The 127,534-nt window shown below is 47.9% G+C and overlaps 3 protein-coding genes and 1 pseudogene across 8 annotated transcripts in view; 2 read left to right on the forward strand and 2 right to left on the reverse strand.

Annotated features, from left to right (window-relative positions):
• The window catches only part of MIS18A (MIS18 kinetochore protein A), a 10,861-nt gene extending 7,631 nt beyond the window's left edge, over positions 1 to 3,230 (reverse strand). Inside the window, exon 1 of the mRNA XM_067739338.1 lies at positions 2,865 to 3,230. Within this exon, the coding sequence (XP_067595439.1) occupies positions 2,865 to 3,207 (343 nt within the window). The 5' untranslated portion in view covers positions 3,208 to 3,230. The remainder of the gene's footprint in view (positions 1 to 2,864) is intronic.
• Positions 3,231 to 24,962: 21,732 nt separating this feature from the next.
• MRAP (melanocortin 2 receptor accessory protein) lies at positions 24,963 to 41,088 on the forward strand. 2 transcript variants are annotated; one of them, XM_067737302.1, is made up of 3 exons: positions 24,963 to 25,286; positions 38,120 to 38,246; positions 40,458 to 41,088. In XM_067737302.1, exons 1-3 carry the CDS (start codon positions 25,181 to 25,183, stop codon positions 40,819 to 40,821), a joined length of 597 nt encoding a protein of 198 aa, XP_067593403.1. In that variant the 5' UTR covers positions 24,963 to 25,180; the 3' UTR covers positions 40,822 to 41,088. The 2 variants fall into 2 exon arrangements, with proteins under 2 accessions (XP_067593403.1, XP_067593404.1); XM_067737303.1 differs by having other exon boundaries at positions 38,120 to 38,239.
• Positions 41,089 to 42,497: 1,409 nt separating this feature from the next.
• Positions 42,498 to 107,615, reverse strand: URB1 (URB1 ribosome biogenesis homolog). 5 transcript variants are annotated; one of them, XM_067739341.1, is made up of 39 exons: positions 107,376 to 107,615; positions 104,701 to 104,840; positions 103,829 to 103,980; positions 102,825 to 102,957; positions 98,200 to 98,296; positions 96,110 to 96,195; positions 94,415 to 94,540; positions 92,394 to 92,518; positions 88,205 to 88,400; positions 86,519 to 86,656; positions 83,889 to 84,062; positions 83,182 to 83,311; positions 82,323 to 82,439; positions 81,038 to 81,150; positions 79,046 to 79,165; positions 77,530 to 77,646; positions 76,928 to 77,066; positions 75,981 to 76,151; positions 74,760 to 74,953; positions 72,774 to 73,022; positions 71,315 to 71,494; positions 69,043 to 69,898; positions 67,939 to 68,140; positions 67,069 to 67,252; positions 65,144 to 65,202; positions 63,338 to 63,531; positions 62,265 to 62,375; positions 62,108 to 62,171; positions 60,109 to 60,280; positions 59,618 to 59,720; positions 52,761 to 52,921; positions 52,205 to 52,316; positions 50,409 to 50,515; positions 49,747 to 49,887; positions 48,662 to 48,771; positions 46,983 to 47,180; positions 45,583 to 45,824; positions 44,339 to 44,908; positions 42,498 to 43,286 (listed from the first exon to the last, which is right to left on the reverse strand). In XM_067739341.1, exons 1-39 carry the CDS (start codon positions 107,515 to 107,517, stop codon positions 43,105 to 43,107), a joined length of 6,807 nt encoding a protein of 2,268 aa, XP_067595442.1. In that variant the 5' UTR covers positions 107,518 to 107,615; the 3' UTR covers positions 42,498 to 43,104. The 5 variants fall into 5 exon arrangements, with proteins under 5 accessions (XP_067595442.1, XP_067595440.1, XP_067595443.1 ...); XM_067739339.1 differs by having other exon boundaries at positions 49,747 to 49,890; XM_067739342.1 differs by lacking the exons at positions 104,701 to 104,840; positions 107,376 to 107,615 and adding an exon at positions 104,560 to 104,696 and having other exon boundaries at positions 49,747 to 49,890.
• Positions 107,516 to 117,349, forward strand: LOC137224337 (elongation factor 1-alpha 1-like; annotated as a pseudogene).
• The last annotated feature ends 10,185 nt before the right edge of the window (positions 117,350 to 127,534 follow it).

Raw genomic sequence — 127,534 nt, forward strand, 5'->3', positions numbered from 1 at the left:
AAGACTGGGTCATATCACTCTCCTGCTTAAACAACAACTCATGCACTAGAATAGATTCTCATTCCATAGAACAGCCTACAAGGCCCTAAATTTTCTGGCCCCTTCCTTCCTCCCTAAATCTTATCTTTAATCTACCATTCGGTCTCGCTAGCCTCAAGGCCCTTGCACTAGCTGCTCCCTGTGCCTGGAAAAAGCAAAGAGCATGACACCAGAACTGACCATGCAGCCAAGTTGACATTCCTGTATAAAGACAACAGAAAGACATTCTCAAGCGCTCAAACTTGAAGTTTTCTTGGGGATGGGAAAACCACTGGTGAAGATTAATCAAATAAACAACACAGGAATGAGAAAGCTATTAATAAGCCTTCTCATTATTAATAAGAGTCCTGGACTTGAGAAATAAGTTCATAGAAACATTGTATTAAAGCTAAAGGACAATGCTATGGCTACCGAACAGTATGTAAATGTTATAAACCTTGACAAAGTAAAAACAATTAAACTAACTCCAATTGGAACGGGGAGGGGAATGGAAATTAATCCAACGTTCATTTTCTAATCTTTCACTGGGAGGAAGGGGGGAGGGTGTTAAATCAATTTGTCTAAAGCTGATAAAAAAGGATATTTATATATACTTTTTAAATTTTAAAAACTACTGGTATAGACAAACTAAATAACAGAATAGTGTTTTCATAGATAAAACAAAAGCGCCCACGTGATAAAGGAGAGAAAAGACGTAAAAACAGAAAGGATGGTAAAGATTTAGCACCAAACATATCAATATTATTTCTTAAAAATAACATAAATGTCAATGACATTTATGTCAATGACATAAACTCACCTACTAAAAGGAAGAGCTTCTCCTACTGCATCAGAATCAACCCAAATACATACATGTTGCTCTAATGGTGGCAACACTGGGAAAAAACCCAGATCTCTGTCAACAGGGGCAGACTGGGAGGATGAATGGCATCTCCATTAAAGATATCACTTACGTGGCGCTTCCTATGTCTTCTGAGCACATGACACACATCAACTCACTTAATCCTCCTAATCACCCCATTAAGTATTATCCCCATTTTTACAGAGGAGAAAACTGAGGCACAGAGAGACTAAGTAGCTTGCCCAAAAAGACACAGCTAGTAAGTGGCAGGCCAGGATTCAAACCCATGCAGTTGAGGGCCATGATCTATACTGCCTCTCAGCAGGGGTACAACAAGAAGCTATTAAAAACGTGAAGTATATCTATATGCACTAATATGGAAAAATACTCAGAATATATGTGCAGAATAAAAAAGTAAGGATGCTTAACAGTATAAATAATATAATCTCAAGTATGTTTTGAAAAATTTACATCTTTAGGGAATTCCAAAAAATTTACATATTTAAACATGCTCATACATGCACGGAGAGTATCTGGAAGTATAAATGAGAATAAAGCATGTTGAACTCTGGGGACATGAGAGTGTCAGCATTGGGGGATAAATCCTTTTGCATTGATTTTAATAGCTGCAAAGGGTTAATCTCAATGAATTGTATGGGAAATGTATGTTCTTAGGCTTTTGTTTAACAACTGAAAGGGACTATCGTTAATTGCATCCTTAAGGAAAAGAGGTTCCAAAAAGTTTCAGGTTAACAGGTGGACACTGCTGTCCTCCTTTCTTCCCAATATATCCCAGGAAGGAAAACATTCCACAAATGCCAACGAATCGGTGGTGAATTTCTGCCATAAAATATTTACAGAATTCAAATAGAGCATAAATTTCATCTTGAAAACCACAAGTCCAAAAAGAACATACATTTTTACACCAACTCAGAAAAAATATGTGAACCACTCCCCTATACAAATACTATGAAAACAACAAAACCAGGAAACGTTGGGGAAACATAAAGGTTTCAAAAGATACTGGCTCTACCAGTTACCTGTATGTTTACTACATCCTCCTTCCTCTCCAATTTTGATAGGATTGTTGGTGCTTTTATTGCAAGTCTCCTTTAATTTTTTTGATACCATTATGTTCTGTCAACTCTACGGTTGTTAACACTTCAGACGGTAAAGGTGTCCGCTGATACAACTATGAAGACTTGAGAAATCAACCCTGACATCCCCCGAAGGAAGCACGCAGCTGAAAAGCTTAATGTCCTAAACCATTAACAATACTATTTACCGATTAACAGCCCGCTAATTTCTATGAGGAGTAACACAGAATATCTACACCCTAAATGCTTACAACCTAGTTGGTCATTTTTTTCTAAGTAATGCTCACGACGACACTGATTCATCCACTGCTCTTCCGGGACGGGGGAACCTCAGAAAAGAACCTGTCACTCGTGAGTCCAAGGTGCAGGGATGACTCTCCTCCTCCCCTTTTTCTGGGACAGCTCACCGTCTCAGATTTTTCTGCTTTTAAAGACCCTGGGAGGGTCTTCCGTGGTGGCGCAGCGGTTAAGAATCTGCCTGCCAATGCAGGGGACTCGGGTTCGAGTCCTTGTCCGGGAAGATCCCACATGCCGCGGAGCAACTAAGCCTGTGTGCCACAACTACTGAGCCTGCGCTCTGGAGCCCGCGAGCCACAACTACTGAACCCATATGCCACAACTACTGAAGACCGCGCGCCTAGAGCCCGTGCTCCGCAACGAGAAGCCCCTGCAATGAGTAGCCCCCGCTCGCCCCAACTATAGAAAGCCCACGTGCAGCAACGAAAAACCCAACGCGGCCAAAAATAAATAAATTTATTAAAAATAAATAAATATAAATAAAGACCCTGGGAGGCCCCGAAACACCTCCGCCTCCTCCGGGGCCGCCCAGGTGCGGCACACCCGGGAAGAAGGCGGTCCTAAGTCCTAAGCCCCCCGCCCGAACTGACAGCGCAGCAGGATGCAGTTGGTGTCTTCCTGGCTCGTCACCCAGCTCAGCGAGTCGCCCAGTGGCCGCCGGCAACCAGAGCACAGAAACACCAGCGGCCTGTCCTCCTCCTCCGCCGGCTCCGCAGTCTCCTCGCGCCGCGTCCTTTCCGTGCTGGCCACCGACGCGTCCCCGCTCACGCAGCTCCACATGCTCGCCCACTTCTGCAGCAGCTGGTGGCGGCTCGAGTCTTCTGAGAGCCGCTTGCCTAAGAGCGAGGAGTTGCTCCACTTGCCCTTGTCGCCACACGCACAGCTAGTAGAGGAGCATGTTTTGCAACAAGCCTGAGACCAAGGACCCGCCATTAGCTACAAATTGCCTGCGCCGCGGAGGGTCACGGGAAAAACGCCGTTGCGCGTGCGCGAGGCGGGGCGAGGCGGCGCAGGGGGAGGGGGGAGGGGCGGCAGGCAGCCTGGGAGCGCGCTTGCTCGCGGTGGAGCGGTGCCTGGCGGGGGAGTCACTGCGCCTGCGTCGCGCTTTCCAGCCTTAGGAAATTGAGGCTGCCCGAGATCCGCTCGCTAGGCTGCCTGGGGAGAGAGTGCTGCCTCTTACATAGGAGGGGAAGCGTCTTTGAAAAAGTTAGTCCCACCGAACTACATTACCAGCCCCTCACGGAGACCTTGGCAATGGTTACGAAAGAGAATATGCCGCCTATACACCACTCAGAGATAGAGGAGTTGGGGCGCAGTCCTGCTTTCTCCGGCCTCCTCCCTCTATGTTTCTGTGGCTACAGCCCCTCAAATTTAGCGTGCCTGAGAGTCACCTGGGAGCTGGATGGGACACAGATTTCTGAGCCCCACTGTGGACTGAAAAAACAATGCACGACTTAAAAGTTGAGAATTATGTTTTATGTGGTGGACTCGCTGAGGACTTCAGCCCAGGAGGCAGCCTGTCAGATAGTTGGGAGGGACTGCTCCAAAGAGGTAAGGAAGGAGCCAGGATACACAGGAGATTTTGGAAAAACAAATCAACAACAACAAAAACAGGTAGTTGGAACATCAGATGATGTTGTCTTTTTAAATTTATTTATTTATTTATTATTTATTTTGGCTCTGCCGGGTCTTAGTTGCGGCACGCGGCACATGGGATCTTTAGTTGTGGCCTGAGACTGACCTTCATGGTTGTGGCTTTAGTTGTGGCATACGGACACTTAAGTTGCAGCATGCGAACACTTAGTTGCGGCATGCATGTGGGATCTGGTTCCCTGACCAGGGATCAAACCCGGGCCCCCTGCACTGGGAGCGTGGAGTCTTACACACTGGACCACGAGGGAAGTCCCAAATGATCACTGTTAATTAAAGAAAACCAGACATCTGCAGTCAATGCATTTAGCGCTTTTTTGTATATGGGAAGACGCAAGAATCTGGGCTCATTGAAATCAGGGCTGCCACAGTGGCTGATGGCTCGATAGCCAAAACATCCTTTGTTTACTCATGTGGCAGGCACCATTCTTCGTCCACACCCCCTTCACAGATTCTCCATCAATAGGTCAGGATGGGCCCGAGAATTTGCTTAACAGGCTCCTGGGTGATGCAGATGCTGTCAGTCGGGGCACCTCCACTTTTGGTTGCCACTGCTTTAGTTTGTCTGCCTAACTTCCTTGAGGTGGAGAAAGCAAGTGTTGTTGGGGAGCCACCCTGTCACATGTTCCTTTTATGCATTGTTATTGCTCTAACGAGACCCCGGAAAGGGCCCCAGATCACTCAGGCTAGCACTGCAAGGACAAGCTGGAAAGGTGGGTGTGGGCAGCAGTGGTGTCACTGGAAAGCATGGAAGTGCCTCTGCTGTCTGGATCTGCGAGCCCCTCGCCCCTTGCACCAAGTGAGCATTCCTTCTGTCTGGTAAGGACAGCCTTCCTCAGCTGCCCCAGAAAGCCGGCCTCTGACTTTAAAGCACCACAGGTTAGGACAGGAAAGGATGGTGGGAAATGGACCGGCTGCATCATGGACAACCTGGCGGCATATCTGGGAAGAAAGGAACCCCCAAGGTCCTACGTCTGTTCTTAGAATCCTTTGGGTGTGTCCTAAGTCACTGCCCACTTTGCTTGGTCTGGTAAACTATCTACCAAAAAATTTGCTTCCAACTTTAGTGCCTCTGGCCACCAGCAACAAGCAAAAACTTTGGAGTCAAAAGCCTTGGGTTGACCTAACCCTTCAGGAGGTATAACCGTGTAGGAAACCGGAAAGGCTACTTGCCTTCCCTGAGTCTAATTTTTCATGGTTTACGTGGGTCAGTACTGCAGTGGGGTTGTTATGGGGATCGTGATATAATATGCATGAAAATACTTTATCTCTAGCAAACTGTGCCCATGTTCATTAGTCTCCAAGTGGGAGAAGATTCTTCAGATATTTTAGGCTTTTATTTCACCTGTGGAATTGCCTTCCCTCCTCTGCTTCTTTTGTGGAGGCAAGCCTGACCTCGCAGGACTGCTGTTTTCAAGCACAATATCTCTGGTACAAGTAAATGGGTAATAACCTTGGAATTCAAGGGATAATCTCTTTGCCTCAGACTTTGGGTTCCTACTGGCAACATTAAATACTGTGGGATATCCCAGTAAGGAAGGAATGCAGAGCAGGGCTGCCTGACGACTTTCAGCGGTCCTAGGAACTCGTGCCTTGCTGGGCCCATTCCTCCATTTAAATTTTAAAAACATTGTTTTAAAATAAATCATCATCATCATAATAGTTTACAACAGTATTGCTATAAAGATACATATGCAAATATTATACTTTAAAATATTTTCTTTGACCTAAAAGTTCATTTGTTTCCTGCTGACTTCAAAATTCAAACATTTTCATGGGGCCCTAAAAATATCACAGGCCCTCAGCTTTGTGTCTAATGGAAAAGTCGTCCCCGAGGCAAAATAAACGCCTTTTAAAGTCATGAGTATGTTTGTATTACGAATATAAAATATTTAGATACCCACAAAATCACGTTTTATGTAGGGACAAAAAGAGATGCTTGGGTACGATGACCTTGGACTGGGTGGGTGTAATTTTTTTTTTTTTTTTGTGCGGTATGCGGGCCTCTCACTGCTGTGGCCTCTCCCGTTGCGGAGCACAGGCTCCGGACGCGCAGGGTCAGCGGCCATGGCTCACGGGCCCAGCCGCTCCACGGTATGTGGGATCCTCGCGGACCGGGGCACGAACCCATGTCCCCTGCATCGGCAGGCGGACTCTCAACCACTGCGCCACCAGGGAAGCCCTACCACCCTTCTTCTTAATTACACAACTAGGAGATGTGGATAAGGCTGAGTCTAAGCCCCATCACCACCACGACCATCACCACCAATTCCAAGAATGGGTCCCCAGAGGTTTAACCCAATGGGGAGAACCCACGTCTCTCCCACAGTTACTGAGCAGGGATGGCTCCTACCCCAGGCTTAAGCCAGTTGGCACACGGTGCTCCCCTGGCTTTAGGAATTGACTCGGGATAAGAACTTGACCCACGTTGTCAAATTTTATCCAGTCAGAGTAAGTCTCAAGACTCTTGTTTAGTGGTTGAGGGAAGAGATATCCTCTTTGTTCGCTGGAAGCACATACCCATGTTGTATGGCAACCACCTTGTAAACACAGATGGGCGGAACTGAGAGAATTACAGAGAAATGGAGCACATGATGGCTGGACTTCTTCAATTATGTGAACCAATAAATTCTCTTTATTGTGGAAGCCAGTCTGAACTGTTTTGTATCTTTTTACTAGTAATTAAGAGCATGTGTAACCGTCTCTTACAGCCTGTTAAAATTGAGGTTTCGACTGAGAGTCCAAGAGGAGGTAAAGATGACTTACCAGAATGTGTGAGACCCATTGCTTCGCCCACCCCACGCCCTGGAGGAATGTTCAGAGCGGATATTGGAGAGCTAATTCACTCCTGCCCTTAAACCTCCTCCCACATTTGGGGAATATTAGAGACTGGAGTAAGTGGTGACAGGGATGACTTCCTGAGCGTTTCTTTGGAGACTGGCTGGGTTGTAAGCTCCAGTCCTCTTCCCCAGTAGACAGGGTGAAGGGTATCTGCCCACTTGCTTCAGTCTGGCTGAGAGGAGACTTCAATGAACGATTCCCAGAGCCTGTGTGTCCCCAGATGTTTGCAGACACAGTGGCCCGCAGGAGAATTCGGCTGTTGAGTTGTTTTGGGGGCGTGGGGGGGCACACAACAAAGGTGAGCCAGATAGGGACTTCCCTGATGGCACAGTGGTTAGGAATCCGCCTGCCAATGCAGAGGACACGGGTTCAAGCCCTGGTCCGGGAAGATCCCACATGCCGCGGAGCAACTAAGCCCGTGCGCCACAACTACTGAGACTGCGCTCTAGAGCCCACAAGCCACAGCTACTGAGCCTGCGTGCCACAACTACTGAGCCCGCGCGCCTAGAGCCCGTGCTCCGCAACAAGAGAAGCCTCCGCACTGAGAAGCCTGCGCACTGCAGCAAAGAGTAGTGCCCGCTCGCCACAACTAGAGAAAGCCTGCGTGCAGCAACGAAGACCCAACGCGGCCAAAAATAAATTAATTAAATTAATTAAACATTAAACAAAAAAAGGGTGAGCCAGATAGATTGTCAACTAGATACGAATTTTGCTGGTGGGAAGGTCACCTAGAATTTTAAGTTCTGCCCAAGAAGATGACCTGGAAGGATGAAGATTCTCCAACAGGGAGCATTCACGTGTGAAAGGGCCCCTGGAGAACCAGGGGGGCAGCAGCCCAAGGGGAGACTCCCCGCTCATGGGTGTGCAGCTGGGGGGTGGGGTACAGGGAGTTTCTGAGGGACCAGGAGAGAGAGCTGGTTCTAATCATGCCAGGCCTGAGGGTGCAAAACCAGGTTATGACAGAACCAGTTCAAGGGAAACTGCCCTGTCCCCTTTGTCCCCCAATTCAGTCTAGGAATGGGATCAGCAGGGGCCAGATGAGGGGTAAAAAGGAGCAGAGCCAGCCACGTGCCCTTCCCCCACGAGAGGCAGGAGCCCACTTGCACATCCTACCTGGGGGAGGGGGGTGATTCTTATGCTGGAGTCAGGATTGCAGTGTTGATTAATATCTTGGACTGAATGCTGTCATTTCATCACTGAGATTCTGTTTGCAGCTAAAGTGGCTGCAGAATTGTTTACTCCCTAAGTGGGAGGGTGGGGGAGTACTCAAATTCCCACAACTTGGGGAGGGTTGCTTTACAAAGTGTCAAATAACAAAGGTGGAGACTGCGTGGCAGGAGAAGACCTCAGGGATAGAAGGAACCTCGGTTAATAGCATTGGAACTGACACCACCCCTCCCTCAACCCACAGGTATGCAGGGAGGGAAACAGAGTTAGGAAGAGCAGACCACCTTGAGAGGCTCACCCTTCCATCAAGGGAGGCAGCCAGCTGGGCTGACCTCCCAGGGAGGGAGACTGGAAATGAAATTCCTTGACCATGTTCTCATCCCTCCCTCCAGTTTCCTGCTGGAGCTCCCCATTGCCCAAATCCAACTGGAACCCAGAGGGCACGAAGCATATTGATGTGATCCGTACACATCAAGGTAGAGAGTGGATCTGGAGGGGCAACTGGAAGGAAACCCACACACAGCCCACCTTTGCTCAGGAGCACGGGAAATCCATCCTCGCCAAATAAGTTCTTAGGGCATAATAGGAAGCAAAATTCAAAATAAGGTCTGTCTTGAAACTATCCTTCAGTCCATCTTTTTTTTTTTTAATTAATTAATTTATTTATTTATACTGCATTTTTGCTGCGTTGTGTCTTCGTTGCTCCACACGGGCTTTCTCTCTTTGCTGCGAGCGGGGGCTACTCTTTGTTGTGGTGTGTGTGGGCTCCTCATTGCGGTGGCTTCTGTTGTTGCAGAGCATGGGCTCTAGGTGCGCAGGCTCAGTAGTTGTGGCTCACGGGCTCTAGAGCGCAGGCTCAGTAACTGTGGTGCACAGGCTTAGTTGCTCTGCAACATGTGGGATCTTCCCAGACCAGGGCTCAAACCCATGCCCCCTGCATTGGCAGGCAGATTCTTAACCAATGTGCCACCAGGGAAGTCCCTATCCTTCAGTCCATCTTGCCCAACATAACAGTTACTTGGACTATCTGATTCAACCCTCATTTCTGGCTGGGTTTAAAAGACTTGGTGTAATTAACAGTCAAATGCTAGTCTAATTTAATATCTATGGCTAGCATTAGAGAAAGAGAAAGCGGTGAAGCAAGAAACTATAACTGGGGTAGAGAAGGAGGAACAGGAAAAGTGGGAGAAGAAATGCATGAGACCTTGACAGTTTTGATGGAAAAAATTTGACTTTTTAAAAGTGCTCTGGCAATGGGGAAAATCAGAAATTAATGGCGTCTGATTACGATCAGGGACTAGATGTTAATTGCATGCACTTCCTTACACTTACACATAGAATGACAATGAGGTGTGTATTGTGAGATGATCACAGAAAAAAGAAAAAGAAGAATGACAAAGAGGTGTGATTACAGGTCATCCGAGTCAGCCGCTAGCCCCGTTAGTATTTAGGGAACTGGCTGCAGCTGCATTTGAAGAGTGTTTGGTCCAGCTCTTACCAGTAGAGAGGTGTCTGGGAGCCAACTTGTACTGCCCTCCCCGACTAGCTGGCACGAAGAGAAAGCCATGCCACATAGTCAGCCCCCAGGGACCTTCTGCCACAATCAGAGCCTCCTTAGGGCGATCAAATACACTGTGGGAAAAGGGTGGTTAGATATTTATATCTGTGTTCCAGGGGTGAAACAATAACTACAGGAATATGCTTCACCTTCTGAAAAATTCTCAGAGGCAGGATGTTCTTTAAATAGTTCTGTTTCCCTCTCCTAGTTAATGTGTGGAATCACGATTTTCCGGTCTTTAACAGAGATATTTAATTCTCATGCAAGTTAAAAAGGAATAAGGAGAAGAACTTGTGACTTTTCGGCAAAATCATGTGTTTGAGCTGGAAAAGAATCACAGAGATACTTCATCCTCATGAAGTATCCACAAATAGAAGAGTGAGATCTGGTTTGTCTCAGAAGTCATGGGTCTGGCTGGTGGAAGAGAACGGTAGACACCCAGGCTGTTAGATGTCCAGCGCTCTTCCCCTTTCTCGGGAAAACTGTTTCCCCTTCCCCTCCAACAGCATGGTTGTGGTAGGGCTTCCCATCTTGAGGGTCTTACCCGACTCCTGCCCCATCCCAGAGGTGGGCTCTCACCGGTCTCAGCCACCACCTTCCTGGCCACAGAGATTGGCTCTCGGTGAGCAGGTGTGAGAGCTAGAGCCTGTCCAAGTCCATCCCTGGAACTTTTCTTGTCAAAGCTTGGAGGGAGAGTCCTCTGCTCACCCTTTCCTCTTGACTCATGATCCCAGAACTGTCATCAGCCATGTCCCCAGCTAGGTGGAACAGCCTGGCATGACACTGACCGTCAGAGAGAAGCAAGGTGTGAGGTGGAGATCAAGAGTAACAGCAGTATCCCGGTTCCCACCACACTCCCCCCCAGTTCTGCAGGCACCCCTCACAAAGTGTTCCCGTTAAAACCCACTGGTGTTTAAGCTAGTTAGAATCAGGTTTCTGTTGCTTACTACCAAGAGTTGTGACTAATACACAGATTCCAGTCTAGAACCTCAGTCTCTTGACCCTAAATACAGCGGTCATACCACTACACCAAATCGTTGAAATTCAACACCATACATTTGATAATGCCTTGTAGTTTTCAAAATATAGTCCCTCAAGGGGGCTAACTCTGGAGAATTACAATATCAGGTAAGGGAAGAATATATTTCCAGTATCAAATTCTTAAGTCAGTCCCTGCTTTCTTTCCAAGCACCCCTTTGTTTCCCCCTAGTGCTTTTCATCTTTTTTTGTGTATAACCAGAGGAAGGTCTCAATTAGGGAATAGTTTATAACACCCATACCAAACACCTAAACTCAACACGGACTGATCCAAAAGTAAAGATTGTAACTCCTGGATCGGGAATAATACTAGAGAGACCTTAAGTATCAAAAATATAAATTATGTATCTCTAAAGAGATTTGAGGCAATGTTGCATCCATGGTAGAAGGACTGGAAGATAACATTGAAGAAAATTCACAGAAAATATAGTAAAATAACTAAGAAATATAAAAAGTGGGGAAAAAAGATGAGAGGCATAAGCTATCAGTCCAAGAGGTCCAACATCTGACTAACAGGTTGTTCAAACAGACAGGAAAGACAAAATAAAGGAGAACAAATAATCAAAGGAATAATACAATATAATTTCTCAGAGCTAAAAGATATCACTCTTCAGATAGAAAGGATATACCAACTGCCCAGCACAAAGAATGAAATCATCTCACACCCGGACTTAGCATTGTAAAATACCAGAACTCCAACCTTCAGAAAAGATTCCAAAGTTTCACAGAAAAAAGAGGTGCAAGAATCAGAATGGTGTTAGACTTCTCATCAGCAACTCAATTTCAGAAGCTAGAAAGTTCAAAGTTCAGAGGTCAAATAATATTTACATGGGAATTACCCACTTGAATCATGATCCATGTACTGTTGACATTTTCAGACATAACTGGACTTCAAAAATATTTCTTAAACATATCCTTTCTTATTCAAAAACGTGTTGCAACAAGAAATGTGAGAGCAAGGTCGCAGTTAAAGAAAAGCAAATATTTAACATGTGAAGGGATTCTCCACCACCCTGATTTTTAAACTACACTGAAAACCAACAGCTCACCTATCAGTTTGATAAAATCCGCAAGTTTGACAACATAATCCGTTGCCCAGACTATTGTCCGGGAAAACAGGTAGTTTCCTACCTGATGAGAATGCAAGATATTATAACTTCTACAGAAAGGAATTGTCAACGTCTAACACAATTACATATGTATGTATCCCTTGACACAGAATTCTCACTTTCGGGAATCGATTCCAAAAATGCAATGACAAAAATATGATAAAAACATGAACCCAAGGTATCACAGCACTATCTGCAATAACAAAGACTGAAAACAACCCAAACAGCCACTAGCTGGAAACTGGATGGGTAAGTTGTCATATAGCTACACAAGGGCAGCATTATGTATCTGTAAAAAAGAAAAAGTATCTCTACGTGCCACGGAGAGATAAATTAAGTGAAAAAAAAGCAAGATAAAAAAAATGTAGTTTGCTACTGCACATCTAAAAAGGGAGAAAGGGAAAGAATGAATATATATATATACGTATTTATTTATTTATTTTTAATTGAAGGATAAACCAAAAACAGTTTTTTCTAAAGTGCTTACTTGGGTGGAAAGTAAAAGGAAGAGAGAAGAATAGAAGCTAGAGCTCTGTAGATACACCTTATTTTGTATATTTGATTTTGGAATCAGGTAAAAATTTTATAAATATTACATAATTATAAAACAAAATAAAAATTTTAAAGTGATCTCTAAATATTGCAATATTTAATATATTTAGTGGTAGCATAACTTCATACAGAAGAACAATTTCAAGTGACTAAAACATGAAGTTGACTATACATATCTTGTAGGAGATACTCCAAGAACAGCAGCAACAGCAAAAAAAAACCCTGCCCCGGGCTTCCCTGGTGGCGCAGTGGTTGAGAGTCCGCCTGCCGATGCAGGGGACGCAGATTCGTGCCACGGTCCAGGAAGATCCCACATGCCGCAGAGTGGCTGGGCGCGTGAGCCATGGCCGCTGAGCCTGCGCGTCCGGAGCCTGTGCTCCGCAACGGGAGAGGCCACGTCAGTGAGAGGCCCGCGTACCACAAAAAAAAAAAAAAAAAAATACAACCCTGCCCCAATCCCCGAAAAGAGATCTAAAACTGTTTTCAGTAATCATGTTGTTGATATTAATATTATTATTCTGAGATTGTATGTGTATTGTATATTGAGTAATTATAATTATTTAGGGGAATAGGATTTTAAATTTTGGAAAAAAGAGATGCAGCTAAGAAAGTTAAAGTTAATTAAACCTCCACGGTGATGATTTTGAATTTAAAAGTATCAGTATGAGAGAAAAGAAAATAATTAAAAACAGGAAAACAAGCACAACAAACAAACAAAATATAAGTATGAACTCATGATATTTTTACCTTAAAAAATAAATGTTTCCTAGCTCTGTACATTGACTCGGCCTGAGCACTGTAACCAGTTCAGTAGCAATAAGCACCCTTAGCACCCAGATTATGATAGCTAAATATTTCCTACTGAAAGAAACCAGGAGTCCTTGCAGAAATGGCTGAATCCATAATCTGGGGTAAGAAATGAGCCTGGAACATCTTGTCATTCCAGAAAGCAAAGAAGCTATAAAAACCAAAACAAAGCAAACTACTAATGTAACCAACATGAAGAGGCTCTCACTGTCCAAATACTGTATGAGGTAATTTGTGCATCAGTAAAGATAATAGCTGTAATGGATTGGAACACACACATTTAATTGCACGAGTTCACAGTGATTCAGAATAAAAACGAAAACAAACAAACAAACAAAACCTCTCACTGTTCACTGCTAGAAGATGCTAGAAAATCCAACTATTATTTTGAAAACTGGCAAAATGAAAAAAAAGGAAAGAAGGAAACAAACAAGTAAATCAAGTATTTGTCCCACCTTGATATGAACTGTACCTCGAGTAACCAAATAGTTCATAAAGGAAGGGTTTCTTTGTTTGTTTTCTTTTTTGTTGTTGTTTCGTTTTGTTTTGTTCTTTTCAGAAGGATGGTAGCTAATACGTGAAGAAGGAATAAAGAAATCACCATTTTTACAATGCTTAATGCGTTAAAGGATCTCGCTGGCTGATCACATCACACAAAAAGACACAACTGGACACTGTGTCTCCTGAGTGTAGGACACCACACCACATATGAGGTATTCTTGCCAAAAAAAAAAAAAAATTGAACGTAAATCTGATCCAGCCTCCAGATCTAACTTCACTTTCCAGGAAATACAGGGAATGGGGAACATGACTAAACCCACATGGGATCCAACTGGCAAACTCTTCAGGGCAAATAACTCATTTCCTCAACAAATAAATTCCAAATTAAATTTGAAAAAGTAGGAGGGAGAGGAAGCCTACAAATTTAGCAAGAGACTTCAGAGTCATTTCAACCAATTGCAACACATGCAACTTATTTGCTCCTGATTTGAACAAATTAACTATAAAGAAATTATGAGACAAACTGGGAAAATCTTAACATTGACTAGATATTTGATGCAATTAACTACTATTCATTCTTAGTGGGATAACAGTATTATGGTTTTACTTTAAAAAAATCCTTCTTCAGAGATACATACTAAAATATTTACAGATGAAATGATGTATTTAGGATTTGCTACACAATAGTCCAGAATCAGGGGAGTGGATGGAGCTACAGATGAAACTAAATTACCCACGACTTGATGGTTGTTGAAGTTGAGTGACGGTTCCACGGAGTTTTACAATACTATTCTTGCTGCTTTTGCAAAAGTTTGAAATTGTCTATGATAAAAATTTATTTCTTCAAAAAAGTCATGCAAAGTTTGTATTTACTCTGTTATATATCTATGCTTGTTTCAATATTAAAATGTAACTTTTTACCAGAAATCTTTGACAGCAATGGATACCCCAGAGAGAAGTGCTGTGTTTACCTTAAGAATGTGTATACCCACAACATGACATTCTCTGCCCCACGTGGCAGGCTGAATAATAGCCCCCCAAAACGTCCACACCTAATGCCTGGAACCGTGTGAATACTACTCTTTATGGCAAAAGGGACTTTGCAGATGTGACTGAATTAAGGATTTTGAGATGGAGAGATCACCCTGGATTGTCTGGGTGGACGCAATGTCATATGCATCTTCATAAGTAGGAAAAGAGAGATTTGACCACATAAGAAGAAGGTGATGTGACAAAGGAATCAAGAGGAAAAAATGTACGGCGGGAACACAAGCTGAGGAATGAGAACAGCCTCCAGAAGCTGAAAAAAGCAAGGAAACAGATTTCTCCAGAAAGGCCACCAGAAGGAACCAGTCTTGGCAACAGCTTGATTTTAGCCCCAGAACTCATTTTGAATTTCTGACTCCCAGGACTGTAAGATAATAAATCTGTGTTGTTTTCAGCCACCATGTCTGTGCTAATCTGTCATGGCAGCCGTAGGACATGAATACACCCAGTTTGCAAGTCCAAGGTGTCCTGGGCAGAGCTTGCAGGCTGCCCTACCTGCCTGTATCCCAGAAAATGGGGCTCCCAACACCTGAGTAGTGTATTGTGAGAATCGCAGAAAACACGGAACACAGTGGCCAGCTTAGGTCATTGTCCAGTAAATGTTTGTTCCCTCCTTTCTTCTCTTCCTTTACCTTCTCCCCTGTACTCGATCTGTAATCACAAGATAGCTAACAAGCATGCGCATTTCCTGTAAGAGAAAACATTGAAGGAAAAACAACTTTACCTTCAAGTTTGGGGTTATAAATTAAAGTGAGAAGAAAAACAATACCAAATGTCAAGGTCTTCGAGGTATTTGTTAATATAAACATGTCATTGTTATCTCGGAGAGCTGACCTTGATGGGAGTATTAGTTCCTACTTATGTCAAAGGGGAAAAAAAATTTTTTTAATCTGTTTTTCTACCAGGGCACTTTCATGGGTGTTTAAAAGTCAAGATTATTACCGGACCAATAAATTCATTTTTAACAATCTGAAGTGTGAATTCCAGTAATATACAGATGTGATTCCTTTAGACAGAGGAAATTGACTTAAGTGGGGTTTTTTTGTTGTTGTTGCTGTTGTTTTGAAATGGTCCTTTTACAGACAATTTATTTTATTTACAGGTCAGGTAAAATTTACGTACAGTGAAAAAGCATATATTATATCTTAAGTGCACAATTCAATGTTTTGAAAAATGCATATGCTCATGTAACACATCTGTGTCAACAGAAAACAATTCTATCACACCCAGAAAGTTCCTTTGTGCCTCTTCCCAACCTCTCCCCAACTGCCATCCCCAGAAGCAACTAAAAAAATTTTTGGCATAGTTTTGCCCTTTTTTAGCATTTCACATATATGAAATATACTGGTTTTATTCGCATTTCCCTGATAGCTAATTCTATTAAGCACTTTTTAATGTGCTTATTGGCTATTCGCATATCTTTGTGCAATTCAAGTCTATTGCCAATTTTTTAATTGGGTTTTTTTTTATTATTGAGTTATATATTCTGTATATAAATTCTTTATCAGATATATAACTTGTAAATGTTTTCTTCCAGTATGTGGCTTGCCTATTCATTTTCTGAATGGTCTTTTTTTTTTTTTTTTTTTTTTTGGCGGTATGCGGGCCTCTCCCGTTGCGGAGCACAGGCTCCGGACGCGCAGGCCCAGCGGCCATGGCTCACGGGCCCAGCCGCTCCGCGGCATGTGGGATCCTCCCGAACCGGGGCACGAACCCGTGTCCCCTGCATCGGCAGGCGGACTCTCAAGCACTGCGTCACCAGGGAAGCCCTGAATGGTCTTTTTTGATAAGTAGAATTTTTAAATTTTGGCAAAATACAGTTTATCACTATGCCAATTTCTAGTTTTAAAAAAGCTACTGAGATTATGATTGGGATTGCATTGAATATATAAATCAATTTGGGGTCCATTGACATCTTAACAACACCAATGGGTATGGTTTCCCCCGTAAGCATGGTTTCTGTCTCTAAGTTTTAGGTCTTATTTAATTTCTCTCAGCAATATTTTGCAGTTTTCAGCCTTGCCCATCTTCTGTTAATTTTATTCCTATGTAGTTATAGGGCTTATTTTTACATAACAGCAGACATTTTTAATAGTATCAGAAAGCATAAATTATACTTGAAAAGATGTATATTCTGCAACTGGAGGGTATAGTGTTCTATACAAACAATAAGGTCTAGATGATTGATCATTGTATGAGTTTGCTAGGGCGAAGTACCAAAGACTGGGTGGCTTAAGCAACAGAAATTTATTTTCTCACAATTTCAGAGGCAAGAAATCTGAGATCAAGGTGTCAGTAGTGTTGGTTTCATTCTGGGACCTCTCTCCTTGGCTGTAGACAACCACCTTCTCGCTGTATCCTCACGTGGTCTTTCCTCTGTGTGTGTCTGTCCTACTCTCCTCTTTTTATGAGGTCACCAGTACATTGGACTAGGGCCCATTTTAACGGCCTCATCTGAACTTAATTACCTCTTTAAAGACCCTAACTTAAATCCCTAAATTTATGCTTTTTACTTGATTTAGGGAATTTTCAGCCATTACATTGTCAATATTATTTTTTTCTGTCCCATTCTCTCATTCTTGCTTTTTGGGGTACCATTTACCCATATGCAAGAATGCTTTATACTATCCCACATATCACAGAGTCTATTTTCTAAATCTCTTTTCTCTTTGTTTTTCAGATAGAAAATGTTCTGATTATCATTCCTCAAGTTCCCCAGCCGTGCCCACTACCATCTCCATTCTGTGTTAAGCCCATCCAGAGAATTTTTCATTACACATGCCGTACTTTTTCAGGTCTGGACTTTCCATCTGTGTTTTGTTTTTGTTTTCAGTTTCCCTTTCTTTGCTCAGATTCCCCCATTTGTTCATTCATTTTGGTTATATTTTCTTTTTAGACATTTGGACATATTTGTAATAGTTGCTTTAAGGTCCTTACCTGCTAATTCCAATATCTAGATGATCTCAGTGCTGGTTTCAATTGACTTCCTTTTCTTCAGACTAGAGAGAAGTTACGTCTTTCCTATGTCTTTGTAATTCTAGTGTTTCTATTGTATACTGAACATTGTGGATGACATGTTACGGAGACTCTGGATTCTATTATCAAACTCTGCAGTGTTGATTTTTTTATCTACAGGCAGTTAACTTTGCTGGATTCAGACTCCAGACTCTGCTTCTCCTGAAATGAGAGGTAGCTGAAATCTCCATTCCGTTCTTTCAGCTTTTCAGTTGTTCCTTTCCACCGGGCTCCTTTGACTCTCCCCTTGCACATATACAGCTCAGGAGTGACCCAAGGATTTTTTGTTAATTTATATTTTGAAATAATGTAAGACACACAGAGGTGTTCAGAAATAGTACAAAGAGCTCCCAGCATCAGCAAAACCAAGAAATTAACGTTGGTGGAATACTATTAACGAAGCTATCGATTTTATATTGATCTCACCAGATTTCCCACTAATGTCCTTTTTAATTTTTAAAATTTTTTTTTCCAGTTTTACTAAGATATATTTGACATACAACATGTGTACGTTTAAGGGGTACAACATAATAATGTCTTTTTTCTGATCCAGGAGCCAATTCAGAATGTTACGTCGCATTACTTGTTACGTCGCATTACTTGTTACGTTTCTTTAGTCTGCACCAATTTGTGATAGTTCCTCAATTTTTCCTTGACCTTCATCACCTTGACCGTTTTGAAGAGGACTGGTCAGTTATTTTGTAGAATGTCCTTCAATGTGGTGTTTCCTGTCGTTTTATCATGATTAGATTGAGCTTATGCATTTTAGCAAGAATACTGCAGAGGTGCTATGCTCTCCTCAGTGGGTACATGATGTCACTATATCTTATAACTGATGATGGTAACTTGATCACTTGTGTAAGGTGTTATCTGCTGGATTTCTCATTGTAAAGTTATCGTTTTTATCTGTGTAACTAATAAATAATTTGGAGTACATATGTTTTAAACTATGCAACTGTAGTTTTTCTTCAAGTACTTTTACCCACTAACTTCAGTATCCATCAGTGGATCTTGCCTGCCAACAGTTACTACCATGGTGTTCTCGTGGTGGTTTTCTACTTCCATCCTTACTTCTCCATTTATTTATTATAATTCTTCTGTTAGGAAGGGCCATTCTTTCTCTACCATTTATTAAGTCATTTATTTATATCAGTGTGGGTTCATGGATATTTAGTTTATCCTATGGGTTATAATCCAACACTGTTGTTAACTATAGATTTTGCTCAAGTTGTTCCAGATTTGGCTATCATGATCGCTTTCGGGTTGGTTCTGTACCATAGCCAAGGATATGAGCAATGTTTACACACAGATTTGAGGGTTTATTCTTCTGTGACCCTGTACTTTCCAGGACTCCCCTCCTCCCACTTTCTGTAATTTTTTTTTTTACATCTTTATTGGAGTATAATTGCTTTACAATGGTGTGTTAGTTTCTGCTTTATAACAAAGTGAATCAGTTATACATATACATATGTTCCCATATCTCTTCCCTCTTGCGTCTCCCTTCCTCCCACCCTCCCTATCCCACCCCTCTAGGTGGTCACAAAGCACCGAGCTGATCTCCCTGTGCTATGCGGCTGCTTCCCACTAGCTATCTATTTTACGTTTGGTAGTGTATATACGTCCATGCCACTCTCTCGCTTTGTCACAGCTCACCACTTTCCAGTTACTCAGTCTGTTGCCCCAAGCTCTGTCCTCTGACTCCTCGAGCCAATGAAACTTTTGTTTTCTGTTTGAGTTCAAGCTATTCCATGCTATGAGGAATGAGGAAACATACAAGCAGAGAAACTGCTGTATAAATACAAACGTCACCCAGTGCCGTTCCCTTTTTCAAGAGTTGGCTTCCCTTCAGTTTCTGCCTGCTTTCAGTCACTCTCCAGTGCCTCCAAAGAGTTGCTTTATCATATCTCATCCAGATTTTATAATTGTTATCTGTGGGCTGGTTAGTGTGATACGCACCATTCCACAATTATTGAAAACTATTTGATGGGTTTTTAATTTCATAATTTCCTACTTCAAGAACCTGAATTAGCTGACAGCTGTTACATCATTCTTTGCAGCCTTAACGTTTCTGGTTGTTAGGAATAAGTTTTGTTTATCTCATGGAAAGCTTTTAGTATGATTGACGCTATCAGCAAATACTGATATTATAGTTATTGTGTAAAGCATGGTCTTTGTCTTCAAAAACTTTAAAAAGCAGTTAAGCAAGTAAGGGCATGTACGGAAGTGAATTTTAAAATGTGGTAGGTCCTTACCAGAGTATTTAAGCATTTGACACTAACAAAAGTTGGTGAAGATGTGGAGCAACTGGAAATCTCATATTTTATCAGTTACCTTTTTCTGTGTAACAAATCACCCCGAAATTAAAGGCTTAAAAGAACAACCATTCACTTATGGTTACCAAAAGGGAAAGGGGTGGGAGGAGGGGGATAAATTAGAAGTTTGGGATTAACAGATACACACTATCTATATAAAATACATAAACTACAAGGACCTACTGTATAGTACAGGGAACTATATTCAATATCTTGTAATAACCTATAATGGAATAGATCCTGAAAAATATATGTATTTTTTTATATACAGTCATATATATATATATGTATGTATAACTGAATCACTTTTCTGTACACCTGAAACTACACAACATTGTAAATTAACTATACGTCAATAAAAAATTAAAAACAAACAAACAAAAAAGAACAACCGGGACTTCCCTGGTGGCTCAGTGGTTGGGAATCCACCTGCCACTGCAGGGGACACGGGTTCGAGCCCTGGTCTGGGAGGATCACACATGCCGTGGAGCGACTGGGCCCGTGTGCCACGGCTACTGAGCCTGCACTCTAGAGCCCGCGAGCCACAGCTACTGAGTCCGCGCGCCTAGAGCCCGTGCTCTGCAACGGGAGAAGACACCACAAGGAGTGGCCCACGCACCTTGACAAAGTGGCCTGCTCGCCGCAACCGGAGAAAGCCCGCGAGCAACAACGAAGACCCAATGCAGCCAAAAATAAATTAATTAAAAAAAAAAAAAAAAGAGCAACCATTCAGCTAGCTCAAACTCTCATGATTCTATTGATCATCCATTTAAGTCAGGCTCAGCTGGGGGTTCTTTGGATTTTGGCTGTGCTCACCCATGGGTCTACAGTCAGCGGCTGGTCAGCTGGAGCGCTCCAGCCCTAGGCATTAGCTGGCTGTTGACTGGGCAACACGTCTCTGATCACCCAACAGGCTGGCTTCTGCTTATTCACAGAGTAACTGGGCAGGGGTCCGGGACAGTGGGCACATGGCCTTAAGGCCTAATATGTTGGCCTGAAACTTACAAAACTTAATCGTCCTATTTATTAGTCAAAACAAGTCACAAAATCAAAAAATGGAGGAATCTGCTTCATTTCTTAATGTGAAGAGAATATACAGTCACTGGGTGTATAAGGAAGAGGATTGTAGGCATTTTTGCAATACTCCATATATATACCTGTGAGCGTGTAAACTGGTATTGACACTTTTGAAAACTGTTTAGCTATACCTAGTAAAGCTATCCCCATCAATTCCACTCCTGATATATACCTGATATATAAATTAGTACTTATGTCCACCACATATGTGAAAAAGAATGATGTTGGGGGCCTTCCCTGGTGGTGAAGTGGATAAGACTCCATGCTCCCAATGCAGGGGGCCCAGGTTCGATCCCTGGTCAGGGTACTAGATCCCATGTGCAGGCTACAACTAAGAGTTCCATTGACACAAGCAAGGAGACTGCATGCCGCAACTAAGGAGCCGGTGAGCTTCAACTAAGGGGCCCACCTCCTGCAACTAAGACCCAGTGCAATCAAATAAAATAAATAAGTAAAATATTTTTTTAGAAAAGGAATGTTCATAGCCCATTTATTCATAATAGCCAAAAAAGCGAAAAGAACTCAAATGTTCATCAAGAGGAGAATGGATAAATAAATTACAGAATATTCATACAATGGAATACCACAGAGGAAAAAAAAGAACATGGTGAATAATAGAAGTGAGATACAAAAGGGTACATGTTGTAGTGCATGATTAGATTTATATGAGGTTTGAAATGAAGCAAAACTAATCTGTGATGATAGAAATCAGAATAGCAGTTTCCTTGGTGTGTTTGAAGAGTGGAGGCTGGTCATCCACCAGGAAGGATCCCGAAGGAACCTGCTGGGGCACTGGAAACGTTCTGTATCTTGATCTAGAGGATGCTCACGTGTGTGTATGTTTCTGTGTGTGTAATAGTCATCAAGATATATACATAAGGTGTTTGCATTTAATTATACATCAATTTTAAAATAGTCTTTTAAAGGGTGGTAGTGATGCCAAATACATGTGATTAGCGTTAAGGGGAGGAAAGTCACTGGGGCCCGGCAGGATCAGAGAAGTTGTCTTGGGCCGTGGGGAACTTGCACTTGAAGGAACCGAATAGGAGGAAGATCCAGGGATTGGCCGAGAAAGGGGCAAGCACTCCCTCTTGACTCAGCTATTCTCACACTCTGCATCAGTCCACCTGCCAATTTTGCAAATCCCCTTGACTCCAACCTTCCAACCTCCTCAGTTTAAAATGAGAAAAGAAAAAATTATAGTGACTTGGACAGGTACGTGTTAAATTGCTTAAAAGTGTGAAAACATGTACGACCCCAATTAAGGTAGAGCTGGCAGCATAATTGTTTGTTTCAATACATCCTTAAAAGTCAGATATCCTCTTATTTACAAAGCAGAAGTAGAGACACAGACATAGAGAACAAACGTATGGATACCAAAGGGGAAAGGTGGGGGTGGGATGAATTGGGAGATTAGGAGTGACATATATACACTATTGATACTATGTATAAAATAGATCACTGGACTTCCTTGGTGGCGCAGTGGTTAAGAATCCGCCTGCCAATGCAGGGGACACGGGTTCGAGCCCTGGTCCGGGAAGATCCCACATGCCGTGGAGCAACTGAGCCCGTGCGCCACAACTACTGAGCCTGCGCTCTAGAGCCCGCAAGCCACGACTACTGGGCCCACGTGCTGCAACTACTGAAGCCCGCGTGCCTAGAGCCCATGCTCCACAACAAGAGAAGCCGCCGCAATGAGAAGCCTGCGTGCCGCAACAAAGACCCAATGCAGCCATAAATAAACAAACAAACAAATAAATAAATTTACCCCAAAAAATCACTAATGAGAACCTACTGTATAGCACAGGGAACTCTACTCAGTGTTCTGTGGTGGCCTAAATGAGAATGAAATCCAAAAAAGAGGGGATATATGTACACATACAACTGATTCACTTTGCTGTACAGTAGAAACCAGCACAATAGTGTAAAGCAACTATACTGCAATAAAAAAGTAATTTAAAAAAAAAGTCAGAGATCCTTTATCTTTATCTTTTTATCAACAAGATCTCACTCAGCCTTGAAATTGAACCACTCTCTGGTCACATTTCTTTGCTGCTAATAGCCTAGGTCACCTCATTTGACCTTCAGTTCCCAGCGGAGAAGGAGTCCCTGTCTCTTCTTCCTCCCTGTATCCATGCCTGTGTCTTAAGAGCATGACGTTCTTTGTCAATTGCTTTTTGTAAGTCACGTCCATGAAGACTGCCTAGTGCCAAGGGGCACTCAGCAGACTGGGAGTTGGGAGACACAGGTTCTTATCTAGACTCAATCACTAATTGGCTGGGTAAGCCTGAACATGTCACTTAACTTTCTGGAAAATACTGTGTGTGTGTGTGTGTGTGTGTGTGTGTGTGTGTGTGTGTGTGTGTGCGTGTGTGTGTGTGTGCGCACGCACGTGCACATGGGTGCGTGCTGGTGGATGATGATGGTAACCTGAGGTTGGGAAACTTTTTACCAGAGGTTCTCCTTAAAGGACAGGCAGAGAGCTGGAGACCGTGACTAGTTCAGGCAAGAAATAGAAGGAGTTCATCTGTATCCAAGGTTGGTGTTGTACACAGAAAGAGATGGATGGATTACGAGAGAGGGGGGTGAGAGTAGAGATGAAGAGGAGATGGACTCGACGGAGGATGAGAAATGAGAAAAGAAGCATGGTGGGGTGGGAGGAAAGGCCACATTCGCTGGCAGATGACAACAACAGCTTATATTTACGGGCGCCTCCTACCGACAAGGCTGCTGTAAGTCCCATGCCTGGCTGTGCCCATCCATACTTCCCAGTCCCGCCCCCCCCCCCCCCCCCGCCGCCGCCCCCTGCCCGGGAGACACATGCTGTGGTCATGCCCATTTCACGGATGAGGAAAGCCAGCTGCAGAGAGGTTAAGTCACTCGTCCAGGGCCACACTGCTGGGAAGAGCTAGAGCTAGGATGCAAAGTGGGCAGCCTGGCTCCAGAATCCATGCTTGTGTCCCCCACACTCTACTGTCCCTTTAAGCAAGGACTCCCAGGAGGCACGTGCACAGCAGCGCGCACAGCAACAGCTGGACGTACGCGCACAAGGACGTGCACGCTGTACGGAGTGTCTTTTCAAGTGGATCTTTCATCTCCTCACTTTGGAAACGCAGGAGCTCACTTCTCCCTTTCTAATCGACTGAACCACCGAGGTTCAGTTCAGGAGGAGGGGTCCCCGTGGAACGCTGCAGGCCCCCCAGGTGGGCCTGAAGTTATCCGGGTTCACTGTCTACACCATTAGTGCCCAGCTTTCCTCTGGCAGTGTAGACCTGAATCAAGAAGACGGGAAAGTTCATATATTGGAGGGAAAGTCCCCATCATTCTGTGCATTTTGATTTTGTAACTAATTCTAGGGATCCTCTCACATTTAGAGCTTCTCATTCCCAGTACTTGGAATGAGAGGAAGAATGTTCCTCCTGACTGCATCTGTGCTCCTAGAAAAGTGAGTGTACAACTTGGAGTCAGGCCCTGACCAGCAGAATCCTTGTCCCGTGTGTCGTCAGCAGAGGGCTGGTGAACCCTATTCACCCTGGGGCCCTATTTCCCAAGAGCACAGTCCATGTGGGATCTTGACACAAAAAACAGCCTGTCTGAACAGAGGCAACTGACTGATTGCTTCTTGGGGGCTCAGATGAAAGCTGGGAAGTGTGCTCAATTGGAGAGGAGTGTTCTTTTGGTTTAATTAATTGCTGACGTGGACACGAGAGGTTGCAAGTTCAGGGTTGACATCACTCAGGCCCTCGGATAAGGAATCTAAGCCAGTGATTTGCTGGTTGCTTAATAGCACCAAGCACTGCCTTAATGCAAGTCAAGGGCACTGACAGGCTTTTGATTTGCTGATTAACTTTTTAGTACTTAAGGTAGAATGTGACTGTCCTTTCCAATCGTAGACCACATCTTGCCTTTCAAGGGGCCCTGGGGGATCTGTTTTCCTGTCCTGACGCTGAGGGCCAACCTGGAACTGCACTGGGACTGCAGGCTCCAGCCTTGTAGCTCTGTTTGTCTTGGAGTTCCGTCAAGCAGGGCAGGATGGAACGCTCTACTTGAACACTGAAGATGTCAGGCCCACCCCTCTGACCTTCCTCTGAGCCCAGCGGCTCTGATAAGTGGGCAGACCTTGAGCCTGGAGACCCACAGACACACTTGGATGATTTTATAGAAATCAGCCGGGCAACCTCCTGGTAGAGCTCTGAGCAGCTCCGCAGGGGCCACCTGCCAGCGCTGCAGGCATGGCCAACCGGACCAATGCCTCTACCGCATACGACAGCTACGAATACTACCTGGACTACCTGGACCTCATTCCCGTGGATGAGAAGAAGCTGAAGGCCAGCAAACGTGAGTCCCGAACTGGGAAAGCTGGCCAGGCAGAGGCTGGGAGTGAGTCCCGAACTGGGAAAGCTGGCCAGGCAGATGCTGGGGGTGAGTCCCGAACTGGGAAAGCTGGCCAGGCAGAGGCTGGGGGTGAGTCCCAAACTGGGAAAGCTGGCCAGGCAGAGGCTGGGGGTGAGTCCCGAACTGGGAAAGCTGGCCGGGCAGAGGCTGGGGGTTGGCCCAAATGACTTTTCTCCATTCACTTAAGAACTACAGCAGATGCCCACCGGGAAGCCAGAATATGACTTGAGCTCGTGGATATAAGGGAATGGCGGGGGGCGGCGGGTGTACCTGTTATCTTCTGTAATAAGTTTGGAACTAACCTCCTGAGAAGCTAAGACACTTTGGGAGCAGAATCTACTGGTAAGATAGATTTCTTGATAGAGTTAGATTTGTCTGGGGTTCCAATAAGCTAGATGAGTTTCTTCAAATTGCAGATTTCACGTTTTCTGTTGTCTCTATACAGATGTGGGAGAGAGTTACTGTGTCCACTCCTAAGATGTGTGACTTACTAATTCTTATTAAAATACCCACCAGTGCTTCATCTTCACAGTCTCAGGAAGGACAACCAGAGAAGTAAACATCCTTTTCCTCCTTGCCCCAGCCCAGCCTTTATCTCTTGCGTAACTTGGTACTTTGTCAGCGATCTCCTCTGATTATTCCAGCTAGTCAGTCAAGATAATGAGTTGACTGAGTGAATGAACATGTAAAACAAAACAAAACAAAAACAAAGTCTCAGTTTCAGGAGCCCATCCTCTCTGCCTATTCTGAAGTCCCTTGGGTTCCTTGGGATTTCACTACCATCACACACTATGTCCTTCAAAAAATGAACGCAGTCCTTTGAAGGAACCGGATGCTTCTCGTATGAAAAGAAAGATAGTCTGTTACACACCAGCTCGAAACTGAAATTCACTCGGATGGTATCATTTAATAAAAGGAGGCAGATCCCTGGCAGGGCCCTTGGGGGAAGTCCTATAGAATGTCTGGTTAGGAAGTGTTCCTGTTTCCTGTTTCATTTACAACTTGCAGAAGCTGAGGACTTCTGTTTCATGTTTGCTGAGGACTTCCTGTATCCCTGACACTGTAGCAAAACATTTGGGGGGAAAATGATTTGGCGTGTGTTTTCTGATACAAGGTATATAATCATGACATTAAAATGCAGATTTTTTTCACCTACGACTCACAATAAGGAAGACATATAGTAATAGGGAGAAAGTGGCAGATTTGAAATCAAAGCCCACATAAGTATATTATCAAAAGTTCAGAACTTCGGGATACATATTGATCTGGACAACATGTAGATCTGCATTCAGGAAAGACTTTTTAAAATTAACACGAATTAAATAAAATTCTGGCTCCGCTTCAGACACTCCTGTCCTTTCGTATGCCAGACACCCCTCTCAGCCACCACCTGGGCTCCAAAGAGTCTCCCAGCTGCTTTGGGTGGGAGGACCGTTTGCAACTCTAGAATCTTAGAACACATGATCTCAGTCCTCTGCCCTTCCCCCCTTACCCACAAACAACTTCCGTTTCTGACAAAAACGGCTGGTGTTCTCTAAATTGTGTATGAGGTTTGAGATGTTCTTTCTTGCACACTTGAACTAGAGTTGGAAGTTTACAACCTGGGGAGCTAGAAATGAGATCAAATAAGAAATTCCTCCTCAAACTCCCAAACCCAGTAAAGATTATCTCAGCGAGGAATCTCACCAGAGAGACAAGTCACCGCCTTACCACCCCCCAGACAAGCTAGATGTTGGCGGCTTTTGACTCCTACAGGCGGAAGCCAGTTGCTGGGTCATCTCTCCCATGAAGAGTAAACATCGATTGGTATTTTCATAGCAAGGATTCAAGTTATGCATCTTAGGGGACTGACAAAATAACTCTCCCATATCTGCATACAGACAATAGAAAACATGATATCTACAATTTGAAGAAACTCACCCAGCTTATTGGAACCCCAAACAAATAAATTAAACTCTATCAAGAAATCCATCTTAAGGAAATTCCCTGGCGGTCCAGTGGTTAGGACTCGGTGCTTTCACTGCCGAGGGCGCCAGGTTCGATCCCTGGTCGGGGAACTAAGATCCCACAAGCCATGTGGTGGTGTGGCCAAAAATTAATTAACTAATTAAAAAAATAAAATAAGAAAAATTTTAAATCTCATTTATTTTTTTAAAAATCCATCTTAAAAGAATATTCTGTCTCAAAAGTATCCTAATGTCTTAGAATGTTAACTCCAGATTTATTACAATGGATATCAGATACCATTTTATACCCAACCCCTAGATATCAGGAATCTTTGACACCCACAGGGAGAGGTGCTCCTTCTGGGATCCTTTATTCCTGTTTGCAGGTGGATTCCCAACCACTGCGCCACCAGGGAAGCCCTGACCACATTTTTTAAATATATTTTTTAAAGGTTGATATGCTCCTTAATAAATGACTTCACTCTACCAGTCAGAAAAAAATCAGTGTTAACGTTTTGGTGCCTAGCCAATTAGCGTGGTTCTGTGTCCGTATCCTCATGTGCACACAGGCACATACACACGTGCATGCCTGGACATACACACACACCTATACACCCACATACAATTGCACTCCTACTTTGTGTGCTGTTTTGTAATGACTCCTGCCTGGAGCTGCTGAGGGGAAACTGAGAACTCCCTTGGGTGCCCTCTCTCCTCCCTGGGCCTGTCTGTAACTGTATGAGGCTGGGTCCAGTGGGTGCTCAGCAGAGCTCAGGTGGGGAGGACAGGCCACCGAGCTTGTGGGAAGTTGTGTTATCAGCTGGTGACAATGACTCCATTTTCTGGTCCCTTTGGAAAACATCAACATACAAGCTTATCTCCTTCTGCCCCCTGGTTTCAGTCTCTCTCCATCTTCACTTCCATCTCCTCAATCTCTTCTTTCTCTTGCTGCCGTACTGAGGGCGACCAACCTTCTAGGTTTGCCCAGGACTGTCCCATGGATGCATATTGAGAAACCCAGGCACATCGGATGGTCACCTTAATTCTCCTCTCCTTCCTCAAGCCCCACAAACATAGGAACAGGGCTGCCACTAACCCCCATGGTAGAGAAAAATTAGAAAAAAGCCTCCTCCTTTGGGCACACAGCTAATCACAACCCATTCAGGTGGGGTCCCTTGAGCAGTGTGCAGCCTGTGTAACTGTTCACGGCGTCCCTGCATAGGAGGGACTCCAGGCTCAACCATGTGCCCTTTGCTCATTTCCCTGCCCCTGCCCTCCCCAATAGGTCTAAGCCCCCTTTTCCTCCTGGTAGTCCCTCTGAAATTAGGAACTGTCAATTTTATTTTCAATCTTTTCAAAGACATCCACTTCCGCACCAGAAACACTCCATACCTTTTCCCACCTTCTGGCCATTGCTCATGATTAATTCAACAATCAAAATTCTGTACTATACATTACACGTCAGACAGTTGCACTGGGAGCTGGAAGTATAAAAGCAAATGGACTAAATCCATGTCCTCGATTTTTTTTTTAACAACTTTTTTTTTTTTTTCCCGGTACGCAGGCCTCTGACCGTTGTGGCCTCTCCCATTGCGGAGCATAGGCTCCGGACGCACAGGCTCAGCGGCCATGGCTCACGGGCCCAGCCGCTCCGTGGCATGTGGGATCTTCCCGGACCGGGGCACGAACCCGTGTCCCCTGCGTCGGCAGGCGGACTCTCAACCACTGCACCACCAGGGAAGCCCAACAACTATTTTATTTTATTACCATGTTGATCTATTTTGTGATGATGTATTTCCAAGTAGGTTACAGACCTCATGACACTCCTCCACCAAATTTAGGAAACTATTAAAAGTTAGGACATCACAGTACATCTAAACTCTTCAACAATTATTTCTTAGTATCATCTAATCTCCGGTCTATATTCAAATGTTCCCAGTTCCCCCCAAATGTGCATGAGAGCTATTTTGTCCACTCCATGCTGATGAGCTGCGTCTGGTCCCTGGAGTCTCTCTTAGTCTAGACCAGACCCCTTTTGTAGATGACACTGGCTCAAGGAAGAGATCAAGCAGGTTACTCTGTTGATCCTCAACTGTCCCGTCAAGTGGGAGATACTGATCAGTAATAAACGTTTATTCAGTTAACGGTGTTAGGCTGGAGATTTGCAAAAGTTGCCCACAGAGCACAGGGAAGGACACCTGTGAGGTGAAGGAAGGCTTCCCAGGGAAGATGTGGCAAAGCTGAGTCCAAAAAATCGATTAGAATTTGCCTGCTACTCAGGGGGCTGGCGCAGGGTAGAGAACAGTTACTCTCCTGTAGGTAAAAGATGTGTTTCCGGGACGGTGTTTTGGGAAGGGTGACAAAGGATGAGCTCCGGATCCCCGGGGGCCAGGTTCTTGCAGGCCAGCCTTGGAGGATCCCTGTAAACTGCAGGGAGTCATTTAAAATTGTAAGCAGGGAAGAGACAAGGGCCGATTTGCTTGCTAAGAAAATGGCTCTGGTGAACATATAAATGTGAGGGTCGGTAGGGTAGTGGTGACACGTGGGCAGGAAACAGCCATGTGCTGGGGCTGGAAGCATAAAGTTGAAAAGATCCCTACCCTTAGGAGTTCACAGTATAGGAGGGAGCGGCCGCATAAATGAACGAATGAGCGTGCTCCGGTGTTACAGCCATGGGAATAGAAGTATGTGAGGCTCAGAGAGGCCAAGTGACTTACTTAATGTCACGCAGCTGACTAGTCACAGAGCCACGACCTAAATTCCAGCTCTGATGCCTCAGGACTCTTCCCAGGACACTTTTCATGATCAGGGGGCAGATTCTCACCAGGATGTCAGATCCAGCAGAGCAGGAACCTTTGTCCACCTCTCTCTCTCTCTCTCTCTTTCTCCCCCACGAGCTCCTAAATAGTGCCTAGCACACAGTAGGCACACAATAGCTGTTTGCTGAATGAATGAATAAACTAATGTGAAGTAGGCTGCTCTTGCACACATTATTAATTTTTATGATGAATATTTGCACCAATTATCAATTTATTGCCTCTCAGCTCTGAATGCGCCCTTCAAAATAGGCTCTGTGATCAACGATGGAATTTTCTTTAAAGTGAGCACGTGTTAGGCTTTCTCAGGAGAGGGCTCTGGAGGGCACCGCTGGAGCACCGGGGCTGGGGGTTCAGCAGTGAGGGCGTGGGGACGTCTGGGGGAACTAGCCCCGGTCCCTGGCCCAGAACACCGTCTCCCTGAGATCTTGCAGCCTCGGTGTGGCAATAACCTCTCTGCAGCCATGTAGACAAAGAAACCAAAGCCCCCGGGCAACCTGTGGTCGGTGGGGGAGGTGCCACAACTCCTCCATCTTCCTCTCTTCCCCCTCAACACCCCCACCCACCCACCAGGCCTCCAGAGGGCTCTCCATGGTTTGTCTAGCAGCTCCAGGCAAACTCAGGCCTGGCTGAATGACCCAACCCCTCTGCCATCCAGTGGCCAAACCACATCTCCTCCAGGGAGGTCTGAACCCCTTCCAAGTTTGTCCTTCCTGGGTGTTATAGGCTGAATTGTGTCCCCCGTCCCCCCACCAAATTCTTATGTTGAGGTTCTAACTCCCAGTACCCCAGAAGGTGACAGTATTTGGAGATAAGACCTTTACAGAGGTGATTAAGTTAAAATGAGGTCATTAGGCTGGGCCGTAATCCAGAGCGACTGGTGTCCTTGTAAGAAGAGATTAGAACACAGACACACACAGGGGGATGACCATGAGAGGACCCAGTGAAAGACAGGCCAAGGAGAGAGGCCCCAGAAGAAACCGACCCTGCTGACACTTTGGTCTTGGACCTCCAACCTCCGGAACTGTGAGAAAATTAATGTCTGTAGTTTAAGTTACCCCAGACGTGGTACTTCGTTACAGCAGCCTGTATTAGTCCTTTCAGTCTGCTATAACAAAGTACTATAGACTGGGTGGATTAAAAACAACAGAAATTTATTTCCCACAGATCTGCAGGCTGGGAAGTATGCAACAGACACATAGGGAATGCCCTGGGTTGTCTCCATGGACTCGAGGGCAGGGCACCCTCTCCTACAAGATGAGGGTCTTGGGGGACTCCTAATACTATCCACTGTCTCTAAAGAAAATTCCTCAGAGCTAAGCATCACCAAGTCAGATTTTAAGTAGTCAAGCCCTGTCTTGGTCTCCTTGGGCTGCTATAACAAAATATCACAGGCTGGGTGGCTTCAATAACAGATATTTATTTCTCACAGTTCTGGAGGCTGGAAGTCCAAGATCAATGTGGCAGTAGATTCTCTGTCTGGTGAGCACTTGCTTCCTGGCTTGTAGATGGCCACCTTCTCTTTGTCTGCTCACAAGGCCTTTCCTTGGTGCAAATGGTGAAAGAGTGTATGTGTGTCTCTTTCTCTTCTTATGAGGTCACTAATCCTAATGAGGGCTTCACCCTCATGACCTCATCTAACTCTAATTACCTCTCAAAGGCCCCACGTCCAAAAATCATTGCACTGGGGATTAGGGCTTCCACATATGAATGGTGGGTAGGAGACACAAACATTCAGTCTATAGTGGCACCTTTGTCTTGGCCATCAGCTGAAGCAGACAGAGAGAATTCACTATGCACATCCTGTCTCCTAGATATATTTCAAATCAGATCTGGCTGTGTATGCTATTTTGTACCCTGCTCTTACTGACCTCACAGTATTTTCTTTTCCCATGTTGTTAAATATTCTTTCACAAAAATTTTGCAAATAGCTGCATGGTGTTCTAGAAATATGTATCTTTGAGCATATAGAATGTTTCCAGAATGTTGCTCTTATAAGCAGTGGCCTTGGGGAGAGAAGAACTTCTTCCACTGTTGTGTGTTAAGTAAAGATGTCTCGCCTATTTCTGTCCTTAGTATTTGAATTCAAAAAAGTTCACTAAAAAAGAAAAAGCCTAAAAAATGCAAAAGCAGCAATGTTCCTCATCCAATCTCTGTGCTCCCGTTATCACTGTGTCACTTTTGTTTTCTGTGATGATCAGCAAAAGGCAGCATTGGGCAGTCTCAGGGATGCTCTGTTACCTGGCTTCGAAGGTACAGTAAGGTAAGCGTGAGTCCAGGTGAGGGGGGACAGAGGTCAACCACAGCAAGCAGGTGACCTCCTTTACTGACAGATGTGACTTTCTCTCCCTGCCAGTTCCTCTGGGCTGGATCGCCAACCCAGTCAAACAAATCAGAAGGCATCATATCCCAGGTCTCTGCAGGGGTGCGCATCAAAGACAGAAAGATGCTGGGAATGCTTTGGGCAAAGAGGCAAAGCTCTCGCTCAGATCGTCTCACTAGAAGGTCACCTAGGGCAGCTGGTAGACATGGTGAAGTCCAGGCTGGGTTCAACTCCTGTGTCAAGTAGAGAAGACAAAAATAGAAGACAAAAATCCCCGAGCTCATGTGTTAACCTAACAAGCAGGAAGGATTTTAAGATTTTTGTGTTCATGCCCAGACAGTGCAATTTATTCCATCATGGTTGGGCAGATAATTGGAAACGTCTAGGGATTTAGATATACTTTTATGAGCATTGAGTGCTGACTTGAAGGCTGTGGGTTGCCCTTTCCCAGGATGGCTTAAAATCTGGTGTGATTCTGTTACAGGGACGTCACAAGGATTGTTACCCTTGTGATTTTTCAGACGTGGCTTCTGTTTCACGGAAAGGTTAAGAATCTTCCCAACACTGTCAGAAAGGTGGAAAATGCAAATCTGTTTCCTGAGACCCTGCCTGAACAGACTGATGACACGTTTGATCTTCTATTTGTTCCCTTTTCAGCGGCTAAGCTTAGGAGAAAAAAACAGTCCCATATTCCAGTCTTATAGCAACCATACAGATTATTTTAATACCATGAGTCTCCAGATGCTACTCAAGTACTCCCTTGCAGGGAGGAGTGGGATGAGTTGATTTTCCTTGGGTAGTGTCTGGCTTTACGGCTGTATTAGTTACCTCTCAGGTCAGTATGTCTTCTTCCTTTAATTAGAGGTTAGGAAGAATTCGTCATGGCCCATATTGACTTCTGCTGATGCACTGCTTCTGGCGGCTTCAATAATAAGGCAGTCTGGTAAGCTGGGATGAAGTGAGAGAGTGGCATGGACATATAGACATCATCAAATGTAAAATAGGTAGCTAGTGGGAAGCAGCCTCATAGCAGAGGGAGATCAGCTCGGTGCTTTGTGACCACCTAGAGGGGTGGTATAGGGAGGGTGGGAGGGAGACGCAAGAGGGAGGAGATATGGGGATATATGTATATGTATAGCTGATTCACTTTGTTATACAGCAGAAACTAACACACCACTGTAAAGCAATTATACTCCAATAAAGGTGTTAAAAAGTAAATAATAATAAGGCAGTCTATTCATCTGCTTCTCTGACAGCTAGGAGAGGAAAAACACACCACTAACCAATCTCTTCTGAACACAATGCATAGACTTCAGGGTAGAGATTGAACAAAGGACCTCTATATAACTCTTCTCTTTTGGTCGGAGGGATGAAGTTCAGGTTACAACTTTAATTATGATGTTTAAGTCTTCAGCAAATGGTCAGTTCCATGGACGTGACGTAAGCAGTGAAAGTGATTTTTAAACAAAGATATGAGTATGTTTACCTTGGAACAAATTTCCCATCTAGCTAGCCCCATGTGGAGCTGCCAAACTTGAATGAGTCTGTCATTGCTCAAAAACTGCTTGGAACTCTTACTTTGGAAATGACTTTGGTGGCCATGACACATTCTATGAAATGTCCACAGAGATAAATTATGTATGTGGATTTGCTTCTGAGAAATAGTTAAGAATCACCCAGAAACCAATCAGGTGAATGGACTTAAGCTGATTGATACCAGCTGGGTGTCAAAAATAAAATATCTCATAAAGTAGCAAAATTGGTGTGTGTGTGTGTGTATGTGTCCTTCAAGGTAATTGCAAAAGAAGAATTTATAAATGTTTGATCATCGTATGTATTTTAGGAAAATTTAGATGACTGTGGAAGAGAGCAGATGATTATTTTGAAGGTCCGCATTCATTTGGATTTGTCAGTTTTGATATGTTCATTTAAAAAGTCAATTTTTTTACAGATTCAATAGAGAAAATTGGTTAAATTAACAGAGTTCCAGATAAAACAGATGTTGATTTCTCTTTCATGTACAAGTTTGAAGGATGGGATGGTATGTCAGCTCCATGAAATCTTCAAGAAGTAGCTTTGTTCTAGCTCATATCTCTGCCATCCCTGCCATCCGAGCCTGGCTCTAGCCATCACATCCATGTTCTGGGCAACAAAATGGAGTAAGGGCATAAGAAGGGACATGGGTTTTAGAAATCCAGCCATCTCTGCAGAAGGACTCCTAGAACCGTCTTGTAACAGCTCCACTCGCATCTCATTGGCCAGAACCTTGTCTCATGACCCTACTAACTGAAAGGGAGGCTGGGAAATGTAGTCTTCATGCCAGGAAGCCATGTGATCTGCTGAAGGAGGGGTTCTATTACTATGGAAGCATGTGAAAGCACACATTAGGATTGACAGCCAGCAGTCTATGCTACAATTACCTTCACTCATAGCTTACATTTTAGTGAGCTTGAAGGATACTGTGATATTACTTGCCACAAAGCCCTCGTAACTGAAATAATATTAGTTCTATTTATACATTGGTTCACGACCATTAAACAAGGAATTGTGCCATGTACATTGCATATACATATTATTTTATTTAATTTGCCTAACAGCCAAAAAACACATACTATTATCCCCATTTAACAGATAAGGAGTTTATCTGTTAATAAATTTAGAGATGTAAAAAAGATTGCCTGAGATCCAAAAGCTAGGAAATGACCAAGTCAGAATTTGTTAGCCTCCAGAGCCTAGGCCCTTAACCCCGTTATTATTCCCCAAGAAGGGAAAAACCTTGGGGTTCATTTTATTCTAGGGCCTTGGAGAAGAGGGAAGGGAAGGGGAGTTTTCCGTGGCTGGACCAGTTTCCTTGTCAAGCCAGCCTGGTGCTCCTTGTTGTAAAGACAAGCCCATGGATGTTTAAACATTTCCAACACTGGGGAATGACAGCTCTCACCCTTGGTACAAAACGTTCTCTCAAGCACTTAGGCTGAACCTTCAGGAAGAAGAGGAAAAAACCCTATTTTCTTGGTCGTGTTTTTCAACAGAACACGATGAAATAGAATGTGGTACAGGAAACAGCTAGTGGCTACTGTTCGCCTTTTTGGTCTGGCGAAATGAAAATTTCACTTCTCTGAAGACGCTGTGTTCTGGGAGCGGTAACGTCTCATTTCCTGCTCAGCGTCTGGAGATAATGACCAAGGGCTGGGACAGAGAGCGTGAGCCTGGGGGAGGGGAGCCTGGGAGAGGGGAGGGGGCGTCTCAACTGCTCAGCTTTGGGGGCTGTTTTCTTAGAGGCTCTGACGGAACTTACGTAGGTGCCAAAGACCTCAAATCCTGCATTACTTTTATGAAAGTAAAAGAGCGTTAGTGTCTGCAGAAATCTGAAACTTCCTTATACAATAAAAATCCCAAACCATATTTTCTGAAAACATACATACTCTTATACTTTGAGGGTTATACAATAAATTGGGACTCTTTGGGACACAGTTGAACCGAAGCAGGTATTGTGGAATAATACACAGTGAGCAGGCAAGGAACACTAAGGAAGTCAGAGGCTTCTTTTTTTTTTTTTTTGCGGTACGCGGGCCTCTCACTGTTGTGGCCTCTCCCACTGCGGCGCACAGGCTCCGGACGCGCAGGCTCAGCGGCCATGGCTCACGGGCCCAGCTGCTCCGCGGCATGTGGGATCCTCCCGGACCGGGGCACGAACCCGTGTCCCCTGCATCGGCAGGCGGACTCTCAACCACTGTGCCACCAGGGAAGCCCCAGAGGCTTCTTTTGATTGACGTATACACACTACTGTATATGAAATAGATAACTAATAAGAACCTACCGTACAGCACAGGAAACTCTCTACTCAATACTCTGTAATGGCCTATATGGGAAAAGAATCTAAAAAAAAGAGTGGATATATGTATACGTATAACTGATTCACTTTGTTGTATACCTGAAACTAACACAACATTGTAAATCAACTATACTCCAATAAAATTTTTTTTAAAAAGTCCTTAAGCTTAAGACGGATGGCAACAACCTCATTTCCTGTTTCCCAGGAGCCCATAGGGCCCCTACAACAGTCTGTTGCTCTAGGGCACCCCCATCGGTTTCTCAGGTCAGGGACAGAAAGCAGAGAGGATGTGAGAGTCAGCCTGGGGGGCTTTGCTGTCCTTGCAAAGCTTTGCTGTCCTTGTCCTCTCTTCAGTGTGAGTGCCGAGTTGCTGATGCATTACTAGGTGGTGGAGGTCCAGGATTCTTTTTGCAGATACTGCATCTGTTCCTTATTACCTGTTTTCGACACTTTTAGGACCTAAAATCGACTCTTTCAAAGTCTCAGTTTCTCCCTCTACCTGTCTTGGATCATAGAGGGCAGTGGTAACGGTCTTTACTAAATTACTATTATTTACCCCACAAATGACTCATAGATCTCTAGTCCTCCATTCAGTTATTTGTTCATTTGTTCACCCATTTATAAACATCTTTTCATTTGAATCCATCACAAGAACATCTTTTGTTTGAACAGAACCCAGCAGAAGGCAGGGCACGGCTGGCACAGGCAGTGCAGCAGGAGTGCCGAGGATGCTGGGGGAGAGATGCAGCATCCTGAAGGGGGTCAGCGATTTCTGGTGGGCAGGTTGGCCCCCTCTGAATCCTTAACAGCCCCCAGCAAAGCCTGGCTCCTGTACGTGCTTAATACATGCCTGTTGATTACTATCCTTCAGTGGCTTCCTTTGGTCACACATGTAGGTGCCTAGCATATCCTGGTCTGGGGCATCTTGTCCTGGGGGCATGAGTGTGTCTGGGAGAAGATACTTGCAGACACTAATTATGAGCCTGGTCCTCTGTGCCCAGAGCCAAACACAACCCCCAGGAGAAACTATACCCCTGCAGTTCCCTAGCAACTTGCCGAAAGTTCCAGGCCCAGAGTCTCAGAGAAAGGAACCTCCTGACCTGCCAGGATCTACCCAGGGCCCAGAAGAGACTAAGCATCTTTCCCGTTTTCCCCGCGTACTTTCACCTCCGGCCACAGATACAGCCAGAGTAGTGGCTGCAATAGTGCTTTTTCCTCCTGCCACTGCCCCGCAGCTAGGCCTGTCCCTCGGAAAGAAAGGGACCGGCTCTTTCCACCTCTAGCAGGCTGGCCGTGGCAGACCTCGGGTGACAACTCCACAGCGGGAAGGGCCTGGCCCTTCATGCGGCAGGCTGGCACAGTTGCCTAGCGCACATCTTTTTTTCTAAGTCTCTGATCTTGGGGTCTTTGAAGGTGTCCCTAACCAGGCTGGTAGGGGCTGCAGCCCTCACAGGGGAGGGGAGGCCGTCTTGCCACGAGAAGTTGCTCACAGCTCTTTCTTCTCCCTCCCGAGAGGAAGGGAGGAGGGGAAATCCATTCTCTGATCATCAGTAGCAGCTGAAAAAGCAAACCCATGAGGTGTCACCCAACTTCATTCACTGTTTTTTCCCCTCAATAAGCCCCCTAAACTCACCGAGAGGCCCGTGGCCCTGGGAAAAACGCCAGGTCCCTGCTGCTGCCCGTTTCCTTCCCAAGGTTATCATTAATGGAAAAATCTGCCCCCGTACCTCCACCCCCCATCACAGCCAAGAAGACTTAGCCCCAGAGCCCCATCCCCACAGCACATGGGGGCCCTTGCTTCCCGGCCGTGGGCCCTGTGACATCACACTGACGTGGAGACACGTGTCTGCCTCCCACAGATTCGATCGTCATCGCCTTCTGGGTGAGCCTGGCAGCTTTCGTGGTCTTCCTGTTCCTGCTGCTTCTGTCCATGTCCTGGCCAGCCTCCCCGCAGACGAGGAAAGTAAGGACAGGCGGAGGTATGTGGTAAGTGGCCACGTGAGGGGCTAAATAGGGGGTACCCGTATGTCCCAGGTGGAATATTATTTGGCCATAAAAAGGAATAAAGCCCTGATTCATGCCACAACGTGGATGACCCCTGGAAACACTGTGCTACGTGAAAGAGGTGAGGCACTGAAGACCACACGTGGTGTGATTCCCTGGATGTGAAATGTCTAGAAGAGGCAAACCCACAGACAGGAAGCAGATTAGCGGTTGCCCAGGGCTGGGAGAAGGCAGAGTAAGTGGGGCTGACTGCTAAGGGGCACAGGGTTTCTCTGGGGCACGAGGTAACTATTCCAACATAGATTGTGGTGATGGTCGCACAACTCAGGGAACGTACTAAAGACCATTGAATTATAAACTTTAAACGGGTGAACTTTGTGGTGTGTAGACCATAACTCAGTGAAGCTGTTGAAGACCATGAAGCGGAAGTTAAATTGGAGGCACAATCTATGCATTCCAAGTAGCCACTAGAGCCGAGCTCGTTGTATGTTAATTCTCCTGTGCTACGCAACTGGCCTCCTGCACCCAACTTTCCCTTCCAGCTGAATCCGCCCAACACAGCCACCGCCGTCCCAAGGACAATGCTTACAAGGGGCCCTATACCCCCTCTCTCCCTGCCATAGCTCCTGGGACCAGGGGTGGGCAACCAACCCAGAGATGGCTGGTCCAGGGCTGGCCACTGCCCCTAGAGACACATGGCCTGGCAGGGGAGCTGGGGCCACGAGGCACTGAGGGGGCCAGAGGAAGATGGTGGCTGGGTACCATGATGGACCAAGAACTCCTGGGATGTGGGAACCATGAGTCAGCACAGGCAGCTGGGAGCAGGGAGAGGTGGGCAGAGCTGTTCTGAGAGGAGGGGAAGAGGAGCCTCCAAGCCCCTGAAAGAATCAGAGGGCAGCCCCCCTGCCTGATGGGGTCCCCCTGCCAGTTCCCCGAGGGCCTGCGGATTCACAGACCTGCCTGGAGGGGCCTGTCTCTCCTATCCCCTCGTCCACCCGCCCTGTCCATAGTGTCTCATGCACCGGGTCTACACACACCAGGTCATTCTGGTTCCCTTGGTCACATGTGGGAGGCGGGGACCAGCTTTCGAGCAATGAAGAAATCCATTCTTTCAGTTTTCAGAACTCACATTGAAGCTAAGCAGATTTTTACCCCCAAGAGATCCCCGAGGGACAAACTAATGAAATTGACTTTCTTTTCTACTCTTCTGCGGTGACTTGGAACAAGCCCTGTGCTAGGGACAGTTTGCGAGGATACTCAGCTACCTCCCAGCGGAAGGTTCCCCAGCCTGGTGGGCACAGGGGTTTTAGCATCTTCTGGGCTACAGTTTTACCACAGGGCAAAATAATGACGCTCTTTGTCCTGACTGGCCGCATGGCTTACTACAGAAAATGCTCTCCAGGAACTTTGTGACAAGGAATGCTCAGGACTGCCAAATAGATCCTTAGTTAGACTTAGGAAAGAGAATGCTGAGCTGCTTCCCAAAGAGTCGTTCTTTCCATGATGGAAAAAAAAAAAAAGATTGTGCTAGCATCATTTGAGTCATCTGGAAGGAGGGCTTAGCTCCCTCGTGCTCCCTTCCTGGCCTTCTTCATTCACGTTCCAATTATAACCACATCTGAACTAGTTCTCTAGCTTAGACAGCTATCGGTACATGGCCTCATCTCATCCTGATACCCACAAGGCAGTTATCATCCCACTTCACTAATGAAACTAAAGGCAGGCGGGATGTGTCCTGTGCCCCCAGCACCTCGAGTGCAGGAGGGTCCATCCAGGGAGGATGGATTTCTGGCTCAGATACAAGTTGGCATGAGGTACGGACACGAGATGAGCTACACTCAAACACGTGGATGGACGGAAGGTCAACCTCCCCCCCTCCCATCCGCCCACCCCTGCCTCCACCAGCTGTGAATCTGTGACATGAGGTCAGAGGGAAAGCCCCAAGGTCAGGGTCACCATCGAGCACTTCCTCTTCTCTTCCATTTCTCCACTGTGGTAGCCTTGGTGAGCCAGGATGAGCCCCCCCCCCCCAGCCCTGGGCCTGCTTCCCCGGCAGAGGGGCTCTCGCCCTGTGACTCTCCCCTGCAGGCTTTGGCCAGGCAGGAGGGTGCAGCAGGGAGTCCCCTCCCCAACCCGGGGAAGGACAGTTCTCTGGGCAGCTTGGACGCTTCCTTCCCTCTGCTCTGTCCGCAGGAACAATGCCCAGCACCACCCAACGTGCCCCTGGAGTCTCGGCCTCAACCTCCCCTTCTGTGTCTGGAAGCAACCCCAGCACCACGGGGCCCCCCAGGGGACCCCGCTGCCTCTACCGAGCTCGGTCGAGGAACCAGGTGGCAGAGCGTCGGGCCCCGTCCAGCAGCTGCAGCAGGAGAGTCCCTCCACCTCGGCCCCCTTCCACCCCCCAGGGCCACCCTGCTCTTCTCTGGGAACTGGCCCTCGATGGGGACCCGCACGGCACCAGCTGATGTCAGGAACTTCAAGCCCAGTGAGCCTCCCCTGCAGACAGAACCTCTCGACAGTAGAACCAACAACCCAAACCAGGGCCATTGCTGAGTGAGCCGGGGAACTCAAACCAACCTGGACACACACGTGCCCTCTGAAAGCCTGGTTACAGGTAGCACGATGTGCAACTAGGTCAAGAATGACTGTACAAGGGGGCGCATGTATGCATTTACCCAAGGCTGGCAACAGCCCATCTGGCCGAGGGAGGAGGCCCCAAATATTGCTCGTTTCCTTTAGTGCACTTAACCTGCCTATTTACTGCTCATGCTGCTTTGGGAAGGATAGAAAAGTAAAATATGTATGAATTAAGATTAAAAACTATTCACTGATCTCTACCATGTCACTTCATAGTTTCTGCTATTACTTCTGCAATGTTTTTTTTTATCAACTCTGAGTTCGCTGGCTGATCTGCACCTTCTTTAGGACGCCCAGGGAGTGCCTGCCAGGTCCCCCTCCATCCCCCGCTGACACCCACTGTCACTAAGATGGGGCAGTGTGTGCCCGGCCAGACTCGCTGACTGTGGGCAGGGGACCTGAGCCACACCTCCGACCTCCCCAAGGCCTTTCACAGACAGAGCCCAGGGCGGCGTCTCCCCGGACAGGGCAGTCGGGCACAGCAGGCAAGGCTTAAGCCCGAGTGGCAGGAGGATCCCGTGCTGTGTGACTTCATGTGACGTCTGATCCGAGACCCCCGATGGACGTAGTTCTCTAGTGCCCGACAGCCTGCCCCTGGCAGGGTGCCAGCACCATACCACAAAGCCCATACACCTCACCGCCCCCCATCCCAAGTGACTGAAAAATAATCCTGTAAGGTGAGGGCCAGGCCTGGCCTCGCCAGCCCGGGGGACAGCGGGTTAGAAGGGAAGATGGGGGAAGGGAGACTGATGGGCTCCAGAGATGCAGAAAGAGGGCAGAAAGGACCACATGGGCTTTCCAGCTTGAATCTAAACGTAGGACTCTGGCTTCACGACATTCTAAGAATATTGTTGTGGGTGTTTTGCAGGCGAGGGAATAGGGGAGGTAAATGCTCCTTGTCTTCTAGACGATGAGCCCCACTGTGGGAAGGGGACAAATGCCCAGAAGCGTTACTCTTGTCTTGGTAAAAATCTTAAGTCATTAAAAAAACCAGAAAAGGGCTTCCCTGGTGGCGCAGTGGTTGAGAGTCCGCCTGCCGATGCAGGGGACACGGGTTCGTGCCCCAGTCCGGGAGGATCCCACATGCTGTGGAGCAGCTGGGCCCGTGAGCCATGGCCGCTGAGCCTGCGCGTCTGGAGCCCGTGCTCCGCAACGGGAGAGGCCACAACAGTGAGAGGCCCGCGTACCGCAAAAAGAAACAAACAAACCTGAAAAGAGTCTAAACGACACTGGAAGGAGACAAAAGTGTAAATGTTTAAGCTGAAATCAAGCCATTGCCAGTGCAATAAACATCATATGGGCAAATAAACAGCCACCTCCCAGGCGGCAGACAGGGAATGCGTGTGCTGACATGGCACGAGGGCCCAGCAGACCCCTGGGCACCTACCTGGGTGTGCAGGAGGGTACATGCAGAGCTTTAAGTGATCAGGACCAAGTTTTATCTGGGAAACCCATGAAACTTCATAGTCAACGTTCGTCAGCTACAGTATCAGTTAATGTAGGAATCTTACAAGTCAAATCCTGACCTCTGAAATGCAGGTCTCTGTAGAATAAAAAGAGCCTGTGATCACATCAATTAAACAAAACACAAAAACCTAACAAAAATAGACGTTTATTAACAAGTTATAAAATTCTAAATCCCCCTTTGAAACAGAAGTTTTAAAAATATAGGCTGTCTTTCCAAAGCAGAAGTCAAAACAATTCCATACTTTAAGGATTTAGTGTAACATCCTTTTTATTTCCTAAAATAACTTAACACAACACTGGCAGGGCTTATTCATTCAAAAAGTTCCACAAAGCTTTGTTTTAAAGCCTTAAGGCAAACTTTACACGTCTCTCTTCTTGCTCTTCTGCCTCATATATCTCTGGACACTTCGGCTTTAAAGTCCATGAATCCCTTACGCACTCAGAAGCGCCACCTCGATTTGTGGTATTTCTTTGAGGAACAATGAGCCCCTAAGAGGAAGGGTCATCGCTGACTGGGGCTCACGGCCCGAAGGTCCCCAAGCCCACTGTAACCCTGACTGCTTCGCACACGTGGTCCCTTGAGCTTATTATTTATCAGTCAGTTAAATGAAGCCAACTTTTCCTGTCAGGACACCTGGTCAACATTCAGAGCTTGTCATCTCGCAGGCCTTCCATGGAAACCCTTGACTCAACCTGACTCCTAGAGCCTGGAGCCGGAAGCGCCAGCCGCAGGGGGTTAAGTGTCAGGGATCGCGGCCGCGATGTCCTTGCAGAGCCTGACGACGGCCTCCTCGTCACCACCTTCTACGTCCTCCGAGGCGTCGAGGACCATCCGGACGTGGGTCAAGAGGGTGTCTGGCCGCTGGGCCCCCAGCCAGACGTCCTTAATGTACAGAGACACCAGGAACGCAGCAGTGGCTGAGGAAAGGGACAAGCCCATTAGAACGCAATCCGGTCAGTCGGAAAACAAGTCACCCGCCCACATGCACAAGGGCCCGGGGCTGTGCAAAGCCCCAGACAGCAGTGAGCGCGCACTGCCATAAATTAATTCCACCTTTGCTTGACTATAAGTCAACCTTTCTTGCTCATTTTAAAATTATCTTTTCATGCGATGAATGTGTGTGAAATGTAAAAAAAAGTTACTACAAGTCAAGCCTCTTCCGTGGTGCTGACCACCCAGGCCAAGAACCACAACCGAAGCTGGGGAGGAGCAGCCCGGAGTCACTTCCCATCATCCCCTCAGCGGCACAGGTGAGAAGGTTTACAGGCCCAGATTCAATTCCCCGACGGAGGCCACAGGAGAGGGCAGGGCACCCCGGCCACCAGGTGAGCTCACCTGCTGCGCTGTGGGCCCGCCCCCCTCCCTGCTCCCCCTCGTGTCCCTCATCCCCAGTGAAGGGCCCACCCTCCCGGATGAAGGAGCCACCTGCACATGGTCACAGCCTCCCTCCTGTCCTCCTACAGCCTCTGCTGTGCCCTCGTCTGTGCAGTCACACCTTTACTAAGAACCTGCTAAGCGCCAAGCACATAAATTGTGTGACTTGTGTGTGTGTGTGCGCATGTGTGTGCTCTTGTGCACGTGTGCTCAAATGTACACACACACACACACACACACACACACACACACCTGGCCATGACAGGAAACATAACTCTTCACGTGGGTAATAACGATAGAAACTTAGGGAAGCCACTGCTCTGCAACAGAGCGTCCCGGTGGGACGCAAGGCTGTGACGTGAGCACCTTTCTCCACTGTAAGCAAAACCATCACTAAAGGTCTCTCTCACCTGAAGGCAAAGGCAGAGATTTCCTCTCCCCCTACACTCAGGGCCCCGTGGCCCTCTCCGCGATCCTCAGAACCGTGGAGAGGGGCCCCCAAAGGCTTACGACAGGCTCTAAGGAACAGGAGATGCGCCCCACCCCAGGCCCACTCCCGCGTTTCTTCAGCCTCCGACCTGAGCACCAGGCTTACCTCGCGTGGCTGCATCCTCCGCGTTCAGAGAAGAGCGGTGGACGGCCTCGAGTATCGGCCGGTAGGGGCTCCCGGCGGGGCCGCGGGCCGCCCCCAGCTGCAGCATGACGGCGTTGAAGAGGCTGGCCGCGCTCTGCTCGGGCCCCGCCAGCCCCTCGGCGCCGCAGAACCTGCTATACAGCCTGAACATGCCGCTCGCCACGGCGCTGTCCTGAAGGAGGTCGGCCACCACCGCTGGCCGCGGCAAGATGCGGTTCCTGAGCCAGCCCAGGAGGCCCGCCGTCTCCACCCGGCCGAGCGGGCTCGCGGCCGCGGAGCGCAGCACCCAGCCGGCCACCAGGACGGTGACGGCGCCCACGGGGCCTAGGCCTTCGCTCTCAGGTTCGGGGTCAGGAAACACGGGCCCCCAGTGGGTCAGGATGGACCTCAGGAGGCCCCTGCACGCCTCCAAGGTGGACGCCGGCAGCTTGGGGTCCACCTCCTCCTCGGCCTCCCCAGGCCTCCGCTTCCGGCCCCGGAGGCCTTTGGCTCGGGCTGGCCCAACTGGCTTGTTCTTATCCTTGAGCATTTCTGTCACACACACACACGCACACGCACACACACCACACACATACACACACACCACACACATACACGCACACACACATACCACACACACATACACACACACCACACACGCACACACACACAACACATGCACACACACCACACACACACCACACACATACACGCACACCACACATACACACACACGCACACCACACACACGCACACACACATACACACACACCACACACACACACATACACACATGCACACACATACGTGCGTGCACACGGACGCACACACATACACGCACACACACACACATACATATGCGCGCACACACACACACAGAGGAAAGAGAAAAGGTGGTGAGACTGGTGTTCCGCCCACCCCCTAACACACACACAGATGCAGATGGTGGGGCGGCCCACGGGCTGTGCCCTCCCGGGATGCGTCCCCACGCTTGGAGCACAGCGAGTGCTCAGTGCTTCCCTGTGACCCGTCGTTACTGCTATCTTGGCAGCTGAGCGCTGGTTAGCGGCAGAGCTGGGACTCAAAGCCGGCCCCCTGCTCCCTCTCGGGCTATGAAGCCGGACAGGCCCTGTCTCTAAGCTGCAGACATGCCGCTCAGGGACGGTAAGACGCCGGCTGCTCCGCGGGGCAGCGAGCACAGCTTGGGGAGCGGGTCCGACACTCACTCAGCAGCTCCCTGACTTGGCATCTCTCCGCGGCTGCTCTCAGGTCCTCCTGGAGCCTGACGTCTCTCTCGACGAGGCTCCACTGGTGCAGGAGGACGAGGGCATCCCTGGTGGACAGCACAGTCTCGTTCACGGTGAAGCGGTTCATGTCCCTGAAGGCCTGCAGCACGGTGGCCCGGTACCTCAGCACGGAGTCGAGTGCCCCGAAGAAGCTGGTGAGCTGGGTGGAGGCCAAGGCGGGCCTGCGGGAGCCAACGCCACGGACTGAGCCAGGGCCACCTCCTTGTCCGGCAGCCCAGGACCTCGTCCTGCAGCTCAGCACACCGTCCACTCTCAGCCCGGGCGACCCTTCACAACGGACAAGAGCGTGGAGCCCAGCGCACAGCGCAGGAAACGGGGAGCCCCTCCAGGGGAGGCAGAATGGGGCCCGGAGTCTGAGCTCCACCCTGGAGGCACAGAAAGCGCTCTGGAAACCGGGAGAGCTGGGCAGAGCCTGCGGTGAGGGTGCCCGCTGCCACGCTAAACAGCTCCAGGACCGCCAGTTCCTCTCCAACTCAGGAACTCTCAGCCTCGAGGGAAAAGGCTCGGCAAAGCCCGGGGACGGCACACCCACGGCCAAACCTGACGGTGGGCACTGCGGGGACGCACGTCCCTCCGAGTTCTAAGGAATTTAAAATTCAAACCCATCTGCCTTCCACAATTTTAACATTCACAATCAGTATTCTGAATAACAATCGGTTCTCAGAGACCAGCGTGTCTCGGGACAACCCCAAAATAAGAAACGGGCGCTCTGGCATGAATCCAGCAATTGAATTCCGAACAACAGAAAACCAAATGCCCGCCGGTTCTTTATCAAGAAAGTTTCGTTCTGAGATGACAGTCCACTGGCTGTCGATCCTCTGGCTTCAGTCAGCACACCCCTGCTCCCAAGTCAGAAATCTGAGGGCACACAGTGTATTTTCTCTAACACGGTAGAATCCGAGAAGAACTGAGCTCTCCTGAGGAAACCAAGAGTGTAATTCCAAGGGGAAAATACTGAAATTTTCAAGGAATTCATGGATAAGGGAGCCCACAGGCTAATGAAAGCGGAGGCGAGTTTGGGAGCAGCTTAACTTTCCTAGGCTTAGATCATGGAAAATATGTTCTTTCTATAAAACATTTTGAGTGCTTGGATCCAAAAGTCCACTAGATGGTTTGCTGCTAAAAATGATCTGGAATGACAGGATTTTCGAGTGTGCTAAGTTCTCAGGGCCTTGAAAGGAACCTCCTGAAGTTGACATGGAAAGAAGAGCAGCTGAAGTAGGTTTCCTGACGTCACCGAAGGGATGGCAGCCCTCGCCCAGAGCCTACCTGTGGAGCCGTGACCTCCAAGCGGTCATGGCCAGTGGGGAGGGGCTTACCTCAGGTGCTTCGTGAGCACAAGGAGAACGTAGAGGAACTCGTCGACCAAGTGCAGGGCGAGCAGCTTCGGGGGCTCCTGGGACCCAGGCTTGCAAGGAGGCTGCTCCCCTGCCTCCAAGCCTCTGTCCCCCAGGGTGGTAACCCACAGCGTGTGCAGCAGGGAGATGAGGTTGGAGAGCAGCTGAGTCTCCAGGAACCTGAAATCAAATGTGGGAAAGTCCACTGTCTGTCACATTCTCTCCTCCCAGTGACATCTCCTGGAGGGAGTGGGCGGCAACCATGGAAGACACTGCAACGGTGGTGACCATCCCAAGTGGCAGACTCCTCCCCTCTCCCCCAGCCATCTATCCTCGTACCTCCCGCTGCAGCCCCCAAAGAGGGGGACACAGCATCTAAGTGAACACAGGATGTCCGCTATAGAAACGCAGCTCCACCCCAGGGCGAGGCCCCAACCCTCCTTTCTAGACAGCCAACCACCTCAGTCCCCACTGAGGGACATTCTGGAGCTGCTGCGGCACCGTAAGAAGAGGCTTCCCGCCCACGAGAACAACTCAACCCTGAAGCATAAAGGTAACAGCCAGGAACAGGTAATCAGCCAATGCTGCCTTTAGATATAAGACATCACTTTCTTTCAGAGAAAAATCTTTTAATTCTTTTTAAAAAATGCACAAAAGGGAAAAAAAATGCATGAAAGAGCCTGGATATCCCCAGGCTTATCATCATAGGTAGCTGTTTGAAAGAAAGATCCCTGCCACCAAGGGCTGTCTGCTGAGACAAGGTCTTCATCTTTTCACACAGCCTCAAAGTTAGGAGAGTGTTAGGAATCAAAACAGATCACACTATGGACTGAAGCGTGTCCCCCGCCCCATTCAGATGCTGAAGCCCTAACCCCAGTGGGACTATATTTGGAGGTGGGGCCTTTGGGAAGCCATTAGGTTTAGAAGTCATGAGGATGGAGCCCCCATGATGGGATTAATGTCCTGTAAGAAGAGAAAGGGACCAGAGCTCTCTTATTCTCTCTCCCTGGTCATGTGAGGACATAGTCAGCAGTGTGTTTGCCAGGAAACGAGCTCCCACCAAACCCAACCATGCTGGCCCCCTGATCTCAGACTTCCAGCCTCCAGAAGGCGAGAAAATGAAACTGTGTCGTTTGAGCCACCCGGTGACAGCAGCCCCAGTAACAAGACAAACACCCACTCCAGCCCTCAATGCTGCTCCGGCACCGGCTCTTCGCCGAGCACCTTGACCCTGGGCGGGAGTGGAGTGCGAACGCACATCACCGCATGAGCGTTCCTGAAACAGGAGCTCCCTGTTTCTGCCTCAGGAAGGGCAGAGATCTTGAAACCTCAGATGGGGGACCCCACTCCAGGGGAGGAGCCTGGACCTGGCACAAGAGACGGAAAGGTGGTGTAGAGGATGCTGTTTCGGGAACACAGATTCTCTGGGACACTTCCAGCGGACACGAGAGATGGCAGGAGGTGCCACGGTCTCCGTGTCACCTCCTTCTGCTTGACGCACAGCACACACACACACACACACACACACACAGACACAGACACACACACATACAGACACACACAGACACAGACACACACAGACACAGTTACACAGACAGACACAGATACACACACACACACACACACACACACACACACACACAAACACACACGGTGCTTACTTGCTCTCCAGGATGTGTAGGATCCACGTTAAGAGGCTGTAATCCCGCAGGATCTCATAGGCAGATTTGGCATCCCGGGCAGCATTCTGCAGAATTTCCAAAACCCAATTCTGCAAACCCAGAACAGAAAGTTACTCTTCAGTGGGAAAACCTGACTTACTTGATCCAGGGAACACTTTAAAAAACAGAATGCTATGTTCCAGTTACAGGCGGGGGCTGCACGTACCATCTGCTAAGTCCGTAAGGGTGGTGGCCGCGTGGGACCACCCTTCCCCACAGTGACGGCCAGAGCACACAGACGGCCACAGCGAGCTCGGGCCCGGGGCCGCCCACCCGCTAGTCCACCACAAGCAGAGATGCAGCACGGAAGCCACTCGGCCCGCATCTGGGGCAGCCTGAGGGGGGAGGAGGGCGGACCCGTTTCTAGCCCAGCCATGAACTGCGGGCGGCCCATTCATTGCCTTGATTTTGCCACCTGGAGGGGACGGAACGGTGGGACTCCCGCTGGAGCTGTTAACCGGGTGCCTTAGAGTCCTCACATGCTGTAAGAAATAGAAATCTACCGCACTCGAATTCGGGTTATTCAAACTCACTCCTGTTTACCCACATTTTACACGATACCACAAGCAGAAGCTGACCCGGCTAGAAATCAATCAAAACACTGACGAATTCTCCCAGTTACGTCTCACACGACATGAGCTCTGGCTCCAGGGGCAGAGCTAACGTGCAGACTCCCTCGTCAGCTGTGAGGCAGGCAGGCTCGACTCCCGACTCATTTTCCCAGCCGGGTTTTGAGAACCTGCAGCTTCTGTGCATCGTGAGACATCCTGGTGGCTCGGGCGTGTCTCCAAGCACCTCAGTCATTTATGGGGTGACGAGTTTCTAGAGCTTTCAGCCATTCCAGAGCCACCTGGGTACCCATCACCCCCCTCCCTCTCCACAGGCCCTGCCCCCAGGCCAGGGCACTGGAAGCTAACGTAGAATCGGGAGGCCAGGCTGGGTGAGACTCCACGGGGACGTGGCTGGCAGATGGCACCCCGTGCAAGGGCCCAGGCCTCAGCCCCCCAGGAGCGCTGGCCGCCTACCTGGGCCACGTCGTCGCAGAGCGGGCTGCTGAAGAAGGACAGGATGACGTGGAGGACGCCCCGCCTGGCGCAGAGCTCGTAGCAGTACTTGTCCCGCATCCCCTGGCGCAGAAGCCCAAACATCCACTCCCGCTCCGTCTTCTGCTGTAACCCAAGCAACCAAGAAACTATTGTTAAATAAGTGAAGGCCTTTTCCCCTGAAAACTCTTCCAACGCCAGTACTTTCAACTGGGGGCAAAGGCTGCAGCACAGCCGCCCCCACCCTCCGTTTCTGGGTATGTTATTAAAAACCCTCCATCTCCTCTCTGCTTCCATTTCTCCAGGTCAGGAATAAGGGACCAAGTCAAGTTTACACAGTGAACTGTGCTTACCCACAGGGGGTGTTCTGTAAAAGCACTTTAGTATTCAACCCAGGGCTTCGCCAAGAAAATACAACGAGGAGGCCATGACTCGAGGCCTCTGGAGCAGTCTGTGAGGTCTGAGAAGACACCCAAGAATCAAGGTGTGGAATGGGAGGCGTTTCCACACACAGGCCCGCCTGGCCCCGAGCTCCACCCCAGCCTGTGCTCTGCAGCTGACAGTCTCCTCGGGGAAACATCAGCGCAGTGGCTGAGCACCCCATTTAGGAGTCTTTCCAGGACCCCGAGACCGCAGGGCCTTACCTCGAAGTCCGAGCTGTAGAAGAACTGGTAGAAGCCTGGGACTTTGTTCATGTTCAGGTACTCGTGGGACAGCAGGAACCTGTTGACCTTCAAATACATGTGCTCCTCTGTGAACACGAGCAGACAGTCACTCACCATAGTGCCAACAGGACACCCCGTGGCCGGCTGGAGCAGGGGAGCAGGGCCCTGGGGGGCGGTCAGACATAAATCCCTGCCCCCTCGGGGCTTTCCAATCCTTATCCAGGTTATTAGTTCTCAAGAATTAAAACGCAGTTAAGACACCTTAGTTCTACACAGCACACGGGCTTCTCTTGCGGCCCAGGAACCACGTGAGGATGTCCAGTCCTTCGGAGACGTCACCCCTCCCCAGGCATCAGCCCACTGCCTAAACTCTAATCAGCTGGTGGGGAGAGTGGGGCCTGGCCACACTTCAGACAGCACAGGGCTAACACCCAGCCCATCGGCCTCCCACTGAGGAAACCGCCACAGCAAAGGGGGCTCACACGCGCCCTGGGTGTGGCCCTTGAATGCAACGGGGCCGACACCTCCTCCCCCGGTCCCAACCCTGGACCACTGTTGCTGCCCTGTGCTCCAACACCGACAGGAGGTCTGATGTGGGACAGCTTGCCTGGGGGGCACAGACTGGATGGGAGGCCAAGGCCATCCACCGTGACCTCTGCTGGGGTATTTTCACAGAAGTTTGTTCCTTTGGAGTCTAAATGGCTAATTACCTTCTTTCCTCCCGTAATTTCTAAGGTAAAGAAAAAAACATGTAATAAAAATGATACGGGGGGACTTCCCTGGTGGCACAGTGGTTAAGAATCCGCCTGCCAACACAGGGGACACAGGCTCAAACCCTGGTCCGGGAAGATCCCACATGCCGCAGAGCAACTAAGCCCGTGTGCCACAACTACTGAGCCTGCGCTCTGGAGCCCGCGAGCCACAACTACTGAAGCCTGAGTGCCTAGAGCCCGTCCTCTGAAACAGGAGAAGCCACCACAATGAGAAGCCCGCGCACCGCAATGAAGAGCAGCCCCCGCTCGCCACAACTAGAGAAAGCCCGCGCGCAGCAACAAAGACCCAATGCAGCCAAAAATAAAGATACTGAGGACGTGAAAATCAAATCTGAATTCTAACAGCAACTTGACTACAGGTTGATTGTGGGGCCTTGAACAAGCTATTTAACCTTGGGGGCCCCAGCTGGGAAGCTGTCTCCTCATCTAAAAACAACCATGTTACCTCCAAAGAACCCTGTGGTCCCTAACGTTATCAACATTCTACGACTTTTCACTAATTACAAAAAAAAAAAAAAAAGGTCCTATGATAGACTGACTTGTGCTCACAGTACCTCGGCGCTGCCCTGCTGTGAGGAACAAAGTGGAGTGTTTCGTGTTCCATGCCCTGGGTGACACCTGCACGGGACCCACAGGCCGCTTGTCCTCTGGCTGGTGAGCTACACTGACGCTGACCCCCGAGCTCAGAGCGGCAGCTGCCAACACGGACGGGCCTCCGTGTCAGGTCCCTCTAAGCGCTCGCGTACGGATCCGTGAGGCCCCCGAGCAGCCCTTTGGTGGGAGCTGTGATTTGCTTTACCACAGCTTTACACCCCTACAGGCAAACAGGAACACATCATCTCCCCCATCATACACACTCTTCTGCGCCGTGCACGTGTGACCCTGATCCGTCTCCCTCACCTGTGTGGGGGACTGGTTACGCCTGCAGGATGAACGCCTCCAAGTGGCCTTGCTCAGCCTCAAACTTTCCACCTCACCCCAACCTGATTCTGTCAGTGGTACCTGGTTTCAAAATTTGCAAGGCTGCTTTGGCGATGAAGAGAGTCAAGGTGAAGGTGAGTCTCATGTTCTTAGTTCGGATCCCGTTCCGGACTACGTCCAACAGGTACAGTACCTTCAAACCAGGAAAAAGGGGCGGAAAAAAAAAGAGAATTTGCAGAACGTCTGTGATCAGCCTTATCTTGTACAGCCTAAACCACGGCTTTGCAGAGTGGCCTGCTCCTCGCACCCCAGGGACCACCCAAGGTGACGCCTGTCCCCACCACCTCAGGGCGCAGCTTCTGAGGCTCTGTGTGTCCTGGGTGACAGCTGCCGTCACCCCTGAGTTCAACAGAAATTAGAACTGCTCTGCCCACCGCGACACAAGAAGACCACTTGTAAGGGGAGACCTGTCTCCATCTCCCAGGGCTGAGGACCCGAGACAGCCTCAGGCATCACCCCCCCTCCCCCAGCAGGGGACAGACTTTGTCCTGTATCAGTCTCCCGGCAACACCTCTGATCTCCTTAGGAAATCCTTCCACCAGGCCGGGCGGAGAGCCATCCCCGCAGCCCCGCTCACCTGGGGCTGCTCCCGGAAGCGTGCCCCCTCCAGCTGTGAGTAGTAGGCTGCCAGCACGGAGTAGGCCGCGGCTCGCATCAGGGGGTCGTAGCTGCTGAGGGCTGTGACAGTTAGGCCCAGAGCATTTGAATCCACAAATTTCCGACAATCCACCACAAATTCTGAGGGAAATAAAATACAGCATTAACTACACACACACATACACACACACACGCTATGATTCTGTGACACTCGTGCAACACAGAGAATTCCATTTGCTCTCGCGTCTTACCACCGTCAGCTATGGGTGCGTGCTAGGTACAAGAAATGCAAGTCTGCCTCCTGCACTCCTTAACGTCTGCTGAAGCCGGTAAAAGACTCTCTCCCCTTCCGTGGCAATAACCACATGCCTTCAGTTTCTAAGATGCTTGTAATCCCAAGAATCCCAGGAATCTTTCATTACTTCTCACAAATACCCAGTGAACCAGAGATCAGAGGTGACATTCGGACCCGCCACTGAGATCCCAGCATGCGGAGGCCTGGGGGACACAACCGGAGGGTCAGCAGAGAAAGCCGGCTCTCGGGTCTACTGTGTTCAGCCCTCGGCCTCTGAGTTCCCACCTACAAACACAGCCAAGGAAAATACGTAAGGTGGCAATGCTGGGAGATACAGCCAATGCGAACTGGTCTGAGCTGGACTATCGATGTTACGAAGGATTAACTTATATCCACTCTGCAACCCTAGCTCTTTCTTCAAACAAATGACAGAAATCTCACAGAAGAGTGGCTCACCAAGCCTGAACAAAAGCTACAGCCCAGAGCTGGCTGGCTGACATTCTCTCATCACCTGTGAGGCCCTGAAAAACGCACGTTACTCCAGGAGAGGATGTGACGGGAGAGAAGGTCGGATACATGAGGGGACCCACTTGATCACACCTGCAATTCAGGACACTTCAAATCCTCCTTAACAAAAACCCAGGCCTTTTTACAATATAAACATTGTCAAGAAAAACCTCAGAACAGGGACAGGTCACCTGGGGAGGGTGAGATGAACTGGGAGATTAGGTTTGACATAAGTACACTGTAAATCAACTATACTTCAATAAAGCAAACTGTAAATCAACTATACTTCAATAAAACAAACAAAAGACCAAACAAACAAAAAAGAAAAATGCATCAGATGGGCTGATCAGCAGATTAGACATTGAAGAAAAAAAGAACAGTGAACCTGAAGACAGCAACAGAATCTAACCAAACTGAAACACAGAGAGAAAGAAGAATTTTAAAAGCATGAGCATCACTGAGCTGTGGGACAATTTCAAGCAGGCTAATGCATGTATAACTGGAGTCCCTAAAAATGAAGAAATAATGGCCAAAACTTTTCCAAATTTGACAAAACCACAGACCTACAGGCCCAAGAAGCTCAATGAACACCCCAAACACAAAAAACATAAAGAAAATTACACCCAGCCTTATCATAATCGAATTGCTTGAAACTGGTGATTAAAAAAATCTTAAAAGTGGTCACAAAACATAGAGCGGAACAAAGATAAGAACACTGTTTCTTGTTAGAAACAATGCAATCCAGAATCAAGGTGACAACGTCTTTAAAGTACAATGAGAAAAAAACCTGTCAACTGAGAATTTCCTACCCCATGAAAATCTTTCAAAAGTTAAGACTGAAAAGCTGAAAGAACTGATCACCAACAGCCTTGAACTATAAGAATTCTTAAAAGTATTTTGATGAGAAGGAAAATGATAGAAGATGGAAATCTGAATCTACACAAAGGAATGAAGAGAACAAGGAATGGTAACTATGGGGTAAACAAAATATTTAAATCCCTTGAAAAGGTAATTGACAGTCTGAAGCAAAAACAACCACATATTGTAGGCTTTTTAACATTTATCAACAGATGGAAAAAGTATGATAATTATAGCGCAAAGCCAGGAAGGGAGAGATATATATTATTGTAAGGTGCTTCTACTATCCATGAAGTGGTATAATCTCACTTGAAAGTAAACCACAATAAATTGAAGATGTATACCATAAACCCTAAAGCAACCAACACACACATGCACACAAAAACACATGTACACACACACCCACATACATATGCTGACAAGCACACACACACAAATTATAGCTAAAAGCCAAAAAAGCAGATAAAGTGGGATCAGATTGATAATCACATTAAATGTAAATGGTATATACATTCCAATTAAAAGGCAGAGACGGTCAGATTGGATATAAAAACAAAACCCAAGTATACGCTGTCTACAGGAAACCACTTTTAACCTCAAGATGCAGATTTTAAGTAAAAGGATAGAGTGGTGATTATTTTGAAATGTACAGAAATAGGTAATCACTATGTTACGCACCAGGAACTAACAGTGTTGTAGGTCAACTATACTTGAAAACAACAAACAAACAAACCCACAGGAAAAGAGATCAGATTTGTGGTCACCAGAGCCAGGAGGTAGGAGGAGGGAAAATGGATGAAGGCGGTCAAAAGGCACAAACTTCCAGTTATAAGATAAATAAGTACGAGGGATGCAATGTACAACATGGTAAATATAATCAACACTGCCATATGTTATATATGAAAGTTGTTAAGAGAGGAAATGCTGAGTTCTCATCACAAGGAAAAAAATTTTTTATATTTCTTTAATTTTATATGTATATGAGATGACGGATGTTCACTAAACTTACTGTCGTAATCGCTGCATGATGTATGTTAAGTCAAGTCACTATGTTGTACACCTTAAACTTATACAGTGCTGTATGCCAATTATATCTCAATAAAACTGGAAGGAAAGAAAAAGTAAAAGGATGGAAAAAGAATAATCAGAAGACTCTTGGGCTCTAACAGCTTATGGACTAAATTTTCTCATTTCTAACAAGTGACTACTTTTGATGGGAAGGGGAAAAAATGCCAAATGCTTTACAAAGCGTCAAACTGAGGGATAAAATTATATTGTTTTGGAAAAGATGAAATATGTTTAAGATACCTCCATACCTACATAACAAACACACATAAATGGAATAAATCTGGAAAAGAGAACACTCTAAACATTTAATATTACACTCACTAAAAATAGCTAGTACTCAGCAGGGATATTTTTAGTAATCACTGATACTCTCTAAGACAAAAGGATTTTCCACATGTCCGTGAGGAAAAGTCAATTTCATGTTCTGTGGTCATCTCTGTTATTCTCCGGAAGTCTTGGCTTTGTAACATGTATGGAAAAGAGCTTCCCTTGAGTGTTGAAAACATAATAGGCTATCAAAAAATAGTTATAAATACCATTCTCTTTGTTTTAAGAACTTCATAAATAGAGATTCGGCCTTGTGATAACAGATTTTCAAACCAAAATGGCTTAACCAGGACAATTATCAAGGATTAAAAGAAAAAGCACCCCACGTTTTACGGGCTTTGGTGGCAGTGCAGCTGTGCTGTCGGAGCATAAAGAGCTGTTCATCACGCCTCCTCCCACACCACCTCCTAGAGGCGGCCTGGCCAGGAAGGCTCGTCACAGGGAGCGGTCCATGGAGCCTGTGCCCAGTGGTCTGGTGAGAACCGCACGTGGGGCCTCCCTGTTCTGTGAATTAGAAGCCAAAGAGTTCAGCCCGGTTCTCTTGAGGACAAGAATTTGCTGTGGAAAAATCATTTGTCACTGCCATTGCTAACAGCCTTGGCTGGCCCTGCTTTCCAGCCAAGGACTCACAGAAAAGAAGCAGTGAGGTTAAGAAAACAGGTTCCGTCTTCAGCAAAGGCAGTGAGACGAGTTTCTCTGAAGCCTGGCCACCACGCACACAAACTAATCAGATTTGTGGTCACCAGAGGCGGGAGGCAGGAGGAGGTGACCCAATTGAGGACTGCAGAATGTTGAGCAACACTTGGACCCGGGTGCCACTGCAGGAAGTAAAAACATGCTGTGGAGAACCTGTGCTACACACAGCATGGATGAATCCCACAAATATAACGTAGATAAACGAAGCTCATACAAAAGAATAGAAAGTGTTTAATGCCATTTACGTAAAGTTCAAATACAGGACACTGGTCCCTACTGGGGAGGAAGGGGCCTGGCCAGGAAGGGGCCCGAGGAGGAGCTGCCGATTCTGTTCTGTTCCTATCTGGCCAGTGGTTTCACCAAAACTTGAGCCACACGTATATGATTTGCACTGGTGTCTATATATCACACTTCAATAAAAGTTTACTTAAAACACTGTTCATGTTTAGTGATCCACCAGGGCAACAGTAAATGGAATAGTAACTTTTTAAAAAGTAATAAAACGAAAAAACAGATTCGTGACAATTCAACCACAGTAAACCTTTGGCCATTATACTGTTCACAGATTTCTGTTCTGTTCAACTTATCATTTTACTGCTAGGAATTTTTCTCTCCTGTTGAACTGGTATTACTTCCTTTTATCAGATGATGAAATTTGTTTAAAATATTATGCTTCCATTTTTTTTGTTGTTCTGGATTATAAGTAGCCCAGAGCAAAATTTAATGAACCTAGTTTTTCTTGGTTTGCTTATTTGTTTTGCATAACTATTTCCCTATCCACTTATATGCTTTTTAAAATTTTCTACTTCAACATGAATGATTTTGGTATAAGCAGTATTTTAAGCTACTGCAAGTCCTTTCTGGGTAGACATGCTCTGCAAATTTTTCTACCTATATTATACCAATAAAATGTAAAAGAGGCTGTATTTGGAGATTTCCCTAACTTGAAAGAGCATCTACTAGTTACCTCTCTTCACAAAAGGCCTTCCAGATCCTGTCCTTCCCCCTTACCCCCACTATCCAAGATTCTGGGAAAAACACTGCCCTGATTTTTACTATTTCTCTACTGTTTTCCAAGCCTTTGCCTTCTGTCTCCTAAAAGCTCTCCTGAAAGAGCAACAGACTAAATGATTTGTTATAATTCACTCAAGTTGCATCGTATTTTTAGACTGTGGAAAATCTATTTTCATGTTTGATGAGAAACAGACTTAGCCAGCACTGCCAAGACCTGGGGGGAATCAAAGAGCGCAGTAGATGTGCCTCCCTTGGTCGCTGCTAAAAGCCACCAGGGCAGTTAAGATATCTGCTGGCCATCATCACCATCTGACATGTGCATGAAAGGAAATGCCCCTGCTCTCTTGCAAAGAAACTCTAGCTCAGCCACAGAACCCAGTGTTCATGGAGAGGCTAGTCTCTGAGAACACAGCCCTCTCATCTTTCTGTTAGGAACTAAGGGCAGTGGTAGAGGATCAGCAAGTCCATAAGGAAGAGCATTTGAGTATAAAAAGACCATCAAGTTTAAAAGGGGAGAAAACAGGGCAATCAGTGAGGCATGGTTTCCTGGTGCACCTAATCTACACGGCCATTACAACCAGGAGGGAGGAGTGAGGGAGCCCCTCAGGCTTCATGCTGGCTGGTCCCCACTGGGCATCGGAGGGACCCTAATACAGAGGAAGGACGAGGCTCCTGCTTGGTGCCAGTGGAGGCCACGTGAAGAGCAGTAATGGCCACTCCTGCCCTCCCAGCCAGGAAGTGTCAATGCAGGGGCACCGGGACTCCCCAGCCCGGCAGTAACCAGGAGGAAGGGCGAGGAGGACAGATGGAGGACCGACAAGTGGGGACGGGATCGGAACACCCACAGGCGAGAAAACAAAGCTGGACCTAAACTTCACACCTTATACAAAAATTAACTCAAAATAGGCCACAGACTTAAATGTAAAACCTACAACTATAAAACTTTCAGAAATAAACATGGGAGAAATTCTTTAGGATGGAGCGGTGGGCAAAGAGTTCTTAAGACTTGACACCAAAGCATGACCCATAAAAGGAAGAACTGATAAACTGGACTTCATCAAAATTGAAAACTGCTGCTCTTTGAAAAACTCTGTTAAGAAGGTGAAAAGATAAGCTACACAGTGAGAGAAAATATTTGCAAATCACATATCAAACAAAGGACTAATAGGTACAATATATAAAGAACCCTCAAAGCTCAACAGTAAAAACAAACAAACAAACAAAACCCATTAGAATAAAAGGGCAAAAGACGTGAACTGATGCTTTACCAAAGAGGATTACAGATGGTGCGTAAGCCACAAGATGTTCATCTTCATTAGCCATTAAGAAAACGCAAATTCAGGGCTTCCCCGGTCGCGCAGTGGTTGAGAGTCCGCCTGCCAATGCAGGGGACACGGGTTCGTGCCCTGGTCCGGGAGGATCCCACATGCCGCGGAGTGGCTGGGCCCGCGAGCCATGGCCGCTGAGCCTGCGAGTCCGGAGCCTGTGCTCCGCAACGGGAGAGGCCACAGCAGTGAGAGGCCCGCGTACCGCAAAAAAAATACACACCAATCACCGACAAAATGCCCCAAACCAACAGACCTGACCGGCCGGGAATCAGACGCTGGTCTTTACCAGCACGTACTGATACACATTTCTGTTCTTTCTGTCTCTCCGAAGCATTCACCCACAAAGATTCCCACCCTCAGGGTAGTAGACACAAAATACAATTTCAAAAATATACTTAAACCAAGAAAAAGCCAACCTTAGCAGGCTCTCACTCATTGTCAAAGACAAAGTCTCTCATTTCTGCTGGTATGTGACCACTATTCAGTGAAAATTCAGAAAATGCTCTTGTCACTAAAATTAGGAAAACATCAAAGACAAAGGGACACTCCCAGATTTTAAAATTATAGTTAAAAAAAATCACTGTGGATTCAAAACATTAACTGTTACTTTGCTGAAAATCACTGGAATGGAAAGGCGAGAAGGCAGCTGAAGATCCTTCAAGAATTATTTTCAAGATTAAGGTCCTAATTTGGTAATTACGGTAATAATCATGCCCCTCAACCCACCCGGAAGGCTGCAATTACCTGGCCTGGTCAATTCACTGAAGAGATGAAGGAGGAAACAGGGGTCATAAAGGTCACTGAGATCCATCGTGCTCCTGTCTTTAAATATCGGTTCCTGTGTGTCCTGAAATAGCCCGAGACAAACAGAAACGTGTGGTGCAACTGCAGAAGCGTAACACCATGTGAGTGTTTACCCACTATTACCTAGAGTTCAAATTATTATGAATATCCAAGCCCATTAAAAAATGGTTCTATTAAAAAAAAAAAACAACAGTGCTTGTACATGAAATTATACCTTTGATATTTGCTTTGATGGAAAGAAGTTATAAGAGAAACAAGTATGGTCCGTGCTGATAAGTTTTGAAGCTGGGTGGTAGGTACATGGGTCCTGTCTCTGTACCTTTGCATATGGTTGGAATTTTACTTATAAAAAGTTGACAAATCACAAGAAAAGCAGTGCTTGTATTTTATAGCAGCTAAAACCTGACGGCTCCCCCCTGGGCCCCCCGCACCTCGGGGGGCAGCAGTCTCCGGTTCTGGGGGAAGTGGAGGACAGTCTTCATCATGCGGTCCGGATCCAGCAGGCGGAGGATATCCCCGACGCTCGGCTGCTGCCACAGGGACTTGCCCAGGCTCTGGCACGTCTTCTGATGCTCCACGGCCGCTGGGCCCCAGGTTAGCAGCCTAGAGCCGGATGGGAGAGCAGACTGGTCACAGGGCCCCATCGGGAACAGGGGTGACGATGGTGATGACGGCACTGCAGGCAGCCTTGTCGAGCAGCTAGCACACCAGGCACTGAGTACATGTCCTGTGTTGTATCATTTAATCCCCAGCATAACTTAGGGGGAAGGTGGGAGCGATGGAGAGGTTGACAATGATGAGGGTGGTGTGACAGTGTCGGGGATGATGGAGGCCAACACTTACAGAGAGTTTATGATGTGCCAGGCACTACTGTAAGCCTTTCATGTGTATTCATTTCACTTAATCTGCACGGCTATCCCATAAGGTACGTACTAGTGTCATCCTTATTTTGCAAATGCGGGAAGAGAGACACAGAGAGGATCTGGAACGCTGCTCAGCTGGTCCCCTGCCCAGCTGGTAAGTGGAAGAATAGGAATTCACATTTGGGGAGTCTGGCTCCAGTGTGTGCTGGGCACAGCGGCAGAACCCTGGCAGCTCAATGATGCTCTACTGATAAAACCTTTCCTCGTTGCCACGGGGCCGTGAGCGGACCAGGTCCACTGCACAGCCTTGGCGCCGTCCCCAGCTCTACCTTTCGCACCACCAGTCCCCATGGTAGCCGCCCAGAGAGGTCACCTTGCCTTCCTCCTGGAAAGCGACTGAACCCGTCCGCGCCCAGGGCCCTCGTGTGACTTGCATTAACCGGAGAGGGGGTTCTGAGGCTGCGGGGGTTGGGGGGGTTCTGAGGCTGCGGGGGTTGGGGGGGTTCTGAGGCTGGGGGGTTGGGTAGGACGGCTCGCTCTTCACTGTGAGCGAGACTGCTTCTGTTTTCTCTCCTCTCCCTCGTGTACACAGGGGCTGTTTATTCCAGAAAGAATACAACTGACGCAGCACCACCTCCAAGGCAGTAAGTGGGTGAGGCCACGAGGGGAAGGGAGAGACAATGTTTATTCATGACCTGGACTCTTTTAAGAGGCAGAAAATGATTCTCTTTACTGTTTTTTGGGGGGGGGGGGGCGGGGGGCTTCTAGGCTAATACATCTTTAATCTTTAAAAAAAAAAAAAGAATTCTACAAGGGAAATATATTTTTCCCTTCCCTGCAGAGTTCTCCTGAACTATTTTTCTTGGCCCAGTAAGCTTACTTCCTGTCTCAGCACACAAAGCTCTTCTTATGTACTGGGCAGATGCTGGGGTGCTGGTCCCAAATTAAGGAGAAAAGAAACTAGGGCAGCAAAGAGAATCTCAGATGCTGTCTATGAATAGCTTAACCCCGGCCCTTGCAGAGCTCAGGCAGGGCCCAAAGGGAGAGGCATCAGCCCAGCCCCTCAGGGCCCAAAGCCGTGCTGGCCAAGGCGCAAGCAGCCCCTGGGAACCCAGGAGAGACAGACAGACAGACACAGAGACAGACAGACAGGAAAGAGACAAATCCAGGGACAGACACCGCGCGCGTGTGCACACACACGCACGCACGCACGCACAGACAAGGAAGAGGGCGGAATTAGCATCCAGCCAGCGCGCCTCAGTCTTTTCCCAGATCCCCACCTAAGTCACTCCCACCTAAAGGAAGGCACCAAGAGAAAGGTTTTCAGAAGAATCAACTAAATGACCCCCAGGTCAGAAGTGACAGACACACACTGTCAACCAGTGAGGTGGCCCGGCCCAGACAGGCCCGGCCATCAGGGACCATCCTCACAGTGAGAGGCCAGAGCAGCCCACGCTGGCAATGGTGTGTGAGCCGAGGGGTCCACCCAGCCCCCCTTTTCCCTGGGGGAGCTCACTGGGTGGGGCCTTCAAGACCTGCCGTTCTCACCTCCAGGCCCAGCACTCACCTGAAGTTGACCAGGCTATGGTTGTTCTGTTCGTAGGCCCGCAGGAGAAGTAAGATCTTCTGGTCTAAAGTCAGTTGAGGGTCAGTTTAGAAAGCTTCCTGGTGACCCCCGAGACCTCATACGCTCTGATCACACCGCCCGGTCCCCGCACCCTCACCCAGGACGCTGAGAGAGGCTCCGTAGGCCCCGAGGAGCACCGCGAAGTGGCTGCTCTCGCAGACAGAGGGGCACAGCCTCACTGCCACCGACATTAGGTCCACCAGCGCTTCTGGAAGAAAAGGACACTGAGATGCCCGGCAATACAGGGGGATGGGCACGTGCAGAGTAAAAGTGGAGAAGGAAAGAAGGAAGCACCGCAGCTAACGCAAATGCTTCAGATAGCCTTCTCTAGACAACACTGGTCTGAGGACTGCACCTGGTCCCTTCCCTGCTTTTTCCTTCTTTAAAATAAACACAACTTTGACGAGGCTGCCATCAGCCTCTCCAAGCCCCCTCCCAAACTTTAAGGCAACAAAGAGTTTTAAACCTAAGCATTTCTCTCCATGATTATGTAACCAAAATCTCTAATATTTCTACTCCTGCCTGAAAGCGGGGAGCCTTTCTACTTTTTCTACTGCCTGTACCAGGAACTTGGGTAAGGGTTCTCTCCAGCTTAGCAGTTTATTACAGACCAGCTCTGCAGTGATTCCTAACGGTTTGGGGATGTCAATTTTGTCTCTCAACAGGGTATGGCTTCGGGAGGGCAGGACCCCTCAGACCTCTGCCGTCTCCCACAGTCTTCGCCATGCTAACGTAAACGCTCACCGAACCGACCAGGGAAGAAGCCTGGGCTGTACGAGTCCCTAGCAGGGACCCACCGACAGGGACCTTCGAACCCTTCGCCCTTGATAAAAGTTTCAATCACCCCATTAAGACGTTTAACGCAACTAACCAATTTCTCCCAGGTGAGAACCCCCCCTCCTAACTCCCCCTAACTAACTCCCAGGTTTTAACGCTCGCCCACGATACGGCAGAAAACCTTAAATCTGGCTTCTGCAGGCCAGAATAGGCTCTGAAGAGAGGTCTGCGTTTGCTGTGTGACCTCAAGTCAGAGGAAACATTTCCTGAGCTTGGATTTGACAGACATGAAATATTCGGATACCGTTTGGGTAATGCTTCCTTAGCTCTGAGAACACGTGAAATCCAGGAATAAGCTCTGCGTCTGAAGTGGGAGGTGGGGTAAGGAATCACCTCTGACGGGACTGCCTGGGGTTTCCTCCTCTCCAGCCGTCAGCAAAGTGGGCAGGAACAGGGAGTGCTGGGTGAGCATCGCGTGGACCACCGAGAGCTGAGTGAGCCGCGAGCGTGCGGCGCTTTCCGGGAGATACAGGAGCTGGACGGCCGCACAAAGGGCCTTTAGAAATGCATGGTCCTGATACCGAAATCTAGGAGGCAAGAATCAAAGGGAAAACTAGCTTCATAAACAATAGAAAACCTTTTTTCTCGACATTTTTATCAAGGAAAACTTCCAACACGCCACACAGGTGAGAATCCTGGAGTGCACAGTCATACACCCGTCACCCAAACTACCCATGCTGCTGCAGCACACCTGCAGCATCACATACCTAGTCGCCCACCCATCACAGGGAGCACTTCTGACCTGGCCTACCTGCCAGGTCAGCTTCCCTCCTTCCTTCCTTTCAGCTACTCAAAACGCCCCTCTAACGGTTCAGAAGCCTTCTCATCTTAAATCCCTTTAGAACCCACTAAAGAAATGAAAACATCATGCTCTGGAGAAAAAAGTTTTTAGTCATATGTGAATATTGTTAAGAATCACTTAGCACACAGGGAACATTCTAGAAATGCAAATTAACCAAAGACTCAAAGAAATGTCGTCATGTCACGAAGGTAATCCTCGGTTGCCATTTACCTCTGACTCACCTTCACTTATTTCTCTCTCGGGTATTTTTCTCAGTTTCAAACTGATGAATAATCAGGGAAATGAAAATTACAGGTGCAATGAAATACCGTTTCATGACTACCTGACTGCCAAAAAGAAAGAGTCTGACCACATCAACTGCTGGTGAGGAAGCGAGGACAAAACGAACTTCCACACCATGTTACGTGTTTGGAGAACAAATCAAAAAATCTAGTAAAACTGGAGCTGTGCCCACATTAAGAGCCAGCAAGGGACCCCTCCCCCAGAAAATCTGGCACCTGGGCACGAAGAGACATGCAACGTTCACTGCAGAGTCGGGAGGGAGGAAGGAAGGAAAGAAGGGAGGTCCTGTCCACCAGTAGGACACCGGCTACGTGAACTGGGGCACGGTTGTAAGACAGAATGCCCCACAGCAGTAAAAAGCAATGACTTGGATCGCCATGTATCAACATGGGTAACTCAAAAACTGCTGAGTGCAAAAGAGGGACAATAAAGTGATACATCTGTATACAATGTCAAACTCAATAACACTGTGGTTTATTGTTTAGAGACATACTGACATGCAACCAAAGTGTTCAACACACAGGGCCATGACAAAACTCAACCTCAGAAGAGTGACACTTTGGGACAAGGGAAGGAAAGGACGCAATTAGGGCAAATAGAGAAAACTGTCAGCATTTATTAAATCTGGGTGCTCCTGTATTGTTCTCTGCACATTTCTGGCTTTTAAAAAATATTTCAGTAAAAAAATTTATTTATTATTATTTTTTTTGGCTGTGCTGCGTGGCTTGTGGGATCTTAGTTCCCTGACCAGGGATCGAACCCGGGTCCTTGGCAGTGGGAGAGCAGAGTCCTAACCACTGGACCACCAGGGAATTCCAAAAAATATTTCATTTTTTAAAGGCTGCTTCTCTCATCGCTGTTAGAAGTACACACATGTCAACGGGCAAATCATTTTCCCTCCCCAACACTGCTGTCTCGTCTCGTCTGCCCAAAATGGGAGCAGCATCTTCTCCACCACGTCCTTTACACCAATAACAAGCTACACCACTGGCCCTGCACCAGCAAAGACACTCGCCGCCTTACTGAACAGCACCAAGAAAATAAATTCAACTTACTTGAGTCCAGTCTTCACAAATTTCTGCCAGTCACCAGGATCAACTTCATTAAGTGAATTCTAGGAATAAAGAAAGCAAGAAGTATATGTGGAATATCCAAATTAATTTAAAATAGAGGACACAGAATTTAAAGTACAGCCCTACAGTAAATATGGAATATAGTCATCTAAGCAATTCGCAAAAGCTTGTAGTTGCTTCTTACTTTGATTTTTTTTTAATTGTTTTGTTATTTCCACTAGTAGCTCTGTCTTAGCATACCTATGATCACCAAATGACCAAAAGAAAATTCCCAAGTAGTTGTGTAACTTTCCCCTTTGTCCACCATTCTGAATAGCACTGACTGATCTGCGACACACAGAGGTGCAGCCACATGTGACTGTCACGAGAGAACATCTACCCAGAGCAAGACCACTGCGCCCTAACAGGGCCAACGTAGGTCCACAGTCCCTGACGTGGAGAAAAATCTCCAAACGTGGTGCATTATGTTACTTCGGAAGAGTGGCTGCTCTGGGGGGAAGGGGACCAACTGGGAGAAAGCACAAGAGAGCTTTCTGGAATGATGAGAATCTTGGATAGCACTGTGGGCACAGGGGTACGTGTATCTGTCAGCACTAAACGACACACTTAAGACCTCATATTCCACGAGATGAAAACCACACCTCAATTACAAGGAAAGGGCTGCTGGAGATGCTGACGGTGAGGAAGCTGTGCACGTGTGGGAGAAGGGGGCATGTGGAAACGCTGAGTTTCCGCCCAACTTTGCTGTGAACCTAAAACTGCTCTCAAAAGTTAAGTCTGTTAAAAGGGGGGGGGGGCCAAGAGCGCGAGAGAGAGAAAGAAAACAGCCAAGTGGGGTAAGGAGGGAGGCCTGTCCCAAGAACACAAATCCCCAGAAGAGCAGAGCCCAGCACCCCCGGCTCCACAGCTCGACTCCCTTACATCCCAGGAATGCTTCTCCTCCTCTTCCCTAGCTCTACTGGGTCAGGTTCCTACGTGCCTTAAGTTCACAATCCTGTAACACAACACATTAAGTTCTTCAGGAAGCTAATGATCTCTGTGCAAAAATGTAACATCAAAAACAAAAGAAAATAAAGGCCCAAAACAGCTAAATATTTCCAAATTTTACGAAAGCTCTAAACTCACAGAGCCAGGAGGCTCGCTGACCCCAAAGCACAGAAAACCTGAAGAAACGACGCTCAGGCATATCGCAATCATGCTGTTTAAGCAACGTAAAGAAAAAAATCCTCAAAGCAGCTGGAGAAAAAAGGCATCATGGAAAGAGAGATACAGATAAGAATGAGAGATTTCTTATCAGAAACAATGCACACCGCAAGACAGTAAAGCAACATCTTTAAAATGCCTGAAGAAAATAAAAACTGTTAGCCTGGAATTTTGTACCCAGTGAAACTCTTCCTAACTCAGCCTGAGGCCAGTATTACCTGATCCTAAAGCCAGACAAGGACACTGCAAGAAAATACAATTATAAGCTAATACCCCTCACGCACACAGATACAAAATTTCTTGGTAAAATGTCAGCAAATCAAATCCAACACTATATAAAAATGAGAACATATCATGACCAAGTAGGTTTATTCTAGGGATGCAAGGCTGGTTTAACGTTCAAAAATCAGTTAATATAATTCACCCCATTAACAGTCAAAACAAAAAACAATACCATATAACCATCTCAGGAGATGCAACCAAAAAGCATTCTGACAAATTCCTGCAACCATTCCTGATAAAAGATGGCTCATCGTTTCAAAGTTTGCCCTCCACCTGCCCGTCGCCTCCTAGACATGGCTCCTCTCATCCCCCAACAGGTCGAATTCACGCCACCTGGCTTGAATGTATCTGCAAACCTGGGTTTGTCTATCTCACTCTTTCCCTTAAAAATTTAACCAGGGGCTCTAATAAGAGACACCTACCAACAGTTCGTTTAATCTTAGCAGCATCTGCTTCTCTCGATCCTGGGTACCATCATCTTGCTGGCCGCCGCTAAAGGACGCGATCAACCACTGTACACAGGCCTCCAGCAGAGTCTTTTTCCAAGCACGCAGCTCTTCTGCCGACCCTTCCAGGACAGCCAGGACAGAGTCAGCCACGACCCAACTGCGGCAGAAGACAAAACTCAGAGTTACAGGCATGGCCCAAATCCCTCTAGCTTTAAGTATATATAATCCAACATCACAATGGGCCGTATGAGGCAGATGCCCTGAGCCCTGGTCCCTACACTAACTACCCAAGCACGGAGATCACAGGCTTCCCCTGCCCCTTACGCAAACTTCAAAGATGCACCAGAACTTTTACGACTAGGGGAAACACTACTAGCACACCAGAAAAAGGATGTATTGTCCAGACTTTGTCTAAATCAGGCTACCTCAGCCTCAGCACTCCTGACATTTCGGGCCAGATAATTCTCTCTTCGGGGGGAGGGGAGGGCGCCTGTCCTATGCATTACAGGATATCTAGCAGCACCCTTGGCCTCACCCTCTAGCAGCCAGAAGCAACAAGCCCCCCATACCCATATCGTGACAGTAAAAGGTGTCAGGCGTTGCCAACTGTTCCCTGGAGCGGGCAAAATCGCCCCTGGTTGATAACCACGGCTCTGAGGGAATCAGAACCACCCACTTATGGAGATGAACTTGCTCCAGCCAGGATGAAGCAGAGTTCTCGGAGGAACTGCCTTCTCCCCAACTGCACAACAGCAGTGCAGCGAGTTCCACTGTTCTATAACCACTACAGGGAAAAGGGAAGCTGAGACAGGGAGAGCCATTAAACAACCCGAGCCTTCATACCTCCTGTGACTGCCTGGAGTCTGAAGCAAGCGGGGCAGTCGGTCCATGAGGACACGGAGGTCCTTGGCTCTTGCAAATGGGACCAGCTGGGCCAGGATCTCCTGATGCAGCCCAGACTCTAGGGGCCCGTCAGCACTGAGAAGCCTGGTCTGCAGCGGCCTCCACAGGGCCTTCCTCAAGACAGGAATGACAGCAGAGGATACTGGGGCAGAGACAAGCAGGAGAGAGAGGTGAGCGCCGTGGAGCATGACAACCGGCTCACAAGGGCTGGTGGCTCTGTTTCAGGAAACCTGTGACCTGGGTGATGTCACACTGGTAGCACGAGACTGACCACGGCAGGAGCTGTGACGCCACGGAAATCGGCAAATGCTACAAATCAGTCTCCCCCAAGAGCCAGTGGTTAAAACATTTACCAGCACGCCACTGGTCACCTCTCATCACTCAACCCTAACAGTCCCGCAGGCCCTGGGCATAGCCCCGGCTCGAGGGTCATGACGAGACGGTGAGCACCCAGGTCCTGAACTCACTGGGGAACGAGAAGAGCACTGAGAACCACTGGCCGGAAGACGCCCTCCTGCAGGGGCGCTCTTACTTTTTAAAAACATCTGTTATTGATGATATGAAGCTATGCAGCACAGAGGCAAAGCAGTGAGTGAAAAATCATTCGTACACACGATAAAAATGAATTAAATTGAATTGGAGGTGATCAGGAAGTGCCTTGGACCTGAAACCCAATGGGTGGAGAGAGAAGAGAGAGCGGGGCCCAGCCGAGTGCCTCGGCTCAGCACGGACCCACCAACGCTCCCAACGGTGGGGAGAGGGGGACGGGGCAAAGGACCATCACCCGCGCCACTCCCTCAACCTAACAAGACCCAGCCGGGGCCGCTCCTTCCTTGGCCCCCAACGGCCATAGCTACCGCCCACCGCCGGCCCCAGCTTCCCGTGGGTAACTCGAGGTCGATGGGAGCTCCATCCTCAGAGCTGGGTCAGACATCGGAGGAGAAACAGAACTAAATGATACCTCCAGAACGTGAAGTCCCAGGGCTTAAGGGTGGACACACAGTTCTCAGCCCTCCTGGCTGCCCAAACCCACCCTTCCTGTACCTGCTGCGGGGCGCGTGAAGTGTTCCCGGGTCCTGCACTGGAGGTACACGCGGACGACAGGGAGGAAGTCGTCCAGGGCCTCCTGCAGGCAGAGCCCCAGGCTGGCCCGCCTGCACCACCGCTCAAAGCGCAGCAGGTGGGGACGGCTGTGCTGCAGGAGCAGGGCCGCGGTGCCCAGGGCCAGCGGCGTCCGCCGGGCCAGGCAGTAGTCGAGCAGAGTGACCCCGACTGCGGGGGCCAGAGCCGGCTCTCTCTGCAGAGCCTGGAGGAGCACGGCGTCCAGCTCGTCCACGGCCAGCGCGGGCAGCAAAGCCCCCAGGCCTCTCACGTACTCGGAGGCCCGGAGGAGCTCGCCGCTCTGCAGCTGCTCCTGGGGGCGGCTGGTCAGCAGCTGGACCAGGGTCTCCCCGAGAGCGTTCAGATGTCTCTCCTTCTGGCGGGACTTAGTGGATCGCTGGGCCACCAGGTGGGCCTCGGGCAGGCTCAGCAGGGCTAGGGTGACCTCCCGGAGCTGGGAGCCCTCCATGTATGGGTGCAGCCCCCGCAGGGCTTCAAGCTGAGGAAGGGTCTTCGGCACCAGCGTGGCTGCGCAGGCCCTCCGGTTCCGCAGCTCCTTCAGGACACTCTGGGTGATGGCCTCCGAGTACCTGGCCAGGAGCCCCAGCTGACCAAGGCTCTGGAGGACGGGGGCACTCGCCAGCAGCAGCGGAAGGACTCCCGCGCTGAGGTGGGCCGCCAGGAGCTTCACGAGGACGGGACTGAGGGTGTGCGGGGGGAGCGCCTGCTGCTCCAGGGCCAGGTACCAGCCCTCCAGCGTGGGATGCTTGAGGATGGCCACGAGCACCTCCTCCAGCGTCTGAAACACAGTGACAGGGCACAGGCCTCACCCACGGCCCAGCCAGCGGGGGCCACTGAGGAGGACGGAGCGCAGAAAGCAGCTTTCCTAAGCCCCAGTGCCCCTCTCAGGGGTGCCCGCAGCACCCCAGCCCAAGCCCAAAGCTCTTCCCCCATCATAACGCACCTCCTCCCCTGTACAACGACGGGGCCTGGACTGTGGCTCGGTCAGTGACCCCCAGACCAGCAGGAAGCTGGCGAATGCAGCCTGAATGAATTGGCCGTGCAGTAAAACTGCTCTGCACAGTCACTCAGGCAGGGCCGGGCCACGCAGAAGTGCCAAAATGGGATGACGATCAACTGGTTTCTCCCTAGCAGCCCTGCCCTCCTAAATAAATCTGGTTGAGGGACGTGGGTACCACCCGGCCACCAGGGCAGGGCTACCCTGGCTTCGGAGAAGCTCCGTGGCTGGGGAAGATGGGTAGGGGTTAAACGATCCAGAACTGAAGGTGAAACTGCGTCCACTTCCAGAAGGAGGCTGGGCCTCGAGTGACCCCCTGAGGAACTAGCTCTGACCCCAAGACTAGTTTAAACCACGGAGCAGAGAGCAGCTGAGTGTGCTTTGCTGGATTAGATGATGACTTGATACAGCCTCGCTGAACACGATTCCTAGTCAATGAAGTCACCCAGTCCCCGGGGACAGAAATAAATTTTTTTCCTTATTTACTCTTCAGGAAGGAAAGAGGAGCCTATCACACTTTCCAACTGAGCTTTCCCAAACAGAAAGAAAAACAGAAAAGCACACATCAGGAGTGCTTTGCCCAACGACTGGCTAACAGGTGGTCTTGCACCAACAAATGCCCCCCCAAGAAAGCCCCCTTGGAGATCAAAGGAAGGGAGCCATGCGTTCGACTGTGAACTGAGGAACACGCCTGCACCCAAACCCAGTACAACAGGTCAAATGGCAAATGGTGAGAAAGATTCCGCCTGGCCCCAGTTCAAAAGCTGACTCACGAGACTGCCGGCAGGAGAGGAAGGCTCCCTCTTCCCCAGGCAGTGTGGTCGCTGTGTGTGTTCGTGAGGAAGGGCCCCGCCCACTGCCCAGCCTTCGCTCAACACGGGCTGCAACCCTTTAAGAGGAAAATACACAGTCCGAGTTCTCAGGACGCTCACGGCACAGTGGGAGGGAAAGTGCTCGCAGCAGGGCAAGTGTGAGCAGAGAAGTGACTGGAAAGATGAACGCCCCAAGTAAACTGTGCTTCTCTCGGGGTGGGCGGGGGATAGTGCTCAGGGCCTCCTTGGGAGTTCTCTGCATCTCCCTACTTCCCTGCAATGAACACGTACTTGCTTTTAACCAGAACGGAGGGAAAGCCAGTGGCTGTGACCTCACAGGAAAAGGCGAAACGGAAGGAGACCCAGGGAGGAAGGGCGGCGGTACCTTGTCATCGGCCAACTCCAGCGAGGCCATGGACTCCACGTCCAAAAAGAGGTCGGACTCAGCCTGGGCGGCCTGGCGCTTCTGCTGGTTCTGGACGTCCAGCTGCTGACAGTGGATGACCAGGTGCCTGAGGAGGTCCAGGAGGAACTGCAGCAGGGGAGGCCCCGTCCTCCTGCCCAGCTGTGAGGACCAGACACACACGACCCTCAGGCCCAGGAAGGGCTGACAGTCACCAGAACACTGACTGCCGCGTTCCCCCAGGGCCAGAAGGGGAGAGTTGCCAGAAACAAGAATCGAGGGAAGCAGGCTAAAATGGCAACTCCCAGTAAACTGCCAACAACCTCAAAGTCATTTCTTTTTTTTTTTCTTATAAAAGTTTTTAAAATTTATTTATTTATTTTTGGCTGCGTTCGGCCTTCGTTGCTGCGCGTGGGCTTTCTCTAGTTGCGGCAAGCAAGGGCTACTCTTTGTTGCAGTGCGCGGGCTTCTCTTTGCGCTGGCTTCTCTTGTTGCGGAGCACGGGCTCTAGGCGCGTGGGCTCAGCAGTTGTGGCACATGGGTTCAGTAGTTGTGGCACATGGGCTCAGTAGTTGTGGCTTGCAGGCTCTAGAGCGCAGGCTCAGTAGTTGTGGCGCACGGGCTTAGTTGCTCTGTGGCATGTGGGATCTTCCCGGAACAGGGCTCGAACCCGAGTCCCCTGCATTGGCAGGCGGACTCTTAACCACTGCGCCACCAGGGAAGCCCTCAAAGTCATTTCTTAATAAGACTTGTCCTCCTAAATTTTGATGAAACACACTGATTTATTTTGACCAAGATGAGGGGGAAAAGCCCACCTCAGAACCTAAACCAAGGGACTTCCCTGGTGGTCCAGTAGCTAAGACTGCGCTCCCCATGCAGGGGTCCCGGGTACAAGCCCGGGTCAGGGAACTAGATCCCACATGCCACAACTAAGAGTTTGCCTGTCGCAACTAAAAAGATCCCGCACGTGGCAACTAAGACCCGGAGCAGCCAAATAAATAAATACTAAAACAACAACAACAACAAACCTAAACTAAAAATCTGTAAACCACCTCAGGGACAGAAGGCCCAACAACGAGCCGCCGAGTTAAAACTTATAAAGGCAGAGGGGACGCCTGGTCGTGCCGCAGACCCGCTCAGCCGGGGGGAGGGCCCCGCCCGGCCTCAGCTGCCCCAGCGACCACGTTCAGCTGCGCGTGGCTCCCGGTCTGAGATCTGCGCCTCTGCCCCAGGGAGGGGGCACAGCACCCGGAGCCGAGGCTCCCAAACCGCGGCCCGCTCGGGGCCCTGCACACTGGCCACCGCCCTCCCCGTGTGCGGACAAACGGGGCGACAGTGGGGCCCCAGGCCTCCATCCACACCGTCACTCAGTGTGGACCCGACCGGCAGAAGGCCACACTCTCTGCAGGTGGTGAAGCCAGGGAGCGGGGGCAGCGCTGACCTGGCCGAAGTTCTCCACGGTGCTCTTGAGGTACAGCAGCAGGTGTCTGGTGGAGCGCAGGGCCCGGTGCGTCGGGAGGTGCAGGAGGGCAGCCCGCAGCCGCCCCTGGACCCCCTCGTCCAGGAGCGGGAATGCGCCCGGGCCCTCGACCTGACCTTGGCCCTGGCCCGTGTAGGCCATCTGCAGCAGGGCACTGAAAGAGGAGGCTGGGGGGTCCGGCGGAGCAGGGCTGCCCAACGTCTGCAGCGCCTGGGAGACAGCAGGGGAGGAAAGAGAAAAGACAGATCAGCACCGGGGCAAAGGGCACAGGGTGCTAAACAGGGACAGGGCGACACGCACACAGAGGGGCGTTTCACAAAAATCACCTACTGACGCTACATCTAGGTGACCCTGTGGCATTTTATTCAAGTAAAGTCCCAACACGCTCAGTTGCACGTACTTTCCTAGCGTGTGTCCATGTGAGGGCACTGAGCCGGGAGGCATTTACACGCTCTGGAGAACAGGAGTCACGCGGCACAGAGACAGGATTTACTCACACGAGTCACTGTGATTAATCCCTGGAAACTGGGAAATGCCACCCTGGGAAGGAGCCGGCTGGGTGAGCTGCATGCCTTTCAAAGGCCTCCCCCGGGAGGACGGGAGGATGAGAGGACGTGGCCGGACGGAAGATACGTTCCTGAAGTCATTCCGTCTCCAAGTGGGTCATTTCTTCTAACTTAGTTCCCAAACTGCCTTCTTTATTCACCCCACATGGCTTTTCTTGTTATAACTCCAAACACTGTTTCCTAAGGCCAGTACAACCAGGCTGCGTGGTACCCTGAAACTCAGTGGGGCTCAACCCTGGACCAGCAACAGCATGACCCGGGAACTTGCTAGAAATGCAAACTCCCGGGCCCGCCCCAGACCTGCTGAATCACACGCCCAGCAACCACGTCTGAATGAGCGTCTGGGGGATCCTGACGCGCCCTCACGGGTGAGAACCGCCGAGTGCCTGACTCCACGGAGTGGACACCTACACTTGGAGCACCGTGCAGCACAGCATGGACTGCTAACACCCACGGAAGCTGCTGTGTGGCTCTGACCACCTCCTGACCACGGCCTGTCAGGTGGGGAAGGCCGCGATAGCTGCGATGGGCCTGGGCTCTGGAGCCCAGAGGCCTGCCTGGATCCTGAGTCTACCACTGCTTGGGGGCGGAACTGCTCTGAACCTCAGTTTCCCCATGTGTACAAGGAGGATAGTTAAGTCCAGACCCCTCTCTGAGTTGTGAGGATTAAATGGCATAAAGTATGTGTGATGCACTTAGGGATGAGGCCCTAACAGACCGTGAACGTGCAATCAACACAGGCTCCTGCTACCAAGTTCATAAGAGGAAGAGGTCCTCCTTAGCTGCCTGCTTTTTCAAGCGTGGCCACAACTGAGCGAACACACAAAAGCGCACAACACAAAGTGAATTTCTTGCTCCACCCAGCAATCCTAAGCACGCTGCATCAGAGCCAGACCTGCAGCGCCCCTTTTAAGAATGCAGTCCCCACCAGGAGAAAACCATTTCTTTCTTTCTTTTTTCACTTTCCCGTCTAGCAGAGCGTAGCCTGCTAGCGGCCTTCAGGTCTAACCGCTGAGCACGCCAAGTCTAGGGGCCGCTGAGGTGTGCAGACGAGGGCCGTGAGGCGAGCGCGCACAGACCACTCCGGAAGGGAGGAGAAGGAGGCCCCGCTCCCAACCCCAGCCTCAAAGCCCAAACGTGCAGCCAGCGGCGAATTCGGTTCTGCTGCATCGCGGAGCCCCTCGGGGTCTCGTCACACTAGCTGAGCGGCAGAGACACCACGTGCCTTCCTCTCCTACTCTGGGGAAACGAGAAGGTGAAGACCGTTCACCCTGTTAAGCTGTGAAAGCTACACAGCTGGGGTACAGCCCGCTGCGGCCCACAGGGAGGAACCTCCGGGGGCTTCTAGGTTTCCGCAGGAGTGGTGGTCGCCGCAGCTCACCAAGGCCTCTCGGGCTGGCTCCGGGATCCAGAGGCTGTAGTATCTGTTGAACCTGGACAGCTGGCGGCAGCAAGGTGGGAGCGGAGGCTCCAACTTGTCGTAAGACTGAAGCAGAAGACACAGAGCCAGAGGGTCTCTCTGGGTGTGGAGGAGGTCCGTCAACACCCCTGTCAGATACGCCACGATGCTTTCTCCTGCAAAGGAGGGAGACACGGCAGGGAGACGCTTGCTGGGACCGCCCTTCTGTGACCCATCACTAACACCAACTCCCACCCATATTCAAGACTCAGAAAGAGTCATAACCATTCTGCAGGCGATCACACAACCACGCTGGAAGGCAGATGCTACCACTGTAGACCATGCCAGACTTCTATTAAACATACAGCACACAGTCAGACTTCGGGTGCTGAGGCCCAGAAGTGGAGACCCAGGCGCTGAAGAGGTGAGGCCAAGGCCACCCGGGACAGGGACTTGCTTGGTGCAAACCAATCCATTTCCACTTCCTTGGCACACAAGCCTCCCCTGCAGTTAGGCTGGGACCACGCGACTCGCTCAGCCACTTCCAGGCCTGGCCAGAACACCCCTGTTTGACTGTCCACTCTCTCTTCCTCTTCCACAGTGACCTTGGAAGCCATATGTTGAGATGGCACAGCTACAGGATGGGAGCAGCCGGGATCCCTGAGCTACCTCCTGGACAACAGCCACCCAGGAGAGCACCTGACCTGTCCTGGACCATGACACGGTCGAGAGAGAGACCTTTGCTCCTTAAGCCACTGACGCATTGGGGCGTATGTGTTACTGCAGCAAAGCCTGAGCAACCCTGACTAATTACACCACTGCGACCTGTGAGTGCTTTCTTGGGTCTGTGTTGCCTGGATACCCAGTAAGGATGAAGGACTTGTACCTTAGCATCAAGATATCAAGAATAAATACTGAAGAGAAAGTACCGGTGTTACAGCAGGTGTCTGTGCAGCCATGCAAACACATTATTTCAGACTCGTCCGTCAAACGACCCATTTCCCAACAGCCTAGCCAGCCTCTAGATTCCTACCCCTGTACACTTAGTTCTACCAGCTGTGCAGCTATCACTTTGGTGGGTCTGAACCCCTGCTGCCTTGGGTTTTCAGCAATTATTTCCAAAGCCCTTGGAATCCCACCTCCTACCCCACAGAGACCCAGCTGGCCTGATGCAGCCACAACATTCTCACTACACACAGGTACCTGCTTCACTTTCTGTTCCAAGGAGCAACTTATTCCTGGCTTCCAGGGCAGCGGGGACCACAGCACTGAACGGGAACGTGAGCACGATCATGTCTTCATTCAGTAAGAATCCAACCTCCTCATCCAAGCCTTCGCTGCCCTCCACCAGGACATCCACCATGTCGAGAACATCTGAGGCAGAAAGATGGGAATCAGGGCCAGGCAAGAGGTGGCAAAGGCGTCTACTGCAAGAATCCCACAGGTAGGGCAAGCAAGAGGACGTTTGCAAAAAGAGGAAAAAATAAGAGCTGAACTTCTCTCGGGGGAAAATGCTTAGTGTAATGTTTGATTCTAAACAAATAAGGGCATTATCTGTAAAATCTTAAGACCTCTGCCAGACAAAATGCAGGACTATCCAGCTCAGGTAGTAACAGGTTGAAGTTTCCTCGCGTGACACTGAGAAGCCCAGAAACTTTAACCTGGATAGTCATGGAAATAAGCCAAAATCTGAGAAGCCGCAGAGCAAAAGGGTTGACGCACAGACTAGGGCCAGAGTGTCTGAAGTCAAATCCTGACTTTGCTACATCCTCGCTGTGTGAGGCTGAGCAGATTGCTTAACCTCTCTGTGCCTCAGCTGCCTTGTCAATACATAAAATGAGGAAACCCCCCCCCCATTTGGGGTTGTTTATGAGGTTACATGAGTTAGGATTTATTAAGAGCTCAGAGCATCACCTGGCACAAAGTAAACACTGCACAAATAACAACAACGCAGCAAAGAAGCCCTGCACCTATTTCCTGTTACATAAGCAAATGAGGGGATTTCCAATTCCAGAGGCGGCTGATCTCTGATGCAAAGAAATGGGACGTCTGCCCTCTGCACAAGGCTTCGGTGCAATTCTGTTTTGCCTCTAATACGCCACCGTGGCTGGCTCTTCAGAAGCCCGAGGAGCGCAGGGAGCGGCACCCACCGTCAATGTGGGAGATGGGAATGCTGACATCGTCGGCGTCCTGCCGCGTCATGGAGGCCTGCAGGGCGCTGGCTTCCTGGACAAAGTCAGACGCTTTGTCCGTGTATGAATAGGGATTCGCCACCAATGTCAGGAGAACCTGAGCATTAAAGAGTCAAGTGGGAAATATTTAGATGGTCACACGTGAAATGAAAAATGCCCCCAAATGTCGCAGGTAAAATAAAGGGAAGAGCAAAAATCTTAACAGGCCTTCAAAGAGAAATAGTTTTTCTGCAAAGTTTCTTAAAAAAGCACTTTTTTTGTAGATTTTTTTAAAATATCTCCTTTTCACATCAGACTATTGCTTTTAATACCGCTCTTAGTGTATCACTAATCCCTCCTACAAAAACAAACGCCCAAAAGGAAGTTAACAGCACACGGTGATATAGTCCCATTTTACAGATTCTAAAACTAAATCGTTCTGACATCTCAGCAAGAATTAGGAAGTGAGTCAGGAGGAGAGGCCTCTGGGCTCTGGCACATCAGAAATGCCTTAATCATACTGAGGGTCACTTAGGACGCCGTCCTGAACATGCTTCTTTACGTGGGAAATACGTGCTTACGCGTTCTAAAAACTGAATCACGGCCTCCTTGTTCTCCTGCTCGGTGTCATCCAGGTGTTCCAGCCACAGCTCCAGCTCCTGCCAGGTGTGCTCAAACACCCCTGTGTCCCGCAGGATCTGAAAAATCAGGGAAGAACCCGCTTTCCGTGGGTCCTCTGAGACCCACGGAGCACAGAGGGGGTAAAAGTTCCATCCAGTTTTATCCTAAAAGCTACGCTTCAGAACAACCCCCACTGTCGAGGGAAACGAGGAAAAGAGGTCGCTCTGGGCTCGATCAAGGAGAACACAGTCCCTCGTCTCACTGCTGCTTATTCCTCTCCTTCAACTCCTAAATAATAAAAAGGGAAAATATCCCACTGCTACTTGAAAGTCTGCTTTCCAACCTGGGACTTGACTCCTCCCAGCCACTCAGCCCTCAGCCTGCATGAAATTGTCCAAGACAGTGGCCCAGTCAGGCCGAATCATCTCAACGTGGCTTCTCGAGACCCAGGCCTGGGCCAGAAGCACCACCTCACTTCTGTTCTAAGGGAGCAGAACTCGTTACGAGGCAGGACTTGGTTAAATGACATCCCCAAATGGCCCGACGAGAGAACTCGGGGTCGCAGCAGCCCGTCGGCACGAGCCCTGCACAGAGTGCTCCGAGGGAGAGCCTGACGTGCCATTCCACCCACATGCAGGGAGCGATCATGAAATCACACCTGCACAACCTTGCAGAGGTCACGACCTAGACTTTCGCGTCCTCCACGCAGCTCAGGCGAGGTTGAAGGGTGGCAAGACTACTGGCACCTCAAAGGTGAAATCTCTGTGCCCTAAATACAATGAATGTGATTCTTCTAGCAACCCGCCCGGCCCCGGCCCTGACCAGGATGTCTGCTGCCCCGTGGAACCAAGGAACCAGATTTCCTAGCGCTGCAGCAAGACCTGCCGTAGCCCTGGAAAATGAGTTCAAGTGTAAGAAAGAAGAGACGCCAACAAACTCCTCATTCCCTTCCGCTGACTCTGGCGACACCTGTGCTGTGGGTGACGGCTGCGGTCAATCACCAGGGCCCTGGAGGAGGCTGAGTCTGGAGCTGAGGGAAGAGGCATCGCCCATTAAATTGTTCCCCAGAGGGACGAAACCTAATGTTTACTGAGTCCAGAATGTGCCAGGCATGGCCTACTATTTGATCACGTAACCTCCCTTGCAATCCTACGGTTTTGTTATTCCCGTTCACCACGAGAAAACTAAGTTCAGAGAGGTTAAGCAATTTGTCCAGTGCCACCCAGGAACAGCAGAACCAGGACTCAAATCTTGGAACAGGACTTCAAAGTGCCCGCTTTTGCCATTTCACCAGGTTGCCTCTTGGGAACACAGCCAGGTTAAGACAGAATACATTAAAACTGCCGTAAAACCTTCTGTTTTTAAATTGTAACAGTCTTAATACATCCTTAATTCAACAACTGTTGACTAAGCATCTACTATAAGCAAGATTGTACAAAACGCTTCTAGAACTAGGAACTGGTAGAAAAGGCTCACCTTCACGATCAGAAGTTTGGTTGATGACTTGAGATGCGAATGGCTACTGGTCACAAACATCTTCATCAGTAAGTAAAACACGGATCGCTTTCCTCCAATAATTTCTGCATCTGGGCCTTCCTGGAGTTTGAACAATAGAATATTATAAACGTAACAAAGGCCACTGCTTGCTGAGCGAACAGGTACTGCATGCCCAGTGTTCTTCCCGGCCTCTCATCTCATCTCATTTTAACCACCACTCGGCAAGCCTGCCGGGATGCTCTACACGAGGAACCTCAGGAGTTAGGAGCTCCTCCCACAGCCCCGAAAGCAGCTGTAGTTAACAACAGTCACCGCAGGAAGCACGGGGGCCCTTCAGGTGCTTCACATACACCGACTCACTTTGTCCTCCCAACAAGCCTGCGGTGGGGACAACCGTCACCCCCATTTCACATGTGCAGACGCTGAGGCACAAGGAGGTAATGGCCGTTTAATGATCGAGGTGGGACTCAAGCCCAGGAGCCCTGGCGCAGACACAGCACTGGCTGGCGGCGGGTGGCAGGCAGGAAAACACACCACCCAGGGCTGCCTGACTCCGTCCAACGCCACGCTTGCTGCATTTCAGCAAGATGCCGGCGCGGACGTAATCGGTTCCTTACACGTAAGCAAGCCTCTTAACAAAGGCTTCTGGGCTCTGAACACATGGCGCTCCAGATTCCCAGCCTAGACTCCGATGCATCTGTGTCTCCCTGGAGCGTCCCCGCAGCCCTGATCTGAGCACATGAGGGCTATTGTTCCCAAAGCCCAGCAGACCCATCTTATGAGCAAAACATGAAGCGTGGGCTATAAACTAATAGGTTAATACCAGTTCTTTCGAGGTAAGAGGCCTCTGTTCCCTTTCCAACTAAATCCTCAAGACCCCAACGGCCCGGTTCAGCTGGGGTAAAAAACTAAACACCCCAGACTCGTCCGCCATCTCACTGGGGTCCTGGCAGCGACCTCGCGGGGGTTGTCAAGTTGAGAGCAGGGTCTGGGCAACGCTGCCTGGGTCCAATCCTGGATCCCCTACTTGCGGCCGGGACCCCACGGAAGCCTCCTAACCACTCTGCGCTCCAGCGGTCTCGTCTGTAAGTGGTGATAAGTGAGATGATACAAGGCACACTCGCGCCGAGCCGGGCATTCGGTAAGTTCTCAGTGAGAACCGTCCTCAACCGTGAGGCAGGCGAGCCTCAGAAAGAGGACTGAGGGGAGCACAGGGATCCCAGGGCCACGGTGTTCTTCCACCCTCTGGAATAGCACCTCTGAAAGTGCCAGGGTACGTTTCCGCACTACTGGCTCCATACAAGGACTCAAAGAAGACGTCAAGCCATTGAAACAAGTCATCTGAGCTACTCAGAGACACACTCAGACAAGGCTTAATTTGGCCTGGTCACTTTCCCTCTTTGGATAGAAGTGACATGGCGTCCTGTGTTTAAATGCAGAGGGAAATATCTGTTACATTTTGAGTGCCCTTTATGATTCAACATTATGTTCTCCAGAAATCCTAGAAGACGTTAGCAAAGACACAGAAAACAACGCCAGCAATCTTTACTGATTTTTCCACCAGCCTCAACCCTCTCGTGGCTTGGTGTCTATTCCCATCTCCGTCTTAAGTCCTTCCAGGATGAGGACAAAGGAGAAGGAAACGTATTTTGTTTATTTCCAAAAGGGTTTTTAAAGGACAAGAAGAATGTAAAAGAGTCAAGAGAAAAAAGGAAAAAAACTCCCAACACCCAGCAATAATATCTTTTCAGTAAGGATAGCTAAGCACCTTACTTTGCAAAGCAAAGAGATTCCTGGTTCACAAATCAGGACCTGGCCTCCGCTCTAGAGGCTTCTCTCTAAAAGGAGAACCGTCAACGTCTTCCTTCGCAACCAGCAGTCAGGGTTCTGATGCAGCTAGAGATTCCCAGGCCAGAAAGCCGAGGAGCCTGCAGGTGAGCTAACAACACAGGCGGGGTCACGACCTCCTACCTGGGCCTTTAACCACAGAAACTTGCTGGCGGGCAGTGCCAGGGCCACCTTGAGAACAAGGTGCTGCAGGGTGACAGGCACCTCCTCACGCAGGCCCTCCTCTGAGATGACGCCTGTGGGTGGGAAAGACAAAGACAGATGAGACATCGGGGGTGGGGGGCGGGCGCGGGGGCCCAGCTACTGCCGCCCTGGCCACGAGGATGGGACAGGGAACTGTCCAGGGAACTACGCAGAAGACGTGGGGGTTCCGCTCGTCCTTGTCCTGCAGTCACCCTCACACAGGCTGTGCCCAGTCTCCTGCCTACACACCTCACTGACACATCCCCCCCGTCCCAAGGTCTATCCTAATCTTTCACCAAAGAGTGGGGGTGCTGCATGCCCTTCCCTGCACTCGGCCCACATTGACCTCTTTCTACAGCTCAAAGCCCCCAGTGCACACTGCCCTCCAGGTACAGTCTCTCGTGAGTGTGACCCCTGGTGCGGGGCACAGGCCTTGCTCCCTAGACGGCAAGCATCTTGCGCACAGCCTGCGGCCGCCTGGGTCTGAGACAGGGTCCTCAGCCTCTGGCCTGATTTCTGGGTTAATCCTTTGCTCGGGAAGGACGTGGTACCAGATGTTAAATGGCCACTTTATAGTAAATCTCATACTCTCACAGCAAGAGAACTTTTTGCCTTTAAACCATCAAGAAGTTAACTACAGCTTTTTGAATAGGATTATTTCAGTAGCTTATATAAATTCCAAGAATGATATTTCCGCAAGTCTTCCTCCGTAGGCCCAATTACAAAGTCAGTTCTATTAGACAAACTTTTCCATCAAGGAAACGTGGCCAGACAAGCATAATGTTACTTTTACAAGATGCGGTTTGAACTTCACTGGGTAAAATACGAGTAACCATGTCAGAAGTGCCTGTGCATGAACGGGACCTCCTTCTCAGGGGCTTCATTTCTGCACCCCTCTTCCTTTGCAAAGAGGCTTTAGAATTAACATCACATAATCTCATCTGTCTATCACCCACGGCAGGCAACTCAGCCTGGCTGGCCTCTCTCTTCTCTCTTGAGGCTGCCAAGTGTTCATCTGATATCTCCTTAAGGAAGACCAGCTATTTAAAACACATTGGTCCAGATGAAAACAGCCAGGCTGGTGGATCACACACGCCGGCCACAGTGCCCAGCAGCCTTCCCGGTCCTCGGCGCCGGAGCCTCTGCTCCAGTTTACCCACACTTCCTTCCTTCACCCCCACTGGCAGGACCAGCGGAGGGGCACCCACCATCCCTCGAGACGCACCTTTCAGGAGCTTGCTGAAGTCAAAGTTGTACTGCATGACCACGTGCGGGACCACCTTCTGGTAGAGGCAGATGACCTGGAGCAGGGCGGCTTTCAGAAGAATGGTTTCTGCATCATCTGAACCAGAAGTAAACAGCTTGAATCAGGAAACACGCTTGCTCTCTGTCCTCAATCAGTGAGCGATCGAACCACCCGTGACCCATCACGGTCAACTGTATGTGGAACACTGAGGCTGCAGACAGAGCCCCATGGAGCGAGGTTTAAGGAGTCAACGTGGTAAAAATCAAAGCTGTTCAAACAGGCTGGGTCTAAATCCCGATTTCACAGCTGTGAACTCGGACAGGGTAAAGCTACTCTGTCTCTCTGTGCTTCCGCGTCCTCGTCTGAAAAATGGGGACACGCAGCAGTGCCTACCCCTACAGGGCCGCGCAAGGATGAAACAGGACAGAGATATAGACGTGAAGCCCACCGCTTCACCAGTGACAAGGTCTCAGTCAACACATCTTATTTCCAGGGGGACCATGTAGCCCACCGCTATCTGCAGAACAAGAGAGAGGCCTCCTCCCTCACGGAAAGGCCAGAGCACATCGCACTCATCATACAAGTTTTTAGAGAGACACAGTGCTTGCATAAATCTTGGGCACATTTCTAACAGATGTTAAAACTCAATGTACAATAACAAAACACAAAAAACTCAATGTACAATGCCATGCTCATTCTTCTCCCTAAGCAAAGAAGGACACAGGATTCATTCAGAGCCAGAGAGGCCTTCACAAGTCCCTCTAGATCAGCCCCTCTGGACAGGAGGCTCCCAGGCTGCCTGTGTCAGTGGTATCTGCAAACAGAAGAGGCCCCTCACCGCTCTGGGGAGACACGCAGGTAGCAGGGGTCTTGTTGCCCCTTTTCTTTGCTTTCTCGTCATCCTGTTCTGTCTCCTGCTTCCTAAGTGACTGCCAGACCCACACGATGGCATTCAGATCTGGTAAAATCTAAAAGGGAAAACAAAGAAACAAAAAATCAGTCACCTTTAAAAGGAAGAGAAACAAATGAACTGAACCTACTAACAAGGAGAAGCAAAGAACAGAGGAGAGGGGCCAGCACGTGCAAGTGTGTGTGTGTGACCGAAAGAGGTCCCAGCCTCTGGGAGCTCTGGTTTGGGGTATAATTCCCAGAACTGAACACTGTAAGAATTTGGTGAAAACACAGCACCAATCATTAAAACAAACCCCTGAAGACTTGTTCACCGGAGCCAGACACTGGGAACCAAGAAACTCATCCTTACGTCCGGCTGGAGGTACCCAGCCCAGCAAGCCCTTGGCTCTTCCGGGCAGCCACCCAGTCTGCGGACGCCTGGGCTCCCTGCTCACCAGACCGAGCCCCAGGGAGGAAGGAGCAGGCCTCCCATCACTGCAGCCCCAGTCCTTATGAGACCTGAGTCCCAGGAGCGCCCCAACCCCTTCCCTTCACTTCGCACCTGCCCTCTGGGCCCCCAAGCTCGCCTTTTCCCTCTGGTGTGCTCACCTGTGACCCCTGTAAGCAAAGCCCAAGCCTGGCTCCCGGGCCTACCTTGCTCAGGGCTTCTCTGAAGAGCCGCACAAAGTCCTCCATCATCGCGGCCGTGTACACGCCCGACTCCTGCCAGGCCCCTGTATTCAGGCAGTAGTCAATGGTCTTTAAGGCTCTCTCCAAAATGACGGAAATAAGGGACAAAGCTGTGTGTTTCACTGATTTGCTGTCCAGCTGGGAAGAAGACGACGTAAATCCACAAGTGTCTTCGGGCCGCGCTGGTGGACACAGAGCGCCCAGGCCCTGGCCCTCCCCAGGAGCCCGCCGGACCTCTGCGCTGTGCAGAGGTGGCCCGGGGACCCTGCCTGCTTCACCTCCTGCAGGTGCCGGGAGCACAGTTACTAAAGGTGGCGTCCGATGGTTATTCTTAACTGCTGTTCCACAGTCTGTTTTTGGTAAAGTCTTCCCTGACCACCACTCGGCTCCACAGATTACCTGCCTCGACAACAGCCGAGATCCCACCGGGACCTGACCGGCCTCTCCACTTATCGTCAGGTGGAGAGATGATGGGCAAGGGCACCAGGCACCCGAGTCTGGCCAGCCACCTCTAGGTGCACAGCCTCCACCCCAGGCCTCCCACATCCAGACTCTCTACCTGGATTCAGACAGCCAGCAGGGCCTTCAAAACCCTCACTCGCTGAAGACGTTCAAGAACCTGTGATATTACCACAAAGGGGGAAAGGCTGGGCCCCGGCCGGTGGCAGTATGTCCCTGGGCCAGCAGCAGCGAGGATGGGCACTCGGGAGACATGTTCGATCTCAGGCCCAGCCCAGCCCAATGCCATCAGCCCCGGGTGACTCCCATGTACAGAGAAGTCCAGGGAGCACAAGCTGGGATGCTGCAGCTTTACAGTCTGGTAGAAACAAGAAGGTTTTCTGACGGGCCTTCAGTGTAATAACAACCCAGGCCCCCAGCACTCCAGCTGGCTGGCGTCTCATTTTACATGGACGTTGTACGCTAAAGCAGTGCTACGTTAAATGTCTTAATCCAATAACCACACCCACCCCATCATCACTTCAAAGGCAGGACCCAAACGAGTGTTACACCCACCAGCTTGGAGCGCAAAGCTTGGTCAACAGCCTGAGACCCTGTCTCCAAACACGTTCTTGTTTCCTGTTTCTAAAATAAGCTCACTCTTTTCTTTCTGATCTAAAATATACGCCATTAAAATTCTGCAGATAACACCGTAAAGAATACAAGAAAAACGTCATTAAAAAACCCCACGCACTCCTAAGTCCACCCCCCAGACACACCTGTCTCTGGTGTCACTTGTACGAACACACTGTCACAGCTCAGAAAGCGCCAGTGACGAGAAGGCGAAGCTGTGGCTTCCCCTCCGCTGGCCCTGGGCCTGCGCAGGACGGCAGCCTCGGCAGGAGAGGAGGCCACGTGCTCTCCCCGCCCCATGGCCACCTCGTCCGGCGGATGCAACACCCCCTAGGGGCACAACCCCTCGCTCCTGAAACAGCGTGACAGGGAGCGAGACAGCCTTTTATATCCCAGACCGGGGTATGTACCGGGGTCAGCTCAAGGGGGGGTGTAAATGCAGCCGGCCGGACTGAAACGATCTTCTGCCCGTGAAGAGGCAGCATCAGGACACCGTCCTTTCAACTCTACTTTGCAAGTCCCTGGAATAAGATACCTTGTGCCTCTCACAAAACAGATGGGCGAGCTGGCTGGGGCCTCACCTTGATTCTAGGATCTGGCAACCACAGCAAAAGGCCTTCCTGGCTGGCCCCACCCAGGCCGCTTCCTCTTTACTCCAGCGCCTCCCCACGGCCCCCCGGCCACTCTCAGCACAACCCCTGGATGGGCATCAAGAAATGCTCAGTCCCACCGCACAGTCCAGTGAGTCTTCGCCAATTTACGGTAACTGCCCCCCCCCCACCGGAGCCGACCCACCACGGCAGACCCTGGGCCAGCCTGCCTGAAGGATGGGGACTCCACCCACACCGAGGAAAGCCCAGGCCCTGCACTCCTCTGGGCACCTGGTCTCCCCCAGGCGGGTCTCGAGGCAACCTGGGTTTAGGAGGGGCTGGCTGGCCTAGGACCCGTGTATGCCAACAATTCATGGCTGTTCACCTAAGGCCATGATTTATGGTGAAAAATGCAAGGGTCCCTCACAGTGTGGTTCCTGATGGGACTTGGGAACCTTTATGATAAATAATGACATGGACTTGAAGTATCAACTTTTTCCTTGAACATGTCCTCCCCAAACTCCTGCAACAGCTGGTCCTCAAAGTAAATGTTCCCCAGAAAACTTAACACTATTCATTTAACCCACAAAAGAAAGGATTTGCTGGGCAAATTTCAGTCCTGCCCTAACCAGAGCCCCTAAATTGTGAGACTTTAACACATGACATTAGGCTGTAGCTGAGCACGCTTCCCCTCCCACCCTTGGGAAGGCCCAGAGCCATGGAGGGGTCCTGCCGTCCCGGCTCTGTGCTGGAGCAGGGCAGGCACGTGCCTCGGGCCCCAGGGCACCGTCCGCGGGCGAGTGGACACATGGAAAGCCTCAGAGGCTCTGACAAAGCACGAACCAGTGCATGCAGGCCGGTATTCTCGGCACAGTCCCCAGCACGGCCGGTGGGGCAAGCGGGAGAGAGTCTGGAGGCAGGGTCCCCACTCACGTTCAGTGCTTGGGTGAACATGATCTTATTGCACACCAGGGGCACGGTGGTCACCATCACCATGGCCAGGAGCCGGGGAAGCGGGATGAACTCTCTGGTCTGAAACGCCCGGGAGATGTCTGGCTGGGCAGCGTAGATCTAGGGAAGGGAGAACAGAGAATGAGCTGGTGGCGGAGGTTAGCTTTCAAGCCTGAGTCTGTCTAATTGTAGGCACCCAGCAGTAAAGCCGCTGCAGTGAAACAACTCCAGTAACACAGGTCCAAGGCTCGCCACAAGGTCTGGAATATTAACCCCAAAATCCACTTGTTAGAGACAAGTCGGGTCATGAGACTGTTACTGGGGACAGCGACCTTCAAAGGAGAGCCTGGTCTGTGGTCTGGGGAGCCTCTTAAAACCTCTGATGGCAAGCAAGTCACTGCTAGAACTCACAACCGGATTATCTACTCACCAGTTACTGCACTTGGCAGGCACCTAACAAAGTATGTCATCTTTTCAACACTTCATGACAACACTTTGGGGTAGGGATATTTTATATCAAGATAAAACATGTTTACAGATGACAAAACTGGACCTCGATGAGTCTAAGTAATTTCTCTAGGGCCATGAGGCTAGAAGACAGAGAAGTAAGGACTCCCATCCTGCCCTGCGACAGCCGTGCACCTGCCCCTGCCCCTCCGGAGAGCAGCGGCAGGGCAGCTCCCGACAGGGGTGGTGGCCACAGGGATACCGTCACCAAAGTGGGGGGCAGAGTGCCTCCTTCTTGTCCCAAATACACACTGGGAGGGAATTCCCTGGTGGTCCAATGGTTAGGACTCAGCGCTTTCACTGCCAAGGGTGCAGGTTCGATCCCTGGTAGGGAACTAAGATCCCGCAAGCCACGTGGTGTGGCCATAAAAAGAAAAAAAAGCGAACACCCAAGTACACGCTGGGACCACCGCACACACAGGCATTCAAGGAAAATGAGGGACTATGTGCATAAAAGTTTGTTTTACAGGTAACCCCATGCCCAGGTCAAAGCACAAGAAAATAATCCCAGGTGTGTCACCATTAGGCAGTCCATAAATCAGAGAGAGAGAGAGAGAGAGAGAGAGACAGAGACAGAGAGAGAGACACACAGAGAGAGAGAGAGAGGAGAGAGACAGAGAGAGAGACAGAGAGAGAGACAGAGAGAGGTGAAGCGAGCCGGGCAGTGCTGCCTAAGAATCTGCAGCAGACACTTCCTTTGGTAGATGAGGGGAGGTTGACACCTACGATCAGATGGAAATGAATTCATATCCACTTGAACAGACCACAAATTCACAGCTTATTTCAAGTTGTTCTAAGTACCTGAAATGGCAATCTTTAAAAACTATTGTACAGTTCAGACATTTCACTAATTCCAGCCCAACTGTGCCAAAACTCATCAAGATCTCACTCTGAGCAAAATCTGGTTGAAGAAGATGAAACTGGCTCAACCGATTCAAAAGCATAAACCTCAAAATTCAGCTCAGTGAAAAGTCAAACGTCCTTAGAGGATAAAGACACCAAATTAGCATCATCTAAAATACGCCCCGAAGAACGGCTGAAAGAAGTTCCTCACCCTGCAGAGCTTATCAGAATGTCACTCACCCCTCACCGCTACCAACTCCTCACACCCACCCGCCCACGACCCCATCTTGCAGACTTCGAAATGCCCATAGCCTTCACCTTGTTTAGCAGTTTGATGTTACTGGACCAAGTGGACTGCACCCTTGGGAGAAAGGAAAACGTCACTTCCTTGAAGTACTTGTTCAGTAAGTCCGGGCACACTTTCAGGATGTTCACCACAAGTTCAGCGACCAGCTCATCGTCTGCTGCAGTTTTCAAACCCAGCAGGAAGTGCAGGAGAGTCAGGTTTCCTCCTCTGCCAGGGAGAGAGAGAAGAGAGAGGGGGGAGCAGGGAGTCTTCACAAAGCACTGAGAGCTCAGGATGACAGGGGTAGCTCCGCTCAGTAAACACGGCTGTGACACAGTGATGGGCAAATTTCATTTCTGGTGAATTTCCCTCCCAGCAGAAAGTGAGATGTTTTCATGGTCTGTAGGGCTCCCACTCTCCACCAGAGGGCCTGAACTTCACCCCTCTACTTCTGAGTGGCTGAAAAAGTCTCTACCTTGTTCTGTTCCCCACCTCTCCTTCCCTCCCTTGAGTTCCAGCTGACTTTTAAAGAAGAGGAAATTTAAAAATTTTCTTTTGTGATTTTACTGACCACTTCCCTCCAACCACACACAAAAAAGCACATATGTAAAGATGTACGTGTGCGTTAAGTATAAAAATACAGAGAACGCATTTTTCTTTTAAAAGGATTACGGTTGGGCTTCCCTGGTGGCACAGCGGTTGAGAGTCCGCCTGCCGATGCAGGGGACATGGGTTCGTGCCCCGGTCCGGGAAGATCCCACATGCCACGGAGCGGCTGGGCCCGTGAGCCATGGCCGCTGAGCCTGCGTGTCCAGAGCCTGTGCTCTGCAGTGGGAGAGGCCACAACAGTGAGAGGCCTGCATACCACAAAAAAAAAAAAAAAAAAAAGATTACGTTTTTTTCCCCATGAAGTGCTCACAAATTGCCACAGTCCAGAGTGCCACAAAATTATTTCTAAAACTCAACCACATGGCACAGAGTCCTTCTATGGGTTTCTGCTTCCTCTGTTTCTAGCTAATTTCAAACTCCTACGCTTTCACTTCACAGCCAAAAGAAGCTAATATAGGGGGAATAATCCACTGTATGAAAAGAGTCAAAACTTGTCCCAAAGTAGTTTTCAAAAATATAAGAAGATGATAAAAACAGGAAAACCGAGACATTAAAACTTCGAGAAAGGGAGCACCTGGCCTAGGATCTACATGGCCAAGTAGGTTTTACCCCCAGATACCTTTTAAGAAAAGATGGCTTTTCATATCTGCTTGTCCCTGGGAAGTCATAATATCCAGAAAAAAATCAAAATTTGCCTCATCGGCGTGTCATGTTGATGGCTTCTGGGATCACCACTGTTTTGCAGCCCCTTATAAACTGACCAAAACTAAGATGCAATATGACACTTTACAGACAATAAAAATTTTTCAAAAATTGAATTAGAGGGCTTCCCTGGTGGCGCAGTGGTTGAGAGTCCGCCTGCCGATGCAGGGGACATGGGTTTGTGCCCCAGTCCGGGAGGATCCCACATGCTGCGGAGCTGCTGGGCCCATGAGCCATGGCCGCTGGGCCTGCGCGTCCGGAGCCTGTGCTCCGCAACGGGAGAGGCCACAACAGTGAGAGGCCTGCATACCGCAAAAAAAAAAAAAAAAAAAAAAAAATTGAATTTAGAGTATAATTTTGATCAGAAAGCTATCCTTTAAAAAGCTTACAATTCTTAATAGGAAAATATCATGAGCAAAACATAGTTTGTGCTTTCAAATGCATGGAATGTTAAATTTGCAAAGAGTGGGACTTCCCTGGGGGTCCAGTGGTAAAGAATCCACCTTACAGTGCAGTGGACATGGGTTCGATCCCTGGTCAGAGAACTTAGATCCCACATGCCACGGGGCAACTAAGCCCATGTGCCACAACTGCTGAGCTCGCATGCCTCAACTAGAGAGCTCACGTGCCACAAACTACAGAGCCCACGTGCCCTGGAGCCTGCGCCACAACTAGAGAAGAGAAAACCCAGACGCCGCAACTAGAGAAAAGCCCGTGTGCCGCAATGAAAGATCCTGCGTGCCGCAACTAAGACCTGACGCAGCCAAAAATAAATTAAAAAAAAAAAAGGTTTACCTAGAAACTTAAAAAAAAAAATTTGCGGAGAGTGCCAAAAATACTAGACACACACACAATTTTAATGAACGATGTAATAAAATGAATAGCATTTAATTCAGCGTTTGCAACACGTGCCAGGCACTGCTCGAGGCAGTTACCACACACTGCCTCTCTCGGAGGTGGGCACTAATTGTATTCCCTTTTTACAGATGAGGCAACATTGGCAGAGAGGAGCAGTAACCCGCTGAGGTCTCAGAGGCACTCCAGAAACTGTTCTCTGAACCTCCACAGTAAGGCTCAGCAAGCTCTGGCCCACAACCTGCCTTTGTCAATAAAGCTTTATTGGAACACAGTTACACCCATTTGTTTATTTACAGCATGGCTGCTTGGGTACCACAATGGCACGGCTGAGTGGCCACACTAGGGGCTGTATGGCACACTAACCCTAAAATACTTACTATCTGGACCTTTAGAGAAAAAGTTTGCCAACTCTTGCCTACACTGTGATGCCTCACTTTCAATGCCTACCACGTGCCAGGCAGGCACACAGGGATTCAAAACAGACTAGTCGTAGGCTCTGGGGATTCAAAACAGACTAGTCTCTGTTCTCACCAATTCTTGCCTATTGGGTAATGAACAAGCAAATAAATAAATATGCAAGATGGTGATAAGTCACCATCAGAAGCAAGGGCCAGGCGAAAGGACAGTGACAGTGGAAGGACTGTCTCAGAAGAGGGTGCCAGGGAAGGCCTCTCTGACGTGGCGACATCTGCACAGAGACCTGCAGGAAACGCGGGAGCTTTACGACCACTGGGAAAGGAGGCATTTCAATTTTCTCAAAGCTTTCCATTAACACCCCACAAACAAAACTCCCTTCCTCTCTCCTAAGCACAAACATCTGTCTTTTGCCCGTGGCTGAAAAGATTTTACATAAACCAAAGCTTATTTAAACACAACCACTAGTTGATTCAATATGCTCATTAAATGATCATCTATTTTATGGGTCTCCTCAATAGGGAAAAAGAGCCTTTTTAGCATGGTGTTATATTACATTAAGACTCAAAAAGTCTGCTCTTACATTTCAGCAAGAAATCAAGCTTACTCTCACTGATGAGAGAAAAGTTACAACATCACCAAAACAAAATTAAAAGAAAAAGGAATGACGGCAAGTTAACTCATAATAATCACAGAAGCAAAACAAGTTCAAAGCCACAAGCAGGGAAAAAAATCCCCACCAAATTAATCCCATTATGAGGGATCAGTCATCTTCTGACTGGTTGAAACCGAATCAAACCATCCCTATCCTTATAATAAAACGTCAAGGGGGTAAAACTAAGGGTCATTCATAATGACCAGAAAATATGTCCCATGTTCTTAATTGTCAAATGGGCAAAAAGCAGGTTAATGAACAATATATCTAACAGTAGGCCGTTCTGGTTTAAATACTAATAACGTGGATATGTATTATAGGTCTATGACTCTAAAGAGAAAGTCCAAAAGAACATAATCTAAATCATTAGCTGTGGACTTTGTTTCCTTACTGATGAAATGTTATCATAATGGTGAAATATGAGATAAAACGTAAAAACAAAACTGTGAAATCCCAACTCATCAGCAGCTGACCCCGAGGAGACGAGGGTTGTGTAGCTGTCACGAGTGTGGGCTGGGAGCCAGATCTCCTAGGTTCCAGTCTGAGCTCTGCCACTTTCAGGGTGAGTGGCCTGCCCTCTGTGGGCCCATTTTCCTCATCTGCAAAACTGGGGTAGCAACGGTACCTACCTAGGACTGCCGTGAGGCATGAGAGGGCACCCCATCTCTGGGAAGGAGGAGGTAACAGAATTATTCTCAGATCCAGCTGACACCTAGTTGCCGGGTGAACACACACAGCACTTTCCCGGGTGAGACACCTCACACTGAGTGTCTGAGTCAACTGCTACCCTGAGACTCTGCACACAATGAACAGCAGCCTCTGGGTCCTATCCTGAGTTCATCCCTAAAATGAGTCAGATAACGCCTAAAATGCTAGTTCTCACCCACTACAGTTCCGTTATTTAACAGAGTTCCACTGTAAGCCACGTATGTGATGACCTCTGAGAACTCACACTCGGGATTCACACGGGCATCACACTTTACCTGCCGAAGGTACCAAGAGACGCATCATAAAAATTAATCCCATGCTTGAGCGAACAGCAGAGATCCATCAGGAAGTTATGAACAAGCTCCCTCACCATGGTTTTCCCTGCGTCTTCGGCAGAAGTCTACGAGGGTTTCAAAGAAATTCAGTGAAAATCCCAAGTTCATCAGTCTTACGAACAACTACAGGGTAAAAACTGGACAATATCACATGCCTAATGGCAACTTAGAAAACATTTGGTGTAATTCAAAAACAAAAAACCCCACCAAAAAACAGAAACACCAATCAAAATTTAAAAATACTCTTATATGTGGAATCTAAACAAAATAAATAAATAAAACGATAACAATTTTTTAAAAAAGCTCACAGATACAGAGAACAGATTAGTGGCTGCCAGAAGTGGGGGTCAAGGGGGTGGGAAAAACGGGTCAACTGCGGTTTTCTGTTTGTTTTTTACTTTAAATAAATTGAATTTAAAATGTTCTTTTTAAAGTTGAACAAACAGGGAGTTGCTGGAACAAGAAACTACAGATAACTTGAGATTTTCTGTCATCTGTTACTGTTTCCAAGCACTTCACAGTAATTCTTACAGCAGCCCCGTGAGGCTGGCAGGGCAAACATGATGACACCCATCTCACGAATGAGCAAACTGTGGGTGAGACAGCTGAAGTCATCACTGAGTCAGGAAGTACACAGCACATCAGTATTAGGATCCCCAGCATTAAACAGTCTCTGTTTACAGCATATGCTTTAAATAGAACATTTTTTCTAAGCTTTTTCTTGCTTCTGCATTGTGATACTGCGACAGAAGAAATAAATATTTGGTCATCGTCTCCAGTTCCTGGCACAGAGCTCCTAAATCCCTCAGAATCTCCTAGGTGATAGGGGCATCTTTCATTCTAATGAGGCAACCCTTAATGGGCCCCAGGAGAGCTTCAGGATGGGGTCTGGATGCCAGAGTGTAACCCGTAATGAAAGCATCACTTAATTCCGATTCTGAATGTCCTCACCTATAAAATAGAACCATTAAAAAAAAAAAAAAAATCGGGACTTCCCTGGCGCTCCAGTGGTTAGGACTCCGCGCTTTCACTGCCTTGGGCCCGGCTTCCGTCCCGGGTCGGGGAACTAAGATCCCACAAGCCACGTGGCATGGCCAAAAAAAAAAACTCTTAAGAGGGGCAAGTTTAAACCTGTATTTTTAAACAAGCTTATGAATGACTTAATTTCTCTTGCTCTTTTGAATAAAATTCCACATTTGGGAGTGTTTTTATTAAGCCCCTGAGGCTTCCTGGTTATAGAACGTACAAAACGTGTCCAAAACAAGAGGACATAGGCAAGTCGTGGAGATAAAAGGAAGCAAAACAGTGGGCTCTTGAGAGGGAAAGTATCATAGAGTTAACAGGAAGCCTGAGCCTTCATGACTCTGGCCAAGTCCATGTTCAGAAACACCCTGAGGAAACTCAAAATGAGGAGAAATAAAAAGTTCACTGGCTTTGGGTCCATGTGAGAGCAACTGTTCTAATTTAGCACTTGTTACAAAGTCAACTCCACATGTCAGTAGGTGAGGAAATTGAGGCTCCCTAGGTACTTAGGATCCTGAAGTAGAAGCAACAGGCCTTGAAACTCCAACTGCTGGAAAAGTGTGAAAAGAATGGATGGGAGAGGAGAGGTAAGTGAGGCGGGAGAGGCAGCAGGGATCAACCCTGTACGTCTACCGTGCAAGCTGTAGGGAAAATTCAGATGCCACACAGCTAAAGGGAATGATGGTTTTCACATTTAAAAAAAAAAGTTTAATATCATGATACCTCAGAGATTAGAAAAAAATCTTATTGTAAAAAAGAAAATTTTTTTTTAAATCATATTGCATCTGAGTTGGGAATTAACATAACCACAAGCCAAAAGAAACATCAAATGGGGGGACTTTCTTGAAGGCAGGCGTATGTGTCGATTCTTCAGTCTCCCGGCTCTGGGTATCACACACTTAACAGTGAGGCCAAGCGAGAGTCAAAAACGACTGTACCTCAACGTTCTCCAGGCTCACGTCGACAATCCCCTTCCAGCTGTACAGAGACGCTATGTGGTTCAGTACTTGCCCGGTAAAGAAATGCACCTTCTGGGTTTTTGTGATATTTTTATTGTGAACTACCTAAAAACAAAAAAACAAATGAATCTGAAGGAAGCTGATTTTTAAAATCGTGTTTATTGGATTTCGTCATTATAAAAATAATGTAGGCCTGTGGCAAAATATTTAGCCAGAAAAAGAAAAAACGTAAAGAGAAAATTTCACCAGTATTGCCACCACCCTAGGATACTCACAGCCCACATTTGGGTACATTTCCTTTCCGCCTCCCTGTCCCCATCAACCACACAAAACATACGTGCGTATGTGTTAGGTTCTTGTTGGGGTGGGGTTCTTTTGGCTTCTTTGAGAATATACTTCTCAAAGAAGCCAAAAGAATATATAGTTTTGTGCCTGCTTCTACTTAATGCAGCATGAGCTGTCTCCACATCATTAAAAATTCCTTTAGAACATCACTTTGGGGGCTGAACATCATTCTATCCTATGAGCGACTATAACTTATTTAACCATTTCCCAGGTGTGTATAATTAGGTTGCTTCCAAACTCTGGCTATGATTAGCAGCATCCTTGTACAAAGCCTGCCCTGCATCCCTGACTCTGGACTTGGAATTGCGGCATCAGTTCTCAGCTCCACACAAACCCACCCCCCCAGCTCATATCTCTGAGGGTTTATGTATTTCAAATACGTTCCCCGGGTGATTCTGTGGCAATCCCATCCCTCACTCCAGGTGTACAAACATGTTTAAAACCTCTGACACATACTGCTAGACCTGCTGTCTTCCAGAGGGGTTGCAACACTTCCTCCAGGAAAGTACCTGACTCAAAGCATCTTTGCTGGCACTGAATATCATTGTTTTGAAAAGTCAATGCCAGTTTGGTAGGTGCAAAGACCTGTACCTCATTACTTGCACTGCTTTGAATCAGGGTTTCTCAACCTCAGCACTACTGACATTTTGGGCCAAATAACTGTTGTGAGGAGCTGTCTTGCGCACTGTAGGATGTTGAGAAGTATCCCTGGTCTCTACTCACCAGATGTCAGTTGCATTTCTCCAGTTATGGCAACCAAAAATTGCCAAATGGCCCATGGAGGGCAGAACCGCGGCCGGCTGAGAAGCACTAAATACTATGCTGATTAGCCATTTTTACGTGGGCTGCCAGTTCACGGCCTTTTGACAACTATTTATGTTGGGAGGATCATTGAGTTTTTCTAACTGATCATTTAAGGGGCTTCTGTATCAAAGACAGTTATCCTTTCAGCAAGTTTTAAAATTTCTGTCAGATGCATGTAAAAGGCAGAACATGCAAGATAACACAAAATAACATTTTGCCAGGTGAGTAAATGAAGAAGAGTTGTATTTACAGCTCAGTTACCCCAGTGGCTTCCTGTGAAATAGCGGGGAGCAGGGAGCAGCTTTTCTCCTGTTGCGATGAAACAGCAGCCTCGCCTGAACTGAAGTGGTGGCTTCAGTGCCTGTACCCTTCAGGACTGGCTCATCACCACCAAGTTTCTGCTTAAGAAACGGCTTCCCATTCAACCTATACAACAACCCATATAACCTACGATGTTATAGCTCTAAAGTCCTGTAAAACACTGGAGCAAACAAATGACAGGAACATTGATCACCAAAAACGTACCTTCGTTTTCAGTGTGGATAACAAAATATTGATGGTAGAGATCCTATCTTCCTTCATGCCTGAGCTAAAGATGCAAGGAATAAATTCTGAAAGTAAAAGTTTCAAAGCATTAGACTCAAAAATACTTTGAATGAGAACCGATGAGAGACCATTACTGCTTAAAATGTTTGTTTGCTGTACCATTCTTAAAATGGTACAGCAAACAATGCCATTTACTTGCCTTTTTTTTTGTTTTTTAAGTTTTGTCTTTTTTAATTATACAAGTTCACAGTAGGAAAAACTATTTTTGTGACATAGGAAATAAATATCTGAAGGCAAAACAATGACTGAACCATTGAAGTTCAATAGTTCCTTTAGTTCTGTTTTACTTTCCTTTTCTCATTAACTTCGGTAAAGTTAATTTAATACTGACGGTTTCAAAGAGAACGTATGTATGGTACGATTACAGTTTTCCAAAGTTTCTCTCTTCGCTTACACTTGCTCAGAGATGTATTTAAAGTGACAGTCGTCACTTTATTGATTGGTGGTAGGACTTGCTTTCTCTTCATACTTTTGGGATCACCAAGGACTCAGCCTCCACGGCTTGAAGCTGTTATCATTACTAAAATACTGGTGAAAAGCAGCAAAGCAATTATAATTTCTCTTCCTCCATACATGCTTAATGGGCACACATAATTACTATAAAAGCAAATTCATTATTCTTAAAAAAAAAAATCAGAAAATAGCAGACAGAAATTTAAGATCAACCATAACTCCACTACCCAAAAGTTAACACTGTTGATGTCTGGGTTACCAGTTAACTGTTAACCTTCTGACATATCCATATTCTGTTAAACTTAACTTTTAGTAAAACGGGATCATGCTTTACCAGTTTTATAACTGAGTTTACACCCAATCCTATATCCTTAAAAAATCTGACATCTATATATATATTTCTGCATCATTGTTAATAGCTGCATTCCTCCTTGTGACCAGTCCTCAATTTGCTCAACCCCTTGCCGGTGGGTAGTTAGGAGGAGTCCAGTTTTCAGCTAATAAGAAAAAATGTCCCCTAACAAAACCTCTGCTCACATCCTTAACTATTTCCTTAGTATAAATGACTAGATGCGGAATGGCTGGACCAGCCCAACTGCCCTGCAGGAACTTTAACAGAAGTGCATCCCTGCCCCTTTAGCAGCATGGATGGATAACCCCAAATCAGTGTCCTTTATTTAATAAATGGCCAGGCGCCGAGAAGACCCAGAAGGATTCTGAAGAAACGCCCAGCCCTGGTTGCAGAGGGCATCCCACACGGGCCCGGCAACGAGCAGGACGTGTCCACTGCACCACACAAAGGAGGCATCGCCTCCAAGGGGCCGCTGCCCAGACCAGGGCGACGACACCCTGGGAGCAGGACCCGCACCTGCTCGTAAATGGTCTCTGCAGCTCGTTCCGGAGGGGGCTCTGGGCTCCCTCGCTGGGGGAGGTGGGGGAAAGGCTGGCGGCCCCACGCTGTCCCTCCCCCGACAAGTGCCTGGGTCCCAGCCGGGACACCAGCTCCTCATCCCAGACAGGGTGTGATCCCGGGGGATCTTACTGGACAACTGTCCTCTCTGCGCTGCCATTCACAGTCTTGATAAAACACAAGTAGCCCTAATAGATTAAACTACGCCAAGCCTCGCTCTAGAGACACTGGCATCAGAAGGTGGTACTGTTGGAATTCTCTGAAGCTCTACTACTAATATTCTGGTAACACTAGGCATTTTTTAAAAACACAATTACTAAGAAACGCAGGGTAGCCACGGCTATGAATCCATGTACTTTCTGGAACCATAAAGCCTCCTTTGTCTGCATGAGTCTCTGAAGTGTGCACGTCTCCTTTGTTAGGCCTGCTCAGCAGCCAGCTAGCGAAACAGGGATATCTCTGTCCGCACTGACCAGCGGTATCAAAACTGCACTGACCAAAGTCTTGCGCCACACACACCCTTTACCCTAGTGTACACGGCAGCTGCGAAGCCTGCAGACTTTTATTAACCTGCAAAATGCTCTGTGGTAGGTTTTTCAAAACAATCACAAGCAGGCTGTGCCCCGAGACAAAGAGACACACCTACCTTTCAACTCCAGCACTTGTGCGATTGTGCTATCGTCGCCTGCGATCAAGAAGGAAAGAGCGAACTGAATGTAGGCCAGCCGGACGTCGTGCACTCCCTGGGGGCAAAGGAGACCCGCATGTCACGTGCATATCCACACACACACACACACACACACACCCCCCAGGGAAGTAGGGACACGCAGCAGGCACGCCCCGCCCGTCCCAGTATCACAGAGGCCTCCCGGGCTTGTGCCATTAGCGGGTCTAAGTCTAAAACCACTGGTCATCTCTTTATGTAAACAAAGGGTTATTTTCTTTGCTCTTTCCCCTCTATTTCTCCTTCTCTTTCAAACTCTCTCTAAATACAGAAGTACAGGTCTCCCCTTCCCCGACTGTAATATATACACATTTTTAGTTCCTGGATCACTTTGGTATAGAGCAGAAGACTCTCAGCCTGTCTGGATATGACCTACTCTTGTGTAATGAAACAATACATCTATGTTTCTGAAAATCCAGAGATAATGGAAAGGCTAGTGCTGATTCTGATGAGACATCAGTGAGGTGACGTCTGGCTTTTATATTATAAATTTATATTATAAATTACAGATGCTGTCTCATTACAAACCCACCATGGCCTTCCCAGGACTGCAATCTGCACTGTCCCGCAGGCATCAGCCACTACCCAGGAGAGCATCCTCAGTGAGGGCCCAAAGGCCATGACCAAAAGACAACACCTCAGGGGAAACCACTAGGGCCACCTGATCAGTCTTCCCTCCCAGTAACTTTAAGACAAACCTGTGTCTCACATTCCTTTTTTACACCCAAAGAACCCACAGCATATGATCATGCAGGTCTCGTCAGCTGGACCAGAACTAGCACATATGCTCAGATCCTCCACTGCTTACACCGAAAACTTTTCCCTATTTCAGTTATTCCAAAGTACTTTAATTTGATGACAAGAAGTAAGTGAACATCACGGAGAATCACTGCCCTGAATGCCTGAAAAAATTAAGGAGTCTCCGCCTTCCAAGAGTTCCATTCCACTTAGTAGTGGCAGCAGAGGTGTGGGCAGTAGTGATGATGATGATGATGATGGTGATGATGGTGATGGTGGTGATGATGGTGATGATAGTGATGATGATGGTGATGATATCAATAACATTCACTGAGCACTTACTATGTGCCAGATACTATGTCAGACGCTACACATCTGTTATCTCATTTACTCCTTATAACGATCTGAGGTACAGATGCCCACAATACCCATTTTACAGATGGGAAAACTGAGGTTTTAAAAACTTCATTTAAGGTTACATAACTACTAAGTGAGTAAGTACTGGAACTGGAATGATACGAAATACCTGTACAAACACACTGCTTCATGCCCAACTTCACATCTGCCTACAGAGAAGTTCCTTCTTCTCGGGGGTCCCATGGCATTTTTGTTCCACTTTTTCTCAAGGTGCAAGGACCGTAGTTGGCACCATTTAGGCCTCTATGTATTTAATTAATTCTGTCTTGTTTTATTGGATATGTTTCTTCTGGAGAAAAGAACGAGCACCCAACCCCTGGTCTGTAACATCCGGGTGGAGGCCTTGCTCGTTCCTCGTACTGATGGGAGTTTATCTCCAACCACGCCACAGAACACACGTCAGCAAGACCTTACAAGATCAATGCTGCTTTATTCCAAATACACTAAGAGCCCCAAACTACCCTCCTGCTCTGGGGACCAACCTGTGGGCCTCTTCACAATATGGAGTTTGGGTACAATGATGGCTGAAGTCTTGAAAGTGAGCTGCACTCCTCAGATTGTCAGCCACGCTCCAGTGCTTCCCTCACCAACTCGATGTTAATAAAACACCATTTACACTCAAGATGCCATGACTCAGGCTGAGAGGATGCAAAGGTGACTCAGATACTGCCCCTGTCCTCAGGAAGCTTAAAGTAACAACTGCTCCCAAGCCATCCAGACGTCTCACCGTTCAAACAAACGTGTCACCTAATTCAAGCACAGTTAACTTGTTATCCTGGTCTACGTACACCTTACATTTCAAAAGAATTCTGGCAAAATGCTAAAACTTGCCTTATAAAATTAAATTAGGTTTGATCCTTTCCCAGAGAGTAGGAAAGGTTCCACAAGTTTTAAGGCTTTTTCCTCCACTGAAGTACTGGGAGTCAGGGCCCTGGGATGTGGGCCCAACCTGTCCTTGCAGGTCTTTCTGTCCTGCGCAAACACAGCAGAGTTGGACCAGATCCTCTCAGGGGGGCCTCCAGCGATGGATTCTGAACTGAAACAGAGGTTGGTTCTCACCTGCTGGCATCCATCTCGTATATCCCAGAGAAGCCCAAATTTCAGATTCCTGACATTGTGGAGAACAAAACCCCCGAGACATAGCCCCTGCCCCTCTCCAGCAGCCACCACCAGGCCTCTCCACCTGACCACAGCCCCTCACTGCCCCGGAGCCTCCACCTTCCACCTCCAGCAAACTCCATCAAAGGCAAGAAGGCCACACGCCTACTCTTCATTCCTACCCTGTGAATTCACAGGGTGATTATCCCAGGAAGGAAACATCCTGAACTCTATGGCTTGTTCTGCAAAACACTGTCTAAAATAGACCAAAACATATTTGGTAAAACTGTTCTTGGCACAGGACTTTTAACAATGCTTTCTTTGGATGAAAAAATATTCCTAATCCTCTTTCTTCATGAAGCTTTAATAAGTCCCTCCGAAATGTTAAAAACACTCAAAAAAATTTATCTCCCAGCTTCTTCAATAACTAAATGGCATTAAAAAAAAAAAAAAGAAAAAGGTGGGGAAGAGGCAGAAAACTCAAAGAAATGAAGAGATTTAAGAAGGATATCAACCAACACAATGTGCGGCTCTTGTTTGGACCCTGATTGGAACCACGAAGTGTAAAGACGTTTCTGAGATAGTCGGGGGAAGCTGAGGCCAGCCTGGGCACTAGATGATGTTGAGAAATTATTAATGGTGTTAGGTACAATGACGGCACCGTGGTTTTGTTGTCTAAAATGTTCTTTCTGTTAGAGACACACACTGAAATATTGACGGTGAAATATATGTGGGATGTGCTGTAATAGACTGCCCCCAAACAACCCAAAAGGTGGGAGGGGTGACAGGGTTCGAAGCTGGATGACAGGTACGTGGGAATTCATTGTGCCCCTTTCTCTATTTTTGAATGTCCCTGATATTTCTCATACTAGAAAAATTTTTTAATGTCTAGAAACCATTTCCTACAATATACAGAGTATCTAAGATACTTGATATAAATGATTAAAGGAAGTAAAAACACTTTCATTTCAACAACAACTCCCGTTTCACAGATCAAGAGAGATGTAGAATAACCTGCGAGGCCCTGAGATGAAGCAGCACATGTGCCGTCCTGCAGCTGGATCCAGGCCGGGAAGCCCAGCTTGGGTTCTCCCACACTGTGTCCTGGCGACTGGCGTGTCCACTGACATGTACTTTACTTAGATGGCTGGGCTGGCTGAGGTCAAGACACGGGGTGGGAAAGGGAAGGGATTCTGACAGGTAATTACTGCCAGGCTGATTGCCAGGGAAGACCAAAGAGCCATGATATCTGCCCTAGCGTGCAAACAGCACACACATTCCTTTTATTAGATACGCACTTGGACGCCAGGAGCCGTCACTCATTAAATGGAACTTTTGACACATTAATCGTAGTATCCATGAAACCTGGAATTTTTTCCTCAGAGAAAACCTTATTCATAACTGAGGAAAACCCTCAGCACTGTTGTTACCATGATTAACCTTCAGTCCACTACCTGGCAACGCAGAAACTCTTAACCCCCGGGAAGCGCTGGAGAACAAGGTGACGCCTGGCTGCAGGTCACTTATTCTAACGTGGCTCCTCCACCTGGGCAGACCGGGGTGGGCCTCTGTGGCCTGGTCCTGGTGCTCAGGAAGGGGGCGTGCAGCACGGAGCCCGGGCGGCTGTGGCACTGCCACCGGGGCACCAGCGGGGAGAGTGGACGCACAGACGGAAGAGGCGCTTCGGCAGCCTACAGCTGGCACACGTCGGGCGGATGCCCTTGCACCAGCCTACGAGCCCTGAAACGCGTACTTTTTCCTCAAGAACCTTTCCAAACCCCAGTGAAACTTCTGGAGCCACCAGGGAACTTTTTTTTTTAACAGCTCTCCTGAAAACCAAGCATTCTCTCCGGCACAAGCCAGCCCCTACTCATTATAAGACTTATAATTGGGAGACGCAAGAAACATAGTAAAAAGCCATAAACGTCGTCTTTGATGAGGTCACTGCCTTGGCCTCCCAAGGCTTTTCTACAAAGTGGATGGAACCCGCATGGGAGGACCAGGCCACCACCAGGGCCTCACCACGAGGCGCATGGAGACCGTTTCCACTGCTCTGTGAGGACGCTCACAAGCTACATCACCCTCACAGGCCAGGAAGGCACTGCGATGCTGAGCCCCCAGAGAAGCTGGTGTCGGACGTCCCTGTCACTCGGGCTCTGCAGGCGACCGGACCCTCACCGCCAGCCAGGAGGGAGGCCTCCCGCCCCATCTACGCGAGGACCAAGGCCAGAGAGAGGAGGACACGTGAAACACTTTGGCCCCCTCAAAGGGAAAGGACGCTCGGCACTCCTCACCTTTGAATCCCTCTTGGTCACCAGCGTGTACAAGGTCTTTTTATTCAAATCGAAATGGCTGCAGACGTCCCTGGCAGCCTCTGGACCCTGGGTCACCATGGCGGCCATCAGGTTCAGGCAGGCTCGAGCCATCCTGTTCAGAGACAAGAAGGAAAGCAGGAGTGTCAGGACAGCAGAAACACAAAGCCACCCCCTGAGAAGCAGCTGCACACTTGGCTGTGTGGTCTGCTACCCCCAAACCAGAAAACGGAAGGAAGGAGACATGCAGACACACTCTTTCTTTAAAAAAAAACCCTCAGGAAATCTTCAAAGAAAGCTAAAAATCTGAGTTTGAGTAGGATCTAAGAACACAAAAGGCAAGGTCAGAAGAAGATGGCCGCGTCTGTGTCCAGTCAACGGTCATGTATCTGGACCCACATCACCCCTGCCTTTGCAGGGCAAGGCGAACACTTCCGCACAGTGGGCATCCCCAAATGCGAGCTCCTGGCTGCCTTCCCATCCTGCAGTTACCCCAAATTCACGGTTACTGAGCACCAACTACATACTAGGCACCGTTTAGGTGCTGGGAGGATGGCGTTTTACAGGACGGTCAAGGCCTCCACCTGCAGGTACCCAGAATTCTAGGGGAGGGAGACAGCGAGTCGAGACGTCGATTATGGCACACGTATAGCTGTGGATGCGGCGGCCAGAGAGGGCCTCCCTGAGACGACACCTCTGCAAAGCCCTGAAGGCGGAGAGGGAGGGTGCCCGTGAGGACCACGGGGAAGAGCTGTCAGGACAAAAGAACAGGCAGCTTGAAGGAGGTCTCCCAAGACAGCAGGGAGAGCAGCAGGGCAGAAGGAGAGGGCCCGGTCAACAGAAGGAGGGGCAGAGCCACAGTCTTGATGGCCCCGGAAGCTGCTCCGCTCTGTTTGTGAGTGGAGGAAAGGTCAAGGGCACTTGTGGGGCGCGCAAGGCAGACCAAGCCCAAGGCTAGTCCTGCCACGGAAAGGCGGGCAGCTCACCTGTAACCCGAGGCATACAGGGACTCACAGATGAGCTTCATGTGGTTATTCATTAGCTTTTTCACGATGTTGGTCCCCACCACGTGAAAATGGGAAAGGTCACTGGCTGTCCGCAATAATATGGCCTCGAAAACTTGAAATATTAAAAGCATCTGCAAAGACAGAACCGAAATGCTTACGAACCATCTCCTTTCTTTTCCTCTTCTACATATGTTTTCCTCTAGTCTTAGCCACAGCCACCTGCAGGTTTAAAACCTTCAACTTGCAGGATGACACCTACCCAGATCCCAAGGCAGACACAGGGATCTGCCAGGCCCCAGGCTCTGGAATCAGTCTTGTTCCAATAGTCTAGCTAAATAGAGAGAGGCTTGCTTACAATTAAACCAAATGAAATCAAAAGAGAAATTTCTGCTACTGATTCAGCCTCCCTGCTTTGGGGATATTCAGGTCTACAGCCGTACAGCAATAATCCCGAGATTTCAACAGGTTCATAAATATCCCAAGCTTTGAACCTCTTTGGAACCAGAAAACAACAGCTCAATATATGTCTGTACCTGTGACACACAGTCTTTACCTATTTCCCTTTTGTTAAAGCAAACCACGGTGAGACTAAGTGGATCTAGATTAAGAATCTATGATCTTTCCTTCTGGTATTATTCACCACTAACAAGTTACTATTTTCCACTAAAATGCTTTCAAAGGTTATAATGCAAAAATGAATGTATCCCTACAGCACAGGCACAGAGCATCATTTTCTGTAGAAAGCGGGTAATGTCTTGGAAATTTATATCACATTTCTCTTCGTCAAGCTTAGCACAACAGTAGCATTAACTTTTTCTTCTCTCCGCCAGGCCAGGTCAGAGATAGCATACTTCACTTTCAGGGCGCTTCTCCCCACTCAGGAGCTGGAAAATCTCTGCACACTCAACAGAGATCTTTATGTACCCCTCCACGGCGCCACACACATCTTCTCGCGGCAGCTTCTTGGCCGCAGAGACAAAGGCTTCCAAGGCTGAAATGAGAGTCAGGGCCAAATGTGAGCGAGGACAGTCTAGAAACCATCTCAGCCGCCACTGCGACAGGGAGATTTCAGCAGGAACATCCAGGGGACTGCAAGTGCCGCTTACTGAGATGGAGAACAGAGGAGCAGGGAGGAGACGGGGAGATCAAGAGTTAGGACACGGTCTTTCCTCCATCACCACTAAGTCATAGGCAACATCTTTCAAGGGCACTGGTTTAGAGCAGAACGCTTCCTCATGCAGCTATCCTCCCCGATGTTGATACTCATCCACTCCTGAGCACCCTCTGGGCCTTTATCAATCTAACCCTGCTCTCCCCTCCTACCCACCCCTCCCCCACCACCATGAAGGGGCTATATAATGGATAGAGAAAATGTGGGATATCTATACCTATATACAGAAGTATATACAATGGAATATTATGCAGCCTTTAAAAAAGAAGGAGACTCTGCCTTTTGAGACAACATGTATGGACCCTGAGGGCATTAAGTGAAATAAGTCAGACAGGGAAAGACGAACACTGTATGTTCTCACTTACATGTGCAATCTAAAAAAGCCAAACTCATAGAAATAGTAGAATGGAGGTTGCCAGGGACTGGGGGATGGGTAAAATGAGGAGATGTTGGTCAAAGGGTATAAACTTACAGCTATAAGACGCATAAGTCCCAACGAATCTAATGTACAGCACTGTGACTATAGTTAACAACACTGTATCATATACTTCAAAGTTATTAAGAGAGTAGATCTTAAATGCTATCACCACAAAAAAAGTGGTAATTATATGAGGGGATGGAAGTGTCGACTAACCTTATTTGGGTAATGATTTCACGCTATACATGTGTATCAACTCACCACATTGTACACCTGACACTTACATATGCTGTATGTTAATAATATCTCAAGAAAGCTGGAAAAAACAAAACAAAACACAACAGAAAGAAAACCTTCCCTAACACCTGGATGAAAACAAAACCCTCTAACATTGATCAAATCCACTTCTCTGATGGTCCAGTGAGGTGATCCTACCACAGAAAGTTACGAGAACATATCAAAAGGGAGGGAGAATCCGAGACCAGATTCAAACACAAATCCAACAGAGCCTCACACAAGGGATTCACACTTTCACCCACTGCCTTCAGCCCTGCCACACCTCCCAACTCCTTCATCTGCACCCAGCACCTGTCAACCCTGGTTTCCTTCTGAAACCAGTTCAAATGCAGTGCCCCAAAGTACAGAGCTCTGGGCAAAACCACGAACGTGTCTAAGGTTACAATCCTTCAAATAATTAAACATGCTCTTTCTTCCACCAGAAAGTCTCCTATCCCTGTCCTTTAGAGGACTTGTGCTGGAACAGTCTGTACATGATTTTACAGATTGACATCTGCCTTTCCACTTGATCGTTCATAAGCTTCACGGTGGCAGGGCCCACGTGATTCTTACTCACCATTTTATCTCTACCCTACCAAATAACAACCCCTTGTAAATAATGAACAAATGAATGTATGAAATGTATAATTCTGTGCTACAGCAGGTATCATCTTCCTAGGACTGGCTAGCAGTTGCAGGTATCAAACGTTTAAAAACAAAATCTGTGGGGCTTCTGTGGTGGTGCAGTGGCTGAAGAGTCCACCTGCCGATGCAGGGGACACGGGTTCGTGCCCCGGTCCGGGAAGATCCCATATGCCGCGGAGCGGCTGGGCCCGTGAGCCATGGCCGCTGAGCCTGTGCGTCCGGAGCCTGTGCTCCGCAACGGGAGAGGCCACAACAGCGAGAGGTCCGTGTACCGCAAAAAAAAAAATAAAAATCTGTGGACGACAAACTGGAAACTGAGGGTATTCTGGCCATTAACTTAATAATTTTTCAGTTGAGAAAAACACTGTCACTGTTTCATTTTGACACAGTGCCAGTGTTCCACATACTAGCATATTCAATTGTGTTTTGTCCTTGTAAATTAAATACTTTCTAACGGATTACAAGGAGTTGTGATGGGTGGTCACACTTTTCAAAAAATGAAATTATAGAGTCTGCTTTATATCAGTCACTAGTCTAATCCGGGTCAACTGACAAGTCCTGTGGTGGCTTCATGTGATAGCTTATTACCTGTTATCGGGTCAGTGTGAGCGTTGGAGAATCAGAGCTACGGAAAACAGAGCTGACAGCCATGGTAGTAGCAAACCTGCTCACTGAACAGCCCCGAGATGACTCACCGGCAGGACTCCACAAATAATCTGCTGTGTGAATGAGTAGTACAGTTATTCACTTTCCTAGCAGTTGCAGTAAAGAATTTTAGAGCTTGCTGAGGGATGCTGTCCAGGAAAGGGAAGCATACAGTCGCAGGGAACTGTCACAATCAAGCAAGTCGGCGCCCTGGACTCGAAAGCACCAGGGTCTCGGTTTCCCGACTGCAAATCGGGAGACTGGTCTCTGCAGAAAGGAGCGGCTGTGTCTGCACACGGAGGCCCCACCCAGACCGAAGCCGGGAGGCAGCCTCGCACGCTCGCACTCTCTTCCCCGAGCCCCACACTCACCCGGCCCAGCGCCCTGCGGGTCCCTCAGCTGAGCCTTGAAGCGCACGCCCGTGAGCTCTTCGGTGCGGGCCCGCTTGGCTGAGCCCTCTGGGGGAGCCGCGCCGTCCTGGCCGCCCGGGGCCTTCCTCTTGGGGCGCCCCATGGCCGAGAAGGCGGGGGCGCACCGGGATCCACACACCCGGGGTCCTGACAACAGGACACACGCGGACAACCAACGCGTGTCTCGGGCCAACACGTGGGCTGAAAGGGGCGGGGCTGGCGGAAGAGGCAGGACCTCCGGAGGGAGGTCGGCGGAAGGGGCGGGACCTCTGAAAAGGGCTGTCCGACGGGAAGCAGGTAGTGAAGGTGCGGGAACCCGGCGTCCTGGGTTCCTCCTTGGTGCTAATGATCCAGCTGGCTTGCTGGCTGCCCGGGGCAAGCCGACACTCCACGACACCCCCGCTCGGCCGCGGCGGGGAGAGGCCCATCGGCGGCCTTCTCGAGCGTTCTTGGAAGGAAGAACCCCCAGGTCCTTCACTCCCGGAGGGTCCGAGCCCAGACGCGTGGTAGCAGCACAGTCAGATCAGTTCTTGACCTGAGGGCGCTCTGATGAAGCCTCTTGAACCTGATTGACATGCAGCGGGATTCGATGCTTTGCCTATTCGAGGCTCTGCGGGTTGGCCGGGAGGGTGGATGCCCCTGGCTAAATGCCAGGCGGGCTTCTGCGGGGAGGTCCTTGGTCAGACACCCGGTCCGAAGTCGTGTGGATTCCCCTAACCCTGACCCCTAGCGTATCTCACATCTCGGACCAAGACCAGCTTGTTTGGTGGGATGTCGCCCCAGACTGACCTCCACTTCCCCCAAACTAATGGGAGGACGGGCACCCTTCCGGCCATGCAGGGTGGGAGGAAAGGATCAAATGAAGTAACGTCTGTGAAAACCCTTCGTGGACAGCACGGCAGCCTCGACATCTAAGCCACCATCATTAAAATGGAGACAGCAAAGCCAGCTGTCCTGAGCAGAGAACATGATGCAATGCATGAAAAACTGCTCTGATGGGAAAAAAAGTACTGTGTGTTTTTGTAAGATGTTATTAATTGGCTTGAGAGTCACATTAAATGTTCTGAAATAAAATGGAGGCATAAATAAATAAGTAAAAACAGGCTGGTGCATTTTTTAATACAACTTCATCAATACTTGGTTATGTGTTCAAATAAATCATGATCCATTAGATGAGTAATTTGGTGATTGCAGGAATTGTCTGTCAGCTTGTCCTTTAGTTTCAGGAAGTACCCTCCTGTGTTCCGTAAGCAGATCTGTAGTGAGCATCTGAGAACGTGGTTTTTTTGTGGCCTGTTGGAGTTTCAGAGTCTCTTATAAAAAAAGTCTATGGGGTTGACCCTGAGTCCCTCACCTGACAAGACTATTGTGCCTGTGGAAATGTCTACCTTGTAGGCAAGTCAGAAGGAGTGGCCTGAAAAGGTCTGAGCTCTTGCAGTGGTACTAAGAGAAAGGGATATGCCCAAAATTCAGGCTGTAAAGGGCAATACTCCTGTTAGCAAAGACAGACTTAATTCTGACTAATTGTCCACATGGGTTCTCTTCTGTGGTTAATTGCCAACCACCAAGTTTGTTTTCAACCAGGGTGGACCTGACCAAAGAGACAGCAGGGAGAGGTAGGAAACACTCAAAAACTATTCAGTTTCTGCCTGTGTGGCCTTGGGCAAACAAAGACAGAGAGTGTGGGAGAACTTGGCAGTACTACCCAGCTGATAAGTAGTGGACCACTCACCCTGTGTGTCCTAACCCCAATTTAAAAACCAAGAAACAGGGGACTTCCCCGGTGGCAAAGTGCTTAAGAATCTGCCTGCCAATGCAGGGGACACGGGTTTGAGCCCGGGAAGATCCCACATGGCGTGGAGCAACTAAGCCTGTGCACCACAACTACTGAACCCGTGCACCTAGAGCCCGTGCTCCACCAGAGAAGCCACCACAATGAGAAGCCTGTGCGCTACAATGAAGAGTGGCCCCCGCTTGCCGCAACTAGAGAAAGCCCACGTGCAGCAACGAAGACCCAACGCAGTCAAAAAAAAATAAGTGTCTATATAAATGAATACAGAGACCTGGGCCTTGAGCTTGGTTAATGTCAATCTATCCTAAAAGGCAAGTTGACTAAGTATGCTGTCAAAAAGCCTCAGGATGCAGGTTTTCAAATCTACAAGCTTATGAACTGGTCCTTGGACTGTGGTGAATTAGCTAAGGGAAGAGTCCAGCCTCTAATAGACAACCAGTTCATCTCCACTGGCCATATTTCTCATTCACATCTGTTAAGTGAGTGTTTATTGATTCCCATTTCAATCTTACAAGGTTAAGTTCAAGTTTTGGAAATGGATAAAAGGAGAAGCTTAATCAAAGACTGTACCAAGTTCATATTAAAGCATGTTTATCACGGACTCTCAGGATGTGAGAATGATGTATTGCTGTACACAAGCTGAGAGTTTACCCTGCATTATTTCATCTGGTTAAACGCTTGTTAATGCAATCACATTATAGAGAGGAGAGGTATGGAATTCCTTTCTCTATTCTGATACAAGTTTTAGTCTCTTTAGTGACGAATGTTTTAATATGACACTTACCTGCGATCAAAACTGTTCCATTATCTGCTTGTTTAGCAGTGGGAAGAATGAAGCATTCTTTCAAAAACAGTCACTATGAACTCCAGTGAAAGATAGTGTCCATAGGCTAGAAGAGATAAGTAAACCTACAGCAATATTTGCTATGTGCGTTGCATTATACAACCAGCCATAATAGATTCCAAAAAGTATTACATGGTAGACTTACCCTCAAGAGATTTACAGTATCACTGGGATGATAAGTATCATTGTGATAACCTGATAAGTTCAATCACAGTAAAGAATTTAACCAAGAACCCAAGATGATATGAGATACTACAAGGCCATGTAATAATTATCAAATGAATTATTTGAGCAATAGATACATCACATTAGTATGATCCAGGCTAGGTTGTTGTGAGTTTCTTACCGAAATGAGAGTAAAGCAGAGAAGAAAACGGAAGCATCGTATTTGTCTATTTTTCTCCTCTGAGACAAAGTTGAAGAAAAGCAGAAAATGTTCCCCTCTTGTCCAATATGGAACTAGCCAAAGTGTGAGGCCAGTCGATAAAAATCATGACATAGATGATGCTTGTCTTCTTAAATTTCCCCAAGTCCACTCTCTGCTCACCTCCCCACACATGCACACACAGCACCTTCTTGCTGCCCCCATCTTCCCAAAGCCCCAGTTGTTGCAGCTTTCCCAGAACTTATATCCCAGGACAATGCTTCCTCCAGAATTATTCATTTTTCTGCCTCCCTCCCTATGCTAAGTCCCCCTTCTTCCCCACACTTTCTCCTTAACCTGTTTCCTTACGAAAGCTGTTTTTAGCTAGCTATCAGAAGATAGAGAAATTTGGTGAATTTACCATAAGGTGTTGGAGAATAATATCAACTTGCAGCCAACCCATGAATATTTTTACACGTTAAAAGAGGGCATTTGGAGATCACAACTCCCCCAGTGAATTTCTAGTAGTTGCGTTTTAGTCACTGTGACATTGAATGGGGTCTGGAGCTGGGGTACGAACAGGCAGGTCATGGGCCAGGAGGCAAAGAGCTTCTGAACATTCTGCGTGAATCTGCCTGTGAATTCCAGCCATTATCCCATATTTTATAGTTGGGGGGGTATGCCCCCGTGTTTATACTTTCAAATCCATTCAGGAAGTATGCACTCATCCTACTAGGACAATTCCCATGAGAGTCATAGCCACAATAAATACGTATTGTGTTGATGACCAGGGTTTCAGATCAGACTGCTCGAAAATACTAGGTTATTGAGTTGATGGCCCTAATCTTTGAACAGTGAAATGTAGCAAAATCCATACCCAATTAAGAGATTAAAATATCACAGATAAATTTCAAAGCTATTGTGAAAACTGGTCTAACATCTTAGTCATTGGACAGAAATATGAGAAAATATAGAAAATTTAAATAACAATGTATTTAACAGAATACATGTTCTTCTTAAATAACAGGGAACAGTCATAAAAATTGACTACCTCCTAGGCCACAAAGGAGGCCCTAATAAATTTCAAAAAAAAAAAATCAACATCGTACAGACCACGTTCTCTGACCATCAGGCAATAAAATTTGACTTGATAATAAGAGGATAGGTTTTTAGAAATCCCATAAGGGGCTTCCCTGGTGGTGCAGTGGTCAAGAATCCACCTGCCAATGCGGGGGACACAGTTTCAAGCCCTGGTCTGGGAAGATCCCACATGCTGCAGAGCAACTAAGCCCATGCACCACAACTACTGAGCCTGCACTCTAGAGCCCACGAGCCACAACTACTGAACCCACGTGCCACAACTACTGAAGCCCTTGCACCTAGAGCCTGTGCTCCACATCAAGAGAAGCCACCGCAATGAGACGCTCGCGCACCACAACAAAGAGTAACCCCTGGGCTCGCCACAACTAGAGAAAGCCCGTGTGCAGCAGTGAAAACACAACACAGCCAAAAAAAAAAAGTCATGTAATTAAAAAAAAAAATCCCATAAGCCTGGGAGAGGGAAAACAAAAACAAAAACAAAACTTCTAAGTAATCCTTGGGAAGCATTAGGGAAATTATGAAAGACTTGGAATGCAATAAAACGAACACTTTACATTGCTTAGTCTATGGGACACAGGTCTTAAAGGAAAATTTACAGCTTTAAGTACATTTATCAGAAAGCAAGAAAGGTTGAAAACAAATTAACTGATAATACACATTCAAATCAAGAAATTGGAAAAGGTACAATAGAATCAACCCAAAGAAGTAAGAAGAAAAAAGTAGCAAAGATAAGGAGAGAAACCAGTTATAAAGAAATTGAGAAAAACAATAAAGAATATTCACAAACCAAAAGCTGATTGTTTTTTAGATTAAGTAAACAAACCTGTGGCAAGATAAATGAGGAAGGAAAAAGAAAAACTGCAGAACAACAAGACACAGGAGTAAAGGGGGAACACAGGATACAAACATAGGTTTCTAATAGTAAATATTTAAATGTATTTAGAAACAACTATTCACAAAAACCTTCAAAACTCCAAGAAGTTAACAAATTACCCTTCTGGAAAAGGATAAGAATCCCAAAACTGACAAAAAAACACTAGAAAATTTGGATAGACCAATAATTGTTAAATAAAATGATATGATAACCAAACCTTTCCCAAGGTACAGGTGATTTTCGGGTGAGTTCTTGCAATCTTTTAAGAAACAGGTAATCTCTACCTTATTCAGTTTGCTTCATAAAACAAAAAAGAAGGAAAGATTCCCAACATCTTTTATGAGGCTAATCTAACCTTAAACAGAAAACTAACCATAGATAATACAAAGTAAGAAAATGATGGGTTTATTTCACTTATGGACATAGATGTGTGTAAAGAAAATATTAACTAACCTAATCCAACACTGCACTTAAAAAAAAAAGACACAAAATACAAGGATGGTTTGATGTCATGTCTATGTAATACACCACATTAACGGATTAAAGGAGAAAAATAAATTATCTCAATAGATGGAAAAACGCATTTGAAAAAATACCTAGTCATGATTTTTTAAATTCATATAAAACTAGGAATAGAAGGAACTTCTTTAACTTAATAAAGATTATATGTACCTAAAACCTACAGTCACCATTTTACATAATGGAAAGATTTTAGATGCATTTGAATTATGACTGGGAACAACAGGAAAGACACAGATGAATTCACACTCTGCTGCTCTCTGTTACTAGAGGTCCTGGTTAATGAAATAAGGTAAGACAAAGAAACAAGATATGGAAGAATTAGAACAGACAAAACTGTCATCTACTTATAAAATTCAACAGAAATACAAACTAAATAAAAGTTTAGCCAGGTTGTCAGATATAGGATCAAGTTACCAAAATTGGTATCATTACCTCTACACTAGCAATAACTAATTTAAAAATGTAGCAGAAAACAAGACACCATCACAAAGGAAAAAAACCTGTAAATTATTTCAGAATTAAACTAAAATAACTGCACAACATCTTTAAGGAGAAAATTGTAAAAGAAGATCTGACTAAACAGACAATAAAATGTTCATGGAAGAATGTCTTCACAGTGCACATTTGTTAGTTAATTCTTCCTAAATTAAGCTATAAAACAAATTATTGCCATTCCAGTCAAAATTAAGAAACTCAAAAAAATCATGATAAATTTGTGTGGAAAAATAAAGGCCTATGAGTAGCTGAGTCCAAAATACTTCCTTATCATGCATGAAGACATATCTTAAAATTATAATAGTCAAATTAGAATGGTAGTGGTAAAAAAATATAGACAAATAGACTGGCGTAACAGAATATAGACTCAAAAACAGACCTGTGTCACGGAGGTATAGGTTAACAACTCTGAAACTGCTTTTATGCATCCTGGAGTTAAACGAATAAGCAAATGGTTGGAAAATGACGGGGGTCAGGTTTCTCACTGTTGAAGAGGGCAGTTACTAAACAACAAGGTAAGGCTAGAATGAACCCTGTGGGACTGATAAGAGTTGGAGATATCACTATGATCTCATATTTAACTTAATATAAACAGAGATAGATTGATACAAAAATAAGTATAGATATGTATTATACCTGGGTTTGTACACATGCATATATTTCCTAGCTCTTTTCACTGACAGAACCTAGAAGCAGTGACACCCCAGTAGCAATGAGCACAACCAGTGCCCACATCTTGATTTCTAATACCATTACCAAATAAAAGGAACCAGGACACTTTGGAGAAATGGCAAATTCTAGGGCTGGGACAGAGCATATATTAAACAAGCCCTGAGCATCTTGTAGCACCAGAAAGTAAGACATGTTTCCCCAAAAATGGAGGATATGTCAAAGGGACACAGGAACCAACTTGAAATAATTCCCAATGCAACAATTTGAGTGACAAAATAATTAACATACTATTGGATTATAATCCCAGATATAAAATAAATGTACATGCCTATACAGATTATTAAATGATTGTATAAATAAATAAATGGGGAGAAGACCTTTCTTACAAGGTAAGATTCCTTACAAATCTTCTTACAAAAGTAATCCAGGGCTTCCCTGGTGGTGCAGTGGTTGGGAGTCCGCCTGCCGATGCGGGGGACGCGGGTTCGTGCCCCGGTCCGGGGGGATCCCACGTGCCGCGGAGCGGCTGCGCCCGTGAGCTGTGGCCGCTGGGCCTGCGCGTCCGGGGCCTGTGCTCCGCGGCGGGACGGGCCGCGGCGGTGAGGGGCCCGCGTACCGCAAAAAAAAAAAAAAGTAATCCAAGTAATATATGTAGTTACTTCCTGCTCCAAGAGATGGAGCTTAGTTCATACTCTCTCTCCCCACCTCCTCCAGTGTAGGCTTAGTGACCAACTTCCAAAGATTAGAGTATGGAAAAGGAAAAACTGTAACTTTATAGTGGAGAAACATGACAAACACTACCTTAACCAAGTGATCAAGGTTAACATCACCAGTGGTAAGTGCTGCTGCTATCAGGAACCCTTGACATGATGTGATGAGAAGGGCATTTCACGTCTATAGCATCCTTCCACAAAGCCATAACCCCAGCCCAATCATGTGAAAGACGTCAGACAAATCTAAATTGAGGGAGTCTAAAAAATACATCACCTGTACCCTTTAAAACTGTCAAGATCATGAAAAACAAGGAAACACTGGGAAACTGTCAAAGATCAGATGAGACTGGGGAGACATGACAACTAAATGCACTGTGATGCCCTGGACTCCATCCTGGGACAGGAGACGGACACTAGGGGAAAAGTTGGTAAAATACGAATAAAGTCTGGAGTTCAGTTAACAGCAATGTACCAAAGTTGGTTTCTTACTTTTAACAAAAGTACCAAATAAGCATGAAAAATATGGATATTAGATGAAACTGGATGAGGGTGTATGGAATTCCTCTTTTCAACTTTTCTGCAAATCTAGCATTATTCCAAAATTAAAACTTTATTCAAAAGAAAACAAAGACCTTTGCATATACAGGAGCTTGATATATGATAAAGGTAGCACTACGTTTTTCACAACGGGTTTTCCACCAGAACACAGCTGTCATGAAACCCATGGCTGAATCTAAGCCAAAATAGGAAAGGAAAAAACTCATATCAACGTTGTCATCACTGGACACTTAGATTCAAGCAAGTCTACCATTAATGGCCATCTGATCTACGAATATGGTGGAACTGACAAAAAAAACATCGAAAAATTTGAGAAGGAGGCTGCTGAGATGGGAAGGGGCTCATTCAAGGATGCCTGGGTCTTGGACAAAGTGAAAGATGAACGTAAGTGTGGCATCACCATTGATGTGTTGTATCACCATCAATATGTCCCTGTGGAAATTCAAGATCACCAAGTATTATGTGACCATCATTGATGCCAGAGGACACAGAGACTTTATCAAAAACATGATCACAGGCACTTCTCAGCCAGACTGTGCTGTTTTTGTTTTTGTTTTTGTTTTTCTGGTACGCAGGCCTCTCACTGCTGTGGCCTCTCCCGCTGTGGAGCATAGGCTCTGGACACGCAGGCTCAGCGGCCATGGCTCATGGGCCCAGCTGCTCCACGGCATGTGGGATCTTCCCGGACTGGGGCACGAACCCGTGTCCCCTGCATCGGCAGGCGGACTGTCAACCACTGCGCCACCAGGGAAGCCCTGTGCTGTCTTGATTGTTGCCGGTGGTGTTGGTGAATTTGCAGCAAGTGTTCCAAGAACAAGCAGACCCATGAGTGTGCCCTTCTGGCTTACACACTGGGTGTGAAGCAATTAATTGTTGGTGTTAACAAGAGGGATTCCTACAACCGGAAAGAGATACAAGGAAATCATTCAGGAAGTCAGGACCTACATTAAGAAAATTGGCTATAACACTGACACAGTAGCATTTTTGCCATTTCTGGTTGGAATGGTGACAACATGCTGGAGCCATGGAAGGTCATCCATAAAGAAGGCAATGCCCAGCACTTCCCTGGTGGCGCAGTGGTTGAGAGTCCATCTGCCGATGCAGGGGACACGGGTTCGTGCCCCGGTCCGGGAAAATCCCACATGCCGTGGAGCAGCTGGGCCCGTGAGCCATGGCCGCTGAGCCTGCGCGTCCGGAGCCTGTGCTCTGCAACGGGAGAGGCCACAGCAGTGAGAGGTCCGCGTACCACACACACACACACACACACACACACACACACACACACACACACAAAGGCAATGCCAGTGGAACCACACCGCCTAAAGCTCTGGATTGTATTCTGCCACCAACTCATCCAACTGACAAACTCATTTGTCTGTCCCTCCAGAACATCTACAAAATTGACGGAATTGATACTGTCCCTGTGGAGCCGGGTGTTCTCAAACCCAGCATGGTGGTCACATGGGCTCCAGTCAACGTTATAGTTGAAGCCAAGTCTGATGAAATGCACCATGGAGCTCTGATGAAGCTCTTCCGGGGGATTCTGTGGGCTTCAACATCGAAAAGGTGTCTGTCAAAGATACTCACCATGGCAATGTGGGTGGTGTCAGCAAAAATGACCCCTAATGGAAACAGCTGACTTCGGACTGTCCTAAACTATCCAGGCCAAATCGGTGCTGGCTATGCACCTGTGTGGGACTGTCACCCGGCTCACATTGTTTGCAAATTTGCTGAGCTGAAGGAGGTTGATTGCCGTTCTGAGAAGAAGCCAGAAGATGGCCCCAGATTCTTGAAATCTTGTGAGGCTGCCATGGTTGATACGGCTCCTGTAAGCCCATGTGTGTTGAGAGCTTCTCTGATCCCCCTTTGGGTCGTTGACTGTTCGTGACATGAGACACACAGTTGCTATAGATGTCATCAAAACAGTGACCAAGAAGGCTGCTGGAGCTAGCAAGGTCACCAAGTCTGCCCAGAAAGCTCAGAAGGCTAAATTAATATGATCCCCAATACCTGCCACCCCCATCTTAACCGGTGGTAAGAGAATGATCTCAGCCCTGTTTGTCTCAATTGGCCATTTAAACTGGTTACTAATATCAGTGTATCATAAAAACCTTCAGACGGAAAGAGAATGAATGGCACATGCGCATGTGTGTGTGTGTCAGTTTTAAGTTATTAGTTTTTAAAATCAGTACTTTCTAATGGAAACAACTTGACCAAAAATCTGGCACAGAATTTTGAGACCCCTTAAAACAAAGTTTAATGAGAAAAAAGAAAAAAAAAAAACCGAAAACGATGGCACCAAAGATCAATGGGAAAGAGATGGTGTGGTACATTGCAAAGCTCATCCACAAATCTCTCCCAGCCTGGAGTGCAAGCCTCTTGGCAGTGAGACTTCGCAGTTCCTTCCTCCGGAGGGGGAGGTGTTTCTTCACCCATCCAGGAACAGTTTGGATTCAGAGGTCTCCGCAGCCAAGTACCACTGCCACCGTAGAGTATTCCTGGCTTTGCTAGTTTAAATTATGACAGTTCTGTGCATTTTCATTATTTCCTTTACCATCTTTAGTCTTTATTCTTCAGTTTACTTGTTTTGGTGTTTGTTAACATTTTCACTACATCAACACTGCAATTTTACTTTGCTGCTATTGAAGTAATCCTGGACCACTAATTCCAAATGTAGTTATATTTTCAAAGAGGTTTTGTGTGGGGCAAATCACCCCCAAAAGTGCAGAATGCTAGGCAGGTCAACTTGAGCGTTCTGGAGATGAATAAAGCCTTGGGGTGGGGGGATGGTGACTGGTGTACACAGGGACCAGCGGACAGCCTTGAATGAGTGAGGGCGGCAAACCATGGGGGAAGAGCATTCCAAGTAGGAGCTACAGCAAATGCAAAGGCACTGAGGGGACTTCCCTGGTGGTCCAGTGGTTAAGAATACCCCTTCCAATGCAGAGGACAAGGGTTCGATCCCTGGTTGTGTAACTAAGATCCCAAAGATCCCACGTGCCACAGGGCAACTAAGCCCGAGCCGCAACTACTGAGCCCAGGCTCTCTGAAGCCTGTGCGCCACAACTAGAGAGATGCCCACGTGCTGCAACGAAAAGATCCGCATGCCACAACGCATGACCCAACGCAACCAAATAAATAAATAAATATATATATATTTTAAATGCAAAGGCACTGAGGTAGCAAGGTAATCAGAGAGTTCAGGAAACAGCAAAAGGACCATTGTGTCTGCAAGGGAGGGAGGGCCAGAGTGGTAAAAATGAGGTCAGTTGGAGAGTCAGCCAGACACAGTTTATGCAGTTCTTGTTGACAAAGTAAGGTCTTCATAATATTTGGATTGTCTAGATTTGCAGTTCCCAAACGGGGCACCAAACTGCCCAGAGTACCGCAAGAAACTCACATATTGGAAGGTTTTTATAAGTTGAGGGAAATACAGCAATTCCTGACACCTATTGCAAACCATGAACTCAAGGTAGTTCATAACTTCAACATTTAGATTGTGCTACTTTTCCTTTTTTTTCCTGCCTCTGCAGTCACATTGTGTTCTCTTTTTAAATTTTTATTTATTTATTTACTTATTTTTGGCTGTGTTGGGTCTTCGATGCTGCATGTGGGCTTTCTCTCGTTGCAGCGAGCGGGGGCTACTCTTTGCTGCAGTGCACGGGCTTCTCATTGCGGTGGCTTCTCTTGTTGTGGAGCACGGTCTCTAGGTGCAAGGGCTTCAGTAGTTGTGGCACGCGGACTCAGTATTTGTGGATCGCAGGCTCTACGGCGCAGTAGTTGTGGCACACGGGCTTAGCTGCTCCGTGGCATGTGGGATCTTCCTGGACCAGGGATCAAACCCATGTCCCCCTGCATTGGCAGGCAGATTCTTAACCACTGTGCCACTGGAAATTCCCTGTGCTACTTTTTTTTCTTTCTTCTTCTCTTCTTCTTCTTTTTTTTTTTTTTTTTTGTGCTCTTTTTCTATCAAAGATGTCAGAGCTTCACAAAGCCGGGATTTCAGTGGTTACTGTAATAAAAAGCAAGTACCAAGCAAAATCTACATGAAACAGAAAATAAGGGTGGCAGTGTCCAATCTGATTTCAAGGTTGGAGAGATAGCGATGTGCCTAATGGGTGTGCATACCCCCTTAGTAAATAACTGTGGTTATTTAAGAATAAAATAAAAAATATTTTTTCTTTTACATAATATACATTTTCCCCAAATAGCTACTTAATTAATTGTTAGAACATAAATACTTGCTAAGTTGTTTGGATCTAGTTATTTAATAAATTTTTAACAGTTCAATAATTTTTTTTGGCCTAGGGGCCCTGCAAAAACTCACTGGGACAATAAGGGCACCATGAACTGAGAAACTCTGGGAACCTCTGCTCTATACCCTTAAATGGAATTCAGTTTCATTGGTTCTGAATTCCTGTTAATGGACTTTAATTTGTTTTTTTTTTTTTTGGTTTTTGTTTTTTTTGGTAGTTTTAAGCTTCCCCTTGGGAATGATCATTTAAATTAAAAAAAAATTTTTTTTGGTAGCTTTAAGCTACCCCTTGGGAATGATCATTTAAATTAAAATTTTCTTTTTTTTGTTTACCCAGGTTTCTAGCTGTATCATTCACAATAGCCAAGATGTGGACGCAACCCAAGTGTCCATCCAAAGATAAATGGATAAACAAAATGTGGTGTATACATGCAATGGAATATTATCTAGCCTTAAAAAGGAAGGAAATTCTGTGACATGCTACAACATGGATGAATCTTGGAGACATCAGGCTCCGTGAAAGAAGCCAGACACAAAAGGACAAATGCTGTATGATTACACTTAGGTGAGGGACCTAGAGTAGTTAGATTCATAGAGACAGAAGGTAGAATGTTGGTTACCAGGGTCTAGAGAAAGAGGAGAATGGAGAGTTCTTGTATCATGGGAACAGAGTTTCAGTTTTTGAAGATGAAGAATGTTCTGGAGATGGACGGAAGTAATGGCTGTACAACAACGTGCCTGTACTGAATACTACTAAACTGCACACTTAAAATGGTTGAAATGGTAAATATTAGGTTATGTGTGTTTCACCACAATAAAAAAAAATGATTTATGAAATTCATGGACCGCAGTTATTATTCCTAAGGCAAATTAAGATTCTCACCTACAGAGGGCGCCCTTGTCAGTTCCTAGTACCTTTCCTCGGTGGGTTGCAGAAACTGCACTGTCTGAAGCTGCAGGTTTCTCCTCTCCCAGCACCTGTGCAGCAGCCCTCCCCCTTCCAGCCTCTCCCTCACCCTTCTGAAGCTTTTGCTAAAGGATTTTTACTGCTGTTGACCAAAGGGAAACAGACTTGGCTTATACATGACCACCCTTCTCTTCTCTTCCTTCTGGGAGAGACACAGTTATGAGAGGCACCAATATGGTCTATATATTCACCACTTAAAAATGGTGAACATGCACCGGTCAGAATGGCCATCATCAAAAAGTCTACGAACAATAAATGCTGGAGAGGGTGCGGAGAAAAGGGAACCCTCTTGCACTGCTGGTGGGAATGTAAATTGATACAGCCACTATGGAGAACAGTATGGAGGTCCCTTAAAAAACGAAAAATAGAACTACCATACGACCCAGCAATCTCATTACTGGGCATATACTCTGAGAAAACCGTAATTCAAAAAGAGCCATGTACCAAAATGTTCACTGCAGCTCTATTTACAATAGCCAGGACGTGGAAGCAACCTAAGTGTCCATCAACAGATGAAAGGGTAAAGAAGATGTGGCACATATATACAATGGAATATTACTCAGCCATAACAAGGAACGAAACTGAGTTATCTGTAGTGAGGTGGATGGACCTAGAGTCTGTCATACAGAGTGAAGTAAGTCAGAAAGAGAAAAATACCGTATGCTAACACATATATATGGAATCTAAAAAAAATGGTCATGAAGAACCTAGGGGCAGGACGGGAATAAAGCCACAGACCTACTAGAGAATGGACTTGAGGATACGGGGAGGGGGAAGGGTAAGCTGGGACGAAGTGAGAGAGTGGCATGGACATACATACACTACCAAATGTAAAATAGATAGTTAGTGGGAAGCAGCTGCATAGCACAGGGAGATCAGCTCCGTGCTTTGTGACCACCTGGAGGGGTGGGATAGGGAGGGTGGGAGGGAGGGAGACGCAAGAGGGAAGAGATATGGGGACATATGTAGATGTATAACTGATTCACTTTGTTATAAAGCAGAAACTAACACACCATTGTAAAGCAATTATACTCTAATAAAGATGTTTAAAAAAAATGGTGAAGATGCTACATTGTATGTTATGTATATTTTACCACAGTAAAAACTAATTTTAAAAGAAAAGAAAGGTTATATAGTGTCAGGCCTTTGAGGATTGGAAGAACTGATGTCAGGTTCAACCAGTATTTTGTAGGGAAACGAGATCCCAAGAACTCAGGTATGTCACAGAGGGCTGGGAGACAGGGATGCTTCCGGGCAGAGGAAGAGCGTGGAGGCTGACAGAGTGGGCCAGAGGTGGGGAGAAAAAGGGGCATTCAGAAACCAGAGTCAGGGAGAATTCACAGAAAGAAAAAAAATTCTGGTGAAAAAGCCCAGCCCGGTTTCCTGACAGGGGACCAGGGCCACTGTCGTCCAGAGGAACAAGTTGGAAACTATTACATTTCCATCATTACCTAACAAGGCAAAGGGCATTTGATCACAAAGACATCCCTAGGGGTTTGAATGGAAAGCAAACACTGTCTTATGCTCAAGCAATAATAATACACTAAGGCCATGAGATGGTTATGTTTATTACCGTGTATGGGGCTTCTGCTCTGACTTGCCTCTCAGCTAGGTCCGCTCTAAACTGTACCACCATCCACAACTCAAGTACCAACAGTGGCAGAGCTGGGATTCGAACCCTTGAGCTCTGACCATGGAGGCCATACAATTACCCACTGCCACACGCTGTGTCATCTAGCAGGGCAAGCTTGGTAGTTCAGAGCTAGATGTGTTTCTCCCAAACCAACTATGGAACATCCTTCCATCAGCACACTTTCCCTTCTGATGGCACAGAACGAGGTAGGAAGAGTAGGGGGCTGTGATCTCTGGAGAAAACTTCCCTGCTCTCAGGTGCGGTCCAGGCAGGCTGGATTCCCCGCAGCATTTGCTGTGTCACTGGCAGCAGGGAGCAGCGTCAGGGCTTCTGTGGGAACAGCACTTTCCAGCCTCAGAGGGGAAAATGGTGTCTGCTCCTTCCAGGATGGAGACATGCTCTCCTCCAGAAACTGAGTTTACCACCTTGAATACTTGCGAATGCTTACGCTGAAAACTCCCAAGAATCAGAATTCAATCATTCACAATGCTTCAGGAATCCACCCCCAAGTTTGCTCATGCTACATTCTTCTTCTATAAAGAGAAAAATATGAACAACATAAAAATAAACTGAGAGAAAAAAGAAATGAAAATATGTATTTAAGAAAACATTAAGGAATGTCTTGGAACCAGTATCGATTTAGCCCAATTTCCTGAAATCCTACATCTAATTTAAATAGGCTGTGGGCTTTTAGAGCCAGAATGGACTTTTTGAGTCCACCATTTTCATTTTGCAGACGAAAGTCAGGGAGGTCCAACGCCTCCGTCAGTGGCTGTCTGTCAGGGGCAGAGTACAGGCTATTGCACTTGAAGCCTTTGACCTTGGACGGACACCAGTTTTGAGCTCATATTCTTAAAGGTTTCCTTCCATAGGCTTTTGGGCCAAACATTCCCCCCACGGCCTCTCAAGTGCATCCCAGCTTTCACAGTCTTCAGCAAGCAGCCCTTTGCTATCGATGTGGCTCTTTCGTGCCAGCTCTAGGAACAAACCACCGTTTGTTGCTTTCTAAAAATAAGCCTTTTTAGCTCTGGACAACGTTCGGCCTCAGTATCCTGAGCTGAAAGGTTGGTTTCTTTGCAGCTGACAAATGATGGCTTATGTCTTCTCAGAACGGCTGCAGCCCATCTTTGTTGAAAGTCCCAAAGCCTTACTTTGATAGCCCAGTGAGAGCACAGGTTCAGGCTGGAGTTTAAGTGCCCAGCACACAAACATCCTCCAAAGCAGGTTTGGCTATGTGGGGAGGGAAGCAGCCAGGATCTCAAAGAAGGAGGGAAATAGAGATGTAACTTAGAGCTGGAAAGAAGGCACAGAGTTGCTTCAAAAGGAAGGAAAAAAAAGGCAGGAATCAAGGTATGTAATTTACAGTATCCTGCAAGGATCCTCTTACACACAGAACGAACGCTCCAGGTACAGAGGCACTTCTCAATCTCACATGCGAGAAGGGGCAAGATAGCCAATGGTACCATCACATAGAAAGGAACGCTCTTAGTTAACTCCATGTTGACATTCATCCCCTAATTTCTGCACCTTTGCAGTTTAAGAGGACTTCAAATTCTGCCACAGATGAGCTGTGAGGGTCGTGCTGTCGGTTTCCATATCTGAGACAGGAGATACTGGTAGTGCCTGGGCCAGCTTCATGGGTATGTGGCCTGTGTAGTAACTCAGGACCCTGTGCTCAGAGCCCACGCTGGGTTTAATGCCCTGCTATCACTATCTTGAAATTCGGGATAATTTTTCTACAAGGAGCTATGCGTTTTCATTTTGCACTGGGCCAGTGAATTCTGGAGCTGGTCCTGGTTAGTACCCCATTGTTTAGGTAGTTGATTGAATAATATTTTCAGAGAGGGAAATGGGGGCGGGGAGTAACTGACTTCCCTTCTGTTGGGGGCACACAAAGTATGAGGATCAGAGGGGAAAATAAATGGAATTCTTTAATTTTCTTGCAAGATTCCAAAATTCTTAAAGACATCAGGTTAGGAGTAAGATGATTTAACAGGGCACAGCTGAGGGGCACAGCAGAGGGCAGGGAGGGACCTGTCCTCCAGCCTCGTCACTCACATCCCACAAGCACCCAGGCACACCGCGCTCTCCATCCTTCCCGAACACCTTTCCAATCTGGCCACTCCTCCCTTCTCTCTGGACCTGCAAAGCGCCAGCCCAATGCTCAGTCACAGCCTCCAGGCTCCCCTCCCCTCCAGACCATCTCCCTGGACCCACTTTGCGGTCTTTGTTTGATCTTTTAAAAAAATGGCTTTATAAACAACAAGGTTCTATTGTATAGCACAGGGAACTATATTCAAGAGCCTGTAATAGGGCTTCCCTGGTGGCGCAGTGGTTGAGAGTCCGCCTGCCGACACAGGGGACACGGGTTCATGCCCTGGTTTGGGAAGATCCCACATGCCGCGGAGCGGCTAGGCCCATGAGCCATGGCCGCTGAGCCTGCGTGTCCGGAGCCTGTGCTCTGCAACGGGAGAGGCCACAACAGTGAGAGGCCCGCATACCGCAAAAAAAAAAAAAAAGAACCTGTAATAAACCATAATGGAAAAGTATATGAAAAAGAAAAGAATTTTTTAAAAGAATATATATATATAGTATATACATATACATATAACCGAGTCACTTTGTTGTACAGCAGTAATTAACACAACATTGTAAATCAACTATACTTCAATAAAAAATTTAAACGAAAAAACAGTTTTATGGGGGAATTCCCTGGCGGTCCAGGGGTTAAGATTCTGCACTTCCACTGCAGGGGGCACGGGTTCGATCCTTGGTTAAGGAGCTAAGATCCCGCATGCCGCTCTGTGAAGCCAAGCAAACAAACAAAACCACCCCAGTTTTATGGAGATATAATCCACACACCACACAACTCACCCATTTACGGTTCAGCGGGCTTTGGTCTATTACATCGTTCATTTTTTTGAAGTTGTGGTAACTACATGACATAAAAATTGCAATTTTAAGTGTACAATCAAGTGGCCCTAATTACATCCACAGTGTCATACCGCCATCACCACCTATTTCTCAACTCTTGGAAACCTCTAATCTATTTTCTGTTTCTACAAATTTGTGTATTCTAGCTATTTCATGGAAGTGGAACTATGCAATATTTATCATTTTCTTATCTCACCTAGCATAATGTTTTTAAGGTGCCTCCATGCTGTAGCGTGTATCAGAAGTTCATTCCTTTCTAGGACTGGATCACAGTCCACATTTTGTTTATCCATTCATCCATTGATGGACACTTGGGTTGCTTCCACCTTTTGGCTATTATGAATAATGCTGCTATGAACACGAGTGTACAAATATCTCTTGGAGTCCCTGCTTCCAATTCTTAGGAGTATAATCCTGGACCCACTGTTGACCCCTCCAGTCCAGTTGCATTCAGAAGCCAGAGTCATCTTTTACCAACACACACCTGATTGCATCACTCATCTGCTTACAACCCTTTGCGGGCTTAAGACGGAAGTGCTCACAAGGGCTTAGGATAAAGATGGAAGTGTTCTGGGGCTTCCCTGGCGGTCCAGTGGGTAGAACTCCTCGCTTTCACTGCCAAGGGCCCGGGTTCAATCACTGGTTGGGGAACTAAAATCCCACAAGCTGTGCAGTGCGGCCAAAAAAGAAAAAAGAAAAAAGATGGAAGCGTTCACCAAGGTCTCTGGGTCCCTGAGCTCTGGCAGCTGACCTCTCCACATCACCCTGCCCTGCCCTTTTCTCTCTGCTCCGTGTCCTGCATGCATTTCTGGAGCCATGCTTCTTTGGGATTTCACATATGCTGATCCCTTTTCCTAAGATGTTCATCCTCCCCAAATATTGATACCTAGCTTTTGCTTGGCCAACTCTTCCCGTCTTTCTCACCCATCTTGTCTTAAAAAGGTCCCTAACACCTCCTTCCCTCCCTCCTTCCCTCCCTGGGTCTCGTTCCCATGGCTCCTTGGCATTCCCTTGGCATTCCCTGTTCAAGGTCTGTCTTCCTCACTGTACCAATGACTAATACTAACTGAGTACTTACTCGTTCCAGGCCTTGTCCTACCCATGTCACCTGTTTCAACTCATTCAATTCTCACAATAAGCCTGATGCCTTTACAGGTAAGGAGATCTGGGGATGCTGTCACACCTAGTAGCAGTGTCCACACTGGCAACTGGAAACCAGCACATCCCTACGGGACAGTGGTGGCAGCCACCAGCCCTGAGGGAGCACGGTTCCCTTCCTGTTAGGAGTGTCCCCAGGTACGTAGGTACCTAATTCATATCTAAGGTAGATGGATGAATGGAATGGAAAGAACATCAGGGAACCGAGTTTTAAGCAAACGTCTCTTACTGAATGGCTGCTAAGTGCTGGGCATCCTTACCCACCCTCCCTGCCTCAGTTTCCCCAGCCTAGAAGTGCACAAGAATACTTAGGTCCAAGGGTTATTGAGAAGGTTGAATATTTTAATGTAAATTTTAAAAATCATTGTGCCTGGTAGACTGGGTCCCACTAACAAATATTGATGTTTGCATTTGCCCCTCTCACCCCTAGCCCAAGACAGGGAGGTAATGGCCGGAATCCGAGTTCTCCTGGCCCTGCCCCTGCCCCTGCCGGAGCACGGTGTGAGGCGCAGTGACATCCAGCTCGCCGGGATCCTTGTAGCCCACCTCTAAGAGGTTCCCCCAGGTAGGCCAGCGAGTCTCGGTTTTTTCTGTCCAGGCCTCCCCGCCGCACTCTGCGGCGTGCGCGGTGCAGTTCAGAGCCGGCCGGCGCAGGGCGCCCGGGCCCGCCCTTGGGCCTCATGATCTACATTTCCGCGTCAGGCCCGCCGCGAACTTGGCATGCCCTCCCGCGGTGTTCGGGAACACTTTGTGCCGAGAGCCCGCCCGCCCGGCCCTCCTCCTTCCCGCCGGCGCCGCCTGGCCCGGACGCCCAGCGCAGTCCGCGGGGTTTGGGTTCCTGGACCCCAGGTACCCCACCCGGCGCGCGGCCACGGAGCCCCCAAGTACTTGTCCTCAGTTCCCCTGAGCCCGAGCCGTGCAGCCCGCTCCTCGCGCACGGGCTGGGCGTCCAAACGTAGGTTGCACCGCGCGTAATCGAGAGATTCAGAAAGATGCTGTGGCCCATTTTAAAACAAAGCCCATTTATTGCGTTCGGCGGCTGTTTGTGCCGGTCCAGTGTCAGATCCTCTGAGCGCGGCGGACAACCAGGACCCAAAGGAAACGTAGTCGCAGCGAAAAGAAACCGGCTCTGGAGCCATCTGATCCGTTTTCAGCACAATGCACATCCCTCCCCCACCTCCACTCCCCCCAGCCCCGAGATGGTTCCCCTCCTGGCTGCGTAAGCTTTGGCGTCGGGC

This window comes from Pseudorca crassidens, chromosome 5 (genome assembly GCF_039906515.1).
Source record: "Pseudorca crassidens isolate mPseCra1 chromosome 5, mPseCra1.hap1, whole genome shotgun sequence".
Taxonomy (NCBI): Eukaryota; Metazoa; Chordata; class Mammalia; order Artiodactyla; family Delphinidae; genus Pseudorca; species Pseudorca crassidens.

Coding starts and splice junctions, on each gene's coding strand:
- MRAP (XM_067737302.1), top strand. CDS start 25,181: ATGGCCAACCGGACCAATGCCTCTACCGCATACGACAGCTACGAATAC. Junction 25,287..38,119: donor GAAGCTGAAGGCCAGCAAAC/GTGAGTCCCGAA, acceptor TGCCTCCCACAG/ATTCGATCGTCATCGCCTTC. Junction 38,247..40,457: donor AGGACAGGCGGAGGTATGTG/GTAAGTGGCCAC, acceptor CTCTGTCCGCAG/GAACAATGCCCAGCACCACC.
- URB1 (XM_067739339.1), bottom strand. CDS start 107,517: ATGGGGCGCCCCAAGAGGAAGGCCCCGGGCGGCCAGGACGGCGCGGCT. Junction 81,151..82,322: donor CTTCAGCAAGCTCCTGAAAG/GTGCGTCTCGAG, acceptor TCCCACCCACAG/GCGTCATCTCAGAGGAGGGC. Junction 65,203..67,068: donor TAAGATTAAACGAACTGTTG/GTAGGTGTCTCT, acceptor CTTTATTCCTAG/AATTCACTTAATGAAGTTGA.